The sequence below is a fragment of the Salvelinus alpinus genome, chromosome 11 (assembly GCF_045679555.1).
Source record: "Salvelinus alpinus chromosome 11, SLU_Salpinus.1, whole genome shotgun sequence".
Classification (NCBI taxonomy): domain Eukaryota; kingdom Metazoa; phylum Chordata; class Actinopteri; order Salmoniformes; family Salmonidae; genus Salvelinus; species Salvelinus alpinus.
Window position 1 is genome coordinate 68378098 of NC_092096.1, and position 137500 is coordinate 68515597.

The 137500-nt window shown below is 45.1% G+C and overlaps 5 protein-coding genes across 10 annotated transcripts in view; 2 read left to right on the plus strand and 3 right to left on the minus strand.

Annotated features, from left to right (window-relative positions):
• Positions 1-1407: 1407 nt before the first annotated feature.
• paqr9 (progestin and adipoQ receptor family member 9) lies at positions 1408-5592 on the plus strand. Its single transcript, XM_071334077.1, has one exon. The coding sequence runs from the start codon at positions 2919-2921 to the stop codon at positions 4209-4211; it is 1293 nt and encodes a 430-aa protein (XP_071190178.1). The 5' UTR covers positions 1408-2918; the 3' UTR covers positions 4212-5592.
• A 14330-nt stretch (positions 5593-19922) lies between these two features.
• LOC139534699 (procollagen C-endopeptidase enhancer 2-like) lies at positions 19923-50352 on the minus strand. Its single transcript, XM_071334078.1, has 9 exons — positions 50185-50352; positions 42182-42290; positions 26284-26542; positions 25709-25833; positions 24444-24580; positions 22729-23372; positions 22430-22510; positions 21480-21650; positions 19923-20384 (listed from the first exon to the last, which is right to left on the minus strand). Exons 1-9 carry the CDS (start codon positions 50277-50279, stop codon positions 20254-20256), a joined length of 1752 nt encoding a protein of 583 aa, XP_071190179.1. The 5' UTR covers positions 50280-50352; the 3' UTR covers positions 19923-20253.
• Positions 50353-56258: 5906 nt separating this feature from the next.
• per1b (period circadian clock 1b) lies at positions 56259-83955 on the minus strand. Of its 4 annotated transcripts, none has more exons than XM_071334081.1 (12): positions 83918-83955; positions 64790-66354; positions 64042-64624; positions 63424-63848; positions 62868-63133; positions 62608-62720; positions 60472-60630; positions 59807-60082; positions 58852-59675; positions 58530-58707; positions 57922-58280; positions 56259-57768 (listed from the first exon to the last, which is right to left on the minus strand). In XM_071334081.1, exons 2-12 carry the CDS (start codon positions 65564-65566, stop codon positions 57571-57573), a joined length of 4158 nt encoding a protein of 1385 aa, XP_071190182.1. In that variant the 5' UTR covers positions 65567-66354; positions 83918-83955; the 3' UTR covers positions 56259-57570. The 4 variants fall into 4 exon arrangements, with proteins under 4 accessions (XP_071190182.1, XP_071190180.1, XP_071190181.1 ...); XM_071334079.1 differs by lacking the exon at positions 83918-83955 and adding an exon at positions 73885-74045; XM_071334080.1 differs by lacking the exon at positions 83918-83955 and adding an exon at positions 69038-69321.
• Positions 83956-88990: 5035 nt separating this feature from the next.
• Positions 88991-121095, plus strand: rell1 (RELT like 1). Of its 3 annotated transcripts, XM_071334084.1 has the most exons (9): positions 88991-89093; positions 89180-89307; positions 96745-96966; positions 104732-104806; positions 108008-108062; positions 114845-115081; positions 118124-118265; positions 118679-118722; positions 118834-121095. In XM_071334084.1, exons 2-8 carry the CDS (start codon positions 89274-89276, stop codon positions 118709-118711), a joined length of 798 nt encoding a protein of 265 aa, XP_071190185.1. In that variant the 5' UTR covers positions 88991-89093; positions 89180-89273; the 3' UTR covers positions 118712-118722; positions 118834-121095. The 3 variants fall into 3 exon arrangements, with proteins under 3 accessions (XP_071190185.1, XP_071190186.1, XP_071190184.1); XM_071334085.1 differs by having other exon boundaries at positions 89013-89307; positions 118685-118722; XM_071334083.1 differs by having other exon boundaries at positions 89019-89307.
• A 6548-nt stretch (positions 121096-127643) lies between these two features.
• The window catches only part of LOC139534703 (uncharacterized protein C4orf19 homolog), a 34568-nt gene continuing 24711 nt past the window's right edge, over positions 127644-137500 (minus strand). Inside the window, exons 2-3 of the mRNA XM_071334086.1 lie at positions 136905-136957; positions 127644-129614 (exon numbers count right to left, since the gene is read on the minus strand). Coding sequence (XP_071190187.1) covers positions 128780-129614; positions 136905-136936 — 867 coding nt within the window. The 5' untranslated portion in view covers positions 136937-136957 and the 3' untranslated portion in view covers positions 127644-128779. The remainder of the gene's footprint in view (positions 129615-136904; positions 136958-137500) is intronic.

Sequence of the window (137500 nt, forward strand, 5' to 3'; positions counted from 1 at the left end):
CCCATATGCCCCCTACCTATCCACCCATATGCCCCCTCCCTATCCACCCATATGCTCCCTCCCTATCCACCCATATGCCCCCTCCCTATCCACCTATATGCTCCCTCCCTATCCACCCATATGCTCCCTCCCTATCCACCCATATGCTCCCTCCCTATCCACCCATATGCTCCCTCCCTATCCACCCATATGCTCCCTCCCTATCCACCCATATGCTCCCTCCCTATCCACCCATATGCTCCCTCCCTATCCACCCATATGTCCCCTCCCTATCCACCCATATGCTCCCTCCCTATCCACCCATATGCCCCCTCCCTATCCACCCATATGCTCCCTCCCTATCCACCCATATGCTCCCTCCCTATCCACCCATATGCTCCCTCCCTATCCACCCATATGTCCCCTCCCTATCCACCCATATGCTCCCTCCCTATCCATAACCGCTTGGCCCATCCCATCAGCCCCCAACAGAACTTTGGGGACAACTGATTCCTGATCAGTTAATTAACTCTAAATCACGTGCTCGTAAATCAATGGCCTCTTGTGTGCCTCCAAATGATTCTAGTTCAGTTTGTTTAGTTCCTCACAGTTCTATCCAAGTTAACCTCAGACAGAGGCTGTTGCGTAGGCTATATGTGATAATGTGAAATGTCACAGCACGTTCTGAACTGCTCTGAAAACAAAGAACTAAATCGTCCACATGGCTGGCTGCCACTTTGAAATGATCAGGAGGATTGACCATTATTATATTTATTTATATGGCACACTGTCCGACATATAGGGGGGATGGGTGGGTAGGGGGCTATGGGGTCCTCAGCTAGTGGAGGTGGGTAGGGGGCTATGGAGTTGCATTATCTCCAAGAGGTCACTCACTTGTCTTGTTCCATTAGAGAATTACTTATAAGTTGAAACCATGTAATGTCTAATTGAATTACTTTGTTAGTGAGAACTTTTCATTTGATTTTTCTCCAATAGTGTTTTCTGGATTATATTGTTGCAATGCATTCTGGTTTTTCGCTGTTTACAGTGTGGGGCTAAAAAAAACACTTCACTTCAACCAGTAAAATTCCTCTTTGGCTACAGCCTATGTCAATGAGCGTTAGCATTCTAGCTAACAACTGCTGCATGCAAAATAGTTATTTTGCAAAGATCACAACCAAATATAATCATAGCGACTGTTCAAGCAAGAATCAAAACATAATTGTAAGGTATGAGAATCCCCAAAATATATTTTGTTTAGAAGTAATAAAAACGTAAATGTAGGCTTTGTTGAATGTGCGCAGATGGTGATGGCTTTCTGACTGCAGCCAAGAGTCGCGCGCGCAACGGTGAGTGACGTCATTGTGTCGTGTACTGGAAAGGAGTCTATTTCATTTGAATGACGTCAGAGCTTTTATTTATAGTTTAAAAAAAACATGCAAACGCTTTTTGTTGTCGGCTGCCTGGCTGATGTAGCCTAGTGCGTGTCACTGAACAACTGTGTAGCGCAGAGAAAGGGAGAGAGAGAGAGAGAGGCTATTCACCTCCAACCGGCACCAGCACAATGCATTATCTAAGCAGGTTGTACGGCGCATTCTAAACAGATAGCGGCACAGACTGTTCTGAGTCTACAACCACGGAGAAACAAACATCACAACAACCGGACCGTCTTGAGTAACGGAAGGGGAAGGTAGCCTTTTTAGCAGCCTACCGCTACGCATGTTGACGCTATACTCTGTAACAACCCCCCTGTTTTCTCTCGCTCTGTCCGTCTTTATCAAGGACTGCGAAGGACGAACGGGAAAGTAAAAAAAAGTATTCGTTGAGATAGTCACATGACCTACAGAATTTACAAGCTGTCAGTACCGGCTCACGGAATGGAAAAGCTTTCCGGCCGGCGTCGCAGCTACTTGAAAATAATTGGGTAATAACGGAAGATCTTCATACTGGAAAACAAAAACAAATGGCAGAATAGATGAACACGAATTTACACGAACACGGCTCCGTTCATGTGTGAACTATTTTCCCATTAGGTAAGAAAAACCTGAATATTTGAACGGACGTGAGTGACCTTGTTTCAAGGGCTAGAGTTACTGCAACATCCTGTTTCTCTCTACATTCTCCGGGGGATTTATTTGGCACCAATCGGCGACTTTGATGAATTAAACCGGGACGAGAATTCTGGACTAAAGACCGTGAATAATAAATAGTGCGCTCAACCGTGCGAAGTTCCTCTGATAGCCCCGCCTACCCCAGCATGACCCACATTACCTAGTTCGGGGGGATGACATTTCGAGTACGGGTACCTGTCTTTTGGCTTTGACAGACAACAATTGACGTTCAACTCCATTGAACCTTGAAGGACGTGAAGTGAGACGTATTTTTTTTTCTTCATTCTGTACCTTTCACTCAGTTTGCCATTGAATAACGGAAACGATGCGTTATTATAAAGGCTGCGTACATGTGTATTAGGCAATGATAGCCTATATCAAGGTCTTGATTGCTGGATGTGTCTAAATCTTTTGGACTTACCTGGGGGTCAAGAAACAACTGAGAGGAGACATAATTATCATGAACGTTTCCCTCTGAAGCACTGGATTAAGGGAATTTCCTGTATAACACCTGTCTTTTTTTTAAATTTACATGCGGGAAGAATAATTCTACTGACTCAGGGAATTTCATGCTCATGAAAACCATTTTCATTAATGGTGCTATAAGGATTACACTTTATGAAACTTGCATTTGGTTTTGATACTGTAATTGAGATCAAAGGTTTGCATGAGAAGGGAATTTTTGACAATGAAAAAGGGAGAAAAAAATTGACAGGAAATCATCGGGGATTATGACATCAGATGCTGTCTGTCAATAATGAAGAGGACCATGCTGTGATTGACAGCTAGATCAATAAAAGCCAGCCAAGAGGATCCGAGGGCATTTTTATGGCAATGACGACAAAAGAACAAGTGCTTTTAAGGACAGAGCAAGTAGAGCGTGTTCAACCCCTCAACAGAGATTTATTGAAGCCAACCAATCATCAAACAGTCCGTCCTTCTCCTCATCCAATCATGTTCTTGAATTGCGGCCAATTGCTGCCACCCCTGCTGCGGCACGCGGATGTCCCAGCCCGCATCACGGAGAGCTTCATCCTGTCCGGTTACCGCTTCCCCAACTACAGCCTCGCCCAATGCCTGCTCTCGGCCTTCCGGCCCACCAATGAGACCGGCAACTTCTGGACCCATTTCCTGCCAGTCTTCATCTTTGCCTTCTACTTCCTGGAGCCGTTCGGTTTGGAGGGCGCTCCGCCCACCGGCGACCCTTTCTTCTACCCGCTGTGGAACTACTTCACGGGGGTGTTGTGCCTGTTGATGGCTAGCAGTATGGCTCACCTCCTCAACTCCATGTCTCTGGTCATAAGGGAGGTGTGCTTTTTCGTGGATTATGGAACCATCAGTGCTTACACCGTCGGGTCTTCTTTGGCCTACTACTACTATATCCACCCCAGGGCGGGGATCCTGGAATTGGGGATTGGGAGACACAACAACACCCACCAGGACACTTCTTCGTCATCGTCATCATCGTTGTCCTCGGCCATGCCAGAGTTCAGCGTGTTTTTCGAGACCTTATACATCCCCAGCTCCTGCCTGGTGGCCATCATCTGTGTCTTGGCCTGCTGCAACACCCGCCAGCGCTGGAGGACCTACCGCTATATCATACGTACCCTGGTATTCCTCCTGCCCTTCCTCGTGGCCTCCACACCCATCTTCTACCGCCTCCTCCACTCCTCCCCCTACCTCCCAACCTCCTCCTCCTTCTCCTCCTCCGCCTCCATGGCTCAGTTCTTCTGTCGACACTGCTTCTGGCTGGTGGTGTCAGCCCTGTTCAACATTAGCAAGATCCCTGAGCGATTGTCACCCGGTAGGTTTGATATCTGGGGTCATAGTCACCAGTGGTTCCACGTCTGCACCTTCCTGTCCATCCTCGATGAACTTCATATGATCAATGGGGAGGTGAGGGCTATACTCCTTCACCCAGTCCTGGTGGTCCCCCCAGCCACCCCTCCACACCTCCCCGGCCCCACCTTAGCCTCCACCTACGGGGTGATGCTGGTCCTCCAGGCCTCCATCGCCTCCATCATCGCCTGGTTCTCCTGGTGCGCCAACAGCATCTACAAACACCAGGGAGACCAGTTGGAGAAAGAGTTCCTCACTAAAAGACATCTGAAGTGTCACTGATATTGGGGTCTGATTTGATGAAGACCTCTGACTTTAATTTCAAGACGAAGGCCAGTCATTTAGTAGATTTATTGACTTCATGTATTTCATCACTTGAACAATGCAGCACATATCGTTTATGGAGGTTCGAGAGGTTACCACTCACGTAATATAAAAAAAAGTAGCATGTTGTTTTCATGTATTGTTTTCATTTGTAGTCACTCTGTAACATTCACTAGTTCTGTAGCCTACTTTGTATTTACCTTCACCCAGTGGTTTCCCCCTTTCCCTTGTCCTTGGACTATGTGGGTAACTTTACCTTTGAAAGGGTAAGTGGCGGTCAGCTAATATTCAAGGGTTTTTGTTTTTAAAGTTCACCATGGGGGTGCAATTTGGTCCACTGGATTAGGAACAGTATTTTGTGGGGTTGGAACACCTTGGCGGTTCAGTTATGTCCCCCGGGGTTCAGTCATGTCCCCCGGGGTTCAGTCATGTCCCCTGGGGTTCAGTCATGTCCCCTGGGGTTCAGTCATGGCCCCTGGGGTTCAGTCATGTCCCCCGAGGTTCAGTCATGTCCCCCGAGGTTCAGTCATGTCCCCCAAGGTTCAGTCATGTCCCCCGAGGTTCAGTCATGTCCCCCGGGGTTCAGTCATGTCCCCCGGGATTCAGTCATGTCCCCTGGGGTTCAGTCATGTCCCCTGGGGTTCAGTCATGTCCTCTGGGGTTCAGTCATGTCCCCCGGGATTCAGTCATGTCCCCCGGGGTTCAGTCATGTCCCCCGGGGTTCAGTCATGTCCCCCGGGGTTCAGTCATGTCCCCCGGGGTTCAGTCATGTCCCCCGGGGTTCAGTTATTTCCCCCTGGGGTTCAGTCATGTCCCCTGGGATTCAGTCATGTCCCCTGGGTTCCAGGACTCACATTCTGTTCTAGAACAAGATGATAATTCTATTCCTTAAGGGGGTTTTAAGGTAGAGGACATTGGAAAGGTGTTGTTACCCTCTGAGGACTAAGATACATAGGATCAACATGTTAGCAATGCCCTTTAAATGTCACAGTGAGAATTAACGAAGCGTTTGCTGCCATGCTGTCTTTTAACGCTTCCTCGATTAGTCTCCTTCAACCTTCCTCCACTTCCCCTACCGTCTCTGACTGATAATACCTCTTCATATCTCTCTCTCTCTCTTTATCTTTCTCTCTTTATCTCTCTCTCTCACTCGATTAGTCTCCTTCAACCTTCCTCCACTTCCCCTACCATCTCTAACTGATAATACCTCTTCATATCTTTCTCTCTCTCTCTCTTTATCTCACTCACTCACTCTCTCTCTCTATTTATCTCACTCTCAAATTCTCTCTCTATATATATATACACTGCTCAAAAAAATAAAGGGAACACTTAAACAACACAATGTAACTCCAAGTCAATCACACTTCGGTGAAATCAAACTGTCCACTTAGGAAGCAACACTGATTGACAATAAATTTCACATGCTGTTGTGCAAATGGAATAGACAAAAGGTGGAAATTATAGGCAATTACCAAGACACCCCCAAAAAAGGAGTGATTCTGCAGGTGGTGACCACAGACCACTTCTCAGTTCCTATGCTTCCTGGCTGATGTTTTGGTCACTTTTGAATGCTGGCGGTGCTCTCACTCTAGTGGTAGCATGAGACGGAGTCTACAACCCACACAAGTGGCTCAGGTAGTGCAGTTCATCCAGGATGGCACATCAATGCGAGCTGTGGCAAAAAGGTTTGCTGTGTCTGTCAGCGTAGTGTCCAGAGCATGGAGGCGCTACCAGGAGACAGGCCAGTACATCAGGAGACGTGGAGGAGGCCGTAGGAGGGACACAACCCAGCAGCAGGACCGCTACCTCCACCTTTGTGCAAGGAGGAGCACTGCCAGCGCCCTGCAAAATGACCTCCAGCAGGCCACAAATGTGCATGTGTCTGCTCAAACGGTCATAAACAGACTCCATGAGGGTGGTATGAGGGCCCGACGTCCACAGGTGGGGGTTGTGCTTACAGCCCAACACCGTGCAGGACGTTTGGCATTTGCCAGAGAACACCAAGATTGGCAAATTCGCCACTGGCGCCCTGTGCTCTTCACAGATGAAAGCAGGTTCACACTGAGCACATGAGCACATGTGACAGACGTGACAGAGTCTGGAGACGCCGTGGAGAACGTTCTGCTGCCTGCAACATCCTCCAGCATGACCGGTTTGGTGATGGGTCAGTCATGGTGTGGGGTGGCATTTCTTTGTGGGGCCGCACAGCCCTCCATGTGCTCGCCAGAGGTAGCCTGACTGCCATTAGGTACCGAGATGAGATCCTCAGACCCCTTGTGAGACCATATGCTGACACATGCACATTTGTGGCCTGCTGGAGGTCATTTTGCAGGGCGCTGGCAGTGCTCCTCCTTGCACAAAGGTGGAGGTAGCGGTCCTGCTGCTGGGTTGTGTCCCTCCTACGGCCTCCTCCACGTCTCCTGATGTACTGGCCTGTCTCCTGGTAGCGCCTCCATGCTCTGGACACTACGCTGACAGACACAGCAAACCTTTTTGCCACAGCTCGCATTGATGTGCCATCCTGGATGAACTGCACTACCTGAGCCACTTGTGTGGGTTGTAGACTCCGTCTCATGCTACCACTAGAGTGAGAGCACCGCCAGCATTCAAAAGTGACCAAAACATCAGCCAGGAAGCATAGGAACTGAGAAGTGGTCTGTGGTCACCACCTGCAGAATCACTCCTTTTTTGGGGGTGTCTTGGTAATTGCCTATAATTTCCACCTTTTGTCTATTCCATTTGCACAACAGCATGTGACATTTATTGTCAATCAGTGTTGCTTCCTAAGTGGACAGTTTGATTTCACAGAAGTGTGATTGACTTGGAGTTACATTGTGTTGTTTAAGTGTTCCCTTTATTTTTTTGAGCAGTGTATATATCTCACACATTCGCAATTTCATTTTCCTTCATGTTATACTAAATCTCTCTCTTCATACTTTCTTGATACCTTCTCAAAACTCGCTGTCATGCCACACACAGTTTAATTTCCGAGCGCTTTCTCACAAGTCGACTTTGCTCCCGAGTGGCGCAGCGGTCTAAGGCACTGCAGCTCAGTGCTAGAGGCGTCACTAGAGACTCTGGTTCGATCCCGGGCTGTATCACAACCGGCCGTGATCGGGATTCCCATAGGGCGGAGCCAAATTGGCCCAGCTTCGTCCGGGTTAGGGGAGGGTTTGACCGGGGTAGGCCGTCATTGTAAAATAAGAATTTGTTCTTAACTGACTTGCCTAGTTTAATAAAGGTTAAATAAAAAAAAACAGGAAGTGGGGTAGCTTTTCCGACAACAGAAATAGACCAAGACCTCACTCAGTCTTGCATTATTGCACTCTGAGGGGTGGAGCCCAACTTCATATGCACTTTCTGAAGCCACATCTTCAAAAGGACTTCTACGTACAGAATATTTCAAAAATGTTTCTGACGACAAATTGTTGATCTAACGTACTAGACCACAGATTTTTTTATTGCTATCAATATCAATGGTCAACTTCATACTATAGCTGCATGTACTGTACACTGATTGCACTGAAAAACTTTCCGTACTTTATTTATGGTAAAGAAACAAGGGCCTGAAACAGCCAGTGATGGAACTTTTACCTGCGGTAATATCTATATGTCTGAAGCCGTAGTGAGGATACATTGTATAAACCACAGGAGGTTGGTGGCACCTTAATTGGGGAGGACAGGCTCGTGGTAATGACTGGAGTGGAATCAGTGGAATGATATCAGCAACATCAAACACATGGTTTCCATGGTTTCCAGGTGTTTGATGCCGTTCCATTTGCTCCGTTCCGGACTTTATTATGAGCCGTCCTCCCCTCACCAGCCTCCTGTGGTATAAACTCTTATCAGCAGATCATTGATGATGTGTTAGCCTGCTCAGACATTGCTGACGCATGCCAGATCTTACAACGCCTTGATAGGTATTTTACCTTATCATGTGTTATAGCAATCTGGGGCCTGACGGCACAATCGATGACGTGGCATACAACCATTGGTTGATGCATGCAATGTCTGAGCAGGGTAACATGACCTGAATGTTGACAATGTGGACGATTGGATGAGACCACCAGGAAGAAACACTCTGGTTAGATTTGCATTCAACCAATCAGGTTACTTTGAGGAAGTTGTTGACCAATGAGACCCCTGAAGGATGATTGTTTATTTGTCTCTCAACCAATCATGCAAATATTTGCATGAAATAGCCTCCTCTTATGTAGATAATTAGCAGTAGCACGTTTAAATACTCCTTCTGAATGTTCATTTCCTGGGAATGTAAAGAGAGACAACAAGACATGCTTCTATTTTAGACATACAGTAGATTAGCTAGCATAAACAATGATGTTATAATTGCTATGCTCCGGACATTCTCATGTCTCCTCCCCCATATCTCTGCTCTCCTCTCTCTTCTTGGTTATGGATTCTACTCCTGTCTGTCTCTTCTTGGTTATGGATTCTACTCCTGTCTGTCTCTTCCTGGTTATGGATTCTACTGCTGTCTGTCTCTTCCTGGTTATGTATTCTACTCCTGTCTGTCTCTTCCTGGTTATGGATTCTACTGCTGTCTGTCTCTTCTTGGTTATGGATTCTACTCCTGTCTGTCTCTTCCTGGTTATGGATTCTACTGCTGTCTGTCTCTTCCTGGTTATGTATTCTACTGCTGTCTGTCTCTTCCTGGTTATAGATTCTACTGCTGTCTGTCTCTTCCTGGTTATGAATTCTAGTGCTGTCTGTCTCTTCCTGGTTATGGATTCTAATGCTGTCTGTCTCTTCCTGGTTATGGATTCTAATGCTGTCTGTCTCTTCTTGGTTATGGATTCTAATGCTGTCTGTCTCTTCCTGGTTATGAATTCTAGTGCTGTCTGTCTCTTCCTGGTTATAGATTCTACTGCTGTCTGTCTCTTCCTGGTTATAGATTCTAATGCTGTCTGTCTCTTCCTGGTTATGAATTCTAGTGCTGTCTGTCTCTTCCTGGTAATGAATTCTAGTGCTGTGTGTCTCTTCTTGGTTATGGATTCTAATGCTGTCTGTCTCTTCCTGGTTATGAATTCTAGTGCTGTCTGTCTCTTCCTGGTTATAGATTCTACTGCTGTCTGTCTCTTCCTGGTTATAGATTCTACTGCTGTCTGTCTCTTCCTGGTTTTGGATTCTACTGCTGTCTGTCTCTTCCTGGTTATGGATTCTACTGCTGTCTGTCTCTTCCTGGTTATAGATTCTACTGCTGTCTGTCTCTTCCTGGTTTTGGATCCTACTGCTGTCTGTCTCTTCCTGGTTATGGATTCTACTGCTGTCTGTCTCTTCCTGGTTATGGATTCTACTGCTGTCTGTCTCTTCCTGGTTATGGATTCTACTGCTGTCTGTCTCTTCCTGGTTATAGATTCTACTGCTGTCTGTCTCTTCCTGGTTATAGATTCTACTGCTGTCTGTCTCTTCCTGGTTATAGATTCTACTGCTGTCTGTCTCTTCCTGGTTATGGATTCTACTGCTGTCTGTCTCTTCCTGGTTATGGATTCTACTGCTGTCTGTCTCTTCCTGGTTTTGGATCCTACTGCTGTCTGTCTCTTCCTGGTTATGGATTCTACTGCTGTCTGTCTCTTCCTGGTTATGGATTCTACTGCTGTCTGTCTCTTCCTGGTTATAGATTCTACTGCTGTCTGTCTCTTCCTGGTTATGGATTCTACTGCTGTCTGTCTCTTCCTGGTTATGGATCCTACTGCTGTCTGTTTTTAGTTCTGTCTTCGTTTGAAGAATTATGCCGTCAGTTATTGAGAAAAGAAAGAGAAAGCATGTCTTGTGTTTAAAATGTAGGAGTCTGATCTGATTCATTTCTATCAGGGCAAGCCGTAGATATACATAAGAGTTTTGCAAACTATCCTCCATTTTAGCTCCAAATTTCCAATCCCAATCTCTATGGATAACTCTATTTATGGGTAAATCTTTGACTCTTTTGGTTCTGCCCTCTCCCACGCCCTGAGTTTACTTGCACAGTGACAGTGGACCAGGCCAGTCCTGTCTTAGAGATGAAGTGCAGTGATGAAGTGCAGCTTTAGCCCACTTTAGTCAACTGCTTTGTTGACTCAAACAGACACCTGTATAGTATCTAGGCTTTAACATATTATATTAGGCCACCAAGTCAGTCAGGATTTGGATTAATATGTGTACGATGCTTGATAGAGAGGTCTACTTTCTGGGGGACCTGAACATTGACTGGTTATCATCTAGCTGTCCTCTCAACTGTGACTAATGCCTGTCATACCAATATTGTTGGATCTGTGACATCCACTTGTATTGATCATGTCGTCACTAACGCTACAGAGCTTTGCACCAAAACAACATCAGTTCCCATTGGCTGTAGTGACCGTGACATTGTGGCAATAACGAGGAAAGTCAAAGTGCCAAAGGTTGGGCCTAAAGTTGTTTATAAGAGATCATACAACATGTTTTCTCAGGACTCTTCTGTTGAAGATGTATTAAATACAGATGTAGCACTAGAAGTATTTGTAGAAATATTCCTTCCAGTTGTTGACCAGCACCTGTTAAGAATCTACCTGTAAGAACTGTTAGGGCCCCTGGATTGATGAGGAATTTAAGAATTCTTTGGTTCAAAGACACGATACAAAAGACGTGAGATACAAGTCAGGTTGCTCAGCTGATTGGTTGACATACAAGTCAGGTTGCTCAGCTGATTGGTTGACATACAAGTCAGGTTGCTCTGCTGATTGGTTGACATACAAGTCAGGTTGCTCTGCTGATTGGTTGACATACAAGTCAGGTTGCTCTGCTGATTGGTTGACATACAAGTCATGTTGCTCTGCTGATTGGTTGACATTCTGTAACTTGAGACATTTTGTGACTAAACTTAACAAAAATATGATTTCTTTTTTTATTACCAAACCAAGATAAATGACTTAAAACACAATGGGAAAGGCTTTGGAGCACCTTAAATGATATCATGGGTAGAAAACCCAAATTCATCTCCATCGATCATTGAAGTTTATGGAAATTTATAACAAAACCTTTCGATAATAGCCAATCATTTCAATTACTATTTCACTAGTAAAGTGGAAAAACTCAGAAGTGAAATTACCACATTGAACAAGTGAACCATCATATTGTTATATAACATATCTAATAATGAAAAATAAGGATTGCTGTTTTGAATTTGGTCAAGTTAGTGCTGGAGAGGTGGAAAAACCATTGTTATCTATCAATAATGATAAGCCTACAGGTAGAGACAACCTAGATGGGAAACTATTGAGAATGGTAGCAGACTGTATTACCACCTCTATTTGCTATATCTTTAACCAAAGCCTAAAGGAGGGTGTGTCCACAGGTGTTGAAGGAAGTTAAACAAATTCCACTGCCTAAAAATAGTAAAGCACCCTTTGCTGGCTCTAACAGCCGCCCAATCAGTTTGTTGCCTGTTCTTAGTAAACTGATGGAGAAATATGTGTTTGACCAAATACAATGCCATTTTTCAGAGAACAAGTTAACTCCTGACATTCAGCATGCATATAGAGAAGGGCACTCAACTTGTACTGCACTGTCTCAGATGACTGATGATTGGCTAAAATACATGGATAGTAAGATAATAGTTGGAGCTGAATTGTTAGATTTCATTGCAGCCTTTGATGTTATTGAAGAAACTCACTTGCTATGGCTTTACATCACCTGCCGTTGGATTGGGTTGGAATGTTATTTATCCAATAGAACCCAGAGAGTGTTCTTCAATGGAAGCTTCTCTAACATCAGATATGTACAGATCGGTGTCCCTCAGGGCAGTTGACTTGGGCCGTTACTCTTCTCTGTTATTACAAATGATTTGCCACTGGTCTTACACAAAGCTAGAATGACTAATGCGGATGATTCCACACTGTACATGTCAGCACCCAAAGCCAGTGAGCTCACTGACATTCTAGTTACAGTTAGAATCAGAATGGGTGATTAATAATGAACAGGTTTTTAATAAATATAAAACTAAAAGCATTGTGTTTGGTTCAAAACATTCTCTAAGACCTAAACCTAAACTGGAGTTGTACATAAAGGGTGTGGAAGACGTGGATGTCGATTAAGGCAGCCCCCCCTCACCTCTCTGATTTAGAGGGGTTGGGTAAAATGCGGAAGACACATTTCATTTTAATACATTCAGTTGGACAACTGACTAGGTATCCCCCCTTTTCCCCATTGAGCCAGTTGAGGAAGCTAAACTCCTAGGTATAATAACATCGGATGGTCAATTATCATGGTCAAGTCATATTGACAGAGTTGTTGTGAAGATGGGGAGGGGGCGTGTCTGTTATAAAAAAACATGTTCTACGTTTTTGACACAAAGATCAACTGTACTAGTTGTTCAGGCTCAGATCTTGTCCCATCTTGATAACCGTCCGCTAATGTGGTCAAGTGTATCAAAGAAAGACCTAGCAAAGCTGCAGCTCAAAACGGAGCACCTTTAAAGGCCCATGTACAACTAACGTCAACAACATCAACTAACGTCAACAGCATCAACTAACGTCAACAGCATCAACTAACATCAACTTTCCTGGTTGAGGATTGACGAGAGATTAGCTACTTTTCTTCCGGTTTTTATGAGAGAAAAAATTACTGTGATGAAAATTGCAGATTGTCTGCATCATCAAATAACATTCAGCTCAGACACCCGTACATACCCCACAAGACATGCCACCGGGGGTCTCTTCAGACACCCGTACATACCCCACAAGACATGCCACCAGGGGTCTCTTCAGACACTCGTACATACCCCACAAGACATGCCACCAGGGGTCTCTTCAGACACCCGTACATACCCCACAAGACATGCCACCAGGGGTCTCTTCAGACACCCGTATATACCCCACAAGACATGCCACCAGGGGTCTCTTCAGACACCCGTACATACCCCACAAGACATGCCACCAGGGGTCTCTTCAGACACCCGTACATACCCCACAAGACATGCCACCAGGGGTCTCTTCAGACACCCGTACATACCCCACAAGACATGCCACCAGGGGTCTCTTCACAGTCCCAAAGTCCAACAGGAATTCACGGCAACTCACAGTATTATTATACAGAGCCATGATCACATAGAAGTCCCTTGCATCTCCTGTTAGTCAGCAAACAGCAGAACGACCTTTAAACACTGATTAAACAACAACTCATAGAACAGACTGTGAGGACACAGACACACACACCCACACTCTAACACACACACACTAACACACACTCTAACACACACACTAACACACACAAACACTCTAACACACACACTCACACACACTCTAACACACACACTAACACACACACTCTCTAACACACACACACACTCTAACACACACACTAACACACACACTCTCTAACACACACACACACACACACACTTACACACACACTCTAACACACACACACACACACACTAACACACACATACACACACACACTCTAACACACACATACACTAACACACACACAGACATACTACATGTATTTACATGTGTCTCGATGCACTGAATTGCACAAGCTTGTGAGAGGTAGCTTTTTGAGAACCAGACTTTTTTTAAAGAAAGCTACATCTCCACGTAACAATGCTGTAATGTAAAGGTTGGCGTAACATTGCTGTAATGTAAAGGTTGGCATAACATTGCTTTAATGTAAAGGTTGACGTAACATTGTAGCACTGTAACATTCTGCAACGTTTAGGCAACACTTGCTTACAGGAAGTCGACCTTCAAAGCCCTACACAGCTCTTTGTAGGTCGGCTATCTGCCAGACTTGAAAGAATTATGCATTATTACAAACGTTGAGGAAATAATCTTTCCATAACTTAAATGTAACATTTCAATAGTTCTGCTGCACTGTGAATGGAAACGCTGACACAACGTTAGGCTCTTTATCCTGTCTGTGTAGGCAGGAGATGCCAGACATAAAGTTATCAGATGTAATCCAAAGCCACTGTGGATGTAAGACTGTACAAACAAGGCTACTTTACCTATACCAGGAGTCGGCAACAGACGGGCCCGCGGGCCAAAACCGGTCGAAAAAGACTGTAAAATCACCAGAAATTCAGACAAAAAATTTGCATAATTTAGTAAATCTGTTCCCAAATATTCCCACAAATAAATAAAGAGACATATGTAATGGTGCCTCGGTATAATCAAGGTTTGAAATGATTGTATTTGAAAATACAATCTCTTTTTGAGCTTGCAGTGTACAAATGATTAGAATTATGTTCTGGCCCCCAGACCACAAAACTTGTCTTGTGGCTGAATCTAGTTGCCAACCCCTGACGTACAGTATGCCTTTCAGGGGTAAATGCTGATTCTGATATATGCATTTTAAATAGTATAAATATATATATTAATGACGATTAGCAGATCACATTGATTTCATCCTAATTATAATCATTTTTAATTTGAAAAGGGTAATTTTTCTGTCTTTTGTGCAATAATATAATTGTGTGTAGAGGGAGCGAGTCCTAATATTGAGATGTACAGTTTGAATTAATTGAATGAACTGAATATAAAACAATAAAATGTAGACACGTTATCTAGGAGTACTCAGCGTTGTTGTGTACATCTATTTCCTGTCTTGTCGTTACAGCACAGGTGTGTTGAGGTAGCATAGCTCTTCTTTGAATAAATTTGAATAATCCAAGATTCAAATGTTTGCAAATGGGTTTGGAGAACACGTACAGCGCATACAGACTTATTCTAAAATGGATTAAATCGTTTTTTCCCCCCTCATCTATCTACACACAATACCCCATAATGACAAATCCAAAATATATTTTTTGAAATTTTTGCAAATGTATTCAAAATAAAAAACTGAAATATAGCTTATTTACATAAGTATTCAGACCCTTTTCTATGAGACTTAACATTGAGTTCAGGTGCATCCTGTTTCCATGGATCATCTGGAGATGTTTCTACAACTTGATTGGAGTCCACCTGTGGTAAATTCAATTGATTGGACATGATTTGGAAAGGCACACACCTGTCTATAGAAGATCTGGGGAAGGGTACCAAAACATTTCTGCAGCATTGAAGGTCCCCAGAACACAATGGCCTCCATCATTCTTAAATGGAAGAAGTTTGGAACCAACAAGACTCTTCCTAGAGCTGGCCACCTGGCCAAACTGAGCAATCAGGGGAGAAGGGCTTTGGTCAGGGAGGTGACCATTAACCCGATGGTGAAAATATATTTCCTCTGTGGAAATACTTCCAGACAGACAACCATCTCTGCAGCACTCCACCAATCAGGCCTTTATGGTAGAGTGGCCAGACGGAAGCCACTCCTCAGTAAAAGACACATGACAGCCCGCTTGGAGTATGCCAAAAGGCACCTAAAGGACTCTCAGACCACGAGAAACAAGATTCTCTGGTCTGATGAAACCAAGATTGAACTCTTTGGCCTGAATGTCAAGCGTCTCATCTGGAGGAAACCTGGCACCATCCCTACGGTGAAGCATGGTGGTGGCAGCATCATGCTGTGGGGATGTTTTTCAGCGGCAGGGACTGGGAGACTAGTCAGGATCGAGGGAAAGATGAACAGAGTAAAGTACAGAGAGATCCTTAATGAAAACCTAAGGCAGAGCAATTAAGGCTTCAGACCAGGGTGAAGGTTCACCTTCCAACAGGACAACGACCCTAAGCACACAGCCAAGATAACGCCGGAGTGGCTTCGGGACAAGTCTCTGAATGTCCTTGAGTGACCCAGCCAGAGCCCGGACATGAACCCGATTGAACATCTCTGGAGAGACCTGAAAATAGCTGTGCAGCAACGCTGCCAATCCAACCTGACAGAGCTTGAGAGGATCTGCAGAGAAGAATGTGAGAAATTCCCCAAATACAGGTGTGCCAAGCTTGTAGCGTCATACTCAAGAAGACTCGAGGCTGTAATTGCTGCAAAAGGCGCTTCAACAAAGTACTGAGTAAAAGGTCTGAATACTTATGGAAATGTGATATTTCAGTTTTTAGGTTTTATAAATTAGCAAAATAAAAAAATAAAAACAGTTTTTCTTTGTCATAATGGGGTATTGTGTGTAGATTGATGAGGGGGGAAAACGATTTAATCAAATTTAGTTTAAGGCTGTAACGTAACAAAAATGTTGGGAAAGTAAAGGGGTCTGAATAGTTTCGAAAGGCTCTGAATGCTGCTGCTATTCTGTAGACAGAGTGTGCCAAGCTGTGCTGTCTTCCGTGTGTGTGTGTGTGTGTGTGTGTGTGTGTGTGTGTGTGTGTGTGTGTGTGTGTGTGTGTGTGTGTGTGTGTGTGTGTGTGTGTGTGTGTGTGTGTGTGTGTGTTTTCTGCTGTGTGGAGGAGCATGAGCAGCTGGCCATTACATGGTTATGACACACACACACACACACACACACACATAGAATTCTCCACCCCCACACCGACTCTTTCCATTCCTCTCTTTCTCTCTCCCCTCCCTCCGTCTCTCTATATGCCCTGTAACTCCCAGTGTTCAACAGATCACTGAAATAGGAGATGGGCAGACGAAGAAGAGCGATGGAGGAGAGAGAGAGAGACAGGTACAACAGAGGAGAGTTGGCAGCAGTTCAAGCTCTCTTTGCGTGCACTCCCTCCCTCCCTTCAGCAGTGTCACCTTCCCTTGCTTAGCCAGTGAGTCACTGTGAGAGAGTGAGAAGGAGGAGAAGGAGAGAGACAGAGGCAGATGGTCTGAACGCAGCAGAGATAGAAATACAGGCGAGAGAAAGCGTAATACTTCAATAGACCACCAGGTGGCGACACAAACCGTCTCTGAGCCATGTGTCCCCATGACTACACATCTTGTCCTGAAGGTGACCACAGGTGACTTGTCAAGGCCATTATGTAACTCTTATGTAACTCTTTATAATATGTGATCATTCTGATGAACAGATTTTAAGATTGATACAGACCATAGGAAGAAATAGACTCATCCCAAAATAGGACACTGCTGTTTCCCTTGTTGATAATATACAGTTGATATTAATTATAAAAGTAAATATAAAATTCGATTTTCTAATATGAATCATAACAAAAATAAAGGCAAGTTCAAATCAGTACCTTTTATTTTGAGTTCATATCTGAACCACATTAGATGTGATTGCTTAACCACAAACTACCACCAGGTGCAGCCATTGATTTGTAATTAGACGAGTATGTCCATATTCATTGAGACCAGATGGGGAAAGGGGAGATACCTAGTCAACTGAATGTATTCAATGGGGAAAGGGGAGATACCTAGTCAACTGAATGTATTCAATGGGGAAAGGGGAGATACCTAGTCAACTGAATGTATTCAATGGGGAAAGGGGAGATACCTAGTCAACTGAATGTATTCAATGGGGAAAGGGGAGATACCTAGTCAACTGAATGTATTCAATGGGGAAAGGGGAGATACCTAGTCAACTGAATGTATTCAATGGGGAAAGGGGAGATACCTAGTCAACTGAATGTATTCAATGGGGAAAGGGGAGATACCTAGTCAACTGAATGTATTCAATGGGGAAAGGGGAGATACCTAGTCAACTGAATGTATTCAATGGGGAAAGGGGAGATACCTAGTCAACTGAATGTATTCAATGGGGAAAGGGGAGATACCTAGTCAACTGAATGTATTCAATGGGGAAAGGGGAGATACCTAGTCAACTGAATGTATTCAATGGGGAAAGGGGAGATACCTAGTCAACTGAATGTATTCAATGGGGAAAGGGGAGATACCTAGTCAACTGAATGTATTCAATGGGGAAAGGGGAGATACCTAGTCAACTGAATGTATTCAATGGGGAAAGGGGAGATACCTAGTCAACTGAATGTATTCAATGGGGAAAGGGGAGATACCTAGTCAACTGAATGTATTCAATGGGGAAAGGGGAGATACCTAGTCAACTGAATGTATTCAATGGGGAAAGGGGAGATACCTAGTCAACTGAATGTATTCAATGGGGAAAGGGGAGATACCTAGTCAACTGAATGTATTCAATGGGGAAAGGGGAGATACCTAGTCAACTGAATGTATTCAATGGGGAAAGGGGAGATACCTAGTCAACTGAATGTATTCAATGGGGAAAGGGGAGATACCTAGTCAACTGAATGTATTCAATGGGGAAAGGGGAGATACCTAGTCAACTGAATGTATTCAATGGGGAAAGGGGAGATACCTAGTCAACTGAATGTATTCAATGGGGAAAGGGGAGATACCTAGTCAACTGAATGTATTCAATGGGGAAAGGGGAGATACCTAGTCAACTGAATGTATTCAATGGGGAAAGGGGAGATACCTAGTCAACTGAATGTATTCAATGGGGAAAGGGGAGATACCTAGTCAACTGAATGTATTCAATGGGGAAAGGGGAGATACCTAGTCAACTGAATGTATTCAATGGGGAAAGGGGAGATACCTAGTCAACTGAATGTATTCAATGGGGAAAGGGGAGATACCTAGTCAACTGAATGTATTCAATGGGGAAAGGGGAGATACCTAGTCAACTGAATGTATTCAATGGGGAAAGGGGAGATACCTAGTCAACTGAATGTATTCAATGGGGAAAGGGGAGATACCTAGTCAACTGAATGTATTCAATGGGGAAAGGGGAGATACCTAGTCAACTGAATGTATTCAATGGGGAAAGGGGAGATACCTAGTCAACTGAATGTATTCAATGGGGAAAGGGGAGATACCTAGTCAACTGAATGTATTCAATGGGGAAAGGGGAGATACCTAGTCAACTGAATGTATTCAATGGGGAAAGGGGAGATACCTAGTCAACTGAATGTATTCAATGGGGAAAGGGGAGATACCTAGTCAACTGAATGTATTCAATGGGGAAAGGGGAGATACCTAGTCAACTGAATGTATTCAATGGGGAAAGGGGAGATACCTAGTCAACTGAATGTATTCAATGGGGAAAGGGGAGATACCTAGTCAACTGAATGTATTCAATGGGGAAAGGGGAGATACCTAGTCAACTGAATGTATTCAATGGGGAAAGGGGAGATACCTAGTCAACTGAATGTATTCAATGGGGAAAGGGGAGATACCTAGTCAACTGAATGTATTCAATGGGGAAAGGGGAGATACCTAGTCAACTGAATGTATTCAATGGGGAAAGGGGAGATACCTAGTCAACTGAATGTATTCAATGGGGAAAGGGGAGATACCTAGTCAACTGAATGTATTCAATGGGGAAAGGGGAGATACCTAGTCAACTGAATGTATTCAATGGGGAAAGGGGAGATACCTAGTCAACTGAATGTATTCAATGGGGAAAGGGGAGATACCTAGTCAACTGAATGTATTCAATGGGGAAAGGGTCAACTGAATGTATTCAATGGGGAAAGGGGAGATACCTAGTCAACTGAATGTATTCAATGGGGAAAGGGGAGATACCTAGTCAACTGAATGTATTCAATGGGGAAAGGGTCAACTGAATGTATTCAATGGGGAAAGGGTCAACTGAATGTATTCAACTGAAATGTGTCTTCCGAAGTGGCAGAATGACAGGTTTTTTACCTTGTCTTTCTCGGGGAGATTCGACCCGGCAACCTTTCAGATACTGACCCAACGCTCTAACCACTAGGCTACCTGATGGGGAAAGTGCTGCAGCTGATGATGAGCCATAGGCGTTTACCGATGTTTTAGTTTAAGAAAATTTAACTTTGACGTAACACACAAAATAATCTAACCTTTGCGATATACATCCTTTATTCACAGAAATATCACAATTTACATACAAATACAAAGAAGTATATCTGAGTGTATAAAAATACGAAATAGCAATACGACAACATAAAAAGATTTTCAACACTGTACGTAATGGTTAGCCCCGTACCCCTAAACTTACGGAAACCATCTTTGGTCGTTGGTCCTCATTTTGAATCATTTTGATTCGCTCGTTTAGAATTAGTTTTTCATATTTTCATATTTGGACAGTTGTTGTGTAGTTGTTGGTTGGTAGTGGTACAGTCGGAGGAATGGCAGGTTTCCCACTCTGTGATTGGTGGACTGGGCTGTAAGATCAGCATGATTGGCGGGCGAGATTGGCCAGTGCTTTGGCGTGGACCGCCTTGTACAGGAGAGCGAAGCTGGAGGGGTTGAGAAGGCCGCGCCCCTGCACATCCACCTTGCCCATCAGCACGTAGTTCGCTCCTGAATGAATGAATGAATAAATTAATGGATAGATTAATGAATGAATCAATTAATTAATAAATAAATTGATCGATAGATAGATAGATTAATCAATTAATAAATTAATGAATTGATTGATAGATTAATGAATTAAGGAATTCATAACTGAATGGATGGATGGGTAGATGAATGAATGAACAAATTAATGAATTAACCAATTTACTAATCAGTCAATTAGTCCATGGTTTCCCAAACTTGGTCCTGGGATCCCCCCTAGAACTACACAGCTTATTCAAATAACCAACTGATCATCAAGCTTTGATTATTTGAATCAGCTAGGACAAAAACCGGAACGTGCACCCAGGTGGGGCCCCGGGACCGAGTTTGAGAAACCCTGAATTAGTCCATCCACCAAATATGCCAGACAGTTACAGGAAGAAGCTAATGTTCTACTCAGTTGTGTGTGTGTGTGTGTGTGTGTGTGTGTGTGTGTGTGTGTGTGTGTGTGTGTGTGTGTGTGTCAGATGTACACTGAGTGTACAAAACATTATGAACACCTGCTCTTTCCATGACATAGACTGACCAGGTTAATTCAGGTGAAAGCTATGATCCCTTATTGATGTCACTTGTTAAATCCACTTCAATCAAGTGTAGATGAAGGGGAGGAGACAGGTTAAAGAAGGATTTTAAAGCCTCAAGACAATTGACACATGGATTGTGTATGTGTGCCATTCAGAGGGTGAATGGGCGAGACAAAATATTTAATAAGTGCCTTTGAACAGGGTGTGGTAGTAGGTGCCAGGCGCACCGGTTTGTGTCAAGAACTGCAACGCTGCTGGGTTTTTCCACAATCAACAGTTTCCTGTGTGTATCAAGAATGGTCCACCACCCAAAGGCCATCCAGCCAATTTGACACAACTGTGGGAAGCATTGGAGTCAACATGAGCCAGCATCCCTGTGGAACGCTTTCAACACCTTGTAGAGTCCATGACCCGATGAACTGAGACTGTTCTGAGGGCTAAAAGGATGGGGGACTGGGGGGGATGGGGTGCAACTCAATATTATGAAGGTGTTCCTAATGTTTGGTATAGTCAGTGTATGTGAGACAGTACATACCTTTGCGTAGGCTGGGGCAATTCCTGCAGTTGGAGGTGAGTTTGACGGACATGGCTGGTCCTGATTTGATGATGGCCATGCGGCCACTCTTATAGGACTTGATGAGAGACACATCCACAGTCACACTGCCTCTAGGGCCTGGGACCAAGGATGTCACCTTCCCTGTGATCACTGGGAGTTGGGAGAGAGGATAGGAGAGGGAGGGGTGGGTGGGTGGGGGGGTGATGGAGTAAGATACCAAGTGGGAGGGGTTGAAACAGGACACCAGGATTCTATTTCGGTGGTTTGTACATTCTGACTCACTCATCCCACTTCCTTCTCTGTGAGGGATTAAGATATTATTGTCATATCAAGGCTTGTGACAAACATTTTCCTATGGCTATTATTTGGTGTTTGTTAAAATCTGAGAATGGCAGAGTGAGAGAGAGACAGGGAGAGAGAGACAGGGAGGGAGAGAGAGAGAGAGGGAGGGAGAGAGAGAGGGAGGGAGAGAGACAGGGAGGGAGGGAGAGAGAGCGAGAGAGAGAGAGGGGAGGGAGGGAGAGACAGGGACAGAGAGGGAGAGAGGGAGAGAGAGCGAGAGAGGGAGGGAGGGAGGGAGAGGGGGGGAGGGAGGGAGGGAGAGAGAGAGAAAGATTTCCCCGCAGGACCTTGTTTTGAGTCATTTAGAATAATTGTTCTAAGTGCTGTGTCTTCTTCCTGTCTACCATTAAACTGTGCCCATGCAGATCACATACCAATCTACTAGCACAAATACTGTAGCTATGACAACCAAGATAGCAACTTCAAACCATGCCAACGAACATGTGAGATAGAGGGAGAGAGAGACACGGAGCGAGAGAGAGAGAAACAGGGAGAGAGAGAGAGAGAGGGAGGAATGAAATCATTAGGGAAGACAGGGAGAACCAAAAAGATAGACCGTAAGAAGAGGGGTAGAGAGTGTGACTCACCGAAATCATTAGGGCAGAAGTTGGATTGGAGTGTTCCTGTCCTCTTACAAGCCACGGTACACAGCTGATTCATCGGTAGGGCTACAAAATACACACACACACACACACACACACACACACACACACACACACACACACACACACACACACACACACACACACACACACACACACACACACACACACACACACACACACACACACACACACTGTTATTTCAAAACAAAATGTCTGAAAAGCAGCAGTAACAATCACAGTGCAGTATCAAACAGTTGTTCCCTCATCAGACTGTAACTCACGTTTCTTGCTCACGACAGGTTTCTTAGTCACAGTCTTAGTCCGGCTCGGTCCACGCTTGGCTGTGGTTTTAGTCCCTGGTTCAGGTGTGGGCTTGGCTCCAGGCTTAGAGAAGGGTTTCTTAATTGGTTTCACTGTTTTGGCCCCTGGTTTTGGTGTGGGCTTGGATTTCACCTTGGTACCAGGTTTAGGGGTTGGTTTAGCCTTGGTACCAGGTTTAGGGGTTGGTTTAACCTTGGTACCAGGTTTAGGGGTTGGTTTAGCCTTGGTACCAGGTTTAGTGGTTGGTTTAGCCTTGGTACCAGGTTTAGGGGTAGGTATGGGTCTGACTCCGGGCTTGGCTGTAGGCTTACGTGGTGGAGGCTTCACTGGTATCCTTACCCCAGGTCTGACGGCTGGTTTTGGGGTGGGCTTGGCCCTGATGGCTGGCTTGGGTTTAGGAGTGTTCCGGGCTGGTTTGGTCAGCTTGGAGGTTGGTTTCTGGGGTGTTGCGGTGACCCGAGACCCATGGACGTTGTCTTCCCCGGAGGAGGGCGTCCGGGAACCCCGCGGCACGCTGGAGTAGTGGGCCATGAAGCCGTTGGAGGTCACACTGAGGTCAGACACAAACTGCACCAGGAGCTCGTTCCCATTGGTCACTAGGGTCCTGTAAGAGGGGTGGAGGGAATGGAGGAGAGGAGAGGAGAAAGAGAGAGAGGAGAGGAAGAGGAGGGGAAAGAGAGAGGAAAGGAAGAGGAGGGGAAAGAGAGAGAGGAGAGGAAGAGGAGGGGAAAGAGAAAGGAGAGGAAGAGGAGGGGAAAGAGAGAGGAGAGGAAGAGGAGGGGAAAGAGAGAGGAGAGGAAGAGGAGGGGAAAGAGAGAGGAGAGGAAAGAGAGAGGAGAGGAAGAGGAGGGGAAAGAGAAAGGAGAGGAAGAGGAGGAGAAAGAGAGAGAGGAGAGGAAGAGGAGGGGAAAGAGAGAGGAGAGGAAGAAGAGGGGAGAGAGAGAGGAGAGGAAGAGGAGGGGAAAGAGAAAGGAGAGGAAGAGGAGGGGAAAGAGAGAGGAGGAGAGGAAGAGGAGGGGAAAGAGAGAGGAGAGGAAGAAGAGGGGAGAGAGAGAGGAGAGGAAGAGGAGGGGAAAGAGAGAGGAGGAGAGGAAGAGGAGGGGAAAGAGAGAGGAGAGGAAGAGGAGGGGAAAGAGAGAGGAGGAGAGGAAAAGGAGGGGAAAGAGAGAGGAGAGGAAGAGGAGGGGAAAGAGAGAGGAGGGGAAGAGGAGGGGAAAGAGAGAGGAGGGGAAGAGGAGGGGAAAGAGAGAGGAGAGGAAGAGGAGGGGAAAGAGAAAGGAGAGGAAGAGGAGGGGAAAGAGAGAGGAGGGGAAAGAGAGAGGAGAGGAAGAGGGGAAAGAGAGAGGAGGAAGAGGAGGGGAAGAGAGTAGGAAGAAGAGGGGAAGAGAGAGGAGTAGAAGAGGAAGGGAAAGAGGAGAGCAAGAGGGGAAAGAGAGCGGAGAGGAAGAGGAGGGGAAAGAGAGAAGAGAGGAAAAGGAAGGGAAAGAGAGAAGAGGGGATGAGAGAGGAGGGGAAGAGGGAAGAGTGAATAGCGAAGGGAATGAGAGTGACGAGAGAGAGCCGTGGTAGATTTTGAAAAATCCTTTTGATATTAGTGAAAAGTTTTACAAATCTAAGTGAAAATGTAACAACATTTGATAAACATTTCAGTAACATCGTAAGAACATTTTCTGACCCTGGTACCCTGTCACCACAGTACTTCCCAATGCGCCGCGAGTCGTCCCTCTCACCCCCATTAAAGAATGCCACGTAGTCATAGCGACAGTACGTGTCAGCCTCTATATCCAACTTCACAAACTTGACCTCGATCACCTAGGAAAACACAACCAGTCACAATGTCACAACGGACTTTCACAAGAAATGAACCATCCTTACATAACCCAAATCATGTTAAGTTACACAAGATGGAAATTGGTCAACCAATGAGTGTTGGAACTTCAAAGCCATTTATCTCAGAATCATCTTTTGACAGATATGAGCTCAGAACTCTAAGGTCATGACAGGTTTTAGTTATGTGTCACTGTAGTTGCTTCTTGTTATTCATAATTCTTGCACTGTAATGTAGAGTGAAGGGAGCTGGTCGGCGCTGACATTTAGAATACAGAGGGGCATTTACTCTCTCTCTCTCTCTCTCTCTCTCTCTCTCTCTCTCTCTCTCTCTCTCTCTCTCTCTCTGCCTCTCTCTCTCTCTGCCTCTCTCTCTCTCTGCCTCTCTCTCTCTCTCTCTCTCTCTCTCTCTCTCTCTCTCTCTCTCTCTCTCTCTCTCTCTCTCTCTCTCTCTCTCTCTCTCTCTGCCTCTCCCTCTCTCTCTCTCTCTCTGCCTCTCTCTCTCTCTCTCTGCCTCTCTCCCTCTCTCTGCCTCTCTCCCTCTCTCTGCCTCTCTCTCTCGGCAAACATGTACACGCCCTACTCCTTCAATGAAGCCTTTCATTTGCACACGTCACAGGACCGCAGTCAGGGGACACGCACGCACACACACTCGCGCACGCACACGCGCACACACACACACACACACACACACACACACACACACACACACACACACACACACACACACACACACACACACACACACACATCTACTCCCGTAACTTAAGCTTCCAGAGCTGTCTCTAACGATGGCCGTTAAGTGTCTTTCAGAACCTCAAATAAGGTGAAATGATATGCTGCTGATGCTGTGTTGTGATTGGTGGAGGTGTGCTGCTGATGCTGTGTTGTGATTGGTGGAGGTGTGCTGCTGATGCTGTGTTGTGATTGGTGGAGGTGTGCTGCTGATGCTGTGTTGTGATTGGTGGAGGTGTGCTGCTGATGCTGTGTTGTGATTGGTGGAGGTGTGCTGCTGATGCTGTGTTGTGATTGGTGGAGGTGTGCTACTGATGCTGTGTTGTGATTGGTGGAGGTGTGCTGCTGATGCTGTGTCGGGATTGGTTGAGCCCTGACATTGCTGGGCTCCACGGAGATGTGCCAGGAGCAGCTGATGCCTGCTGGGTAATCTGAGTTGGGCCAGTTGGGCGTCTTGACTGAACCCTGAGCCTTCGTTAGTCTACCCCCACAGAACTGATTCTCTGAGGAGAGACAGACACAGAGAGAGACAGAGAGAGAGAGAGAGAGAGAGAGAGAGAGAGAGAGAGAGAGAGAGAGAGAGAGAGAGAGAGAGAGAGAGAGAGAGAGAGAGAGAGAGAGAGAGAGAGAGAGAGAGAGAGAGAGAGAGAGAGAGAGAGAGAGAGAGAGACAGAGACAGAGACAGAGACACAGAGACACAGAGAGAGAGACAGAGACAGAGTGACAGAAAGAGAGAGAGAGAGACGGACACTATAAATAGAGACAGACTCACTGTCTATGAGACCATAGTATCAATAATCACATCTCACTGTCTATGAGACCATATTATCAATAATCACATCTCACTGTCTATGAGACCATATTATCAATAATCACATCTCTCTGTCTATGAGACCATATTATCAATAATCACATCTGTCTATGAGACCATATTATCAATAATCACATCTCACCGTCCATGTGTGGTTTCCCTCCTTGGTAGTGGGCGGCAAACCCCCGTCCTCCTGTACTGCTATCAGACACCATCTCCAGCATCATGGTGTTGGAGGTAGAGATGAGAGCCCCGGGTCGGAACGTCCCGCAGAACCTCCCCAGCTTCTGCATCGTGTGCAAGTGGCCGTTGTACACGTCCAGGTAGTCATAGCGACAGGTGGGGTCGGCCTCCAGGTCAAACATGCGGAAGGAGAGCATGACGACGTGGCCCTCGGGGACCTGGGTATTATGGGATGTAGATGTGAGGGGCTAAATGTCAGAGGCTATTTTATACCATTTTATTGGTTTGAGTTTATTTTTATTTTTACAGGGACAGTGAACATTAAATCAACGTTTCAGTAAAAGTGCCGGTTTTAGCCAGCCGGCTAATTTTCAACCTCAGTCCCTGGGCAGGTTATTAAAAACAATTACAATATAGACAATCAATGAGCAGTGAGCACACGCAGAGCAACATAGGACAAGCAAGACACAACATACAGACAGAGCAACATAGGACAAGCAAGACACAACATACAGACAGAGCAACATAGGACAACTAACACGTAGCATGCAGACAGAGCAACATAGGACAAGTAACACGTAGCATGCAGACAGAGCAACATAGGACAAGTAACACGTAGCATACAGACAGAGCAACATAGGACAAGTAACACGTAGCATGCAGACAGAGAAACATAGAACAAGTAACACGTAGCATGCAGACAGAGAAACATGGCACAAAAAAGCAGCAAGACAAAATCCATAAAAGCAACAAAGTGTTTCCACACCTCACAAGCTACAGACAACAGACAACATGGAAAGCGGCAATACACAGCTAGAGATTATGTTCACAAATCTGATTGACCTTTAGCCATGTCTTCATGTTTTTTGTGAAAGTGTGATATGTGGTGCAGTTATGTGTGTCTGATGGCAGTGTATTCCAGACATGGGAAGCTCTCACAGAGAAAGCAGATTTACTAAAGGTGCTTTTCCTTAAAAGGGAACTATACAGTCACCTCTCATGGCAGACCTTGTGGATCTGCTGCCATATGTTTGGGTTTTCTGTTTAACAAAAGTACTGAGTGGAGGGGGAGCCAGGCCATTTAGGATCTTGAATACAAGACATGCGTCAGTGTATTGCACAAGATTTTCCCAACTCAGGAGCTCATGCTTTCTGAGGATGTAACAGTGATGATGGCTATTGGGCTTCCTATCAATCACTTTGAGAGCCTGTTTGTAGACATACTGAATAGGTTTTAATGTGGTACAGCGAGATTGGGCCCAACTAGTCAAGCAGTATGTTAAGTGGGGGAGTATCATAGATTTGAAGTACAGTTTTGCTACCTCTGTAGTCAAACAATTTCGTATAAATCGGAAATTAGCTAGGTTGAATTTGGTTATTTGAGTTACCTTTTTCACCTTCTTTTTAAAAGAGAGGTTGGAATCAAGTATGATTCCAAGGTACTTAAAATCAGATACCACTTGGAGCTTCTGCCCTGACACACAGACATCTGGCTCAGTAGCATCAGATACCACCTGGAGCTTCTCCCCTGACACACAGACATCTGGTTCAGTAGCATCAGATACCACCTGGAGCTTCTCCCCTGACACACAGACATCTGGCTCAGTAGCATCAGATACCACCTGGAGCTTCTGCCCTGACACACAGACATCTGGCTCAGTAGCATCAGATACCACCTGGAGCTTCTGCCCTGACACACAGACATCTGGCTCAGTAGCATCAGATACCAGCTGGAGCTTCTGCCCTGACACACAGACATCTGGCTCAGTAGCATCAGATACCACCTGGAGCTTCTCCCCTGACACACAAACATCTGGCTCAGTAGCATCAGATACCAGCTGGAGCTTCTGCCCTGACACACAAACATCTGGCTCAGTAGCATCAGATACCACCTGGAGCTTCTCCCCTGACACACAAACATCTGGCTCAGTAGCATCAGATACCACCTGGAGCTTCTCCCCTGACACACAAACATCTGGCTCAGTAGCATCAGATACCAGCTGGAGCTTCTGCCCTGACACACAAACATCTGGCTCAGTAGCATCAGATACCACCTGGAGCTTCTCCCCTGACACACAAACATCTGGCTCAGTAGCATCAGATACCAGCTGGAGCTTCTGCCCTGACACACAAACATCTGGCTCAGTAGCATCAGATACCACCTGGAGCTTCTCCCCTGACACACAAACATCTGGCTCAGTAGCATCAGATACCACCTGGAGCTTCTGCCCTGACACACAAACATCTGGCTCAGTAGCATCAGATACCACCTGGAGCTTCTCCCCTGACACACAAACATCTGGCTCAGTAGCATCAGATACCACCTGGAGCTTCTGCCCTGACACACAGACATCTGGCTCAGTAGCATCAGATACCACCTGGAGCTTCTCCCCTGACACACAAACATCTGGCTCAGTAGCATCAGATACCACCTGGAGCTTCTCCCCTGACACACAGACATCTGGCTCAGTAGCATCAGATACGACCTGGAGCTTCTCCCCTGACACACAGACATCTGGCTCAGTAGCATCAGATACCACCTGGAGCTTCTCCCCTGACACACAAACATCTGGCTCAGTAGCATCAGATACCACCTGGAGCTTCTCCCCTGACACACAGACATCTGGCTCAGTAGCATCAGATACCACCTGGAGCTTCTCCCCTGACACACAGACATCTGGCTCAGTAGCATCAGATACCACCTGGAGCTTCTCCCCTGACACACAGACATCTGGCTCAGTAGCATCAGATACCACCTGGAGCTTCTCCCCTGACACACAAACATCTGGCTCAGTAGCATCAGATACCACCTGGAGCTTCTCCCCTGACACACAAACATCTGGCTCAGTAGCATCAGATACCACCTGGAGCTTCTCCCCTGACACACAAACATCTGGCTCAGTAGCATCAGATACCACCTGGAGCTTCTCCCCTGACACACAAACATCTGGCTCAGTAGCATCAGATACCACCTGGAGCTTCTCCCCTGACACACAAACATCTGGCTCAGTAGCATCAGTCCTCTTTGTGAAGAACATAAAGACAGTTTTTTCACATTGAGATGCAAAGATGAGTCACTGAGCCACTTTGTAACCTGGACCATTACAGTAGTGAGTCACTGAGTCACTTTGTAACCTGGACCATTACAGTAGTGAGTCACTGAGTCACGTTGTAACCTGGACCATTACAGTAGTGAGTCACTGAGTCACTTTGTAACCTGGACCATTACAGTAGTGAGTCACTGAGTCACTTTGTAACCTGGACCACTACAGTAGTGAGTCACTGAGTCACTTTGTAACCTGGACCATTACAGTAGTGAGTCACTGAGCCACTTTGTAACCTGGACCATTACAGTAGTGAGTCACTGAGTCACTTTGTAACCTGGACCACTACAGTAGTGAGTCACTGAGTCACTTTGTAACCTGGACCATTACAGTAGTGAGTCACTGAGTCACTTTGTAACCTGGACCATTACAGTAGTGAGTCACTGAGTCACTTTGTAACCTGGACCATTACAGTAGTGAGTCACTGAGCCACTTTGTAACCTGGACCATTACAGTAGTGAGTCACTGAGTCACTTTGTAACCTGGACCATTACAGTAGTGAGTCACTGAGTCACTTTGTAACCTGGACCATTACAGTAGTGAGTCACTGAGTCACTTTGTAACCTGGACCATTACAGTAGTGAGTCACTGAGCCACTTTGTAACCTGGACCACTACAGTAGTGAGTCACTGAGTCACTTTGTAACCTGGACCATTACAGTAGTGAGTCACTGAGTCACTTTGTAACCTGGACCATTACAGTAGTGAGTCACTGAGTCACTTTGTAACCTGGACCATTACAGTAGTGAGTCACTGAGCCACTTTGTAACCTGGACCACTACAGTAGTGAGTCACTGAGTCACTTTGTAACCTGGACCATTACAGTAGTGAGTCACTGAGCCACTTTGTAACCTGGACCATTACAGTAGTGAGTCACTGAGCCACTTTGTAACCTGGACCATTACAGTAGTGAGTCACTGAGTCACTTTGTAACCTGGACCATTACAGTAGTGAGTCACTGAGCCACTTTGTAACCTGGACCATTACAGTAGTGAGTCACTGAGTCACTTTGTAACCTGGACCATTACAGTAGTGAGTCACTGAGTCACTTTGTAACCTGGACCATTACAGTAGTGAGTCACTGAGTCACTTTGTAACCTGGACCATTACAGTAGTGAGTCACTGAGTCACTTTGTAACCTGGACCATTACAGTAGTGAGTCACTGAGTCACTTTGTAACCTGGACCATTACAGTAGTGAGTCACTGAGCCACTTTGTAACCTGGACCATTACAGTAGTGAGTCACTGAGTCACTTTGTAACCTGGACCATTACAGTAGTGAGTCACTGAGCCACTTTGTAACCTGGACCATTACAGTAGTGAGTCACTGAGCCACTTTGTAACCTGGACCATTACAGTAGTGAGTCACTGAGCCACTTTGTAACCTGGACCATTACAGTAGTGAGTCACTGAGCCACTTTGTAACCTGGACCATTACAGTAGTGAGTCACTGAGTCACTTTGTAACCTGGACCATTACAGTAGTGAGTCACTGAGTCACTTTGTAACCTGGACCATTACAGTAGTGAGTCACTGAGTCACTTTGTAACCTGGACCATTACAGTAGTGAGTCACTGAGCCACTTTGTAACCTGGACCATTACAGTAGTGAGTCACTGAGTCACTTTGTAACCTGGACCATTACAGTAGTGAGTCACTGAGCCACTTTGTAACCTGGACCATTACAGTAGTGAGTCACTGAGCCACTTTGTAACCTGGACCATTACAGTAGTGAGTCACTGAGCCACTTTGTAACCTGGACCATTACAGTAGTGAGTCACTGAGCCACTTTGTAACCTGGACCATTACAGTAGTGAGTCACTGAGCCACTTTGTAACCTGGACCATTACAGTAGTGAGTCACTGAGTCACTTTGTAACCTGGACCATTACAGTAGTGAGTCACTGAGCCACTTTGTAACCTGGACCATTACAGTAGTGAGTCACTGAGTCACTTTGTAACCTGGACCACTACAGTAGTGAGTCACTGAGCCACTTTGTAACCTGGACCATTACAGTAGTGAGTCACTGAGCCACTTTGTAACCTGGACCATTACAGTAGTGAGTCACTGAGCCACTTTGTAACCTGGACCATTACAGTAGTGAGTCACTGAGCCACTTTGTAACCTGGACCATTACAGTAGTGAGTCACTGAGTCACTTTGTAACCTGGACCACTACAGTAGTGAGTCACTGAGCCACTTTGTAACCTGGACCATTACAGTAGTGAGTCACTGAGCCACTTTGTAACCTGGACCATTACAGTAGTGAGTCACTGAGTCACTTTGTAACCTGGACCATTACAGTAGTGAGTCACTGAGCCACTTTGTAACCTGGACCATTACAGTAGTGAGTCACTGAGCCACTTTGTAACCTGGACCATTACAGTAGTGAGTCACTGAGTCACTTGGTAACCTGGACCATTACAGTAGTGAGTCACTGAGCCACTTTGTAACCTGGACCATTACAGTAGTGAGTCACTGAGCCACTTTGTAACCTGGACCATTACAGTAGTGAGTCACTGAGCCACTTTGTAACCTGGACCATTACAGTAGTGAGTCACTGAGCCACTTTGTAACCTGGACCATTACAGTAGTGAGTCACTGAGTCACTTTGTAACCTGGACCATTACAGTAGTGAGTCACTGAGCCACTTTGTAACCTGGACCATTACAGTAGTGAGTCACTGAGCCACTTTGTAACCTGGACCATTACAGTAGTGAGTCACTGAGTCACTTTGTAACCTGGACCATTACAGTAGTGAGTCACTGAGCCACTTTGTAACCTGGACCATTACAGTAGTGAGTCACTGAGTCACTTTGTAACCTGGACCATTACAGTAGTGAGTCACTGAGCCACTTTGTAACCTGGACCATTACAGTAGTGAGTCACTGAGTCACTTTGTAACCTGGACCATTACAGTAGTGAGTCACTGAGCCACTTTGTAACCTGGACCATTACAGTAGTGAGTCACTGAGCCACTTTGTAACCTGGACCATTACAGTAGTGAGTCACTGAGCCACTTTGTAACCTGGACCATTACAGTAGTGAGTCACTGAGCCACTTTGTAACCTGGACCATTACAGTAGTGAGTCACTGAGCCACTTTGTAACCTGGACCATTACAGTAGTGAGTCACTGAGCCACTTTGTAACCTGGACCATTACAGTAGTGAGTCACTGAGCCACTTTGTAACCTGGACCATTACAGTAGTGAGTCACTGAGCCACTTTGTAACCTGGACCATTACAGTAGTGAGTCACTGAGCCACTTTGTAACCTGGACCATTACAGTAGTGAGTCACTGAGCCACTTTGTAACCTGGACCATTACAGTAGTGAGTCACTGAGCCACTTTGTAACCTGGACCATTACAGTAGTGAGTCACTGAGCCACTTTGTAACCTGGACCATTACAGTAGTGAGTCACTGAGCCACTTTGTAACCTGGACCATTACAGTAGTGAGTCACTGAGCCACTTTGTAACCTGGACCATTACAGTAGTGAGTCACTGAGTCACTTTGTAACCTGGACCATTACAGTAGTGAGTCACTGAGCCACTTTGTAACCTGGACCATTACAGTAGTGAGTCACTGAGCCACTTTGTAACCTGGACCATTACAGTAGTGAGTCACTGAGCCACTTTGTAACCTGGACCATTACAGTAGTGAGTCACTGAGCCACTTTGTAACCTGGACCATTACAGTAGTGAGTCACTGAGCCACTTTGTAACCTGGACCATTACAGTAGTGAGTCACTGAGCCACTTTGTAACCTGGACCATTACAGTAGTGAGTCACTGAGCCACTTTGTAACCTGGACCATTACAGTAGTGAGTCACTGAGCCACTTTGTAACCTGGACCATTACAGTAGTGAGTCACTGAGTCACTTTGTAACCTGGACCATTACAGTAGTGAGTCACTGAGTCACTTTGTAACCTGGACCATTACAGTAGTGAGTCACTGAGCCACTTTGTAACCTGGACCATTACAGTAGTGAGTCACTGAGCCACTTTGTAACCTGGACCATTACAGTAGTGAGTCACTGAGCCACTTTGTAACCTGGACCATTACAGTAGTGAGTCACTGAGCCACTTTGTAACCTGGACCATTACAGTAGTGAGTCACTGAGCCACTTTGTAACCTGGACCATTACAGTAGTGAGTCACTGAGCCACTTTGTAACCTGGACCATTACAGTAGTGAGTCACTGAGCCACTTTGTAACCTGGACCACTACAGTAGTGAGTCACTGAGCCACTTTGTAACCTGGACCATTACAGTAGTGAGTCACTTTGTAACCTGGACCATTACAGTAGTGAGTCACTGAGCCACTTTGTAACCTGGACCATTACAGTAGTGAGTCACTTTGTAACCTGGACCATTACAGTAGTGAGTCACTGAGCCACTTGGTAACCTGGACCATTACAGTAGTGAGTCACTGAGCCACTTTGTAACCTGGACCATTACAGTAGTGAGTCACTGAGCCACTTTGTAACCTGGACCATTACAGTAGTGAGTCACTGAGCCACTTTGTAACCTGGACCACTACAGTAGTGAGTCACTGAGCCACTTTGTAACCTGGACCATTACAGTAGTGAGTCACTGAGCCACTTTGTAACCTGGACCATTACAGTAGTGAGTCACTTTGTAACCTGGACCATTACAGTAGTGAGTCACTGAGCCACTTTGTAACCTGGACCATTACAGTAGTGAGTCACTGAGTCACTTTGTAACCTGGACCATTACAGTAGTGAGTCACTGAGTTACTTTGTAACCTGGACCATTACAGTAGTTGAGTCACTGAGCCACTTTGTAACCTGGACCATTACAGTAGTGAGTCACTGAGCCACTTTGTAACCTGGACCATTACAGTAGTTGAGTCACTGAGCCACTTTGTAACCTGGACCATTACAGTAGTGAGTCACTGAGCCACTTTGTAACCTGGACCATTACAGTAGTGAGTCACTGAGTCACTTTGTAACCTGGACCATTACAGTAGTGAGTCACTGAGCCACTTTGTAACCTGGACCATTACAGTAGTGAGTCACTGAGCCACTTTGTAACCTGGACCATTACAGTAGTGAGTCACTGAGTCACTTTGTAACCTGGACCATTACAGTAGTGAGTCACTGAGCCACTTTGTAACCTGGACCATTACAGTAGTGAGTCACTTTGTAACCTGGACCATTACAGTAGTTGAGTCACTGAGCCACTTTGTAACCTGGACCATTACAGTAGTGAGTCACTGAGCCACTTTGTAACCTGGACCATTACAGTAGTTGAGTCACTGAGCCACTTTGTAACCTGGACCATTACAGTAGTGAGTCACTGAGTCACTTTGTAACCTGGACCATTACAGTAGTGAGTCACTGAGTCACTTTGTAACCTGGACCATTACAGTAGTGAGTCACTGAGCCACTTTGTAACCTGGACCATTACAGTAGTGAGTCACTGAGCCAGTTTGTAACCTGGACCACTACAGTAGTGAGTCACTGAGCCACTTTGTAACCTGGACCATTACAGTAGTGAGTCACTGAGCCAGTTTGTAACCTGGACCACTACAGTAGTTGAGTCACTGAGCCGCTTTGTAACCTGGACCATTACAGTAGTGAGTCACTGAGTCACTTTGTAACCTGGACCATTACAGTAGTGAATCACTGAGCCACTTTGTAACCTGGACCATTACAGTAGTGAGTCACTGAGCCACTTTGTAACCTGGACCATTACAGTAGTGAGTCACTGAGCCACTTTGTAACCTGGACCATTACAGTAGTGAGTCACTGAGCCACTTTGTAACCTGGACCATTACAGTAGTGAGCCACTTTGTAACCTGGACCATTACAGTAGTGAGTCACTGAGCTACTTTGTAACCTGGACCATTACAGTAGTGAGTTCTTGTGCAGCTTGTTGTTTGCTCTTTGCACATATATCACTGTATCATCTGCATACATTTGAACTTCAGACTCAGTACAGACAGAAGGCAGATCATTAATGTGCAGGCTGAACAGGAGGGGCCCCAGTATTGACCCTTGGGGCACGCCCACATCACAGCTGAGAGTGGGCGACAGCTCATTGCTCACTCTGACACACTGAGTTCTGCCTTCAAGGTAAGATTTCATCCATCTCAAGGCATCGGGGGAAAAGTTGAACTTGGACAATTTTGTGATGAGAATCTCATGGTTAACAGTATCAAAAGCCTTCCTTAGGTCCAGAAACACAGCCCCAACAACGCCCCCTTTGTCCATCTTGGACTTCACATTTTCCAGAAGAAAGCAGTTGGCCGTTTCTGTGGAGTGTTTAGCTCTGAAGCCAAACTGCATGGAGTGTAATGTGAAGGGGCTGTTGTTGCGGTGGGCAATCAGTTGCTCTGCTACACACTTTTCAACAACCTTCGACACCCCAGGTAGTATACTAATGGGCCTGTAGTTACTCACGTCAGCAGGATCACCCGATTTAAAGATGGCCGTTATTATGGCCGACTTCCAGACCCTTGGAGACCACCTGACCAATAGATGTGTTGGTGACCTTAGTAATGGGGCCAATGAGTGACTCTTTGTAGTTTTTAAGAAAGGTAGAGTCCAGCCCAAACACATCTTTGGCTTTATATCTATTTAGTGAGCTAATCACCTTGTTCACTTCTAACTCAGAAACCTCCCTTATGATGAAGACAGGTTGAGCATCATTTACTAGCACTGAGCCCAAGAAACCAGTGGAGGGGTTCTGTGTCAGTACCCTGACAGAGTCAATAAAGTAGGAATTGAAGGCTATTGCTATTTCGACTGCATCCTGTGTTAGATTGTTATTCGCCAGGATTTCTAGTATTTTTGCAGTGTTACCATGGTCTTTCCCTGTTAACGTTTTTAGATTCTCCCAGATCAAGTTAGAATTTCCCTTTGCTTCACCAGTTATGTTAATAAAAAAGTTTGCCTTGGCCTGTCTGATTTCTTTCATCTCCTTATTTCTCAACATGGTAAACATACATCTGTCATGCTCTAATTTAGATTTTAGGGCTGTTTTTAGAGCATAATCTCATTCTTACATACATTTCCAGATTTCTCCATTTAGCCAAGGAAGAGTGCTCTTTAGGCCAGGTTTGGATTTGATTTTCTTTAGGAAACCATTTATTGTAGTCTGGATTGTGATAGAAAATAGGACAAGAGATCATTCCAGTTAATTCCCTTAATTGCGTTTTCAAAATATATTTTTTTCACTCTTGGGTATTCTGAGTTGATCCGGCTTTCTAACAGTAGAGAGGTGAAGCCTGTTCAGTAGAGAGGTTAAACCTGTTCAGGAGAGAGGTGAAACCTGTTCAGTAGAGAGGTGAAACCTGTTCAGTAGAGAGGTGAAACCTGTTCAGTAGAGAGGTTAAACCTGTTCAGTAGAGAGGTGAAACCTGTTCAGTAGAGAGGTGAAACCTGTTCAGTAGAGAGGTGAAACCTGTTCAGTAGAGAGGTGAAACCTGTTCAGTAGAGAGGTGAAACCTGTTCAGTAGAGAGGTGAAACCTGTTCAGTAGAGAGGTGAAACCTGTTCAGTAGAGAGGTGAAACCTGTTCAGTAGAGAGGTTAAACCTGTTCAGTAGAGTTGAAACCTGTTCAGTAGAGAGGTTAAACCTGTTCAGTAGAGAGGTGAAACCTGTTCAGTAGAGAGGTTAAACCTGTTCAGTAGAGAGGTTAAACCTGTTCAGTAGAGAGGTGAAACCTGTTCAGTAGAGAGGTTAAACCTGTTCAGTAGAGAGGTGAAACCTGTTCAGTAGAGAGTTTAAACCTGTTCAGTAGAGAGGTGAAACCTGTTCAGTAGAGAGATGAAACCTGTTCAGTAGAGAGGTGAAACCTGTTCAGTAGAGAGGTGAAACCTGTTCAGTAGAGAGGTGAAACCTGTTCAGTAGAGAGGTTAAACCTGTTCAGTAGAGAGGTTAAACCTGTTCAGTAGAGAGGTTAAACCTGTTCAGTAGAGAGGTTAAACCTGCTCTTAGACAGCTTTCTGGCTATAAGTGTCAGATTATGATCAGATAGCCCAGTAACCATATTGAATGATTTAGTCACTCTCTCTGGTTTATTACTGAACACCAAATCAATCTGTGTTTTAGAGCAACAAGTCACCCTGGTTGGCCCTTTAACTAGCTGTGTAAGGTCAAAGGTATTAGTGACCCGTTTTGAGGGTTTTCCTACAAGACTTGTCTTCATAATTAATGTTAAAACCTCCCATTAAGATGACCTCTTTCCCAAATCACATTCCCTAAGCATGTTATTAAACTGATCAAAACACACACTTTTGGTGGAAGGTGGCCTATTCATTCCAATAAGGGTAAAAGACATTTGGGGTTGACAGTGTAACGTTCAGGTCAATACATTCTAGTTCATTATCACATGACCACTCAATTTGTTTACATCGGATATGTTCTTTAATGTAAATTATCAGATCCCCTCTTCCTTCAATCCTGTCTCTCCTGAAAACATTGTAGCCAGGCACAATCAAAGCAGCAGATGGAGAGTTTGTATGGAGCCATGTCTCTGAGAGGCAGAGGACATGTCTCTGAGAGGCAGAGGACATGTCTCTGAGAGGCAGAGGAAGTCAAGGTTGGAGTCTGTGAGAAGATGTTGGAATTTGATCACTTTTTGGAATGACACTACGACGAATGTTCAAGTGCCCCCCTAGTAGTCCCTTGGGCTTGGTCACATACAGATGGTTAACAGATGTTATTGGTCACATACAGATGGTTAACAGATGTTATTGGTCACATACAGATGGTTAACAGATGTTATTGGTCACATACAGATGGTTAGCAGATGTTATTGGTCACATACAGATGGTTAACAGATGTTATTGGTCACATACAGATGGTTAGCAGATGTTATTGGTCACATACAGATGGTTAACAGATGTTATTGGTCACATACAGATGGTTAGCAGATGTTATTGGTCACATACAGATGGTTAGCAGATGTTATTGGTCACATACAGATGGTTAACAGATGTTATTGGTCACATACAGATGGTTAGCAGATGTTATTGGTCACATACAGATGGTTAGCAGATGTTATTGGTCACATACAGATGGTTAGCAGATGTTATTGGTCACATACAGATGGTTAGCAGATGTTATTGGTCACATACAGATGGTTAGCAGATGTTATTGGTCACATACAGATGGTTAGCAGATGTTATTGGTCACATACAGATGGTTAGCAGATGTTATTGGTCACATACAGATGGTTAGCAGATGTTATTGGTCACATACAGATGGTTAGCAGATGTTATTGGTCACATACAGATGGTTAGCAGATGTTATTGGTCACATACAGATGGTTAACAGATGTTATTGGTCACATACAGATGGTTAACAGATGTTATTGGTCACATACAGATGGTTAGCAGATGTTATTGGTCACATACAGATGGTTAGCAGATGTTATTGGTCACATACAGATGGCTAGCAGATGTTATTGGTCACATACAGATGGTTAGCAGATGTTATTGGTCACATACAGATGGTTAGCAGATGTTATTGGTCACATACAGATGGTTAGCAGATGTTATTGGTCACATACAGATGGTTAGCAGATGTTATTGGTCACATACAGATGGTTAGCAGATGTTATTGGTCACATACAGATGGTTAGCAGATGTTATTGGTCACATACAGATGGTTAGCAGATGTTATTGGTCACATACAGATGGTCTAGCAGATGTTATTGGTCACATACAGATGGTTAGCAGATGTTATTGGTCACATACAGATGGTTAGACAGATGTTATTGGTCACATACAGATGGCTAGCAGATGTTATTGGTCACATACAGATGGTTAGCAGATGTTATTGGTCACATACAGATGGTTAGCAGATGTTATTAGTCACATACAGATGGTTAGCAGATGTTATTAGTCACATACAGATGGTTAGCAGATGTTATTGGTCACATACAGATGGTTAACAGATGTTATTGGTCACATACAGATGGTTAGCAGATGTTATTGGTCACATACAGATGGTTAACAGATGTTATTGGTCACATACAGATGGTTAACAGATGTTATTGGTCACATACAGATGGTTAGCAGATGTTATTGGTCACATACAGATGGTTAGCAGATGTTATTGGTCACATACAGATGGTTAGCAGATGTTATTGGTCACATACAGATGGTTAGCAGATGTTATTGGTCACATACAGATGGTTAACAGATGTTATTGGTCACATACAGATGGTTAGCAGATGTTATTGGTCACATACAGATGGTTAGCAGATGTTATTGGTCACATACAGATGGTTAATAGATGTTATTGGTCACATACAGATGGTTAACAGATGTTATTGGTTACATACAGATGGTTAGCAGATGTTATTGGTCACATACAGATGGTTAACAGATGTTATTGGTCACATACAGATGGTTAACAGATGTTATTGGTCACATACAGATGGTTAACAGATGTTATTGGTCACATACAGATGGTTAGCAGATGTTATTGGTCACATACAGATGGTTAACAGATGTTATTGGTCACATACAGATGGTTAGCAGATGTTATTGGTCACATACAGATGGTTAACAGATGTTATTGGTCACATACAGATGGTTAACAGATGTTATTGGTCACATACAGATGGTTAGCAGATGTTATTGGTCACATACAGATGTTAATGCGAGTGTAGCGAAATGCTTGTGCTTCTAGTTCCAACAGTGCAGTGCTATCTAACACATAATCTAACAGTTCCCCAACAACTACCTAATTCACACAAATCTAAAGGGGGTGAATGAGAATATGTACATATAAATACACGGATGAGCGATGGACGAGCGGCATAGGCAAGATGCAGTAGATGGTATAAAATACAGCATATACAGTGGGGAGAACAAGTATTTGATACACTGCCGATTTTGCAGGTTTTCCTACTTACAAAGCATGTAGAGGTCTGTAATTTTTATCATAGGTACACTTCAACTGTGAGAGACGGAATCTAAAACAAAAATCCAGAAAATCACATTGTATGATTTTTAAATAATTAATTTGCATTTTATTGCATGACATAAGTATTTGATCACCTACCAACCAGTAAGAATTCCGGCTCTCACAGACCTGTTAGTTTTTCTTTAAGAAGCCCTCCTGTTCTCCACTCATTACCTGTATTAACTGCACCTGTTTGAACTCGTTACCTGTATAAAAGACACCTGTCCACACACAATCAAACAGATTCCAACCTCTCCACAATGGCCAAGACCAGAGAGCTGTGTAAGGACATCAGGGATAAAATTGTAGACCTGCACAAGGCTGGGATGGGCTACAGGACAATAGGCAAGCAGCTTGGTGAGAAGGAAACAACTGTTGGCGCAATTATTAGAAAATGGAAGAAGTTCAGGATGACGGTCACATCACCCTCGGTCTGGGGCTCCATGCAAGATTTCACCTCGTGGGGCATCAATGATCATGAGGAAGGTGAGGGATCAGCCCAGAACTACACGGCAGGACCTGGTCAATGACCTGAAGAGAGCTGGGACCACAGTCTCAAAGAAAACCATTAGTAACACACTACGCCGTCATGGATTAAAATCCTGCAGCGCACGCAAGGTCCCCCTGCTTAAGCCAGTGCATGTCCAGGCCTGTCTGAAGTTTGCCAATGACCATCTGGATGATCCAGAGGAGGAATGGGAGAAGGTCATGTGGTCTGATGAGACAAAAATAGAGCTTTTTGGTCTAACTCCACTCGCCGTGTTTGGAGGAAGAAGAAGTATGAGTACAACCCCAAGAACACCATCCCAACCGTGAAGCATGGAGGTGGAAACATCATTCTTTGGGGATGCTTTTCTGCAAAGGGGACAGGACGACTGCACCGTATTGAGGGGAGGATGGATGGGGCCATGTATCGCGAGATCTTGGCCAACAACCTCCTTCCCTCAGTAAGAGCATTGAAGATGGGTCGTGGCTGGGTCTTCCAGCATGACAACGACACGAAGCACACAGCCATGGCAACTAAGGAGTGGCTCCGTAAGAAGCATCTCAAGGTCCTGGAGTGGCCTAGCCAGTCTCCAGACCTGAACCCAATAGAAAATCTTTGGAGGGAGCTGAAAGTCCGTATTGCCCAGCGACAGCCCCGAAACCTGAAGGATCTGGAGAAGATCTGTAGGGAGGAGTGGGCCAAAATCCCTGCTGCAGTGTGTGCAAACCTAGTCAAGAACTACAGGAAACGTATGATCTCTGTAATTGCAAACAAAGGTTTCTGTACCAAATATTAAGTTCTGCTTTTCTGATGTATCAAATACTTATGTCATGCAATAAAATGCAAATTAATTACTTAAAAATCATACAATGTGATTTTCTGGATTTTTGTTTTAGATTCCGTCTCTCATAGTTGAAGTGTACCTATGAAAAAAATTACAGACCTCTACATGCTTTGTAAGTAGGAAAACCTGCAAAATCGGCAGTGTATCAAATACTTGTTCTCCCCACTGTACATATGAGATGAGTAATGTAAGATATGTAAACATGATTAAATACAGCATATACATATGAGATGAGTAATGTAAGATATGTAAACATTATTAAATACAGCATATACATATGAGATGAGTAATGTAAGATATGCAAACATTATTAAATACAGCATATACATATGAGATGAGTAATGTAAGATATGTAAACATTATTAAAGTGGCATGTGGTTATGTAGAAGGTACTGTTATTACAGCTAGGGTGCAGCTGGACGGTTTGAGTAGTACTTCTGGTGTTATCTGGTGTCGTGGTATATATTCTGTTGGGTACTCACAGTGATGTACCAGGTGCATTTGCTGTTGGGTTTGTAGTGGCTGGGGAATCCCTCACTGCCCACAAAGCCTGATTCAGTCACCAAGTGACCTCCACAGTGGAAGATAGGCCTGAGAGAGAGAGAGAGAGAGAGAGAGAGAGAGAGAGAGAGAGAGAGAGAGAGAGAGAGAGAGAGAGAGAGAGAGAGAGAGAGAGAGAGAGAGAGAGAGAGAGAGAGAGAGAGAGAGAGAGAGAGAGAGAGAGAGAGAGAGAGAGAGAGAGAGAGAGAGAGAGAGAGAGAGAGAGAGAGGGAGAGAGAGAGAGAGGGAGGAGGAGAGAGAGAGAGAGGGAGGAGAGAGAGAGAGACAGGGAGAGAGAGAGAGAGAGACAGGGAGAGAGAGAGAGAGAGAGCAGGAGGGAGGGAGGGAGAGAGAGAGAGCAGGAGGGAGAGAGGGAGCAGGAGGGAGAGAGAGAGGGAGCAGGAGGGAGAGAGAGAGAGAGAGGGAGTGAGAGAAACAGAGAGAGAGAGAGAGAAACAGAGAGAGAGAGAGAGATAGAGACAGAGAGAGAGACAGAGAGACAGAGAGAGAGAGAGTGAGAGAGAGAGTGAGAGAGAGAAAGAATGTGTGGGAGGAGACAGAGCGAGAGAGAGAGACATTAAATTCTACAACCACCTAAAAGGAAGTGATTCCCAAACCTTACATAACAAAGTCATCACCTACAGAGAGATTAATCTGGAGAAGAGTCCCTTAAGCAATCTGGTCCTGGGGCTCTGTTCACAAACACAAACAGACTCCACAGAGCCCAGGACAGCAATACAATTAGACCCAACCAAATTATGAGAAAACAAAAAGATAATTACTTGACACATTGGAAAGACTGAACAAAAAAACTGAGATAAACTAGAATGCTATTTGGCCCTAAACAGAGAGTACACAGTGGTAGAATACCTGACCACTTTGACTGACCCAAACTTAAGGAAAGCTTTGACTATGTACAGACTCAGTGAGAATAGCCTTGCTATTGAGAAAGGTCGCCGTAGGCAGATTTGTGACCTGTTATCACAAGAAAAGGGCAACCAGTGAAGAACAAACACCATTGTAAATTCAACCCATATTAATGTTTATTTTCCCTTTTGTACTTCAACCATTTGTCATCATTACAGCACTGTATATATGCATAATATGACATTTGTAATGTCTTTATTATTTTGGAACTTCTATGAGTGTAATGTTTACTGTTCATTTTAATTGTTTATTTCACTTTTGTATATTATCTACTTCACTTGCTTTTGGCAATGTTAACATATGTTTGCAATGCGAATGAAGCCCATTGAATTGAGAGAGAGGGAGAGAGAGAGAGAGAGAGAGAGAGAGAGAGAGAGAGAGAGAGAGAGAGAGAGAGAGAGAGAGAGAGAGAGAGAGAGAGAGAGAGAGAGAGAGAGAGAGAGAGCAGGAGGGAGGGAGGGAGAGAGAGAGAGCAGGAGGGAGAGAGGGAGCCACCACCACCACCAACAACAACTTTTGTGAGTGTTAATGTTTAGAGTAAAAAATAAATTGATTATTTCACTTTTGTTTATCTATTTCACTTGAATTGAATTTGAGAGAGAGATCCATTATATTATTTCTCTTTTCTGTGAGTAAAAATGAACCGATCCATGGCATGTTTTATAAGTCTATAGAAAACGGTTTCAGACGTCACAGGAACCTTGCTACTAAGGTAACTCCTTTAAGCATCAACATTCTGGGGGCAGAACCCCTCTCTAAACACACTGAACCCACCGGCAACACAGACCCACTCTGTTCTCTGACGCTGGGAAGGGCCTGAGAACTCACATAGGGGTTTTTATAAAGGTAGGCCCAATCCTGGGCAGTAAACACGGATAATATGTATGTTGGAGCACAGTCAAGCATAGACACACACGTATACGCACGTTTAGAGTTTTGTTATTTGTATGTATGGTATACATCATCCAACAAAATGATAGCTTGCAGGTTCCTTCTCGACAATACAACAACAACAAGAAATAATACAAGATAAGAATACCAACATAAAGTAAATGGCTCAGTAGAATAGAATAAACATTTTAGCATCAGTATAATACAGGAAGGTACTATTTATCGTGTAATATTTAAACGTGTATAGAGGAAGGAGGATGGAGACAGTGTATAAACTGAGCAGTATAATAAGAATCTGGTAGTAGCAGTGTGTGTGTGTGTGTGTGTGTGTGTGTGTGTGTGTGTGTGTGTGTGTGTGTGTGTGTGTGTGTGTGTGTGTGTGTGTGTGTGTGTGTGTGTGTGTGTGTGTGTGTGTGTGTGTGTGTGTGTGTGTTGGTGCATGTGTGCTAAGGTGCAGAGAGTCAGAGCAGGTGGTCAGTCCAGTTCAAGTGTTCAGCAGTCTGATGGCTTTGTAGATAGAAACTGTCTCTGAGCCTGTTGGTATCAGACCTCTTGCTCCGATACCATCGACCCGACGGTAAGGAAGAGAACAGCTCGTGGCAGGAAGTGCTGTTGCGCCCTCTTGACAACAGTGGGTGGTGTTGTCGGTCCATGTCAAGTCATAGGTGATGTGGACTCAGAGGCACTTAAAATCCCCCCCCTATATGCTGACTTGTCGTTGTCTGTTATCAGGCCTAACAACCGTGGTGTCATCAGCAAACTAGATGATAGGGTTGGTGTCGTGCAAAGCCACACAGTCGTGGGTAAACAGGGAGTACAGCAGACGGCTGAGGAAACATCCCTGGGGGGGGCTCCTGTGTTTGTGTTGAGAGTCAGTGTGGAGGAGGTGTTGTTGCCGATCCTCACAGACTGTGGTCTGCCCGTCAGGAAGTCCAGTTGCAGAGGGTGGTGTCCAGACCCAGGACTCTGAGCTTGGTGTTCAGACGCAGGACTCTGAGCTTGGTGTCCAGACGCAGGACTCTGAGCTTGGTGTCCAGACGCAGGACTCTGAGCTTGGTGTCCAGACCCAGGACTCTGAGCTTGGTGTTCAGACGCAGGACTCTGAGCTTGGTGTCCAGACGCAGGACTCTGAGCTTGGTGTCCAGACCCAGGACTCTGAGCTTGGTGTCCAGACGCAGGGCTCTGAGCTTGGTGTCCAGACCCAGGACTCTGAGCTTGGTGTCCAGACGCAGGACTCTGAGCTTGGTGTCCAGACGCAGGGCTCTGAGCTTGGTGTTCAGACGCAGGGCTCTGAGCTTGGTGTCCAGACCCAGGGCTCTGAGCTTGGTGTCCAGACCCAGGACTCTGAGCTTGGTGTCCAGACCCAGGGTTCTGAGCTTGGTGTCCAGACCCAGGACTCTGAGCTTGGTGTCCAGACCCAGGACTCTGAGCTTGGTCTCCAGACCCAGGACTCTGAGCTTGGTCTCCAGACCCAGGACTCTGAGCTTGGTGTCCAGACCCAGGACTCTGAGCTTGGTCTCCAGACCCAGGACTCTGAGCTTGGTCTCCAGACCCAGGACTCTGAGCTTGGTCTCCAGACCCAGGACTCTGAGCTTGGTGTCCAGACCCAGGACTCTGAGCTTGGTCTCCAGACCCAGGACTCTGAGCTTGGTCTCAAGACCCAGGACTCTGAGCTTGGTCTCCAGACCCAGGACTCTGAGCTTGGTGTCCAGACCCGGGACTCTGAGCTTGGTGTCCAGACCCAGGACTCTGAGCTTGGTGTCCAGACCCAGGACTCTGAGCTTGGTGTCCAGACCCAGGACTCTGAGCTTGGTGTCCAGACCCAGGACTCTGAGCTTGGTGTCCAGACCCAGGACTCTGAGCTTGGTGTCCAGACGCAGGACTCTGAGCTTGGTGTCCAGACCCAGGACTCTGAGCTTGGTGTCCAGACCCAGGACTCTGAGCTTGGTGTCCAGACCCAGGACTCTGAGCTTGGTGTCCAGACGCCGGACTCTGAGCTTGGTGTCCAGACGCAGGACTCTGAGCTTGGTGTCCAGACGCAGGACTCTGAGCTTGGTGTCCAGACCCAGGACTCTGAGCTTGGTGTCCAGACCCAGGACTCTGAGCTTGGTCTCCAAACCCAGGACTCTGAGCTTGGTGTCCAGACCCAGGACTCTGAGCTTGGTCTCCAAACCCAGGACTCTGAGCTTGGTGTCCAGACCCAGGACTCTGAGCTTGGTGTCCAGACGCAGGACTCTGAGCTTGGTGTCCAGACGCAGGACTCTGAGCTTGGTGTCCAGACGCAGGACTCTGAGCTTGGTGTCCAGACCCAGGACTCTGAGCTTGGTGTCCAGACCCAGGACTCTGAGCTTGGTCTCCAGACCCAGGACTCTGAGCTTGGTGTCCAGACCCAGGACTCTGAGCTTGGTGTCCAGACCCAGGACTCTGAGCTTGGTGTCCAGACCCAGGACTCTGAGCTTGGTCTCCAGACCCAGGGCTCTGAGCTTGGTGTCCAGACCCAGGACTCTGAGCTTGGTGTCCAGACCCAGGACTCTGAGCTTGGTGTCCAGACGCAGGACTCTGAGCTTGGTGTCCAGACCCAGGACTCTGAGCTTGGTGTCCAGACGCAGGACTCTGAGCTTGGTGTCCAGACCCAGGACTCTGAGCTTGGTGTTCAGACCCAGGGCTCTGAGCTTGGTGTCCAGACCCAGGGCTCTGAGCTTGGTGTCCAGACCCAGGACTCTGAGCTTGGTGTTCAGACCCAGGACTCTGAGCTTGGTGTTCAGACCCAGGACTCTGAGCTTGGTGTTCAGACCCAGGGCTCTGAGCTTGGTGTCCAGACCCAGGACTCTGAGCTTGGTGTCCAGACCCAGGACTCTGAGCTTGGTGTCCAGACCCAGGACTCTGAGCTTGGTCTCCAGACCCAGGGTTCTGAGCTTGGTGTCCAGACCCAGGACTCTGAGCTTGGTGTCCAGACCCAGGGCTCTGAGCTTGGTGTCCAGACCCAGGACTCTGAGCTTGGTGTCCAGACCCAGGACTCTGAGCTTGGTCTCCAGACCCAGGACTCTGAGCTTGGTGTCCAGACCCAGGACTCTGAGCTTGGTCTCCAGACCCAGGGTTCTGAGCTTGGTGTCCAGACCCAGGACTCTGAGCTTGGTGTTCAGACCCAGGGCTCTGAGCTTGGTGTCCAGACCCAGGACTCTGAGCTTGGTGTCCAGACGCAGGACTCTGAGCTTGGTGTTCAGACCCAGGACTCTGAGCTTGGTGTCCAGACGCAGGACTCTGAGCTTGGTGTTCAGACCCAGGACTCTGAGCTTGGTGTCCAGACCCAGGACTCTGAGCTTGGTGTCCAGACGCAGGACTCTGAGCTTGGTGTTCAGACCCAGGGCTCTGAGCTTGGTGTCCAGACCCAGGACTCTGAGCTTGGTGTCCAGACCCAGGACTCTGAGCTTGGTGTTCAGACCCAGGACTCTGAGCTTGGTGTCCAGACCCAGGACTCTGAGCTTGGTGTCCAGACCCAGGACTCTGAGCTTGGTGTTCAGACCCAGGGCTCTGAGCTTGGTGTCCAGACCCAGGACTCTGAGCTTGGTGTTCAGAACCAGGACTCTGAGCTTGGTGTCCAGACCCAGGGCTCTGAGCTTGGTGTCCAGACCCAGGACTCTGAGCTTGGTGTCCAGACCCAGGACTCTGAGCTTGGTGTCCAGACCCAGGACTCTGAGCTTGGTGTCCAGACCCAGGACTCTGAGCTTGGTCTCCAGACCCAGGGTTCTGAGCTTGGTGTCGAGCTTGGAGGGGAACAATAGTGTTTAATGCTGAACTGTAATCAATGAACAGCATTCTGACATAGGTGTTCCTCTTGTCCAGATGTGTAGCGGCCGTGTGAATAGCGGGGGAAATGGACTCAGTGGATCTGTTGGAGCGGTAGACTAATTGGAGTGGGTCCAGTGTGTCTGGCACACTGGCCTTGATGTGGATCTTGTCCAGCCTCTCGAAGCGCTTCATGATGACCGGGGTGAGCACGACAGGGTCACCTTGTGTTTCTTGGGCACTGGGATGATGGTGGTCTCCTTAAAGCAGGTGGGGACTACAACCTGGGACAGGGACCGGTTGAAGATGTCCGAGAAGATGCCCGCCAGCTGGTCAACACACACGCTCGTGTTAAAGCGGTGCCACATCAGAAAAGTGTCACCACACACGATGCACACTTTACTTTGGCATGGGGCCACAGGGGCCACAGGCAAACAGTGGCACTTTTGAAAAACTGAAACCAATCGGCACTACAAATAGCCTGTTATATGCACACACACACACACACACACACACACACACACACACACACACACACACACACACACACACACACACACACACACACACACACACACACACACACACACACACACACACACACACACACACACACACACACACACACACACACACACACACACACAGAGGTATATTTTACAGCAAGCCCTCAGGCTTATTCGACATTAATATTTAATATTTAATTCAAACAACTGTAATGGTTCTGATCTGTTGTAAAAGGCATCACTGTGTTCCAACATACTGTGCTGTATACACAAAATCATATCCACAGTCAACACTTTTTTATCACAACCCCCATGGCTCAGTTTATAGTTCAGAGATGTCGTGTTGTAGAAAGTTTGCCTCCCTGACCCGCTCCCTTCTCCAACCATGTTCCACTTCCAGGTCCTGACAGGGTTGCTTTGTGTTTAAAGTAGTGCCGGAAAAGCCACACTGCGTGGTCCAACGTCCTAAATATCTCAAGTGGTCTGGTCCCTCCCTTCTAACGTGCCAAGCTAAATAAAACAGCACACAAATATCTGCTTGTCAAACCTGCGCTAACTTTCCACTGCTCTGTATCTCGTGTGGTGGTTTAGTGAAGTGGGTAGCGAGATGCGGCCGTCACAAATTCTGAGGAGAGTCAAAAGTTCTGATGATAAAGATCCAAACTCCCATAGTTCCCATCTGGACCGTTGAGGCTGAAAGGGATCTGATTAAAAATGGTGCACTAGGAAACAGGGTGCCACAGACAGAGCAGGGCTAGCTAGTCTCCATACTAACCACATCATGTCCTCCTGTGGGTCCTGCCTAACCGCCTACATGCTATTTCTAACTACACTAGGGGAAAGAATTGAGTTTTAGGGGAAAACAATAGTGCAGAGAGACAGGAACAGATTAAAACAGTGCAGAAAGACAGGAACAGATTAAAACAGTGCAGGAAGACAGGAACAGATTAAAACAGTGCAGAGAGACAGGAACAGATTAAAACAGTGCAGAAAGACAGGAACAGACTAAAACAGTGCAGAGAGACAGGAACAGATGAAAACAGTGCAGAAAGACAGGAACAGATTAAAACAGTGCAGAAAGACAGGAACAGACTAAAACAGTGCAGAGAGACAGGAACAGATTAAAACAGTGCAGAAAGACAGGAACAGACTAAAACAGTGCAGAGAGACAGGAACAGATGAAAACAGTGCAGAAAGACAGGAACAGATTAAAACAGTGCAGAGAGACAGGAACAGATTAAAACAGTGCAGAAAGACAGGAACAGACTAAAACAGTGCAGAGAGACAGAAACAGATGAAAACAGTGCAGAGAGACAGGAACAGATTAAAACAGTGCAGAGAGACAGGAACATATTAAAACAGTGCAGATAGACAGGAACAGATGAAAACAGTGCAGTAAGACAGGAACAGATTAAAACAGTGCAGAGAGACAGGAACAGATGAAAACAGTGCAGTAAGACAGGAACAGATTAAAACAGTGCAGATAGACAGGAACAGATGAAAACAGTGCAGAGAGACAGGAACAGATTAAAACAGTGCAGATAGACAGGAACAGATTACAACAGTGCAGAAAGACAGGAACAGATTTAAACAGTGCAGAGAGACAGGAACAGATGAAAAATGCAAATGCTTTCAGACAAACAGGCAAGCCAACTGGCTTACTGTGTTCAAATCTACACATGTGTTAATATGCACACACATGAAACGTTGACACAAACACACACATGCACACTGGGTACACACTGACCAAAGACACGTTGACACTAACACACACACATTCTTTAAACACACAAATGCACCCTCAAGTGAACGCACACACCTTTTTTCTGACTCACCTGGTAAAATTAGTGGTCTGGCTTTGAGCCTGGGTCCATCCCAGTGTCATCGACAGGAGGACAGACACAGTCCACATACACACCCTGCCCTGCATCCTGCTCTGATGCCCACACAGACCAAGAGAGGGAACAGACCAGAGAGAGAGGGCGAGTAGAGGAAGACAGAAAGGAGGGAGAGAGGGAGGGAGAGGCAGAGTAGAGGATGTAGAAAGGAGAGGGAGAGAGAGGGCTACAGGAGGCATGGGTACGAGGAGGGGAGGAACGAGAGGGGCGAGAGAAGGAGAGTTTAATATGTCCCAGATGGGGATGCCATGTTTTATTTGGTCGTGTGGCTGGGGTGTCATGTGACAAGTGAACAAATAACCTACATGTAAACATATGAGTATTGTATTGTTGGAAAACAGGTGAAATATAACAAATTAAATATATTGGAATATAAGGTGTGTGTGTGTCACAGGCAGAATTCCAGTGTTACTGTGGATGTATATAACGAAGGACTGCTTCACTACTCCTACAGCCACAGCAACTAACTCTAACTCTAGCTCTAACTCTAGCTCTAACATTAAGTCTAACTAGCTCTAAGTCTAGCTCTAGCTCTAACTCTAACTCTAATTCTAGCTCTAACTCTAACTCTAACTCTAACTCTAATTCTAGCTCTAGCTCTAGCTCTAATTCTAGCTCTAGCTCTAAGTCTAGCTCTAACTCTAATTCTAGCTCTAATTCTAGCTCTAACTCTAATTCTAGCTCTAATTCTAGCTCTAACTCTAACTCTAATTCTAGCTCTAGCTCTAATTCTAGCTCTAACTCTAGCTCTAATTCTAGCTCTAGCTCTAATTCTAGCTCTAACTCTAGCTCTAACATTAAGTCTAACTAGCTCTAAGTCTAGCTCTAGCTCTAACTCTAACTCTAGCTCTAATTCTAGCTCTACTCTAACTCTAGCTCTAGCTATAACTCTAACTCTAACTCTAACTCTAATTCTAGCTCTAACTCTAATTCTAGCTCTAACTCTAGCTCTAATTCTAGCTCTAACTCTAATTCTAGCTCTAATTCTAGCTCTAACTCTAACTCTAATTCTAGCTCTAGCTCTAATTCTAGCTCTAACTCTAGCTCTAATTCTAGCTCTAGCTCTAATTCTAGCTCTAACTCTAGCTCTAACATTAAGTCTAACTAGCTCTAAGTCTAGCTCTAACTCTAGCTCTAAGTCTAGCTCTAATTCTAGCTCTAACTCTAACTCTAGCTCTAGCTCTAGCTATAACTCTAACTCTAACTCTAGCTCTAACATTAAGTCTAACTAGCTCTAAGTCTAGCTCTAATTCTAGCTCTAACTCTAGCTCTAATTCTAGCTCTAACTCTAACTCTAGCTCTAATTCTAGCTCTAACTCTAGCTCTAACATTAAGTCTAACTAGCTCTAAGTCTAGCTCTAGCTCTAACTCTAACTCTAGCTCTAATTCTAGCTCTACTCTAACTCTAGCTCTAGCTATAACTCTAACTCTAACTCTAATTCTAGCTCTAACTCTAATTCTAGCTCTAACTCTAGCTCTAACTCTAGCTCTAACTCTAACTCTAGCTCTAGCTCTAACTCTAACTCTAATTCTAGCTCTAACTCTAACTCTAATCTAATTCTAGCTCTAACTCTAACTCTAATTCTAGCTCTAACTCTAGCTCTAACTCTAGCTCTAGCTATAACTCTAACTCTAATTCTAGCTCTAACTCTAACTCTAGCTCTAACTCTAACTCTAACTCTAATTCTAGCTCTAACTCTAATTCTAATTCTAACTCTAACTCTAACTCTAACTCTAATTCTAGCTCTAACTCTAATTCTAGCTCTAACTCTAACTCTAACTCTAGCTCTAACTTTAGCTCTAGCTCTAATTCTAACTCTAACTCTAGCTCTAACTCTAGCTCTAACTCTAACTCTAATTCTAGCTCTAACTCTAGCTCTAACTCTAGTTCTAGCTGTAACTGTAACTGTAACCTGCTTGAACCACACACACCATTTCTTTCTACAGAGCGAGAGCCAATGTCATTGAGGATTATTTGGGGATATGATGGTAGGAGACCTGTTTTTATTGGCAACCCGAGGGCACTCTGGTCAAAAAGATAGGGCAGAGAATCCTTCCATTTCATGAAGCTGGTAGTTAAAACTGCATTTCGTCTAAAAGTATTTGATGTGTGGATATGAAAATAGATAGGCTTGAAATAGATTTGAAGGAAAGGAAATGACTCCCATATGATCTGCCTAAACGTATAGTATCAACATGTTCCCCCTTTGTGTAGGTATTTAAAACTCTGACCAGGCTTTGGAATGGAAATCCCTGTCATTGCGACCCACTGTGTGATCATCATCATCACCATTGTGTTTGGAGTGTGTTAGAGTTCTGTTTTTAAAAGGGGCTAGATCCAGTTTTTATATTGCAGATAGATTGTGGGTTCCATCAATGTAATTGTCTGCATCATTTCCAATCCCCTATATGTACTTTTCTTCCTACTTCAGTATTGTCTCCTAACCCTACCACCCCTCCCCTAATTGGAGTAAACTAATGAACAACAATACATGGACTTCTTCTTCCAGTTTATTCATACTATACACATTTTAAAGACAGCATATTTTACATTAGTTATCTTTTTGTGTGTGTCTGTGTGTGGGCACCTTAAACGGGGAGTACCGCCTCGTGGTAACGGCTGGAGTGGTATGGTATTAAATACATGAAACACGGTTTCCAGGCCATTTGATGCCATTTAATTTCCTCCTTTCCAGACATTATTATGAGCCGTCCTCCCTTCACCATCCTTGTCTGGTGTGTGTGTGTGTTTGTGCGTGTGAGTGTTTGTGTGTTAGCGTCAATAAGAGCAGAACCACAACGCAGGCATTCCTTGGTCTTTTTTAAGCTGTGGTGGCCACTGGGCAGAAACCACATTGAATGTAGAATGTGAAGAGACTGGTTAGTATACAAACTGCAGCCTCCACAAACTCATCTTACTCAGACTCTGGACAGACTCTTCAGCGAGCTCATTAGGAGAGGAAATTGTTATGGATTTATCCAAATAAATGTCACTCGAAAACAGCTTAAACGTTGCTGTTATTCTGGCTGCACTTTTTGACGCGACTGTAAGTTATCCCTAGTTGGCTAGCTAGCAAGCAAGGGATAAGAACATTGCCTGCCAGTTTGGCAATAGAACATTTAGAATGAACGACTGGGTCGCGTCCATAGATACAGAACATTTAGAATGAACGACTGGGTCTCGTCCATAGATACAGAACAGTAAGAATGAATTACTGGGTCACGTCCATAGATAAAGAACATTTAGAATGAACGACTGGGTCGCGTCCATAGATAAAGAACATTTAGAATGAACGACTGGGTCGCGTTCATAGATACAGAACATTTAGAATGAACGACTGGGTCGCGTCCATAGATACAGAACATTTAGACTGAACAACTGGGTCACGTCTCTGGCGAACGAAAAACCAGCCCTTCTTGGGTTGGAACCCTAGATTTGTGTCAGGACTACAGTACATTCGGAAAGTATTCAGACCCCTTCCCCCTTTTGTTACATTACAGACTTATTCTAAAAAGGATGAAATATGTTTTCCCCCCCCTCAATCTACAAACAATACCCCATAATGACACAGCGAAAACAGGTTTTTAGTATTTGTTGTTAATTTATAAAAATAAAAACAGAAATACCTTATTTACAGAAGTATTCAGACCCTTTGCTATGAGACTCGAAATTGAGCTCAGGTGCATCCTGTTTCCATTGATCATCCTGGAGATGTTTGTACAACTTGATTGAAGTCCACTTGTGGTAAATCCAACTGATTGGACATGATTTGGAAAGGCACACACCTGTCTATGTAAGGTCCCACAGTTGAAAGTGCATGTCAGAGCAAAAACCAAGCCATGAGGTTGAAGGAATTGTCCGTAAAGCTCCGAGACAGGATTGTGTCGAGGCACAGATCTGGGGAAGGGTACCAAAAAATGTTTTTAGCATTGAAGGTCCCCAAGAAAACTGAGCAATCGGGGGAGAAGGGCCTTGGTCAGGGAGGTGACCAAGAACCCGATGGTCACTCCGACAGAGCTCTAGAGTTCCTCTGTGGGGATGGGAGAAATTTCCAGAAGGAAAACCATCCCTGCACTCCACCAATCAGGCCTTTATGGTAGAGTGGTCAGACGGAAGCCACTCCTCAGTAAAAGACACATGACAGCCCGCTTGGAGTTTGCCAAAGGAACCTAAAGACTCTCAGACCATGAGGAACAAGATTCTCTGGTCTGATGAAACCAAGATTGAACTCTTTGGCCTGAATGCAAAGCGTCACGTCTGGAGGACACCTGGCACCATCCCTACAGTGAAGCATGGTGGTGGCAGCATCATGCTGTGGGGATGTTTTTAAGCGGCAGGGACTGGGAGACTAGTCAGGATCAAGGGAAAGATGAACAGAGCAAAGTACAATCCTTGATGAGAACCTGCTCCAGAGCACTCCGGACCTCAGACTGGGGCGAAGGTTCACCTTCCAACTGGATAACAACCATAAGCACACAGCCAAGACAATGCAGGAGTGGCTTTGGGACAAGTCTTTGAATTTCCTTGAGTGGGCCAGCCAGAGCCCGGACTTGAACCCGATCTATCATCTCTGGAGAGACATGAAAAAGCTGTGCAGCAACACTCCCCATCCAACCTGACAGAGCTTGAGAGGATCTGCAGAGAAGAATGGGAGAAACTCCCCAAATACAGGTGTGCCAAGCTTGTAGCGTCATACCCAAGAAGACTCGAGGATGTAATCGCTGCCAAAGTTGCTTCAACAAAGTACAGAGTAAAGGGTTTAAATACTGATGTAAACATGATATTTCAGTTTTTCATTTTTTAAAATTTGCAAGAATGTCTATAAACATGTTTTTGGTTTGTCATTATGGGGTATTGTATATAGATTTATGAAGGGGGAAAAACAATTTTATACATTTTAGAATAAGGCTGTAACGTAACAAAATATGGAAAAAGTCAAGGGGTCTGAATACTTTCCGAATGCTCTGTATATCTTGTGGAAGGATGAAATAGTATGAATAAATTCATCAAAATGTTTTAAATTAAAATATGTAAATCATTATTTGAATATGTCGGTAACCCGTTGTATAAAAGTGATAATGCCCTTGAAGCCGGTGTTTGGAGGATATATTGGCAGTTTGCCGACCCTCAACGCCATGCCAATATATCCTCCAAACACCAGCTTCGGGGGCATCATCACTTAAATATCACACAGCTGTTTTTGAATAGGAATGTCTCAAGTGTTCCATGTGGATGCTATGTCTTACGTTAGTTATCTCTAAATTAATCTGCAGCGAGGTTGAGGGACAAGCGTTGGATAGGAGTGGCGTCACCTGACGTAAAACAACACAGGTAGCTAATCCATGGGAGAGTTATCAAACCCCAGAAAAAAGGCTCAGTGAATATGTATGAATGAATCAGTTTGAGACACTATAGTAGGACAGCAGGCCAGTCCAGATAAACCTCTACTCTAGGGGGCATGGGAACCCTTACTAAATTCCACCTACTAAAGTCCCCCTACTAAACCACCTACTAAAGTCCCCCTACTAAACTCCACCTACTAAAGTCCCCCTACTAAACTCCACCTACTAAAGTCCCCCTACTAAACTCCACCTACTAAAGTCCCCCTACCAGTAGCAGCGCGCACACCACAGGAGGCTGGTGGCACCTTAATTGGGGAGAACGGGCTCGTGTTAATGACAGGAGCTGAATAGGTGGAACGGTATCATTCCATTTGGGCCGTTCCTGGCCATCATTATGAATCTGTCTCCCCTCAGCAGCCTCCTGTGGCCCTCTCAGGATATGGCTGTCCCTGAGCACGTAGTCCTCAGACAACCTCCATAACGATGAGCAAAAACAAACTGTAACAAAAAAAATGATACAAATACATTTATATAGTACTAGCTTGTTGCTGTCAGATGTTGAAACTGGGTTTTAAATACCTTATCTAAAGAAACTGTACATTCAGTATGGGTTAACAGGCTACATTCCCTGAGTCAGGTGCACTACAGAAGAAGACAAAGTCATGAAACATTGGATATCATTTCTTTTATTTACTTATTTTTAATACAAAATATTAGGTGCAACAGAGGCGAGACAGTCAAACAACGACAGTCTCTAAAAACTCTTAAGAGCTGAACAATGTTCTGCTGTGTTGTTTAAACTCCTTTCAAACCCATCAGAACATTGCCAAGCTGGTTTTCAGTATTCCCGAATCCTTGTGATGGATGCCTCCAATCAAAAGTCTGTTCTCTTTGTTGCTATGGAAGCTGGAATTTTTTTTTTTTTTTTTTTACCTTGTTCAGTATCCTGGACTGTTTTCATAGGAAAATATGTTTGCAGCAACGTTTCATGGACCGGTTTCACTGCAGGGTGACCATAATGCCCAGCAAATCAGGAATGGGGACAGCGGTCCCACCATGTTCAACCGGCACCCCGTTGTCCAGAGTGACACCACATTCGATTGTGTTACCACAGAAACAGCCACATCTACTCCCCTGAGATCAGAGGGTACTTTGATTTTCATAAAATGTTTTGTTTTTGACCAAACACAAGACAATTTCAATTTCTTCTCAGAACAGAATTTACAGTGATATAAAATATACATACTGCTTACAAAATAAAGTAAACCTGCCCGTGTAAATGTGGTCTTAAAACTGACTCGTATAACAAGCATTTGTTTTAAGTGGAAAAAAATATGCAGAAAACAAAACAATTTACAACAATCCCAGGTTATCAGAAAAAAGCTCCCAACAGAGAAAAATAACCAAGGGTTCCCCCTCTCTCCCTGTGAAATGAATCCTCCCAACAGGAACTAGAACTGTACAGGAGAAACCATTCTATCCCAAAACGGGAGTAGACGTGCTGTGAAATAAAGTGGCCATTTTGTAACACATTCACACCTTTAACTTTAGCGTTTCTTATTAAATTAACATGTTCAATAAATACACAAGGAAAAATATATATTGGTGTGTACAATCCAATGGTACACTGATTTTAACAGTGTGCCGTGTCCCCCGTGCTTTCAAGGCTTTCTGTCATGTCGACAGTCTCTCTCACAACCACTGTCATACTGGTGATGGAACACACAAAGCGGACTGACCGATTGGACCCAGAGTCCCAATTGATTTGACCGCCAGCCAATAGGGACACTGACATGGCAGCAGTCCCAGCTAATATAAAAAGAATGCACTTCGATTACCCGCAACCGCCTGCGAACAAAGTCTTGAGTCTCTCGGATTAGCGTTGGGACATTTGGGCCTGGAATTTGCATCTCTTAGCGTGGCGTCTGTCAGCTGGAAGAAAAACTCACAATCAAGTGTTCTTGATCCCTTCTCAACCTTTCAGTGGGTCATTTCGGATTCGGCAGCCCTTGCTTTCTCCTCCTCCGTTGGCCAGGTCACTTCCTGCTCTTCTGTTGTCATTTCCTGGTCGTTGCCTTGTGTTTCAGAGTGCGTCGCATGCCCCTCTTCTCTGTGAGCCTCTCCTCCCTGGTCCATGGTGCTCCCTGGTAAGGGGGAAGACTTGCACCCCATACATGCCTGAGAGGGAGGTGTAGAGGAGGGTTAGCTGACAGCCAAAACGCTTCCTGTATGATCACTTGTGGATGAAACAGGTCATATGGCTGTAGGTCTATGTTCACATAAAACAAAACAAATAAAGTTACGTTTGTACGAGAGGGGAGGGGTGCTTACCGAGACGTTGATGGCGCGGGGCAGGCGCCCGGTACGTATCCAGGGGTGGACCTGGCTCAGTTCTCTCTTCTGGTCCTCAGTGAAACGGGGCTGGCGTTTGTGCATGGCCCGCAGGGCCTCGCGGTCCTGCCGCAGCACCGTCTCCCTGTCCTTGGTCGGCAGCTGGTAGGTCATCATAACCCTGTGGTCGGTGTTGGCCATGAGGAGCCAGATGGGATCCTGCAGGACACACTTAATCAACTGCTCCTCCCCGTCTCCTCCTGCTCTGCTGCCACCTGCTGGCTGCTTGCGGGAGTGGTCGTTCTCTGACGAGTCGATGCTGCCAAAGTACTTGCTGGTGTGGCTACTCCGACTGCGACCTGGGAGAAGACGACAGAAGAAGTTGTTATAGGTCAGACCTGAACCGGCTGGAGTGTTCAGTGTGAACAGTATTTTTCTAGTGATTGGGGTATTCCCACTTTATGTTTGAGTGACAGCTAGAAGATTTGACATTTCAATACATTCTAGGTGACATTTACCTAGCGATGTAGGCAATAATAGAATGACACGTGAATGTCAACATGTTCTGTTCCATTTGCCATGTCAGGCAGTATTGAGGGGTTACTCACTAGTTCCACTGCCTGAGGAGCTGCAGCCGTTGGACACAGTGCCCAAGGAGTCAGAACCCGACCCAGAGGACCCTGACCCAGAGGAGGCGGAGCCGGTGCCTGAGCGGGAGTCCTCTTGCAAGAGCAGGTCCAGTATGTCACTGGGGGTGGATTCACCATCCTGGTTGGAATCATTGGCCTAAAGAGAGAGAGAGAGAGAGAGAGAGAGAGAGAGAGAGAGAGAGGAAGGAGAGAGATATGAGTTATAATACCTTAGCTAGAAGTATTGAGTTCAAACTATAATGAATAATGTACATTTAGAAATGACATCTTTTCAACTCACGTTCTCCTTGGAGTCATCTGCCGGTCTCCCCCGAGTCCCTTGTGCGGGGACCGTGGCCTGTAGCGTGGAAACAGCCAGCGCCGTGGCGACCTCCGGCCGGTTGCTAGGCGACTCCTCCACAAGCTGCAGCAGGTTGAGGGGGGAGGAGCAGCGAGAGTGGAAGAGGGGCGACTCTGCACCCTCCTGGACGACTGGTACTTGACTACATGACTGGGGGGTGCTGGACCCAGAGGCTGGCCGTTGGGTCTGGATAGGCATGGCAGTTTGCATGAGCGAGGGCATCGTAGGCATGGGGCATGGCATGGCGCTGGTACCGGGGAAGGGGAAACCGGCGTTGGGGTTGAAGAATTGCTGTGGGCCGGGGGTAACCATGGCGGCGCCCGGCTGGGGCATGGGGCTTCCCATTGGGTTCATGGCTGTGACCATCTGGGGGAGGTTGGGGTGTAGCTGTGGGAACATGTAGTTTGGCAGCACCAGTGCCATCATAGGAGGCACCATCTGGTTCTGTATGGGCTGGGAGAGGGGAGGGTAGATGGGGTAGAGGGGGAGCGTGCCCGAGGGGTAGGGCACAGAGGGCAGGCTGGCCTGGGATCCTACGGAGGCGGGCCAGGAGGATGTGGTGGGAGGCCCCAGGGGCATCATTGGGAGGGTGTAGGTGGAGCTGGGGGGGGAGTTCATGGGGACGACGTTGGGGCCCCCGACGGGTCCGGTCAGGCCCAAAGCCAGAGGGCCCCTCTGTTCTGAGGACTCCTGCTGCTTCAGCCTCTTGGCTCCACGGCGGCCACTGCTGCCTCCAGCTGCATGGTAGTCAGGGGAACACGCTCCTGAGAGAGCGAGAGAGAGAGATGCATAAGTTGACAGAACAGTGAAGTGTGGATTTCAGTGCAGTTGGATAGGTGGCCCGAGTTAAAAATCTAGTTGATGAAAAGAGTGTTGTTGAGAAATGCATTTGTACCTCTGCGGCGGGGGTTGCTGTTGGGGAGCGGGCAGCGCAGGGCCGAGGCTGGCTCAATCACCCTCAGCTGGCTCAGGTCACTGAAGCGACAGAGGAAGGCTTGTTCCTCCTGCTGCGTGTGAGCAGAGAGCACCTCCTTGGTCAGGCCACCTCCTCTCCGGCTGGGTGGAGAGGTCGTTCTGGGCGGGGGAGGGGCAATGGTGGCGGTCGGTGGAGACTTGGTCGTGGTGGGAGTGGCTGGCATAGGAGTGGGAGGAGCATCTTCCATGACAACGTCTGTGTAGGAGAGAAGAGAGGAGAAAGAGAAGGAGGAAACGTTATAGACAGTTTCAGAAAAACACTGAGAAGAAGAAAGGCTGGACTCGGCGGCTTGAGAGAGAAAGAAAAGGTCATGGAGAGAGAAACAGACAAGCTATCAGAAACTAGATGGGGTGAGAGAGATAGACGGAAAAAAATAACCACAAAAGACAAGACAGAGCAACGACAAGCAACTACGAGTTACTATCAAGTAACTGTGAGAGATTTCACGGACAGACACCGGTGGCAGAGAGAGACTCCCGTGACAGACCACTAGTTTAATAGGAGTGGTATAGTAGACAGACTCCCGTGACAGAACACTGCTACGGGCCAGGAGACAAGCGTGGCGGCCATGTTGTCTTTCCCACCTGACTCGGGGGGCTTCTTGTCTCCCACGTGGACGATGGTACTGCTGAAGCTGCACTGAGAGGTGACTGAGGCTACACTCTTCGCCTTGTGGCTGTGCATGGCCAGGGGGTGTACCCCCGCTGAGTCCCCAACCAGGGTGACTGTAGTAGCTGGACCACCTGTAGCACCCAACACACACACAGACAGACGAACGGACAGGCCTAGGTGAGTCAATCGTACGGATTGCTCTCGTGGTAAAACCCCGCCCCCAGTTCAGCGTGTCACAACAAGCAGGCCTTTATAGAACAGACAAAGTTCTCATTAAGAGTCCCCTCGCTCTCTCGCTCGCTCTTTCACACTCGTGTGTCCCGTTTCTCCTGTGGTGTCTGGACTGCAGTGACCAGTGGTCTAGTACAAGTCTAATATACCTGTAGGGTAACCTGGTGTACAGCGTCTATCTAACAGGGGTTGTAGGGTAACCTGGTGTACAGCGTCTATCTAACAGGATCTGACAGGATGTAGGGTAACCTGGTGTACAGCGTCTATCTAACAGGATGTAGGGTAACCTGGTGTACAGCGTCTATCTAACAGGATGTAGGGTAACCTGGTGTACAGCGTCTATCTAACAGGATGTAGGGTAACCTGGTGTACAGCGTCTATCTAACAGGGGATGTAGGGTAACCTGGTGTACAGCGTCTATCTAACAGGATGTAGGGTAACCTGGTGTACAGCATCTATCTAACAGGATGTAGGGTAACCTGGTGTACAGCATCTATCTAACAGGATGTAGGGTAACCTGGTGTACAGCGTCTATCTAACAGGGGATGTAGGGTAACCTGGTGTACAGCGTCTATCTAACAGGATGTAGGGTAACCTGGTGTACAGCATCTATCTAACAGGATGTAGGGTAACCTGGTGTACAGCATCTATCTAACAGGATGTAGGGTAACCTGGTGTACAGCGTCTATCCAACAGGATGTAGGGTAACCTGGTGTACAGCATCTATCTAACAGGGGATGTAGGGTAACCTGGTGTACAGCGTCTATCTAACAGGATGTAGGGTAACCTGGTGTACAGCATCTATCTAACAGGATGTAGGGTAACCTGGTGTACAGCGTCTATCTAACAGGGGATGTAGGGTAACCTGGTGTACAGCGTCTATCTAACAGGGGTTGTAGGGTAACCTGGTGTACAGCGTCTATCTAACAGGATGTAGGGTAACCTGGTGTACAGCGTCTATCTAACAGGATGTAGGGTAACCTGGTGTACAGCGTCTATCTAACAGGGGATGTAGGGTAACCTGGTGTACAGCGTCTATCTAACAGGATGTAGGGTAACCTGGTGTACAGCATCTATCTAACAGGATGTAGGGTAACCTGGTGTACAGCATCTATCTAACAGGATGTAGGGTAACCTGGTGTACAGCGTCTATCCAACAGGATGTAGGGTAACCTGGTGTACAGCATCTATCTAACAGGGGATGTAGGGTAACCTGGTGTACAGCGTCTATCTAACAGGATGTAGGGTAACCTGGTGTACAGCATCTATCTAACAGGATGTAGGGTAACCTGGTGTACAGTGTCTATCTAACAGGGGATGTAGGGTAACCTGGTGTACAGCGTCTATCTAACAGGGGTTGTAGGGTAACCTGGTGTACAGCGTCTATCTAACAGGATGTAGGGTAACCTGGTGTACAGCGTCTATCTAACAGGATGTAGGGTAACCTGGTGTACAGCGTCTATCTAACAGGGGATGTAGGGTAACCTGGTGTACAGCGTCTATCTAACAGGGGATGTAGGGTAACCTGGTGTACAGCGTCTATCTAACAGGGGATGTAGGGTAACCTGGTGTACAGCGTCTATCTAACAGGGGATGTAGGGTAACCTGGTGTACAGCGTCTATCTAACAGGATGTAGGGTAACCTGGTGTACAGCGTCTATCTAACAGGCTGTAGGGTAACCTGGTGTACAGCGTCTATCTAACAGGATGTAGGTAACCTGGTGTACAGCGTCTATCTAACAGGGGATGTAGGGTAACCTGGTGTACAGCGTCTATCTAACAGGATGTAGGGTAACCTGGTGTACAGCGTCTATCTAACAGGCTGTAGGGTAACCTGGTGTACAGCGTCTATCCAACAGGATGTAGGGTGAATGTACCTTTTGCATTCCCAGCGGTTTCCTGCTGTTTGTCTTCGCCCGATGTGGACGTGCCAGAGGACGAGACAAACTTCCTCTTAACCGTGTTGGGAACGTTACAGCCGTCCAGGAACCTGGGATGGGAACAGGAAGTGACAACGTAAGTCCATTTTGTTCACTTTATGAAGTGCACTTGATTTCAATTTAGGATTCAAACCATAAATTGAATCACTATCAAAACCATCACTATTAAAACCAGCAGTATTCCCACCAGTACATACCTAATGATGCTGTCCAGACAGTTAATCTGTTGGTAGCTGTAGGCACTGGGAGACTCCTCCTTCGTCAGCTGGGTGTTGAACACCGGGGTTTTGGGTGGACACGCCACCTCCGGGATCAGACTCTTGACGGGCTCCACTTCTCCAATGGCTCGGAGCGCCGTGACAGGGTGGCGCCGGGACAGGGCTCGGTTGCGAGAGTCGATAAAGACCTGTTGCCCGCTGGTCTTGACCATGTGCACGTCCTTACAGATCTGCTGGAACGTCATCTGGGTGAACAACAGCACAATGACCATCAAAAGTCAGTGTGTGAATATATAGGGGTGGTAGGTAGCCTATCGGTTAAAAATATTGGGCCAGTAACCAAAAGGTTGCTGGTTTGAATCCCCGAGCCAACTAGGTGAACAATCTTTTGATGTGGCCTTGAGCAAGGCACTTAACTGTAATTAAGTCTGTAAGTCACTCTGAAGAAGAGTCTGCTAAATGACTAACATGTAAAATATGAAGACCTCTGCGTGCGCGTGTGTATAGGCTTTCGGAGTGTCTTCATTCCACTCACCGGTTTGTGCAGAGCGACCACGGCTGCCTCCATGGCCTCCATGGCGTTGGTGGACTTGCTGTCGGAGGCAGAGGAGGCCGTGCGTCGGTACTGCTGCTCGTGGGACCAGGATCCATTTGAGGCCAGGCTGCTGTAGCCCTGCGACCCTGCACTGTGGACCGGCTGCACCAGGAGACGGTGGATCTGCTCGCTCAGCTGCACGATCTCCGGGGCCGCGGGGCGGCCCTCACAGCCCCGCAGAGGGGTGAACACGTCCTCGGTCAAGGGGCTGGTTCGGACTTTGTGGCGGCCCACGATGAAGGCCACCTTCCTGCTCCAGGGGTTGATGAAGGAGGACCAGCTAGTGTCGATGGTCACGTACTCCCCACTGCGGGCACACATCCTCATGGGAGAGCTGTCGAAGGGCTGGCCTGCAGACTGGAGGACTGGAAGACGGAAGGAAAAGAGATTAGAATGGAAGAACAGAGAGAGACAGAGATAGAGAGACAGAGAGAGACACAGAGAGAGAGACAGAAAAAGAGAGAGAGACAGACGACAGGATTCAGACAGAATGAGAATAAAATAGTAAAATAAGATTGAAAGATGTGGAGGAAGACAGACAATAAAAGGTGTACTTACTCTTCCTATGTATGGCCACCATGATGGGTCTGTCCTCTGGGTGGAGGTAGAGGAGTACAGGGCTTCCCACCAGGTCCTGGGGAAGGTAGCCCAACAACGGCACAGCCCTTTCATCTACTTCCTGGAAGAGACAGCTGGGAGTGTGACTGGTGGAAAAGATCCGCTTGTCCGCAGGGATCCTGGGAGCTTCGTATCCAGACTGTACCCGCTCAGCGATGAGCAGGCAGCAGGGCTGGGGGTCTGACGTGTCTAAGTCCCTCAGGGTTAGCTGATAGGGAGTCATGCGGAAGGGGTAGTATTTGATCTCGCCTCCCTGCGCCCGGTCGGCACTGATGCGACAGAACATGGACTTCCCCTGGGTGCAGTCTGTCGGTGGGGACACAGAGCCCATGCAGGTGGCCCAGGCGGGCAGGCGGCAGGGGGCCGTGCTGCTGTAGAAGGTGCTGACGTCTTGGGGAGCCAGCAGCTCGGAGAAGATGGCCCCCTGGAGCCTCTCTGGCTTGCAGCGCAGCAGGGATGAGCCCTCCGGGGAGATGTACACCACTTTGCCTGTCAGGAAGGACACCGCCATGGAGAAGGTGTCCTGGAGGGAGGAGGAGAGAGAAGGGGGAGGAAGAGTGTGAGTCAGGAATGATTGCTTGTGTACCGTGTGAGTCAACTGCATTAAAAAAAAATTACTTTCAAAACAAAGTGAAATTGAAATACGTGTGTGAAATGCTTCGTCATTGTTTGGAGGATGTTGACGTACTGTATTTTTGAGGGTGTACTCTGAGGCGATGTTGTCCAGCTCCTCAATTGTATACGCAGACAGATCCAGGCTGCAGCCGTGACACTCCTCCACACTCCACTGGTGATAGTACTCCTGGTTGGCCCTCACCTGCTTCACACAGTTCAGGGCGTACTGGAGGGCGTCCAGGGTGCTGGAGCGACCTTTGCCCTTGCACTCGGCCGGTAGGCGGACCTTGAGCTCCTTCAGGGCTTTCAGCATCTCCTTCTGGGTCTGGACGCGGGCCGTCTGATGCTGCTCGTTGCTGCTGCAGCCGGAGGTGGAAGGAGGGTCCTGCTCTGAGCTGGCTGACAGCAGGCTGTAGGCCAGGGAACTGCTGGGGGGAGACGGGCTCTGGGACGGAGAGTTAGAGCTCTTGTTGCTCTCTGTGTTCTCCAGCATCATGCCCGAGTCCTTCTGGCTGGAGGAGCAGTGGGAACTCCTGGACTGATGTCCCCTGGACCCGCTGCCTCCCTCACTCGACTCCCTCTCGCCGGAGTCGTTCCCGCTGGATAAAGTGTCCCCGTCATCTGAGATGGGACCCCTCTGGTCCCCCCCAGACGAGCCACCGGAGCCGGATCCACTTGGAGAGGATCCTCGCACCCGATTGGCCAAGTCTGAAGTTCCCGATTGGCTGCCATGGTTGTTGTTGCTGCCGGGGGAGCTCACTCCTGTTCCCGCCTCCTCTTCTTCATTGGCGCTTCCCACTCGTCCCCAAGTGTCATCGCCAGCGGCGGAGTTTGAGTCGGCATAACTCATAATAGGTTAGGATGAGCCTGGTTAGGCTTGGTTGAGATAAAGCTCTCTCACCAAGTGTAATGTAAGATAATTATAGAAAATGTTTATTTTCCAGTTGATTAGGTGGGACTAGCGTGACTGCAGTTGTGTATCGTGGTTGGTTGATTGGTTGATAAAACACTAAGGAGAGAAAACATTGTTTCTCCTGAAAATGTTGAAAAATAATATAATATTAGTTTTTGCTGAAACCCTCCGGTCAAGTGCTAAAGGGCGAGGGATCCACCCGCGGTTTTCCACCCGCAGAAGGGAGAGATAATATTCTGCTAACTAAGTAGACCAACGTGACTCTCACAGATGGACTGATCGAGAGGCTGCTGCTTCCGCTCAAGAAACGACTGGGAAACAGAAAAGAACAGGTCGCTACTTCTCTCTTGGCGTCTCGCCTGCTCTGGGCCGTGCTGCTGGTACTCTCTGGGCCGTGTGGCTGGTACTCTCTGGGCCGTGTGGCTGGTACTCTCTGGGCCGTGTGGCTGGTACTCTCTGGGCCGTGTGGCCGGTACTCTCTGGGCCGTGTGGCTGGTACTCTCTGGGCCGTGTGGCTGGTACTCTCTGGGCCGTGTGGCTGGTACTCTCTGGGCCGTGTGGCTGGTACTCTCTGGGCCGTGTGGCTGGTACTCTCTGGGTTGTGTGGCTGGTACTCTCTGGGTTGTGTGGCTGGTACTCTCTGGGCCGTGCGGCTGGTACTCTCTGGGCCGTGTGGCTGGTACTCTCTGGGCCGTGTTGCTGTTACTCTCTGTGCTACAGGCCACCTGGTGGGGAGAAGGAGAAAAGAAACAGGTTAGACTTCATAGTGTGGACTTCTTTTCTCTCGAGATCAGATTAGTCTGATGTATTGAAGCTGGTCTATGCATTCTGTCAACCTGCTTTGTACCAGTACAATATTATCTTGCCTTTTCCAAACTGCAGTACAGTGGGCTTTGTGGGAGGTTTGGCCTACAGAGAGAGAGATATATATATTATATAAATGGTGAGGGGGTCTCCTAGTCAATACTTACAGTGGCAACTCCTTAAATCTTTGATGGGTATATTGTTTTTTATAGACACTAAGCTCCTTTGGTGTACCAGGGGGCTCTGAAGAGGCTTCAAGACCTCAAATGGAGGCCACCTTTTCAGTTGAAAGCCAAAGGGAATATCAAATAAACCTATGAGAGGACAGCACTGCAGACAGCTGACTTGTACCTCTCTCTGTGTGTGTGTGTGTGTGTGTCCACATCTGTCAATACCTTTCTATTAAATGTTATAATCATCTTGTGCTTCCTTCTGTCCATCTTCCCATTTGTACATCTGTGTGGGTACAACAGTCCCCGACTACCTCGGAGTCTCTGTCAGCTGGTCTGTCTTTTTACTGAGAACAGCATGCAGTTTAAGCTGGTTCCTAGCTGCCCAGCATGGATGAGTCTGGCTGTGTGTGTGAGATTGTGTGCGCACATGTGACCAGCACCCAACTGTTGGTCCATTTCCCAGACAACCGGTGCAAACCAGGCCTCCCTCTAGCTTACAATAGAAAGACTCCCACCTGCACCCCGGTACAGATCTCAATTGCTGCCAGCCAACTTGTCATTTCAGCTATCGTCATTGGTAACCTAATTCTCTTGCAGGACAGGTTAAAGTCTTAGTCTGTTCAACTAAGATCATCACTATCCCAAGGTTGGTGCCATAAAGATCTGCGGTTATTTCTGAATGGTCGTTCACCGGGAGCGTTGGCAGGCCGGTCCCCTACGCAGGGAATGTTCCTCTAGTTACTCCCCAGAAACCTCTCCCTTAAATCTCAGAAATCTTCAGAACTAGAAGCCCAATGCTGATACACATTTGCCATTTCTTCTCTCGCTCACTTTCTCTTTCGGGCCAACATCAGGTGGCCTATAATTGGTGTGACGCAGGCAGTGTCGACAGCAGCCAGGTTTAAACCCAGCAGAGCACGGTCACCGAAGAGCCGTCTTAGGTCGCGGAGTCTGAGTGAAGGGGCTCAGCAAGAAGCTGATGACTCAGGAAGGATAAGCCTGAATGAGTAAATACGTGTGTTGAGTGACAAGGCCGGATGCGATTAAAAACTTGAAAAACAACAAGAACATCACCTTGGATTACCGGTAAAACCGGTAGAACACATGACCTTATAAAGTGAATGGAAGTAGATTGAATGAACCAACTCATACCAATTTGATAGTGTCTACCGATGGTGTCTGCAATAGTCATGTTGGACCAAACCCTGTGTCACCATATGGGGCAGCAGGAAGCCTAGTGGTTAGAGTGATGGGCCAGTAACCGAAAGGTTGCTAGATCAAATCCCCGAGCTGACAAGGTAAAAATCCGTCATTCTGCCCCTGAACAAGGCAGTTAACCCACTGTAGGCTGTAAAATGAGAATTTGTTCTTAACTGACTTGCCTAGGTAGAGGTTAAATTTTAAAAAAATGTAAAAAGCTGTTGTCTGGGTGGCAGACAGACCCTATGGATGACACAGCACAACACATCCTGTGCCTCAACTGGGAGATGGATCGAGCCATGCATACTTCCCAGGCTGGGTAACTGTTCTCAGGTTACAGCCACCCGGATCACCTCCTGACCCAACCGCTCACGTCTGAAGCAGCCACAGCCAGTCATGCAGTCCCAATACCCCACTCACCTACCCTAACCCTGACAGGGTCATAATAACTCAGTATTATTAGGATGATCTTAACTATGGGCACCTACCGGTGCCTGGCATTTCCCGTGGTCTATCCAAACTGGATCCAAGCTATAAAAAAAACTTTTCTCTGAATGAAGAAATATTGGCAGAAAATATATTTACTGTTCAAAGCTGTGTAATAATGACAGGAAATCCGACAAGGAGTGCGTCAGAGTCCGAAAGCCAGTGGGGAACCGGGAAAACGTTGGCATTGTGCCACTCTAATACAACAACATTGCAGTATTGTGTCCACAAACAATTTCTCAAACAAAACAATTTCTCAATATAAGTGGCAAGTTCCTGCTTACAGATGACGGCAACTACACAGGTCAACACACACGCTTTGTTCAAATAACTGTCCCTTCGCTCCAGACCTAGTTTTACAGTTGTAGCCTGACAAAAGCATTTACAACTGTGGTCTATTCCAGTTATGTAATAAACCATTAGGAACTGAAGTTTAAGTGCCCACCAGCCGCCCGGACATGTTTGGTTTTAATTACTCAAATATTCTTCAGATTCTAAATCAATCTTTTTTTGGTTACTTTACCCCTCGTTTATTTTTTTATACATTAACAGCAGTAAAACAGCCTAGATTCTTGTACAGAATCTGAAACCAAGGAAACATGGACCCATATTGAGAAATATGGGTCCATGTATATCACTCTAACTATAATATATCACTCTAACTATAATAAACTATAATATATCACTCTAACTATCACTCTAACTATAATACATCTAGAGATTAAAAAATAAATTAAATTCCTACCACAATGTGCAGATGTGTTACAGACACACGTCGATGAATCAGAAACGTATCTTCTACTAATGTTGCTAAGACGTAGCAGAGAAGATGGCATGGCATATGGCTCAAACGATTAAGTTCGGCACGATCACGCGAGCAGTAAATAAAAACAAATATCCACGGTTGTAGGTTGAGGCGGGCGGGTCCGTTGGTGTCTCTGTGAGCGTCTGTAAATTCTGTTCCTGGCATATAACTCCCAGAGTGTGGAGTGAGATTTTAGTGGCCCGTCATCGCTCCCTTCTGCTCCTCTGTTTAAAACACATGATGCACGTGTACTCGGCTGTGCTTTACCCGAGCCTCACAGGCTGCTCATTGGACAGAGCGCCCAGCCAATGACAGATAACTTAGTACTGTGCATGTTTCTCACAGTGCCCGTACCACTATGATGAAAAACCAAATGTCCTGCTAAGAGTCCATAAAAAAAAAAGACTGATTTAAAAATGTCTTTCCCACAGTAGTGATAAACATATTTATTGAGAAAAAAAACATGATGCCTTAAAAATAAGTGAGTTTGTTTCTTTTCGACAGGGCCTAAAATAAAATAAAAATGGAGCTCCCACATGGGAAAATCCTGATATTACATCAAACTTGTCACAATGTGACAACAGGTTACCTACCCCTCCCTCACAAACGTTAGGAGACTAACCTCGTTCATGGAACAGATGCAGCCTGGAGAAGACGTCACATACAACGCATAGGCTATTAAAATCAGGGCTGAGCCGTATATTTCTTAGCGTAGGCAAAATCCATTTGAAGACGCAGTCTGAGCCATATTTAGTAGGCCAACGTATAAGACTTTGAATGACCCAGTACTAATGAGTACTTTAAATCTATACATTTCAGCAGGGGAGTGTAATTTTGTGTGCCATCACACTGTAATTACAGGAGCCGTAGATATTGTAACCATCGTGGCATTATCGTTAAAGCTATACCCGAGTGTTGCTGCTTTGGTAGACTCTGCATTACAACCACGAGTCATCAAATACTAAAACTAAATAATGGATTTAAAAAACAGCCACCAAAAGAGATGAGCCTGAGACATGACTGTACGTTTCAAATCGTTGAATCAATAGGTTTCAATCAACCGTAGGAGTCGAAGCTGACCGAGACATGGGCTCATCAGCACTGACATTTCATGTAAACAAAATATGTCCAAGCAAACTAAAACCATTAGAGAACAATGCTCAAAAGAAACTGTCAAATGTCCCAAATGTTCAAGCTCATGAGAAAACTGTCAAATCCATTTCCCAATACGTTTTATTCTCAAAACATTTGCATATTAGACTGATTGGCTGACTTTTTCCACTTGAGCCTATATCATGCATCAAATGATTAACTTGAGCCCCGGCGAAGCTGTTAAGTTACTATAGAAACGGTCATAGTTACCGTAGAAACGGTTATAGTTACCGTAGAAACGGTCACTTACAGTGTGACCTGACAGCAAAATCGGTGGACTTACTCGACTATTGTGATAAGACGTGATCCGTAAAAGGATATTAGTGGCGTTACAGTTGTGAAACAGTTGAAGGCGCTGGTTAACACTGGAGAAGCTGAATGTAACAAGTACAAGAAACGTAATTTTACAATCTAGAAAGTTTTCCTCAACCTCTCCACCAGTCAGTCACTTCACTGATACGCAACTTACCTACTAAACTTCCAATGAATCTCCCAGCATGCTTTGTTAGCCAGGTGGCTAACTGTCTACCAGTGACTTGTTGATGCCATGCAAGAAACAACCACAGGGCGTAATGCAGTAATGGATGTGAACCAACTGGTTTGGTGTAGAAAATAAATGTGAGAAAACAGGTACACTGGGAAGGACCGTTGTTGTTTACGCCCAATGAATTACACACCTCTCTGAGGTAAACCAAACTTATTCCTCTAGGATAACATGCCGTTTGTTAGAAGAGGCCACCAATAGTGACCTGTCTAGAAAACACATCCAAAGCTCTAATCAAATCTACAGCCCAGCTCCATCAACACATTCACTCTCCCACCAGGAGAGGTGGATGGCATTTAATGCACGCTGTTGTAGCCGTTTGCAACGAGGACACTGTTTCTAAAGGATTATGTTGTTTTCTCAGACAGATATCAGGTAGCCTAGTGGTTAGAGCGTTGGGCCAGTAACCGAAAGGTTGCTAGATCGAATCCCCGAGCTGACAAGGCAAAGATCTGTCTTTATGTTATGCCCCTGAACAAGTCAGTTGGCCTTGTTCAGGCCGTCATTGTAAATAAGATTTTGTTCTTAACTAATTTGCCTAGTTAAATAAATAAAAATATGCTGACTCCCGAGTCATTGGCTCTCTCCCTGTCCCCCCTCTCGCTCTAGCGATCGTGCTGTGTAGCCTAATCTTTGTTGGGTGTCCTCTTTTGACCAAATCAGGCCAGTAAATTTCGGGTTAGGCTAACGATCGTTTGTTTCAAAGTGCTGAGTGTAATTTTGTGTGCCATCACACTGTAATTACAGGAGCCGTAGATATTGTAACCATCGTGGCATTATCGTTAAAGCTATACCCGAGTGTTGCTGCTTTGGTAGACTCTGCATTACAACCACGAGTCATCAAATACTAAAACTAAATAATGGATTTAAAAAACAGCCACCAAAAGAGATGAGCCTGAGACATGACTGTACGTTTCAAATCGTTGAATCAATAGGTTTCAATCAACCGTAGGAGTCGAAGCTGACCGAGACATGGGCTCATCAGCACTGACATTTCATGTAAACAAAATATGTCCAAGCAAACTAAAACCATTAGAGAACAATGCTCAAAAGAAACTGTCAAATGTCCCAAATGTTCAAGCTCATGAGAAAACTGTCAAATCCATTTCCCAATACGTTTTATTCTCAAAACATTTGCATATTAGACTGATTGGCTGACTTTTTCCACTTGAGCCTATATCATGCATCAAATGATTAACTTGAGCCCCGGCGAAGCTGTTAAGTTACTATAGAAACGGTCATAGTTACCGTAGAAACGGTTATAGTTACCGTAGAAACGGTCACTTACAGTGTGACCTGACAGCAAAATCGGTGGACTTACTCGACTATTGTGATAAGACGTGATCCGTAAAAGGATATTAGTGGCGTTACAGTTGTGAAACAGTTGAAGGCGCTGGTTAACACTGGAGAAGCTGAATGTAACAAGTACAAGAAACGTAATTTTACAATCTAGAAAGTTTTCCTCAACCTCTCCACCAGTCAGTCACTTCACTGATACGCAACTTACCTACTAAACTTCCAATGAATCTCCCAGCATGCTTTGTTAGCCAGGTGGCTAACTGTCTACCAGTGACTTGTTGATGCCATGCAAGAAACAACCACAGGGCGTAATGCAGTAATGGATGTGAACCAACTGGTTTGGTGTAGAAAATAAATGTGAGAAAACAGGTACACTGGGAAGGACCGTTGTTGTTTACGCCCAATGAATTACACACCTCTCTGAGGTAAACCAAACTTATTCCTCTAGGATAACATGCCGTTTGTTAGAAGAGGCCACCAATAGTGACCTGTCTAGAAAACACATCCAAAGCTCTAATCAAATCTACAGCCCAGCTCCATCAACACATTCACTCTCCCACCAGGAGAGGTGGATGGCATTTAATGCACGCTGTTGTAGCCGTTTGCAACGAGGACACTGTTTCTAAAGGATTATGTTGTTTTCTCAGACAGATATCAGGTAGCCTAGTGGTTAGAGCGTTGGGCCAGTAACCGAAAGGTTGCTAGATCGAATCCCCGAGCTGACAAGGCAAAGATCTGTCTTTATGTTATGCCCCTGAACAAGTCAGTTGGCCTTGTTCAGGCCGTCATTGTAAATAAGATTTTGTTCTTAACTAATTTGCCTAGTTAAATAAATAAAAATATGCTGACTCCCGAGTCATTGGCTCTCTCCCTGTCCCCCCTCTCGCTCTAGCGATCGTGCTGTGTAGCCTAATCTTTGTTGGGTGTCCTCTTTTGACCAAATCAGGCCAGTAAATTTCGGGTTAGGCTAACGATCGTTTGTTTCAAAGTGCTGAGTGTTATTTTTAATCTCATCTGTTCTGATGTGTCTTTTTGGCCACAATTACAGTATTTAAAAAAAAAATCACAGGCACCGTCCCCGCAGGAGGCCTTTTGGTAGGCCGTCACTGTAAATAAGAATGTGTTCTTAACTGACTTGCCTAGTTAAATAAAAGGTTAAATAAAAATAAATCAACAAGACACAGCCCCCTCTATTCTGCATCTGAAATTCCACCTCTCCCCTTGTAATCCCTTGTCTCTCTTCCCAAACCTGATTGGCTGGCATGTTCAGGAAAAGCTACAGTAAACTATCTTGCAAGTGAAAATGTAATACAGTAACAAGATAAAGTTAAGGTTACAATAAAGTTATACGTCACATTTTAATAGATCCTATCACCACGCATAACTAGTTAGAATATCCTTATTATTTTGGGCCAGTCAAAGTCACAGTCAACGAGCCAAAAGCAGCAAAGCCTTCATTGCCCGGTGGATGCATTTGAGTCAGCGTGGTCATGTTAGCTGCCGGGTGATCTTTAGATACATTTTTTTTATACGATACAACTAAGTAATCAACATGTCTTTGTCACATGCTTGCTAAACAGCTGGTGTTGACTAACAGTTGAATGCGTTTACGGGCCATAGAATACATACACAATGTGCGACTAACTATATATATATATATATCTACAAAAACTGTAAATAAACCGGAAAAAAATGCGACATAGCTAACGTTAGTTGGCATTGGTTGACGTTCTATTCAGACACCAGTCCCAAAGCGCAAATACTGTTATTGTAAAAAAATATATATTCTTACCTTTAATTTCTCTTGTTTCGATATTGTTCTCGAATAGTCCTCGTCAATAAGTAATGTCTTAATTCAAAAGGTATGGACCATAGAGATAGTGGACTTCTCTCCCCTTCTTCGTTTCTGTTCTGTCGTACCACACACTTTTCGCTTCGCCCATGTCAGTCTACACGCATAGGTACACGTGCCCTGTATCGGTTCCATGGTCATTTCTATTGAACAAACTCATTGGCTCCCAGTTAGCAAATACCCAGCCCAGTTACACCCAGGAATGTTCCCATTGGTCGAGGAGAGCGGCGCTTGACACACGGGACTCTGCTGTGCTTAACTCGCACGTTGCATCGTGCATGCTCTCCGAAACTCAAAACAGACTTGTAGATTTTTTTATTAAAAAAAAAATGTAACCATTATTTAACTAGGCAAGTCGGTTAAGAACAAATTATTATTTACAATGACGGCCCAGTGCCCTCACTGTGCTTCTAGGGACCGAACTGTCTCAAAATCAGTGTACACAACATCATCAACAAAGAAAACACAACTGTTATTAATCCTGTTGAATGCAATCCTGTAATACATCATTTACTGACAAAGCTTCGCATACGAAGTAGTAAACTGGGACGTTAAAAACAGTGGCATTGTAATTTGTTAACCTCTTTCTTTTTTTTGCACGTGCGCCACTATACAATTACTTGCAGCTGCTGGAAAGATGTCCATGCACAAAGCAACGTGCCTCTGCAAGACTAGCACCGTGACGATGAATATTCTCCCAACCCAACTCGAAAATCACGCGGCTGGCTGGGTGGTTGAGACATGGTATTTCTGGTAAACAGTCTTCAAAACTAGGGCAGTGCGAAAAGTGACCGTGAATTAGAATTCTACAGAATAGCCCCAATGTCCTGATCGCGTGGGGGCACTGATATGAGGTCATCAAATACTTTTCAATGATTTTGTAGACTATTATAAACTATTACTAGATCGTTGCACATACATATAGGCTAGTGGTCAATCAATTATTTTTTAAATACCGCTATCCGAGGTAGAACGAAACAGAACCATGTTTTTTCACATCTCTAATGTCTCCCGTCTATGAAATGGATGGTTGTTGTTGATAAAACGTTTACTGGAGACAGGAGACCAAGTGGAGACATAGGACGAGGTGGATAATTTTATTATAAGGCCGTTTTATTAAAGTGTAAAGATATCAGGCAAAAACGTGCACGGCCCCTTTCTGTCAGATTCTTATGAAATCGTCGGAGAAGAGACCCCTCTAAGCAGTACATACAGATTATATAGACAACAAGCAAAGTAGGTTGATCTTGTCGTCTGGCCTTCCGATTGGTCGATCTGGGTCGTAGGTAGTCCTGTTCGGCCTGATGTCGACATTCCATTGGCTTTTCACACAGTTCTTTGTCCTATTCACATCCAAAGGCATCCTGCATGTGCGTTTGTTTTCACAGGCCCTATTCATGGGGGAGGGGATGTGTGTGTGGGTCTGACAAAGTAGAGGGGATGGGTGCATGTTGTGCCAAGAATAGCTTATGTTGAGAAGTGGTTAAAACAAGTTACCAGTATCTTATACAATTTCTTACATTGTGAAAACATAGTTTACTGCAAAAGTGGTTAAATTGATAGATATGATGACACACCCCCTAAACTCAAACAGTGCAGAATGTCTGGCTGAGGGGCGATGAGCCACATGTAACCCATTGCAAGCTCTGATATTGCTAAAATGTGGAATTACAAGTAGTTTTAAATTGTCTACCCAACATACACAAAAACGAACAGCATTAGGATATCTTAATGCATCTCGGAAATATAGACCTGTGAATACTTATGATGAATGTAAGCTTTACTTTTCGTTAGCTGATGATTAATAGAAAACTTGCCAAGTCAAATGTCCTCTCATTCAGTGCTGTATGGTGCTCTGTGAAAACAAAGGGATAGCTACACGTCTCCTGATGTTGTGACTATTTTAAATCGGCTCTAAGGAAAACAAGTTGGGACAGACATCAAAACACTCATTTTTTTGTGGTGTGTGGGGGGGGTCCAATGTTCATTGAAGGATTTTCTATCTTTAGTCCCTACTCTTGCAATTAGTCAGGGGTCCACCACTGATGATCTTTGCGGCCACCCTGGATTTTGCCTGAAATCCAATATGACGTCCAAAATCCAATATGGCGTCCAAAATCCAATATGGCTGCTAAAATACAATTTGATGGAGGTTAAATGACGTGTAAACATCTTTATTTGGAATACATTTCATTCTGAATCCAATAGGACCAACATAATTACACTCAAACACTTTAGCCTGCATATTCATGCATCTCTTGGTATAACCTGCACTATGAGTGGCACTGCAATGCCTCTGTTGTGTTTGAATAGCTGAAGCCAACTAGCTTTTCAATGTGTGTTTAAGTTTTTCACAGCACAAGCACACAGTAGCATAACCCAGTTACAGGAAAGCAACCTGTATCTCAACAGATCAGCCAGTCTAACAGCTCTAATATTTCTCCTCTTCCCCCCCCCCCCCCACTGAAACTAAGTGTACAAGGTTGATTCAAAGTCTCTAAGGTGAGCAGGACATGATTGGTTGGTTGTCTGGTTGTGAAGGAGAGTCTGTGAAAGGGCTGCCACAAACCCACCCGTAGATCTTTGCAACCTGTTCACCCAAGACTGCGTGGCCAAACACGACTCCCAACACCATTAAGTGTGCTGACGACACAACAGTGGTAGTAGGCCTGATCACCGACAATGATGAGACGGCCTATAGGGAGGAGGTCAGAGAACTGGCATTGTGGTGTCAGGACAACAACCTCTCCCTCAATGTGAGCAAGACAAAGGAGCTGATCGTAGACTACAGGAAAAGGAGAGCCGAACAGGCCCCCATTAACATTGACGGGGCTGTAGTGGAGCGGGTTGAAAGTTTCAAGTTCCTTGGTGTCCACATCACCAAAGAAGTATCATGGTCCAAACACACCAAGACAGTCGTGAAGAGGGCATGACAACACCTTTTCCCCCTCAGGAGACTGAAAAGATTTGGCATGGGTCCCCAGATCCTCAAAATGTTCTACAGATGCACCATCGAGAGCATAATGACAGGTTGCATCACCGCCTGGTATGGCAACGGCTCGGAATCTGACTGTAAGGCTCCACAGAGGGTAGTGCGTACGGCCCAGTACATCACTGGGGCCAACCTTCCTGCCATCCAGGACCTAAATACTAGGCGGTGTCAGAGGAAGGCCCCAAAAATTGTCAAAGACTCCAGTCACCCAAGTCATAGGCTGTTCTCTCTGCTACCGCAAGGCAAGCGGTGCCGGAGTACCAAGTCTAGGACCAAAATGCTCCTTAACAGCTTCTACCCCCAAGCCAAAAGACTGCTGAACAATTAATCAAATCGCCACCGGACAATTTACATTGACACGACCTTCCCTCCCTTTGTTTTTACACTGCTGCTACTCACTGTTTATTATCTATGCATAGTCACTTCACCCCTACCTACATGTACAAATAACTTGACTAACCTGTACCCCTGCACATTGACACGGTACCCTGTATATAGCCTCGTTATTGTATTACTTTTTAGTTTTATTTTACTATAGTTTAATTAGTAAATATTTTCTTAACTCTTTCATTAACTGCATTGTTGGTTAAGAGCTTGTAAGTAAGCATTTCACAGTAAGGTTTACACCTGTTGTATTCTGAGCATGTGACAAATACAATTTGATTTGACATCTACTGTAATTGACATGTGTTTGGAGTTTTTTTTAAACGCTGAGTGTGTCAAAAAGTCCTGCAGGTCACCGCCTACTTATTTCTTTATATTCCTTTGGAAGTCGGGTAGGAGGATTATTTGGCCCGATATTTACTCTGTGTATTTGGCTGTGATATTTACTGTGGGTAGTTGGCTGTGATTATGGTCTGGGGCAGGGCCAGGTAGGAGATGAGGAGAGTGACAGAACCTGTGACGGTGACCTCAGGTTACCTAGCGGCGCTAGGCTAGCGGTTATTTAGCACGTGTAGGTCATGTTTGTGAGAAAAACAGCATCAATTCTGCTTTTATCGCTGATCACCGATTTTGCACAGCAACTGATCAGACTGACCTAGAAAACCCCATAATGAGTTGTTGTATTTATAGATCAGTCTGTTTGCTTAGTCGGTGATAAGCAACAGAACTGATGCTCTGAAACAGAGGCTAGCTTCAACTTTTACTGAATGTGATCAAACAGTTCTGACATACCCACGTACGGTAACAGGCAGAGCTTGTGCATTATTAATCAATTCAATATAATTAACTGTAGAGGTTTAGGTGTAAATGGCTCCGCAACACATTATAACAGCATCATACTGCATTATAACGGCATAAGGCATTATAACAGCATCATAATGCATTATAACAGCATCATAATGCATTATAACAGCATCATATTGCATTATAACAGCATAATATTGCATTATAACGGCATAATAATGTATTATAACGGCATCATAATGTATTATAACGGCATCATAATGCATTATAACGGCATCCTAATGCATTATATTTGTGGGTTTTAAGTCAAATGTGTTACTAGAATATTAATTAAAGTGGCAATTGGTACATGTACAGAGGTAGTTTGCCTGTGTGAATACACATGTATAACAGATCCGTAGCCTCGTGTGATGATGAGTGGCCTTTGACCTAGAAAGTCAACTGTGGCCCACTAACCTGAAGCTAGATTTTCTGGTCAAGTGTCGCCTGTTGACTTTGGAACAAGAAGTGCAGGCAACCCAGGTTGACACATACTTGACCAAGTCACACACAGGTAATCAGGGTATACATTCATGCCAGTTGGTGTACTATCATACTGATTGAAAGGAACTGGTAGCAAACAACGTGATGAGGTAACTGTGTGTGTGGGGGGAGTTATCATACCTTTTATCATGAATAGAAAAGTGATGGTAACAGCAACTTGTGTATTCTTCACTTCACTGACTAACATGATCCAAAAAGACCGCAGGACTATGAGGCTATGATCAGTGCTTAAAGTGGATGGAAAATAGGTGGCGGGAAATGCCGTAATTAAGCCATTATTCTATAAGAGGTACATTACCAGTATTCAAGCCGTAAAATGTTTTATTTGAGGTGCTCGTAGTTACTACTCAGTACCAGTGTGTTCTGGCCCAAGCCAAGCACTGGCTATGAGCACAAAGGCCAGATTAACCTACAGTTGAAGTCGGAAGTTTACATACACTTAGGTTAGAGTCATTAAAACTCGTTTTTCAAACACTCCACAAATTTCTTGTTAACAAACTATAGTTTTGGCAAGTCGGTTAGGACATCTACTTTGTGCATGACACAAGTAATTTTTCCAACAATGTCAGGAATTGTGAAAAACTGAGTTTGAATGTATTTGGCTAAGGTGTATGTAAACTTCCAACTTCAACTGTATGTAAATAAGATATTACCTCACCCGGACAGGATGGTAAAAAGTGTTATAAAAATTGTTTAGTAATTGTTCATGACAAAATGTTATTATGTTAATTTCCTCACTATCAAGTCTCCATGACAACAGGTGTGAGACCCCTATGCCAAAGCCCACAGCAGTGTCTCAGGGTGTCTTCCCTACAAGGTCATTTTAAAAGGTAGACTCAGCGATATGACGTAGCTGAAGAAAGTAAACAGCATAGTGGGTAAATTTCCGCAATAACTAAGAGCGTTGAAGTGTGAGGCTCAACTTCTCCGCTTTTTTTGTGTGCCCTGGCTACCAGGCTGTGAACAGCGTGAAGCTAACCCGTGCACATGTACAGATACTGTGTGTGACTGTGTGAAAGCAACGTGTTGCATCTCACTCATTTCAATATCTCCGGTGCTGCTCGTGGCAACGTCATGTCGGGGAGTCTACCTTTTAAATGTATACAACTTGATTAGGTCACTTTTCATTCTGATAATTGAACTCTAAGCAGTGCTTGACTTGGGAAGGAGCTCACCGGAACCGAGTACCTGCATCTGTACCGGTATTCAGTTCCTACCGGTATTCAGTTCCTGTACCTCTTATTGAACATAATGAGAGACAATAAGGTCAGGTTCAGCGCAGGCAAACATTGTGGAACGTTGTAGATAGAACTATTAAGAATAAAACTGACCTCATTCTGCATGTCACAGGTGCATGTTTGTTCTACTAAATATATTTATATCTGAATGTTCCGCAACATTGTGCCCTAATTGAGATGCTGTGTCCCAACACCCCCAGGTGACCCAATTCCGCTTGCCTCAACGGTTGGAAAGCTTGCTGTTGTATATTGCCTAAACCTATCAACCCCTCTCAGATCAGTGGCCATGAAGGAAAGGAAACAAGGAAAGGAGGATAGTAAGGACTTGGCATCTATCTAGCCACTAGAGGGCAGAAACCCATCAGATTTGTCACATACTTAAGCTGAACAAAAATATAAATTCAACATGTAAAGTGTTGGTCTCATGTTTCACTAGCTGAAATAAAAGATCCCAGGAATGTTCCATATGTACAAAACTGTATTTCTCTCAAATGTTGTGCACAGATTTGTTTCCATCCCTGTTAGTGAGCATTTCTCCTCTGCCAAGATAATCCATCCACCTGACAGGTGTGGTATATAAAGAATCTGATTAAACAGCATGATCATTACACAGGTGCACCTTGTGCTGGGGACAATAAAAGGCCACTAAAATGTGCAGTTTTGTCACACAACAAAATGCCACAGATGTGTCAAGTTGAGGGAGTGTTGAATTGCCATGCTGACTAAAGGAAAGTCCACCAGAACTGTTGCCAGAGAATTGAATGTTAATTTCTCTACCATTTGCCACCTCCAACATGGTTTTAGAGAATTTGGCAGTACCTCCAACTGGCCTCACAACCGCAGACCACGTATATGACGTTGTGTGGGTGAGCGGTTTGCTGATGTTAACGTTGTGAACAGAGTAGAGGTCGACCGATTATGATTTTTCAACGCCGATACCGATTATTGGAGGACCAAAAAAAGCAGATACCGATTTTTAAAAATGTATTTGTAATAATGACAATTACAACAATACTGAATGAACACTTACTTTAACTTAATATAATACATCAATAAAATCAATTTAGCCTCAAATAAATAATGAAACATGTTCAATTTGGTTTAAATAATGCAAAAACAAAGTGTTGGAGAAGTAAAAGTGCAATATGTGCCATGTAAGAAAGCTAACGTTTCAGTTCCTTGCTCAGAACATGAGAACATATGAAAGCTGGTGGTTCCTTTTAACATGAGTCTTCAATATTCCCAGGTAAGAAGTTTTAGGTTGTAGTTATTATAGGAATTATAAGACTATTTCTCTCTATACGATTTGTATTTCATTAACCTTTGACTATTGGATGTTCTTATAGGCACTTTAGTATTGCCAGTGTAACAGTGTAGCTTCCGTCCCTCTCCTCGCTCCTACCTGGGATCGAACCAGGAACACATCGACAACAGCCACCCTCGAAGCAGCGTTACCCATGCAGAGCAAGGGGAACAACTACTCCAAGTCTCAGAGCGAGTGACGTTTGAAACGCTATTAGCGCGCACCCCGCTAACCATTTCACATCGGTTACACCAGCCTAATCTCAGGAGTTGATAGGCTTGAAGTCATAAACAGCGCAATGCTTGAAGCATTGCGAAGAGCTGCTGGCAAAACACACAAAAGTACTGTTTGAATGAATGCTTACGAGCCTGCTGGTGCCTACCATCGCTCAATCAGACTGCTCTATCAAATCATAGACTTAATTATAACATAATAACACACAGAAATACGAGCCTTAGGTCATTAATATGGTCGAATCCGGAAACTATCATCTCGAAAACAAAACGTTTATTCTTTCAGTGAAATACGGAACCATTCCGTATTTTATCTAACGGGTGGCATCCATAAGTCAAAATATTCCTGTTACATTGCACAACCTTCAATGTTATGCAAATTAGTTCGCAATGAGCCAGGCGGCCCAAACTGTTGCATATACCCTGACTCTGGCGGTGCAATGAACGCAAGAGAAGTGACACAATTTCACCTGGTTAATATTGCCTGCTAACCTGGATTTCTTTTAGCTAAATATGCAGGTTTAAAAATATATACTTCTGTGTATTGATTTTAATAAAGGAATTGATGTTTATGGTTAGGTACACGTTGGAGCAACGACAGTCCTTTTTCGCGAATGCACACCGCATCGATTATATGCAATCCAGGACACGCTAGATAAACTAGTAATATCATCAACCATGTGTAGTTAACTAGTGATTATGATTGATTGATTGTTTTTTACAAGATAAGTTTAATGCTAGCTAGCAACTTATCTTGGCTTCTTACTGCATTCGCGTAACAGGCAGGCTCCCGTGAGGCAGGTGGTTAGAGCGTTGGACTAGTTAACCGTAAGGTTGCAAGATTGAATCCCTGAGTTGACAAGGTAAAAAACTGTCGTTCTGCCCCTGAACAAGGCAGTTTAACCCACTGTTCCTAGGCCGTCATTGAAAATAATAATGTGTTCTTAACTGACTTGCCTAGTTAAATAAAAGGTGTAAAAGAAATATATATATTTTTAAAAATCGGCAAAATCGGCGTCCAAAAATAACGATTTTCGATTGTTATGAAAACTTGAAATCGGCCCTAATTAATCGTCCGACCTCTAGAACAAAGTGCCCCATAGTGGCGGCGGGGTTATCGTATGGGCAGGCATAAGCTACTCACAACACAATTGCATTTTAATCGATGGCAATTCGAATGCTGAGGTCCATTGTGAGGTCCATTTTTTAAGGTATCTGTGACCAACAGATGCCTATTTGTATTCCCAGTCATGTGAAATCCATAGATTAGGGCCTACATGAACTTATTTCAATTGACTGATTCCCTCATATGAACTGTAACTCAGCAAATTCAATGATATGGTTGCATCTCTATTTCTGTTCAGTATACAGCAACATAACTTACAGCAGAGTCTGTGCATGTGCAGACTGATAGACAACGTCGGTCTGCTTGTTAGAAAAGGATATGGCTCCACCTAGGGGTAGTTTGATGTATTGATCTTTATTTATGTCGTTTTTATAAGGCGCACGCATGAGGATGTCCACTTCACCCAGAGATATGACCATGCTGTAGATACACCTAGCGGAATGAAACGTCACTGCTATCTAGTCTTAAAATGGCAAACAAATCCATTACCAGCAGTTATTTCAAAGTATTTGACCCTGCTGGTCATCTTTGAACATCTTGGCCATGTTCTGTTATAATATCCACCTGGCACAGCCAGAAGAGGACTGGCCACCCCTCATAGCCTGGTTCCTCTCTAGGTTTCTTCCTAAATTCTGGCCTTTCTAGGGAGTTTTTCCTAGCCACCGTGCTTCTACACCTGCCTTGCTTGCTGTTTGGGGTTTTAGGCTGAGTTTCTGTACAACACTTTGATATCAGCTGATGTAAGAAGGGCTTTATAAATACATTTGATTACATTAGTTACCTAAATATGAATTAAACGCAACAGGAGTAATAGAGAATTTTAAATTGAAAACACGCAGGATACCCCTTTTTGTTTTTTTTAATACTGCGTTATGCTCGTTCGAGTAGCACTACTCACAGACCGTTTGGTGTACGTTTTTTTGTTGGTGAGATAAAACTGCCAAAACTCTGAAAGGTATTATTGTAAAACAATATTAGTTGAAGCGTAAAATGTTAAATCTGTAATCGTAACACGGCGTTTGTATGTTCACAGATTAAATGTCACGTTTACGTTCATGTTTCACGCATGGCTTTTCTTACGAGCCTAACAATTTACTTATGGATTTTCTTACGATCCCGACGTTCGACCTTTTGACAGGTATCTGGCTCCATAGCCAAACGCTGAAACTATGGATAAAACTTTCTCTGCGCGCATCTATTATCATAGTTCATATTACGCTCCACAAAAAATCCCTGCATTTGCATGTTTCTGTCAGCGCAATACACCCTGACAAAATACACCATATTACTGGCCTGCTAATGTTCCTGGAACTTGTAGGCTAAACTGCCTAGGTAAAACCCATTACTCACCCAAATGGTTACCCAATCAGGCAGGCTACGAGCAGTTATTTCGAAGTGAACCACGCCTTTGAGTCGTTTTTCAAATGACATAGGCTATTCACTGCAGTTTGACTTGAAAACAAGAACATTCTTCATTACATTGTGTTGTTGTTGCTTACGTACGATACATTTCTTGTCCCTAAAAAAACTTAAACAATATGCTTTTTTCCCCTTCAAGTTAAGGTATTCTAAGGCGAACAGCATGTTTGGAAGTCGAAACAGTTAGGTAAAATATATGCATTTATTTTATGACGAAAGTTTTGGACTTCGGCGAAAGTTTTTATGGAGGCAAGCGGAAGTTCGGAGCTGAAGTCTACGCCCCTTCGTCGGTGATTGGTCAACAGTAAGGATTCTTTCATGAAGTATTTGTTGTCATTCAATGAAAGGCGATTCGTTTTCATGCACATTTTTTTTTCCTTTGAAAAATACAGCACCAAACATTTTAGTTAGTCGCATAATTTTACATCTAAGATCTCTTCGGCACAAACGTAGAAATTAATGACATATTTTTTGAGTTCTCTTAGTCAGAATGAATCTACTTTTTATTTATTTCACCTTTATTTAACCAGGTAGGCAAATTGAGAACACGTTCTCATTTACAATTGCGACCTGGCCAAGATAAAGCAAAGCAGTTCGACACATACAACAACACATAGTTACACATGGAGTAAAACAAACATACAGTCAATAATACAGTGAAAAATAAGTCTATATACAATTTGAGCAATTGAGGTGAGATAAGGGAGGTGAAGGCAAACAAAATATATAAAATATATATATAAATAAATAAAAATATAAAAAAGGCCATGGTGGCGAAGTAAATACAATATAGCAAGTAAAAAATAAAAAATAAAAACACTGGAATGGTTGGTTTGCAGTGGAAGAAAGTGTAAAGTAGAGATAGAAATAATGGGGTGCAAAAGGAGCAAAATAAATAAATAAATACAGTAGGTAAAGAGGTAGTTGTTTGGGCTAAATTATAGATGGGCTATGTACAGGTGCAGTAATCTATGAGCTGCTCTGACAGCTGGTGCTTAAAGCTAGTGAGGGAGATAAGTGTTTCCAGTTTCAGAGATTTTTGTAGTTCGTTCCAGTCATTGGCAGCAGAGAACTGGAAGGAGAGGCGGCCAAAGGAAGAATTGGTTTTGGGGGTGACCAGAGAGATATACCTGCTGGAGCGCGTGCTACAGGTAGGTGCTGCTATGGTGACCAGCGAGCTGAGATAAGGGGGGACTTTACCTAGCAGGGTCTTGTAGATGACCTGGAGCCAGTGGGTTTGGCGACGAGTATGAAGCGAGGGCCAGCCAACGAGAGTGTACAGGTCGCAGTGGTGGGTAGTATATGGGGCTTTGGTGACAAAACGGATGGCACTGTGATAGACTGCATCCAATTTATTGAGTAGGGTTTTGGAGGCTATTTTGTAAATGACATCACCGAAGTCGAGGATTGGTAGGATGGTCAGTTTTACAAGGGTATGTTTGGCAGCATGAGTGAAGGATGCTTTGTTGCGGAATAGGAAGCCAATTCTAGATTTAACTTTGGATTGGAGATGTTTGATGTGAGTCTGGAAGGAGAGTTTACAGTCTAACCAGACACCTAGGTATTTGTAGTTGTCCACATATTCTAAGTCAGAGCCGTCCAGAGTAGTGATGTTGGACAGGCGGGCAGGTGCAGGCAGCGATCGGTTGAAGAGCATGCATTTAGTTTTACTTGTATTTAAGAGCAATTGGAGGCCACGGAAGGAGAGTTGTACGGCATTGAAGCTCGCCTGGAGGGTTGTTAACACAGTGTCAAAAGAAGGGCCAGAAGTATACAGAATAGTGTCGTCTGCGTAGAGGTGGATCAGAGAATCACCAGCAGCAAGAGCGACATCATTGATGTATACAGAGAAGAGAGTCGGTCCAAGAATTGAACCCTGTGGCACCCCCATAGAGACTGCCAGAGGCCCGGACAACAGACCCTCCGATTTGACACACTGAACTCGATCAGAGAAGTAGTTGGTGAACCAGGCGAGGCAATCATTAGAGAAACCAAGGCTGTCGAGTCTGCCGATGAGGATGTGGTGATTGACAGAGTCAAAAGCCTTGGCCAGGTCAATGAATACGGCTGCACAGTACTGTTTCCTATCGATGGCGGTTAAGATATCGTTTATGACCTTGAGCGTGGCTGAGGTGCACCCATGACCAGCTCTGAAACCAGATTGCATAGCGGAGAAGGTATGGTGGGATTCGAAATGGTCGGTAATCTGTTTGTTGACTTGGCTCTTATGGCGTCTCAAATTGGGCAAACAGTATTATTGCCGCCTTTTTCTCGTTTTTCAAGTTTAGGAGTATGGTCCACCACAGTGGACATGTCCTTTTTTAAATAAAAATATATTTAACTAGTGAGTTAAGAACAAATTCTTATTTACAATGATGCCTACACCGGGACAATTGTGCGCCACGGCCAGTTGTGATACAGCCTGGATTTGAACCAGGGTGTCTGTAGTGACGCCTCAAGCACTGAGATGCAGTGCCTTAGACCGCTGTGCCACCCTATAAATTCCCATAAAAACACAGAAATGCTTCCAATGGTTTTTCAGCCATTCATTTTTCCCACATCATTACATTTGCAAACACTTAAAGAAGCTCCTGCACATTAGGCACATGGAATGCCACATATGCATTTTAAATATTTCCCAGAGATTTATGAAGATATCTTTCAGAAATCTGAATTATAAATAAAAGGAGAGGATATTTTCATATTAATAAATAATTGGCATATAAGGGGAGCAGTGGCAATTTTTAGCATGTCAATCTTGGTGGGTCAAAAACATTTCTTTTTAGATGCATGCCAGCAAAGCCACAACACTAAACAATACATCAAATGCACTATAATGGTGACAAATGGTGCCTACAAACTGTTACGGCCTACATAAAGCTGTCCCAACAGCAGAGCTTTCTTTTCGGCGCCATGGAGTGAAACCTTGTCACTGCTACACCTGGCTATCAGGGGAGCCTTGTCTGGCATCGAAACAGCTCATTCAGCCTCATTTACTGCACTTAAAAAAACCATAGCTGATATGGCTGACTTGCTTAAACAAATGTGGTTTCTACTGACAATTGAGATGTATAAACTATGGCATAACGGGACAACGAGCAGAAGAGAGGCAGTCCGTAATTTAGATGAAGACAATGAGCGAGCTAGGACCGACGTAGTCTAACTATTTGTTCAGCACTTTTGAAATGTACAGCGACAGAATTCAGAACATGGGCCGTTCTTACAGTATTCTCCCTGTACACCAAGTCAGAACCACAGGATAAATAAAGGGGGCATATAAGCAGACAATGAAAGCTCTTACAATATTCAATGATGACATTTCTCTAAAACAGGCTATAGGCTACATGTGCACCACCAAGTCAGAACAGTAGGCTACGTTATGAGGGGGAAAGGGATCAAATGATTAGGGTGAGGCACATGAGCTACTAACAGCTTATTACACAACATACACGTATTACTTTCTTAGCTACAGTATACATATCTCTCTGGCATATTACATCATTTATACAGCAGCGTACAATACATTTTTGGACTCCCCTTGTTGTGCTCACTTTTACAGGAAGGTGGCGCGGCGGTCCTTCTTGTGGGTAGATTTTGTCATCGAACTTTGTCATCAAAGTCTGGCATTCTCTTGCTTTATGGTACTTTCAAGACAACTGGGAACTCTGGAAAAAAAAACAAGGTCGAATCATGACGTCAGTGATCTTCAGGTCGTAGCTCTAGAAAGAGGCCCGAATTCCCGACTTGGAAATCCGAGTCGGAGGACCGTTCCAAACACATTTTCCCAGAGTCGGAGCTCTTTTTTTTCAGAGTTCCCAGTTGTCTTGAACTCTCTGAAGTCTGAGATTTCTGAGTTTCCAGTTGTTTTGAATGCGGCAGAAGTCATGCTTTCTTGACAGAAAAGAGACCCTTAAACCCAGACTTGGACCACACACCCACTCCACTGAATAGCGGGCTAGTGATTGCTTTGCAACGGTTCCAGTTAGCCACTGTTTCCTTCCCAACCACTCATTGTTGAATTTGCGATCTCAAACTTGTTGTGTAATAATTTCTCTTCATATGACAAGAAATTTAAAGGATTTGGCAGTAGATTGTCTACTTGATTCATGATGACTGCTTGTCTAGCTTGCTAGCTAAGATTTTGAAAGTATGATGTTGTCATGATCAGTCCAATCAAATCTACAGTATAGATAACGTGATTACATAATTGTATCTGTGGCCAATGACCTGGCACTTCTAATGTAACTCTATGGCAGCATCCAATGGGCTTGAATTTTCGATCTCTCCTTGTAGATTTTGCGGTGAAATAGCGACCCCTGAGTGACAGAAAACTGAGCCAATCACGACGCAACTAGAGAACATTGCCAACCCCTAAACTCCGTTTTTTCCCGCTGGCTTGCCCCACCACCACAGAAAGCACTAAGCTAGGCTGAAACACCTGCATTTTGGAGCTGCTTTTTTGCAAAAAAGCAAAAAAGAGACCATGGATGCAGCTTTATTAACGCAATGATTTTTTTGGGTACATTGTTTGCAAACTGATATGTCACACGTATTAATGCCAAAATAACATGCAAAACAGGCAACAACAAAAACAGGTGGGGCTCTGCACTTGCCCTGAATGATGGGTTGCCACCGAAGGGGAATACATTAAGAGGCATAAAAACAATGCACATGATTAAGATAATATAAAACCTTTTAAAGTTTTCACTGTGGGAAATATATGGTAGCCTAACAAGCTAATGAACCACAGTCTATTAAATTGGTCAATTCTATTTGGATGTAGGCCTACCACTATTATCCAAAATAATGCATATAAACTGTATTTGATTTTATTTTTTTTGCTGGAATTGATACCCATTTTATTTCTGATTCCAGATCAGTTTTTCGCACAGACGTAGCGCTTGTTTAGAAGGTATGGTACAGCTTTAAGAAAAGGGGGTTCCTTCCGAACTCGGATACGAACTCGGAAATACAAACTCGATTCAGAAAAAAAGTCTAAATGAACGCGCCTCCCTCGGTTTCCACTAATTACCACAGCCAAAGTCAAAATTGACAATATAGTAAAAATTAATGAAAACAACAAATAGCTTTTTGATATTAATTTAAGGTTAGGTTTAAAATCACATTGTAAGAGAATTGTAGAAATAGGCGGGGTTTGTGGCTGTCGTGACGACCATATCCCTCCCTCCACAGACCCAGTCCACCTTGGTCGTAGTTGCCAGCGTCCAAACTAGGCTGCCACAAGCCGAAAACATCGCCACACACCCGGGCAGTAGTAGTTTTGAGCATGGCCAATTCAACTGGGAACAGTGTCGTACCACGTAAGTTATCAACTTATTTACCTCCTGTTTTGGACCAACTCTCGCATCCGCCTGCTTAAATTAAATCAATGCAGACTCAGTGAACTTGTGATTTGAAAACTTAATTTCTCTACAAGTTCCACCATAAGATACAGATCAATGTCATGTCTATGTACCGTGGCTACTTATAATTAATTCATAGTCGAGGTTTCTGTAAGGTGCGGCTGGGTGGACACTACACGACTTTCAAAATCCTAACATCGCTGAGCCTTTCAAATTAAACGACCGCCTCTCCGGTAGTATTATTTTATTTTTTTGTAGCGCGCACACTAAACGATGTTACACTACAAGATTCTTCACTGACGATTCTCGATACCATACTGCCTCGGGAAAACAATGATTTGATTAAACGTTAACGTAGTTACGAGCTGTGGCTCAAAGCAGCCTTACAAAGTCAGACATTCACGCATACCATACAGTTAAAATCTAGTAAACATTTTGAATTGAATAACGTTGTTTGTGCATTTAAGAGCTGTAACGGTTTGACACTTTTTTGTTGTTGTGTTGCTTTGGTTAAAAGCAAGTACAAAACTTATACTAGAAGACATCGCTCCAGGCTGGAGAGTCAACACATTCTGGCTGATGCCAAACAACGTCATCTCACTGGCTTCTGTGGCGAGCTCTCCTATTGGCTATTGCAGATCACCGTTCTCAAAACTTTTCGTGGCACATTGTACGCTACAAAGAGCATTGCGGTTATTTTGTGATGATAAAATCAAACATGTTTGAAAATATCGGGACGTCAGGGACTGCTCAAAGACGAAATCGGTAGCTCTCAGATTGCGTCTTTTACCCGCTCACGTTAAACGAGCGTCGGTGACAGCTGCGCGCCCCAAGTAGGGGATTTTTGGCTCTGGTTTCAAACTTGTCAGGGACAGCTAAATCGTTGACAAAATCGTTTAGTGCACATCCGGTTTAGTTGCAACAGAGTAGCTTTACATCAACCTGGTATTGGATAGCCTACAGCAACTTGGACTCAGGTAACATAGTAAAGGAAAACCAGGGACCTACGAGTAAGTATGATACACTACATGATCAAAAGTATGTGGACACCTGCTTTTTGAACATCTCATTCCAAAATCATGGGCATTAATATGGAGTTGGTCCCCCCTTTGCTGCTATTCCACTTTTCTAGGAAGGCTTTCCACTAGGCTTTCCCCACCTCTTTAAGGAATACCTAGGATAGGATAAAGTAATCCTTCTAACCCCCCCCCCCCCTTAAAAGAGTTAGATGCACTATTGTAAAGTGGTTGTTCCACTGGATATCATAAGGTGAATGCACCAATTTGTAAGTCGCTCTGGATAAGAGCGTCTGCTAAATGACTTAAATGTAAATGTAAATGTAGATGTTGGAACATTGCTACGAGGACTTGCTTTCATTCAGCCACAAGGGCATTAGGGAGGTCGAGCACTGATGTTGGGTGATTAGGCATGGCTCGCAGTCGGCTTTCCAATTCATCCCAAAGGTGTTCGATGGGGTTGAGGTCAGGGCTCTGTGCAGACCAGTCAAGTTCTTCCACATCGATCTCAGCAAACCATTTCTGTATGGACCTCGCTTTGTGCAAGGGGGGCATTGTCATGCTGAAACAGGCAAGGGCCTTCTCCAAACTGTTGCCCCAAAGTTGGAAGCACAGAATCTAGAATGTCATTGTATGCTGTAGTGTTAAGATTTCCATTCACTGGAACTAAGGGGCCTAGGCAGAACCATAGAAACAGCCCCAGACTGTTATACCTCCTACACCAAACTTTACAGTTGGCACTATGAATTGGGGCAGATAGCGTTCTCCTGGCATCTGCCAAATCGAGATTTGTCCGTCAAACTGCCAGATGGTGAATTGTGATTCATCACTCCAGACAAAGCGTTTCCACTGTTCCAATGGCAGTGAGCTTTATACCACTCAAGCTGACTCTTTGCATTGCGCATGGTGATCTTAGGCTGGTGTACAGCTGCTCGGCCATAGAAACCCATTTCCTTAAGGTGCTTAACACGACAATTTTTGTGCTTACGTTGCTTCCAGAGGCAGTTTAGAACTCTGTAGTGAGTGTTGCAACTGAGGACAGACAATTTTTATGCGTTTTGGCACTCGTTGGTCCGGTTCTGTGAGCTTGTGTGGCCTACCACTAGACTTTTCCACTTCTCAATAACAGCACTTAGTTGACCGAGGCAGGGAAGAAATATGACAAACTTCCTTGTTGGAAAGGTGGGATCCTATGACGGTGCCACATTGAAAGTCACTGAGCTCTTCAGTAAGGCCAATGTTTGACTATGGAGATTGCATGGCTGTGTGCTTGATTTTTACACACCTGTCAGCAACGGGTGTGGCTGGAATAGCCTAATCTACTTATTTGAAGGGGTGTCCACATACTTTTGTGTGTGTATATAGTTTCATTTTACATTTGTTATGTATTAACGGATGTCCATGTTACAAATTGTAATTCATACAATATGTTAGGCGAAGGGTTAGCTAACATGTTAAGTAGTTTAAAATGTAGTAGGTAGTTAATTACCTAAAATGGTGAAGTTGTCAATGATGAGATTGTGTTTGAATCTTTTGGTTTGTTATATGTCCACCCTGACCAACCAAGTAACCTTTAGTCTTATTGTACGATTGGTATGCTAACATATCATACTCATTTAATCTCCCTGGGTTTTCGTCTACTATGTTACGTCTAGTCTGAGACCAGCCTGCCTACAGTGATGCAAAGTTTCATCACCAAAGTGGATACTTTTGCCAACAGCTATGTTGTTTTTGAATTTCCTGTGAGGCACATTGCATAGGCTGCCTAGCCTAGCCCTGTGTTTCTGTTGTCACCTTGTGCAAAATGTAAAACTGCAGCTACAATAGGCCTTTCCTGACCTATTGAACCCTTTAATCTAAATGTGCATTGTTGTGATTGTAAGGCGGTATGGGCAGTAAAGAGTGTAGGTCTAAACATGTGGCCTACTGTATGAAGATGAGGCATACACAGGCAGAATGACTTCTGCTGTCTGGTTAATTATTTTAAATTTAATGCTCAAACCGGTTTAAACGCTTCCATCATTTACAATGTGAAACGACAAGCATTAATTCCATTTGAGTGGAGGAAGACAGAGTTATTATGCCATTGACGTGCCAAGAAGAAGTCCTCAAAACACATGACTTTAGTTCCTGCTTTGGCTCTAAACTTTAGGCCCTCCTGTACAATAACATAGGATATGACCTTTGAGGATATGAGGCTCTGCTTCATCCTCCTCCGTGACTAACCCAGCTTTGTGACCATGCAGCTGTTGTCTGTCGCTCACAAAGGCCCAAACTTAATCCTCAGCATCGTTTGATTAAACGCAAACATTCAACACATGGGTTTTAAAATAAGCACGGGGAGCATAGACATGCACGTGATTGTAAGATGTGTATCTCCCGTCTGTCCGTTCCTCTGCCTGGGTGCTCTGTGTAGGCTGGAGCTAGAAGGGAATCAAAGACAGCAGCTGAGTCTTGTTCCTAATTGGCAGGACACTCGTAACTCTCTCCGTTCTGTTTAGCAGTGGCTGTTACAGGGAGAGAGTTTTGACATGCATGAAATTCAGGGAACTCTCTGGACAATTAGGCACAAACTTAATCTAAAAACAGATACTTTCCCTAACGTTCTTTTGTGACATCAGACTAGCCTGATTATGCTCCAATGGTATTTATAGGATTCTGGTTCAGTGATATAGCAGTGATAATACATTCTTTGACTAGTTATCTTTGTCTAAGATGTAATACAAGTAGTTGGACAGCCTCATGGAAAAAAAGAAAGACAACCACATCCTCTCATCTGTCCTCAGTGGAACCGTTCCACTTGACGCGTAGCAGGAAGCTCCGTTTGCCTTCCAGATCCCGTTGAACAGTTGACTTACCCAGACACCTGTGTTGACATACAGCTACGATAAAAATAGTTCCATACACCTACAACATGTCTGTCTTAGTGAATGTCACCCGCTGGACAATAATGACTCGCATGCTCCGTGGTCCTTTTGATATAAACCTTCTTTAGGAACTGGATCTCTGTGCCATTTTGAGTTCCCCTTTTCCTCGCTTTTAATTAACCGATCAACTTTTGATATATTCTGGTATTGTTCAAATTGATGAGGATACTATGGGTTTCCTCAATGGCTGAATGCTCCTACAACATAGTTTCAGACGTGGGGGCGGCGTATTCCTTAGCTGTGTCACTATGTAGAGACCAGGGCCTAAGATATTCAACTTTCAGGGACATCCATAGAGGAAATGGCTACTCTTATTTACCAAGACATACTCTCACACTCACAGGGTCCACGTTGAACCATCATAATCTCCTCACCTCCAATGTCGCATCACTACAATTACAGTCGTAAATTTTTGCCGGTGTGTTTTTGTGCTGATTTATTTTACATGGCAAATGACATCGGCGGTGTCCGCCCCTGGATATGGGGATGCACACCACAGCGGCAGGAAATCTGAAGATGGTCCGATGAGACGATGTAGGATTTAATTCCTCTGACAGTAACATTAATCTCTGTAGATGATGTGTACGATCCACACAGCGCTAGAGAAGGGAAGGAGGGGGAAAATGGATGCTCTGGGACCTGCTGTTGTGGAGGTTAGAGAAGGATAACATGTTAGATGGAGGTAAGATGTTATCATAAAATATATTAAAAGTAGACGAGGAGAGGAAGCCTCTTTAGACTATTGAAATGCACCCCTAAACTGTCCATTCATTGTGTGTAGTTTAATCCAATCAGGCATTTTATGTGTAAAGTGAGGGATGGGGCAGAAGAAATGTAACCATTCTCAAATTAATGGACTGACCATCCATGATATAACAAATTATAGTTGTAACTAGGTTGAGGCTATACAGTGTTTGTCAACAAAATATATGTAAACAAACATTGGAGTAAAATAGGCTCATATTTTGGGTTCTGATGTGGTATGACTCACATCCATATCTTGACCCCCCCCCCCCCCCCACAAACACTGGATCTGTTGGCAGGTAACTGGGATTGGATACTCTAAGGGTCTCTTGGGGGTCGTGACCCGGGTTAAGGCATGTGTCACGAACCGGCTCGTAGCCCGTAACAAAGGGGGAGACAGCGCGGAGATGGAGAAATAACTTTATTTAATAAATATATTTGTTAACTATATCCAGGTAACAATGTAGTGTGCCAGAACAAACAAAACACAGACGCCCCCAAAAGGCCACAACCAAAACAACCAACAGTATGCCTGCGTGGAGAGTCTCCTCGACGTATTGGGGGGGGGGGAGAGGTGTATTTGTGTCCCATTTCACGGACGACCCTCGCAGCGCCGCCCACTGACATCCTATGAAGGAGAACAGAGAGAAAGAACTGGTCAGAGTGGTCAGTGGTGGTCAGAGTAGACCACAGTCAGATCCATCATGCTTCAGGGGAGAGGGACAATGGGGGGGGGGAAAGAAACACAAAGACATACACACCCACTGAGAGTGGTATGTTTGTACATCGTACGGTCACATGTAGACACCATCACATAGAACACACAGTCACTAGACACGCTCTCACTCCCTCTCGCACAGACGGGATACACACAGGAGGAAACACAATGACCCGATTGTCTGCTTCATGTGGCACTGGGTGGAATGTCTCACGTGGGAAACGTCAGGAGAAGACGGGGGAAGATACGCACTGTAACCTTTGACCCCCCCCTGAGTCAGTCAGGAATATGTAAGACAGTGGGGTCTGAAATTGACACCCTTGATTTAAGGGTATGATCTTTGACCCACTAGCTTTCTCACTCATTATTTATGATTAATTCAGGATTATCTGTAACCATGGTAACATTCACATGAAGGTAGAAATGTTTAGAAACATATTCTATTCTTATTTACAATAAAAGTGACTCCAAAATGGCACAATACATTATTTAGCATTCATTTCTATTGGGCACAAAATAATCTGAAACAACCATTGCGCACTAGGAATGTGGGACCAAACAATCACCAGTTATTTCAGCTCTGTGAACATGGAAGAAGATCATGGAACCAGGCTAAAGGTTTTTGTGGGGGGGGGCACCTTGTGGTTTTGGCCTCAGTCAGTCACAGAGGAAGTGGAAAGATTTCCCCAAACTAAAGAGACCTTGCTGTGTGTGTGTGTGTGTGTGTGTGTGTCACTCCATTCCTGATGGCACAGGGATGGCAGGCCCCCGTCCAATCAACGGCCCTTAAAGACCTGATAAACAGGCCTACCAACTGTCCTGATAAACAAGCCTACCAACTGGCCTGATAAACAAGCCTACCAACTGGCCTGATAAACACTGCCTTCACCACAGTCCTGCTCTGTGTCTTGCAGATCTCTCCCTCTTTCTGCTTCCCTCTTTCTCTCCAATGAAAACTTTCCCAGAGAGAGTATGTTGAGGGAAAAGAACAATGGAGTGAGAGACGAGGAGGGAGAGCTGGAAAGTTACCGGGATTACAGCCTCCTTGGAGTCAGCAGTCTCCCTGGTGATACTGACATTCTGTCTCTGTCTTTCTCCCTCCTCTCTTGGTCATTAAAGGGCTGTCGGCGGACATGACAGCCCGCCGCGCTGGGGAGAGAAATATGGGACAGCACTTTTTTATCCAGCGAGCGAGGAAACATGAAAGCACTGTCAACTTTCATTATCACCTGAGTGACCGTTGAGTTCAGTTCTGACTAGAGCTTAAATCCTCCCTCTGCTGACTAGTAGGAATATCTGGTGCAACTCAGAGTATGAGTCAAAATGTGACGTGTTATCAGTGGTGACTAGGTAGTAAATTGAATGATGACTAATGGAGTGTCTTGTGGTTACCACACATGCATTATCCATTTTGTTCATCTCTTGTCAATATTTAACTGTCTTATTTTTCCATCTTCCTTTCCTTCTCTTATCCCCCTTTTTTTCTCTCATCTGGTATGGTTTTATATTGTTACTGTCCTTTTGACATAAACCTACTTTAGGAAGGGTACTCTCTGTGCCATTTCCAGTTCCCCCTTCCTCACTTTTCAGTAACTGATCAACTTTGATATCTGGTATTGTTTTATTGTTACTGTTCCTGAATGGAAAAAATGACAAATTGATGAGGATACTATGGGTTTCCTCAATGATTGTTTTCTCCTAGAACATAGTTTGAGGCGTGTGTGTGTGGTGTATTCCTTAGCTGTGTCACTATGTAGAGACCAGGGCTTATGATATTCAACTTTCAGGGACATCCATAGAGTAAATGGCTACTCTTATTTACCAAGACATACTCTCTCACACTCACTGGGCCCACATTGAACCATCCTAATCTCACATTTCTCTCATCCCACCCTTTTTCTCTCTCTCCTTCTCATCCCCTCTATCCATATCCCCTTTTTCAATCTCTCCCTTCCATCTACCACCTGTCCTCCCCCTGTCTGCTTTCTAGCGGGTCAGACAGCGGGGGGAGGCAGCCGTGCAGGAGACGACCATGTGAACCCAGAGTACATAGCCTTCGTCCTGGTGCCGGTCTTCTTCCTCCTGGGTCTCCTGGGGGTCTTGGTGTGTCACGTCCTGAAGAGGAAGGGTTACCGCTGCACCACCGAGGCTGAGGATGAGGAGGCGGCCCGGGTAGCAGAGGCGGAAAAGAAGGAACTGGAGATGTGTACAGGTGAGAGATTTTATATTTTCTCATTTAGGGGTTCATATGCCAACCGGGATTTGAAACATAATGGGTCATGTTCCTCTGTACACAATAACTCTTCACTCAAATTCACTTGTTAACTGACGGGACATTTCGGACAAATTTGGTTCTCTATGCTATTGTTCTGGTTGTTGCTGTAGTCAGTCATGACTTGAGTAGGGAGTTATGCATTGAGACGTGGTGCCATTTCATTTTATTTTTAAAGCCTCTTAGGTCTACTGAAGGCCCAAGGTCTATTGGGAGAAACCTTGGTGAAGAGTATTCGGGTTGGATGTTCCTTGTAAACACTTTCACTACTCCGACATAGAACCTTATTGTTGAGTGTTTTTAGATTTCCTGAGCGACCAAGATATACGGTACAGAGCGTTTCGTTTGTCTCGAAAGATAATCAAGATGTCGCAATAGTTTCTCAACAATTGTGAACCTTGTCATTCTGTTAACTGGCAACGTTTCCTGCCACTGGTTTAATCTTCACTCCTCTGGTCAAAACCATTAGGTGGAGGGGGGATTCTATCATTCATGTCATAGAACTATGAGTCAGAGCATGGTAGTGAGGTCAGGGTCATCAAGCCAAATACCCCCACCTACTCCAATAGTAATGGACCATTCCAGTGTTATTACTGTATGACTGCATATGAGAAGGAATGGTACTTTGTTTAACCAAGTGAATGTGCAACGTTTAAATGTTTTTATTTAACTAGGCAAGTCAGTTAAGAACAAATTATTATTTTACAATGACGGCCCTCCCCTAACCTGGACGATGCTGGGCCAATTGTGTGCCGCCTTACGGGACTCCCGATCACGGCCGGTTGTGATACAGCCCGGGATCGAACCAAGGTCTGTAGTGACGCCTCTAGTACTGAGATGCAGTGCCTTAAACCGCTGCGCCACTCGGGAGCCCGTCAACATGTCCTGGCGTGGACCGAGACGATGAAAGTGAGAAAAAGTATGCACCCTCACCACCATCTCAAGTTTAGACTTTAAGGCTCTGGAATTGTGTGGTTCCTGACAGCACCACCACGTGGAGGGGAAATACACCTGAGCTCCATGGAAGACGATCTAATGTTATTGGTCACATACACGTGTTTAGCAGATGTCATTGCGGGTGTAGAGAAATGCTTGTGTTTCTAGCTTCAACAGTGCAGTAATATCTAACAATACACACAATCTAAAGGAATGGAATATATAAATATTTGGACTAGAAATGTCAGAGCGGCATAAACTAAGATACAGCATATACATGAGATGAGTAATGCAAAATATGTCAACATTAAAAGTGACTAATGTTCCAAATATTAGTGGCCAGTGGTTTCAAGTCTGTGTATATAGGGCAGCAGCCTCTGTGCTAGTGATGGCTATTTAACAGTCTGATGGCCTTCAGATAGAAGCTGTTTTTCAGTCTCTCGGTCCCAGCTTTGTGATGCACTTGTACTGACCTCGCCTTCTGGATGGAAGAGGGGTGAACAGACAGTGGCTCACATGGTGGTTGTCCTCGATTACCTTTTTTAGCCTTCCTGTGACATCGGGTGTCGCAGCCTCTGCTAGTATGAAAGAATGAGTGTTCTCTCTCTCTCTCACCTGTTCTTTCGGTCTCTACCACTTATTAAAGCCATTGACATAGAGCTGCATGCCTGGTCTTTCCTAAAGGAAGGTTGAGACTGCAGTCTTTGTAAAGGGAATTTTCTTTCCACTCTCACCTACAGAATGGGGAGGTTCTGTCTAACAGGACTATGGTATTCCCATTCGAGGTTGGGCCTTTACTGTGCTGTCTGCAGGGCATAACATTAACACCCGCTACTTGCGGGTAGATTTAGGTATTGGCGGGTAAGAATGTCCATTGGCTGGTGGTCAATTTGCAACAGTGCGAGCATTACATTAGCAAATAAAAAAGTCAAGTATGAGAACATGTTTGGGTTAGAATCATGCAGCTGTTATTAAAGTATTTCTGCTGTTTTGTTCCATAGCTGCGAATTGCACAAATAAAGACGAAGTATATAACCCACCCTACGCAGCAACACTACTTGGCAGGGGATCTGTGCGCACTGAGTGACGCGCGATATAGATTCATTTTTGGAGGCGCTGCGCACAGGCATACACGTTGATCAAGTTTCCTCGAACGTCTACAAAGTGAGACTTTCGGTAAAGTGTTTCTTGTCCATTTACACTGCTTTGTTCACAAGCTCGGTTTTTCAACGTTTGAGTCTGCTGCTTCAACTTGATAGTGAAGAGACGCCCTAGTCAGATCCTAAATCTCTCACAGACACACGTGACAGAACTCGAGTGGCCCTGTTACCGCGGTAACCTCCCGCCCTTAAAGGGGCAGCAGAACATTTTGTCTCGTCTCTATTATGGTTAAAATACTCGAGTCACAAAACATTTTATGAAATTGAGCAATATTACTTCCTACTAATACTTCTTGTTTTAGAAACATTACCAAGCATGCTCATATTTTTTGTTGTTGATGCAATTATGGTGAAACAATATTTTGGCTGGTAAAACATCTGAGTGGCTGGTAGATTATATATATATTTTTTATCTACCTGCTACAGTGGCTGGTGGACCAAAATGTACATTTTAGCCACGGACTGTCTGAAACCTCTAGTCTCTCCAGGCCCAACCCCTCTTCTTTCCACATTGTTTAGAGACAAAAGAGTTGGAAAGAACCTTGTTTATTTTACACTCCACTTCCTGGTTCAATTCTGAGTCAACCAGTGTTAGAGAATGAAAAAAAGGGGGGGGGGGGGGGTTTTACTGGAGAGGGGAATGGGGGAGTTACTGTAGATGGGTTAGGGGAGGAAAAGGCCATTTTTAAAAAGAATGTTTCACAACGTGATATATTGATAATATACGTTAATCATTTAATCCAAGGGCCGGGTTTTGTTCAGTTGCGCACACCGTGGCAAAACCTTTTGCAATGGGAAATCAAAATCTGTGTTCTTCCAATTGGGAAATTTTAGCAACTTCCTCCCTGTATCAACAGAACCTGCCACAGCAATGTGTATGTCTACTGTTTAATGATGTAGCAGCTGTCCATATGTAACAGTATAACTTTAGTCCGTCCCCTCGCCCGACTCGGGCGCGAACCAGGGACCTTCTGCACACATCAACAACTGACACCCACGAAGCGTCGTTACCCATCGCTCCACAAAAGCCGCGGCCCTTGCAGAGCAAGGGGAACCACTACTTCAAGGTCTCAAAGCGAGTGACGTAACCGATTGAAACGCTATTAGTGCGCACCACCGCTAACTAGGTAGCCATTTCACATCCGTTACACATATACCATGAGTGTCTTATCTTGAACACAGGAAGTATAGCTCATTCCCCCCCCCAACATCGGACACCCCCTAACGTCAGACACTCTCTTGCGGTTGGAGGATTAAATTACCTCGAGCTCTACATTTTAAATGGCCTGGAAAATAACAGTACGTTTTGAGACTGAAGACACCGTTTTTCATTGTAGTTTATGTAAGTTAGGCTTTGAGAGTAAAAAAAAAGTTGTGTATGTTTGATTATTTTTTTTTTTTGTAGGTTTTGGAAACTTAATTTACATAAACTGCAATGAATGAAATATATACACACACACACACACACACATACACACAAAGTTGGAAGTTTACATACACCTTAGCCAAATACATTTAAACTCAGTTTTTCACAATTCCTGACATTTAATCCTAGTAAAAATTCCTTGTCTTAGGTCAGTTAGGATCACCACTTTATTTTACGAATGTGAAATGTCAGAATAGTAGAGAATTATTTATTTCAGCTTTAATTTCTTTCATCACATTCCCAGTGGGTCAGAAGTTCACATACTCAATTAGTATTTGGTAGCATTGTCTTTAAGTTGTTTAACGTGGGTCAAACGTTTCGAGTAGCCTTCCACAAGCTTCCCACAATAAGTTGGGTGATTTTTGGCCCATTCCTCCTGACAGAGCTGGTGTAACTGAGTCAGGTTTGTAGGCCTCCTTGCTTGCACACGCTTTTTTAGTTCACCCCACAAATTTTCTATGGGATTGAGGTCAGGGCTTTGTGATGACCACTCCAATACCTTGGCTTTGTTGTCCTTAAGCCATTTTGCCACAACTTTGGAAGTATGCTTTTTGCCACGTCCATTTGGAAGACCCATTTGCGACCAAGCTTTAACTTCCTGACTACTGTCTGGAGATGTTGCTTCAATATATCCACATAATGTTCCTTCCTCATGACGCCATCTATTTTGTGAAGTGCACCAGGCCCTCCTGCAGCAAAGGACCCCCACATGATGCTGCCACCCCTGTGCTTCACGTTTGGGATGGTGTTCTTTGGCTTGCAAGCCTCCCCCTTTTTTCCTCCAAACGTAACGATGGTCATTATGGCCAAACAGTTCTATTTTTGTTTCATCAGACCAGAGGACATTTCTCCAAAAAGTACAATCTTTGTCCCCATGTGCAGTTGCAAACCGTACTCTGGCTTTTTTATGGCGGTTTTGAAGCAGTGGCTTCCTCCTTGCTGAGCGGCGTTTCAGGTTATGTCGATATAGAACTTGTTTTACTGTGGATATAGATACTTTTGTACCTGTTTCCTCCAGCATCTTCACAAGGTCCTTTGCTGTTGTTTTGGGATTGATTTGCACTTTTTGCACCAAAGTACGTTCATCTCTAGGAGACAGAACGCGTCTCCTTCCTGAGCGGTATGACGGCTGCGTAGTCCCATGGTGTTTATACTTGCGTGCTATTCTTTGTACAGATAAACGTGGTACCTTCAGGCGTTTGGAAATTGCTCCCAAGGATGAACCAGACTTGTGGAGGCCTACAATTTATTTTTCTGAGGTCTTGACTGATTTTTCCGTGATGTCAAGCAGAGGCACTGAGTTTGAAGGTAGGCCTTGAAATACATCCACAGGTACACCTCCAATTGACTCAAATTATGTCAATTAGCCTATCAGAAGCTTCTATAGCCATGTTGTTAGATGACACTACAGTGGTAGGCTTGATTACCAACAACAACGAGACGGCCTACAGGGAGGAGGTGAGGGCCCTCGGAGTGTGGTGTCAGGAAAATAACCTTTCACTCAACGTCAACAAAACAAAGGAGATGATCGTGAACTTCAGGAAACAGCAGAGGGAGCACCCCCCTATCCACATCGACGGGACAGTAGTGGAGAAGGTGGAAAGTTTTTAAGTTCCTCAGCGTACACATCACGGACAAACTGATATGGTCCACCCCACCCACACAGACAGCGTGGTGAAGAAGGCGCAACAGTGCGTCTTCAACCTCAGGAGGCTGAAGAAGTTTGGTTGTCACCAAAAACACTCACAAACCTTTACAGATGCACAATCGAGAGCATCCTGTCGGGCTGTATCACCGCCTGGTACGGCAACTGCTCCGCCCACAACCGTAAGGCTCTCCAGAGGGTAGTGAGGTCTGCACAACGCATCACCGGGGGTAAACTACCTGCCCTCCAGGACACCTACACCACCCGATGTCACAGGAAGGTCAAAAATATCATCATGGACAACAACCACCCGAGCCACTGCCTGTTCACCCCGCTATCATCCAGAAGGCGAGGTCAGTACAGGTGCATCAAAGTTGGGACCGAGAGACTAAAAAACAGCTTCTATCTCAAGGCCATCAGACTGTTAAACAGCCATCACTAACATTCAGTGGTTTCTGCCAACATACTGACTCAAATCTCTAGCCACTTTAATAATTAAAAATTGGATGTAATAAATGTCACTTTATATGATGTTTACATACGCTACTCATCTCATATGTTTATACTGTACTCTATACCATCTGCTGCATCATGCCTATGCCGTTCGGCCATCGCTCATCCATATATTTATATGTACATATTCTTATTAAATGCTTTACACTTGTGTGTAAAAGGTAGTTGTTGTGAAATTGTTAGATTACTTGTTAGATATTACTACATGGTCGGAACAGGCATTTCGCTACACTCACATTAACATCTGCTAACCATGTGTATGTGACCAGTAACATTTGATTTGATTAAATCCATGACATAATTTTCTGGAATTGTCCAAGCTGTTTAAAGGCAAAGTCAACTTAGTGTATGTAAACTTCTCACCCACTGGAATTGTGATAGTGAAATAAACAATTATTGGAAAATGACTTGTGTCATGCGCAAAGTAGATGCCCTAACTGACTTGCCAAAACTATAGTTTGTTAACAAGACATTTGTGGAGTGGTTGAAAAATGAGTTTTAATGACTCCATCCTAAGTGTATGTAAACTTCTGACTTCAACTGTATACACACACATTTTGTGGGACACGCTGTATATTGTACAATTTGACTGCATGACAGACCACATATAATTTACTATCCATCTTTTAACCTACATTTTTCATACTCAATTAGATTTTAGTATTACACTTCTCACAAGATTTATTAATCATATTTTTACGACAGCAATAATCACAAAACATGGATGGCTTGATCACAAGATAACACTGAAGGTAATATATTACTTAAATGCTGTTGAATATGCCGATAATGGGAGGTGCTACATTACCTTCCTCTGGGTCACCCAGGCAACAGACCTTCCACTGGGTCACCCAGGCAACAGACCTTCCACTGGGTCATCCAGGCAACAGACCTTCCTCTGGGTCACCCAGGCAACAGACCTTCCACGCAAAACAAAGACAGGCTAGTAGCCCATCTACCAGAGTGTCATTTATCCTTTAAGCCCCATTCAATCCTAAGGCTTATCCTCCGGTATCAGATGATATGTATATCTCACGGACTCATGGAACAGTTCGACAGGAAGGTTATGGCTCTTGAGAGGGGTGTGTGTGTGTATGCATAGGTGTACAGTGTGTATCTACTGTGTAGGTGTGTGTGTACACTGTGTGCGTTGTGTAGACAGCCCTCATCTGTTACTTCTGCTCCAGTTTACTACAACAATACCATTACGCCTTGCTATGGTGTTATAAGGAATGTCCTAAATATGAGGAACTTAATATACCATGTATAGGGCTGGTCGGTATACCGCATTTTACCATATACCGGTATTGATGCACGGGCCAGTTTGGGTTTTTACTTTACTTTCTATACCGGTATTTGAATGTTTGGTTTGTTAAAAGTGATACGCAGTGTGTAACGTCTCTCGCGCTCTCTCATATATATATATATATATATATATATGCCACTTTCCACACCGACCTAGCCCCGCCCCCTGTTTCTCAAGGAGCGCATTAGATGGTCCTCAACTGCGAGACACTTGTGTTCCGTCTACATGGTAACATTGTTACATTGTAACATTGCTGACACCAACAATGCCGTTTTTACTTTGCTTCTTAATGTAAATCCACCATCATTCTATAATTACACTAGTTTGGAAATAGCTAGTTTCTTTTCTTAGCAAGTTGGGCCTAAATCTTGTTAGCTGCTAATGCTAATCGCTAGCAAATAAATGTATTGAGTCAGAGCAAATGTAATTCACTATACAGCCTTATAATACCAAGGATGGTATAGACCTAAAATCAGCATGTTTGTTCCACAGATTCTTCTAAATCAAAGAGGAATAAACAAATTGTGACAGACCCACAGTGTATTACATAAATGCCCTATGATGATGAAACATCTGTCTGGTCAGGTACCTTTTCATCTCTGGTAGCATGTTTGCCTTTCTGATGAATGTTAGGGAAAGCCTTTTCATGTCGACGATGACTAATGTGTTCCAGTGTTTTATTGAGCTCTTTTTTTTTGTAAATTTGTGTTTCTCTACAGAGCTGAACGACACCTACAGCGAGGACAATGACGACACCGTGGGACAGATTGTTCATTACATCATGAAGAATGAAGGTAACTAGGCAACAATACAGTAACCACTGAGTGTTTATGGATAGTGGATAACTCTGTCTCCTCCCTCCTGACAACAATACTATAACTAGTGTCTATATACCACTCTACTGTCTCCTCTCTACTGACAACAATACTATAACTAGTGTCTATATACCACTACTGCCTCCTCCTGACAACAATACTATAACTAGTGTCTATATACCACTCTACTGCCTCCTCCTGACAACAATACTATAACTAGTGTCTATATACCACTCTACTGCCTCCTCCTGACAACAATACTATAACTAGTGTCTATATACCACTCTACTGCCTCCTCCTGACAACAATACTATAACTAGTGTCTATATACCACTCTACTGCCTCCTCCTGACAACAATACTATAACTAGTGTCTATATACCACTCTGTCTCCTCCCTCATGACAACAATACTATAACTAGTGTCTGTGGATCACTAAACAGTTCTCATGGTTATATTAGACCACTTGGTGCTGAGCTGTCTCTCTCTCCCGTCACACTGTCTTTCACACTCTGAAGCTACAGGAGGAGGAGGTGTGTGTGTGTGTGTGTCCCTGTTTAACATCCGGTGGGAGGTGAGTAGGTCTGTGGTTCTACATGGTACACTAATTACTGGAGCTGCTGTATGGTTACAATAGATTGTAAACACAGTAGCTTCCTACAATGGTGGAATTACCCATCATCCTATTGTATAACAAGGTTATCACAAGTATATTGACATCAACTGTACCGTGCCATTGACTCACCCTCATTAGGTGACCTACGCACGTGCACACGCCTACATTCTGCGAGTCAGTCTTGATAGGGCCGTATTGCCTGATGTATGAGGAAATAGGAAGTCAAAGCCTTTTCCTGCTCACGTTGGCATGCTGCACAAACCCTGAGGGATGTAATACTGATTTATACTCTCCTTCCTTCCAGGTGGTCACAAAGGTGTGTTGAAATGCCCTCGTCATGATAAGCCATTTTAATATGATGGTAGGCTTCTAGGGTAGTACACAGTCCTAGTTTGTGGGGAAATCGGGCTTATTTTGACCGACTAGAGGAAACAGGACGTACACATGGTCATGTGAAGTCCGGTCGGAGGTGACTCCGATGTTTCCACACGTCTTTCCTCATCTTTATGGGTTTAGTTATTCTCCACTGAAGTGTTGGCCAATACAGTGCCTTCAGACCCCTTGACCTTTTCACATTTTGTTACATTACAGCCTTATTTTAAAAAGGATAACATTGTTTTTTTTTTCGCTCATCAATCTACACACAATACCCCAATATGACAAAGCATGAACAGTTTTCTTTTTTTAATTTTGGGGTAATTTATTTAAAATAAAAAGCTGAAATATTACATTTTCATAAGTATTCAGACCCTTTACTCAGTACTTTGTTGAAGCACCTTTTGGCAGCGATTACAACCTTGAGTTTTCTTGGGTATGACGCCACAAGCTTGGCACACCTGTATTTGGGGAGTTTCTCCAATTCTTCTCTGCAGATCCTCTCAAGCTCTGTCAGGTTAGATTACTATTTTCAGGTCTCTCCAGAGATGTTCGATCAGGTTCAAGTCCGGGCTCTGGCTGCGCCACTCAAGGACATTCAGAGACTTGTCCCGAAGCCACTCCTGCGTTGTCTTGGCTGTGTGCTTAGGGTCGTTGTCCTGTTGGAAGGTGAACCTTCACCCCAGTCTGAGGTCCTGAGCACTCTGAAGCAGCTTTTCATCAAGGATCTCTCTGTACTTTGCTCCATTCATCTTTCCCTCGACCCTAACTAGTCTCCCAGTCCCTGCCGCTGAAAAACATCCCCACAGCTTGATGCTGCCACCACCATGCTTCACTGTAGGGATGGTGCCAGGTTTCCTCCAGATGTGACGCTTGGCATTCAGGCCAAAGAGTTCAATCTTGGTTTCATCAGACCAGAGAATCTTGTTCCTCATGTTCTGAGAGTCTTTAGGAGCCTTTTGGCAAACTCCAAGTGGGTGTCACGTGCCTTTTACTGAGGAGTGGCTTCCGTCTGGCCACTCTACCATAAAGGCCTGATTGGTAGAGTGCTGCAGAGATGGGAGAACCTTCCAGAAGGACAACCATCTCCACAGAGGAACTCGAGAGCTTTGTCAGAGTGACCATCAGGTTCTTGGTCACCTCCCTGACCAAGGCTCTTCTCCCCCAATTGCTCAGGTCTAGAGGGAGACTTGATGATTCCAAACTTCTTCCATTTAAGAATCATTGAGGCCACTGTGTTCTTGGGGACAAGTCCTTTGACTTCATGGCTTGTTTTTTGCTCTGACACACACTGTCAACTGTGGGACCTTATATAGACAGGTGTGTGCCTTTCTAAATCATGTCCAATCAATTGAAATTACCACCGGTGGACTCCAATCAAGTTTTAGAAACATCTCAAGGATGATCAATGGAAACAGGATGCACCTGAGCTCAATTTCGAGTCTCATAGCAAAGGCTCTGAGTACTTAACTAAATAAGGTATTTCTGTTTTTAAATTTGAATAAATTGGCAATTATTTCTGAAACTGTTTTTGCTTTGTCATTATGGGGTATTGTGATGTCATTATGGGGTATTGTGATGTCATTATGGGGTATTGTGATGTCATTATGGGGTATTGTGTGTAGATTACTGAAGGGCGGAAGAAACTAACAATTTTAAGAGTTTTTTTAAAGGCAACAAAATGTGGAAAAAGTCAAGGGGTCTGAATAATTCCCGAAGGCACTATATGTGCCTATACCGCTAATCATGTGTCCTTGAACCACATTGACATTTGCCCTTGTTTCTTCTAGATTATTAATGATGTAATTTACATGTGTAACATTTTTTCTTTGAAAGTCATGTTGATAAGTACAATTAAAATAACCTGTCCACTGTTATGCTCTTGTGCCATACTTTGTCTTCATACTTAGTAATGGCTTATTAATTATAGTCCTAATGTGTCCTACATTTCAGGGCGACGCTGTTGTTTTCATAATGCATTGTTTCCTGTGCTTGGACGCAGCCTACCAGAGGTTATATTCCCAGGACTGAATGTGCTCCCGTTAATTGAATGCAGTGCACCGTTTAATTGTGTCTGGGGCTTATCGGCTGCAACCATATTCCAATAAATGTTTCACCCTTTTGATGTCGCTTGCTCGTTCTCCTCGCTAATTCCCCTACGCCATATTTTTCCTCTCTCTGTCTACACAGCGAACTCCGATGCCCTCCAAGCCATGGTTCCTGAAAACAGCATAGACTCAGAAGGGTAAGTATCCTGTCATGGCTTCTGTAATAAAACTATGCTGCTGCTGACTACCCGAAGTCAAAACTTTATCAGCACTATTTAAATATACATCAAATCTGAAAGGGGACATTTAAGTAACTCACAACCTCTCTTAATGTTGTCTGATGTCATTAACATTGAGGCCTATTGGGGGCGGTAGGTAGCCTAGTGGTTAGAGCGTAGGGGTGGCAGGTAGCCTAGTGGTTAGTGTAGGGGCGGCAGGTAGCCCAGTGGTTAGAGCGTAGGGGCGGCAGGTAGTCTAGTGGTTAGAGTGTAGGGGCGGCAGGTAGCCTAGTGGTTAGAGCGTAGGGGCGGCAGGTAGCCTAGTGGTTAGAGCGTAGGGGCGGCAGGTAGCCCAGTGGTTAGAGCGTAGGGGCGGCAGGTAGCCTAGTGGTTAGAGCGTAGGGGCGGCAGGTAGCCTAGTGGTTAGAGCGTAGGGGGGGCAGGTAGCCTAGTGGTTAGAGTGTAGGGGAGGCAGGTAGCCTGGTGGTTAGAGTGTAGAGGCGGCAGGTAGCCTAGTGGTTAGAGCGTAGGGGCGGCAGGTAGCCTAGTGGTTAGAGCGTAGGGGCGGCAGGTAGCCTAGTGGTTAGAGCGTAGGGGCGGCAGGTAGCCTAGTGGTTAGAGCGTAGGGGCGGCAGGTAGCCTAGTGGTTAGAGCGTAGGGGCGGCAGGTAGCCTAGTGGTTAGAGCGTAGGGGCGGCAGGTAGCCTAGTGGTTAGAGTGTAGGGGGGGCAGGTAGCCCAGTGGTTAGAGCGTAGGGGTGGCAGGTAGTCTAGTGGTTAGAGTGTAGGGGCGGCAGGTAGTCTAGTGGTTAGAGTGTAGGGGCGGCAGGTAGCCCAGTGGTTAGAGCGTAGGGGCGGCAGGTAGCCTAGTGGTTAGAGTGTAGGGGCGGTAGGTAGTCTAGTGGTTAGAGTGTAGGGGCGGTAGGTAGTCTAGTGGTTAGAGTGTAGGGGCGGTAGGTAGTCTAGTGGTTAGAGCGTAGGGGCGGCAGGTAGCCTAGTGGTTAGAGCGTAGGGGCGGTAGGTAGCCTAGTGGTTAGAGCGTAGGGGCGGCAGGTAGCCTAGTGGTTAGAGCGTAGGGGCGGCAGGTAGCCTAGTGGTTAGAGCGTAGGGGCGGCAGGTAGCCTAGTGGTTAGAGCGTAGGGGCGGCAGGTAGTCTAGTGGTTAGAGTGTAGGGGCGGCAGGTAGCCCAGTGGTTAGAGCGTAGGGGCGGCAGGTAGCCTAGTGGTTAGAGTGTAGGGGCGGTAGGTAGTCTAGTGGTTAGAGTGTAGGGGCGGTAGGTAGTCTAGTGGTTAGAGCGTAGGGGCGGCAGGTAGCCTAGTGGTTAGAGCGTAGGGGCGGTAGGTAGCCTAGTGGTTAGAGCGTAGGGGCGGCAGGTAGCCTAGTGGTTAGAGTGTAGGGGCGGCAGGTAGCCTAGTGGTTAGAGCGTAGGGGCCAGTAACCGAAAGGTTGCTGGATCGAATCCCTGAGCTGACGGTCAAAATCTGTCATTCTGCCCCTGAACAAGGCAGTTAAACCACTGTTCCTAGGCCGTCATTGTAAATAAGAATTTGTTCTTAACTGACTTGGCTAGTTACATTTTTAAATGAATATTAACATTTTCAGAAATTCCACCAAAGGGCTGGTTTCCAAGGATACAGTACCACTTGGGTGTGATTACTTTCCAAGCCACTAGATGGCAATGGTGTCCCTTTCTTTAAATGGAGCTGAAGTGGTGTGGTTAGGTGGAAGTCAAGCTGGTCTCTAAGACATCGTTTATGGCTTGGTGAGTTTGGATTAAGGCCAGGACTTTTACGACTCACAATATCAATATGATCCTAACATTTTATATGGTCATTCTGATTGTGCAATTGGGACCAGTCATCTCATAGAGACTGGAAATGAAACTACAGCTCCCTACATTATACTACCGTTCACTTACTAAACAGCTCAGGATAGACGGGACAGAAGCCTGATTCATAATCCTGACCTCTGACAGTTTAATTGAGAACGTCTTTGTTGCTCTGAATGGAAAGTAGGTCTGACTTTACAGTTCATAGTTAGGGCCTTGTCCTTCAAATAATACATACATAAATCAAATCAAATGTATTTATATAGCCCTTCTTACATCAGCTGATATCAAAGTGCTGTACAGAAACCCAGCCTAAAACCCCAAACAGCAAGCAATGCAGCTGTAGAAGCACAGTGGCTAGGAAAAACTCCCTAGAAAAGCCAAAACCTAGGAAGAAACCTAGAGAGGAACCAGGCTATGAGGGGTGGTCAGTCCTCTTCTGGCTGTGCCGGGTGGAGATTATAACAGAACATGGCCAAGATGTTCAAATGATCATAAATTACCAGCACGGTCAAATAATAATAATCACAGTAGTTGTACGTACATACATACATACATGCATGCATGCATACATACATACATACATACATACATACATACATACATACATACATACATACATACATACATACATACATACATCTGAAGAGCCAGGTAGTGCTGGCACTCACAACCATAAATGGTGTACAAGGAGGGATGACTGCAGAGAGAGAGAGAGAAAGGGAGAGGAGGTATTTCTATGTGTGGGGTGACGGTCAGGATTAATAAATCATAGCGAGGCAGGATGAGGTATGGCCACGGCGTTGGGTGTTCCGGCAAAGTCCGCGAGACAGGACACCACTCATTTCCCAATGTGTGGGTCTCTCTGTCTCTCAATGTGCTTTATCGGCATGACGTAACAATGTACATTATTGCCAAAGCTTACTTTGGATATTTACAATATTAAACTAATAATAATCAACATTGTCAACGGGACAACAGTAACAACAATAACAACCAACGGTCAAAATAACCAGACATTGAACAAAAACAATAAGCATAGCGGACATGTGCAGGTTGGTTGGTCTGTCAGACACTGTCCCTCATCTTGTGGCAGGCAGCAATGTAGTGCGCTGCCAACCCACAGCTCTCTGCGTCCTCCCCCAACAGGACGGGTAGCCTACTCTCATCAGAGAGGTCTTTGAAACCTTGAATAAGGGTTTCAATTTTGGGGAAATGACACTCTCTAATTATTTTATATTTTTGACATTTTGTCAGGAAATGCAGCTCCGTCTCAGGTTCTGCTGTTGTGCAGTGGTTGCACAGCCTTTCCTCTACAGGGAGCCAGGTTTTCCTGTGTCTACCCTTCTCAATGGCAAGGCTGTGCTCACTGAGCCTGTACTTTGTCAAGGTTTTTCTAAGGTTTTGATCAGTAACCATGGTCAAATAGTTAGCCACGGTGTACTGTCGATTTAGGGCCAGATAGCACTGCATTTTGCTTTGTGCTTGTGTTTCCCAATAAGCAATGTAGTTTTGTTTTGACTGTGTTGTAATTTGGTTTATTCTGATTGATTGGATGTTCTGGTCCTGAGGCTTCGGTGTGTTAGTAGAACAGGTTTGTGAACTCAGCCCCAGGACCAGCTGGATGAGGGGACTGAGGCTTCAGTGTGTTAGTAGAACAGGTTTGTGAACTCAGCCCCAGGACCAGCTGGATGAGGGGACTGAGGCTTCGGTGTGTTAGTAGAACAGGTTTGTGAACTCAGCCCCAGGACCAGCTGGATGAGGGGACTGAGGCTTCGGTGTGTTAGTAGAACAGGTTTGTGAACTCAGCCCCAGGACCAGCTGGATGAGGGGACTGAGGCTTCAGTGTGTTAGTAGAACAGGTTTGTGAACTCAGCCCCAGGACCAGCTGGATGAGGGGACTGAGGCTTCGGTGTGTTAGTAGAACAGGTTTGTGAACTCAGCCCCAGGACCAGCTGGATGAGGGGACTGAGGCTTCGGTGTGTTAGTAGAACAGGTTTGTGAACTCAGCCCCAGGACCAGCTGGATGAGGGGACTCTTTTCTTTGCTCGGCTCTTGGCATTGCAGGGCTTGGTAATGATATGAGAGGGGGCCACTATTCTAAAATGGAATTGATATTTTTTGAGTTTTTATTATTAGTGGATATTGGCCTAATTCTGCCCTGCATGCATTGTTTGTAGTTTTCCTCTGGACATGTAGGAGAATCTTACAGAACTCTGCATGCAGGGTTTCAATGGGGTGTTTGTCCCATTTTGGTGTAATCTTGTTTTGTCTCGCTGCCATAAAGTGCAATTGGTTCAATTAGTTTTAGCCAAATGTATTTTTAAACCTAAGTAATTGTAGTGTGTGCAGTACTCTACATATTTTGTACCAATTAAGAACTTTGGTCTAATTCCCTGAGATCTGGATCTTCTCTGGAAAATCATTATTTTAGTATTTTTGGGGTTTACTGCCAGGGCCCAGGTCTCTCTCTCTGTCACGCGCTTGCTTTCTCTGTCGCTCATTCTCTCTCACTTTCTCTCTCTCTCTCTCTCTCTCTCTCTCTCTCTCTCTGTTTCTCTCTCTCTGGATGCGGTAGTTAACTTCCTGTCCTCGACTTGCTGCAGTGCTCTCGCTCTCTTCCCCCCCTCTCTCTCGCTCTCTTCCCCCTCTCGCTCTCATCATTAATCCACACTCAGCCCTGTTATTGTGCTAGCTCCATCCCTCTCCTTACCCTCTCCTCCACCATCCCTCTGTCTACATGTTTTCTCTGTGGGTTCTCCTGTTCTCCTCAGTTTTATCTTCCACTCTGAATACCTCCTTTATTACTTTCCCCTCCTTCTCTTCAGCTGACGAAGTGTCTTGCGACAAACTAACCTATTTTTTTCAAGTCGCTCTCTTCCCTCTCTAGCCCTCTATCTATGCATCTCTCTCTCCCTCGTCCTCTCTTCCCTCTCTAGCCCTCTATCTATGCATCTCTCTCTCCCTCGTCCTCTCTTCCCTCTCTAGCCCTCTATCTATGCATCTCTCTCTCCCTCGTCCTCTTCCCTCTCTAGCCCTCTATCTATGCATCTCTCTCTCCCTCGTCCTCTCTTCCCTCTCTAGCCCTCTATCTATGCATCTCTCTCTCCCTCGTCCTCTCTTCCTTCTCTAGCCCTCTATCTATGCATCTCTCTCTCCCTCGTCCTCTCTTCCCTCTCTAGCCCTCTATCTATGCATCTCTCTCTCCCTCGTCCTCTCTTCCCTCTCTAGCCCTCTATCTATGCATCTCTCTCTCTCTCTCCCTCGTCCTCTCTTCCCTCTCTAGCCCTCTATCTATGCATCTCTCTCTCCCTCGTCCTCTCTTCCCTCTCTAGCCCTCTATCTATGCATCTCTCTCTCTCCCTCGTCCTCTCTTCCCTCTCTAGCCCTCTTTATCTATGCATCTCTCTCTCCCTCGTCCTCTCTTCCCTCTTTATCTATGCATCTCTCTCTCCCTCGTCCTCTCTTCCCTCTATCTATGCATCTTCTCTCCCTCGTCCTCTCTTCCCTCTATCTATGCATCTCTCTCTCCCCCGTCCTCTCTTCCCTCTCTAGCCCTCTTTATCTATGCATCTCTCTCTCCCTCGTCCTCTCTTCCCTCTTTATCTATGCATCGCTCTCTCCCTCGTCCTCTCTTCCCTCTATCTATGCATCTTCTCTCCCTCGTCCTCTCGTCCCTCTATCTATGCATCTCTCTCTCCCCCGTCCTCTCTTCCCTCTCTAGCCCTCTTTATCTATGCATCTCTCTCTCCCTCGTCCTCTCTTCCCTCTTTATCTATGCATCTCTCTCTCCCTCGTCCTCTCTTCCCTCTCTAGCCCTCTTTATCTATGCATCTTCTCTCCCTCGTCCTCTCTTCCCTCTAGCCCTCTTTATCTATGCATCTCTCTCTCCCTCGTCCTCTCTTCCCTCTTTATCTATGCATCTCTCTCTCCCTCGTCCTCTCTTCCCTCTATCTATGCATCTCTCTCCCTCGTCCTCCTCTCACTTTCCCCTTCATCAGCCAAAGCTTCCAGGACAATTTCCAAATGCTATGGTAATGGAGACAAATAAAAGTGTGGTGCTCTGATTCCCGCAGGCGCAAACAGCCACGGCATCACTTAAGTCCTTACACCTCTCTACACCAGGAGAACACACATTGGGTTAGTGATGGACAGTCCTCTCTACACCAGGAGAACACACATTGGGTTAGTGATGGACAGTCCTCTCTACACCAGGAGAACACACATTGGGTTAGTGATGGACAGTCCTCTCTACACCAGGAGAACACACATTGGGTTAGTGATGGACAGTTCAGTCCTCTACACCAGGAGAACACACACACTCCTCCACTTTACAAATACACTGAGGTTACAAAACATTATGAACACCTGCTCTTTCCATGACATACTGTAGACTGACCAGGTGAAAGCTATGATCCCTTATTGATGTTAAATCCTAATGGTTGGTATAATTAGTGTGTGTGTATATATAGCGGAGCCGGCCGAAACGGTACAGTACTTTGAGTTTTGGACATTTAGTGTCAAAGGGGAGGTCATCAGGTGATGAAGAGCAGAAGTCTGGACAGGGTTTATGTTTTTTGGTCACTGCTCAACACTGAATCTCATATTTCCCACAAATAAAATGATTTGGACTAGACTTGTATTAGTGGAATCAGATGTGTTTACTACTGGGCTGTAGCTAAAACCTGCAAACCATGTATCTTCCAGGACCAGGGTTCACCATCATGTCTACTAGAGTGTCTTCTACTGTCTGAGGTTAAGAACATTTGCGTATGTCGCAAGCCCAGAGTTACTACTTGGTGGAAGCGGCCATTAGAGTTGGGAATAATAGCCTGCCGACTTTGCACAACTCTCAGCAAAATGTGAAGACTGCTAGGGATGTGAAGACTGTGCTAGTGTCTGTATCACCAGTCTGCTCCTCCTTTTCCTCCACAGCCCACCGCTGACTCCCACCTCCCCCACCCTCCCAGTGACCCCTATCTCACCTCGTGTCCCGGCGGGACTTGCCAAACACACCTGCAACCACCTGCACACCATCGGAGGCATGGGGGGCCTCAGGAGCGTCTGCAACCGCTGCAATCACAAGAAGTGGCCCCTGATGAGGCGTGTCTCCACCAAGAGGATAGCAGACAGGAGGAGCCACGGAGAGGTCACTGTGTTGGCCGTGGGGAGGTGAGAGAGATAATAAGTGGTTTCCATGTAATTTGATACCATTCCGCTCCAACCATTACCATGAGCCCGTCCTCCACAATTAAGGTTCCACCAACCTCCTGTGGTCTATCGATAAGTCTGTCTGTGAGAGAGGTGTGTGTGTGTGCATTTCTTCTCTCTCAGAGAGCAAGACATTTGCCCAGTTGAAGTGAATCAAGCCCTGTCTGCCTCCGGTCCTGCAGAGGAGCTGATCTGAATGCAGAGGAACCTGGCCCTTTTTTCATTAGCTCATCCAGATAAATGGAAGTATATGTCCGGGGCCACGCTGAGCAGGGAGGGAAGAGCCATTAGCTGATATTAATTGAATCTGTGTAGTGCCGTGCCAGAGGGATGTCTTGTGATGGGCTCCTCAGTGAGAATCATAACAGAGGCCCTGGCCCAAGAGGTCCTATAGCTCCGATAACAACACACTATACTGTATTTTTATAATATACCGGTACTGATGCACGGACCGGGTTTGGGCTTTTACTCTTACATGTTGATTCCCATGGTGTTATGATCTATCCCTGCCAGGTTACATGTTGATTCCCATGGTGTTATGATCTATCCCTGCCAGGTTACATGTTGATTCCCATGGTGTTATGATCTATCCCTGCCAGGTTCCAGGTTACATGTTGATTCCCATGGTGTTATGATCTATCCCTGCCAGGTTCCGGGTTACATGTTGATTCCCATGGTGTTATGAACTATCCCTGCCAGGTTCCGGGTTACATGTTGATTCCCATGGTGTTATGATCTATCCCTGCCAGGTTCCAGGTTACATGTTGATTCCCATGGTGTTATGATCTATCCCTGCCAGGTTACATGTTGATTCCCATGGTGTTATGATCTATCCCTGCCAGGTTCCAGGTTACATGTTGATTCCCATGGTGTTATGATCTATCCCTGCCAGGTTGCATGTTGATTCCCATGGTGTTATGATCTATCCCTGCCAGGTTACATGTTGATTCCCATGGTGTTATGATCTATCCCTGCCAGGTTACATGTTGATTCCCATGGTGTTATGATCTATCCCTGCCAGGTTACATGTTGATTCCCATGGTGTTATGATCTATCCCTGCCAGGTTACATGTTGATTCCCATGGTGTTATGATCTATCCCTGCCAGGTTCCAGGTTACATGTTGATTCCCATGGTGTTATGATCTATCCCTGCCAGGTTGCATGTTGATTCCCATGGTGTTATGATCTATCCCTGCCAGGTTCCGGGTTACATGTTGATTCCCATGGTGTTATGATCTATCCCTGCCAGGTTGCATGTTGATTCCCATGGTGTTATGATCTATCCCTGCCAGGTTCCAGGTTACATGTTGATTCCCATGGTGTTATGATCTATCCCTGCCAGGTTACATGTTGATTCCCATGGTGTTATGATCTATCCCTGCCAGGTTCCAGGTTACATGTTGATTCCCATGGTGTTATGATCTATCCCTGCCAGGTTACATGTTGATTCCCATGGTGTTATGATCTATCCCTGCCAGGTTACATGTTGATTCCCATGGTGTTATGATCTATCCCTGCCAGGTTCCGGGTTACATGTTGATTCCCATGGTGTTATGAACTATCCCTGCCAGGTTCCGGGTTACATGTTGATTCCCATGGTGTTATGATCTATCCCTGCCAGGTTCCAGGTTACATGTTGATTCCCATGGTGTTATGATCTATCCCTGCCAGGTTACATGTTGATTCCCATGGTGTTATGATCTATCCCTGCCAGGTTCCAGGTTACATGTTGATTCCCATGGTGTTATGATCTATCCCTGCCAGGTTCCAGGTTACATGTTGATTCCCATGGTGTTATGATCTATCCCTGCCAGGTTACATGTTGATTCCCATGGTGTTATGATCTATTCCTGCCAGGTTGCATGTTGATTCCCATGGTGTTATGATCTATTCCTGCCAGGTTACATGTTGATTCCCATGGTGTTATGATCTATCCCTGCCAGGTTACATGTTGATTCCCATGGTGTTATGATCTATCCCTGCCAGGTTACATGTTGATTCCCATGGTGTTATGATCTATCCCTGCCAGGTTCCGGGTTACATGTTGATTCCCATGGTGTTATGAACTATCCCTGCCAGGTTCCGGGTTACATGTTGATTCCCATGGTGTTATGATCTATCCCTGCCAGGTTCCGGGTTACATGTTGATTCCCATGGTGTTATGATCTATCCCTGCCAGGTTACATGTTGATTCCCATGGTGTTATGATCTATCCCTGCCAGGTTCCAGGTTACATGTTGATTCCCATGGTGTTATGATCTATCCCTGCCAGGTTGCATGTTGATTCCCATGGTGTTATGATCTATCCCTGCCAGGTTACATGTTGATTCCCATGGTGTTATGATCTATCCCTGCCAGGTTCCAGGTTACATGTTGATTCCCATGGTGTTATGATCTATCCCTGCCAGGTTAGATATTGATTCCCATGGTGTTATGATCTATCCCTGCCAGGTTCCAGGTTACATGTTGATTCCCATGGTGTTATGATCTATCCCTGCCAGGTTGCATGTTGATTCCCATGGTGTTATGATCTATCCCTGCCAGGTTACATGTTGATTCCCATGATGTTATGATCTATCCCTGCCAGGTTCCAGGTTACATGTTGATTCCCATGGTGTTATGATCTATTCCTGCCAGGTTGCATGTTGATTCCCATGGTGTTATGATCTATTCCTGCCAGGTTGCATGTTGATTCCCATGGTGTTATGATCTATCCCTGCCAGGTTACATGTTGATTCCCATGGTGTTATGATCTATCCCTGCCAGGTTCCAGGTTACATGTTGATTCCCATGGTGTTATGATCTATCCCTGCCAGGTTGCATGTTGATTCCCATGGTGTTATGATCTATCCCTGCCAGGTTCCAGGTTACATGTTGATTCCCATGGTGTTATGATCTATCCCTGCCAGGTTACATGTTGATTCCCATGGTGTTATGATCTATCCCTGCCAGGTTCCAGGTTACATGTTGATTCCCATGGTGTTATGATCTATCCCTGCCAGGTTCCGGGTTACAAAGTGTGACAAGGAGAGGCCCGTCAGAGAAAGGCGGACCATGCTCAGCACAGACTCCAATGGGAGCGCGCCCACGTCGCCCACGGAGAAGGAAGCCTTTGAGAGCAGGACCATCTCCGAGTCACATCAGGTCTGTCTGAGGGTGACATTCGATCAGATTATATTACACCATGACACAAAGGTTTTCATTCAATAGGGTCTGTCTATAGTGACATGGACCAAACTCCCAGGCATTTGTATGTATTTGAATAGTCTGTATTTGAGGCATTTTTCATTGTAACTTCCCGCACATTGACTAGGTACCGGTATCCCCTGTATATAGCCTCGCTATTGTTACCTTTTAAAAAATATTTTTCACTTTAGTTTATTTGGTAAATATTTTCTTAACTCTTCTTGAACTGCACTGTTGGTTAAGGGGCTTGTAAATAAGCTTTTCACGGTAAGGTGCTACACCTGTTGTATTCGACGCATGTGACAAAGTTTGATTTGAAAATGTAATTTACTCAAGTGTGATTCTTTTTTCCCCCCTCCCCTTTCCGTTAGGAGCAGAACGATGAAGGGGCTGATCCAAAGTGACAGAAACCAAGGTGACATTCTATTGGTCTCCAAAGTTCTATCCAAGCTGTGTATCTTGGCCTCCTTATTAAGTAACATGTTCCAAACTCCTCTTTGATGAAACGTCCTCATTTCCTCTACAGAGCAGCGCATGGCTTCCTGAAGAGAGCCGAGGGGGGAAATATGATCATTTGCAACACTTTTTAAACCCAGAATCAGACCGTAGAGAAGCATCAGTGTGCGAAGAGCAGCAGAGGCATCCAGGGGTAAGTCCCTCCCTATCCGTGCCCCTCCTCCTTTGATGGTCAGACGAGAGAAGACAGCGGTGTTGATGGTGAATTAGAGGATGAAGATAAGACAGGTTACTCTCTCTTATCAAACTGGCCCTCTGTCTCGGGCAAGGTAGCGGAAAAGGGTGTGAAGTATGGCATGTTTGAAAGAGCCATTGTGCAGTTCATCAGACAGTGAGTCACTGGTAGTGCCCCCACACCCTCTCGTCACCAAAGATGTGGAAACCACCACCAACGTTAATGGTCAAAAAAAAAAAAATCTCCCACGATTCCGCTGCCAAGGAGGAAAACCACAAACGCTCACCTGACCAGGAAGTTGAGATTGCATTGGGGGTTGTGTGAGCCAAGAGCCAATAAACGGTGCACTGTGTTGGAGCCAAATACACATCTGCTAAAGGTACAATCTCTACCTAGCCTTCACGTCCACCTCTGACCCACTGGGCAAAGACGGGTTGAATCGAAGTTGTTTCCACGTCATTTAAACCCCCAGAATCTATGATGACGTTGAATCAACGTGGAAAACTAATTGGATTTGCAAAAAGTCATCAACTTAAGGGAATTTATAATTCCAGTGACATAGTGATTTATTTGTATATATATATTTTTTTTAACGTTAGTTGACAACTCAACCAAAAATAAATCAACACTAGACGTTGAACTGACCGCTTCCAATTGGCTCATTCTCCCCTGTAACTATTCCCCAGGTCGTTGCTGTAAATGAGGTGTTCTCAGGACTGTCTAGTCCCCCCCCCCCCCCTTCTAGAACTCCAATGGAGTACATTAACTAGGTTTATACGGCGAGGACAAGTTTCCTCATCACCTTTTTTTTATTATTCATTAATCTTTTGGTTGTCACGGTGACGTATGGAACCGCTTCTGATTCCACCCCAATGAAACTACCTATTTTAATTGGCCATTGACTCATCTCTTTGCCAATGTTACGTATGGTTTCTATTCAAAGGAGCTGAACAAATCCATTTTAAACTTCAGTAGGAGGCCTTTAAAATGCACTTCTTTCTTGATCGATGCACAGACAGTCTTCCTCTGAACAGCTAGTATAGAGCCGCTGCCTTGTGTGTCTCACTGATTTTGAGTGCGGTGGTATGTGGTGGGAATGTAAACTTTGTGTGAGACATGTTGTATTTTTGTTGTATTTTTCAAGGTGAATCTTGAGGTCAAGTGACTTGCAAGTCACCAGATGTTTTGTTTTCTCAGTACTTGGATAAATGAACATTACCTTTAGGGAAAAAAAAACATGTGGCTTTTTATCTAGAACAGGAGCTGAACCAAAATTTACTATACAGTGCAAAAATATATATATTTCTCAGTGAGGAAAAGTAATGTCTTGTGATCAAATGTGTTTAAAATGTAATTTATACTGTAACAATTAATCTATTGACTCCCCATTTGCCATGAATTGTAAACAAATGTCAAAGTATGTTCAAACGGACAGTGTTTCAAATGGTTACCCATACCAAAGCCAAAACTGTTTTCTGGGAGGGATTACTTTTTAAGCTTTACATCCTTCAACGAGTAGGCCTACATTGACCAAACCTGAACAACGTACAACGGTACTCCAATCCAAATCTAGCATCAGACATAAAACAAACAAAAATAAAAGAGTTTCAACAGTCTAAAAGTATTCCCTGTGAACGTCTCCTCTCCTTACAGATGAAGGAAAAGAGAAAAATCCACTTTTAGGCTTTTGAGGAATGTCAGACTTTTTTGGCAAATTTTAAAACTGGAATTACTTTCATCTAAGAGCTTTAATATCAATCTTTTTTGGGGGTGGGATTTTCTCCAAAAAGCATCTGTTTATGTGAAATAGGAGTGTCTGACCTATTCAATATAATTCAATGTGTTTGTTATTTGCTCTCATGTTTGCTTTGGAGACTGTACAGTATCAAAGTCTTATCACAATGGTCTGCCTTTCTAAACTGTCCTATGAAAATGTATTTAGGAAATAAAGCAAACTGACTGAAAAGGTTTTTGCCATTTTATGTTGACAGTTGACACTAATAAAAATAAAATACTATAGAATTTAATGAGAATGTTTTTAAGGAGAGAGAGAGTACTATATGTCGTGTTTTTAACAAATTAAATTGATTAAACCAACAACTTTGTGTTTTGAAGTCTTCAGTAATCTTTTCTACTCTCCCTCACCCCTTCTATCACATTCGGTCTATTTTCAGTATTCAATAACCTGTCATTTCTTTCTCTCTCCATATCCTGCTCTCCACGCTTTTCTCATACAGTAAGTGATTACTTATCGCGTTTGTTTTTAATAGATGTTCTTTCCCTCGTCTTGATGTCATAGTATTGCCAGACGGAGGTGTGAGGAGATGTTTTGTTCGGACAGGTAGTGGCTGATCAGGTGTTTCTGTCAGTCACTATCAAATTCATTACCTACACACACACTGTTTCCATGGGGTTTGTGTGACTGTCGCACCTGTCCTTTTTTGAGTGTGCAACAATATCCGTAGGCGAGTTATTAGTTCTGTAACACTACTCCCCACCACACTACAGGACATGGGATAGCGTCGAGAGGACCTTCAGCAAATATTGACTCTGGTCTTGTTTGTCCTCGCTCTTACCTTGGACAAACTGGTGACACCCATCTTTCTCTCTCGCTCTCTCCCGTTCAATAATCTTTGTTCACATGATGTCATTACCATACATAATAATCTTTGTTCACATGATGTCATTACCGTACATAATGCAATAGAAATATAAAGAGGACACTTAAATCAATAACCCGGAAATCATCCTACTAGGACCGTCTCCTCTCTGCTTTACGGAGCCTGCTGCTCCGTGCTGCAGGGCTGTGTTCATAAGGTCACTACAGTACCAATGTGACTCACGTTGACATGCCATGTTGTATAGTGTATCACTAATAACATTAAACATCGGCTTTATCAGTGGAGGCTCTATGGGAGGATGGGCTCATTGTAATGGCTGGAATGGAGTCAAATGTGGTTTCCATACAACACACAAACGTGTGTTTTGATACCGTTCCATTTAATCCATTCCAGCCAATACAATAAGCCTGTCCTCCTATAGCACCTCCCACCAGCCTCCACTGGTATTTATCTAGGACCCAAAGTCAGATCTCAGCCTCCGTTCCTGGGTGTTAGCCAAGAGGAAGAAGCTGTCAGCGCCCAGGGGAAAACTTTAAACCTTCGTGAAACATTAAGTGAGCGTGGGTAGTAGGTCTGTCTATTTAATGATTAACACCTTGCTAAAGCTATGTGACAACAGCAATGACCTTATAGTGGTTCACACTCACTGAGTAACCTCACCTAGATCTGAATGCACCGAGTAACCTCACCTAGATCTGAAGGAACCGAGTAACCTCACCTAGATCTGAAGGAACCGAGTAACCTCACCTAGATCTGAATGCACCGAGTAACCTCACCTAGATCTGAAGGAACCAAGTAATCTCACCTAGATCTGAAGGAACCAAGTAATCTCACCTAGATCTGAATGCACCGAGTAACCTCACCTAGATCTGAAGGAACCGAGTAATCTCACCTAGATCTGAAGGAACCGAGTAACCTCACCTAGATCTGAAGGAACCGAGTAATCTCACCTAGATCTGAAGGAACCAAGTAATCTCACCTAGATCTGAAGGAACCAAGTAATCTCACCTAGATCTGAAGGAACCGAGTAACCTCACCTAGATCTGAAGGAACCGAGTAACCTCACCTAGATCTGAAGGAACCGAGTAACCTCACCTAGATCTGAAGGAACCGAGTAACCTCACCTAGATCTGAAGGAACCAAGTAATCTCACCTAGATCTGAATGCACCGAGTAACCTCACCTAGATCTGAAGGAACCGAGTAATCTCACCTAGATCTGAAGGAACCGAGTAACCTCACCTAGATCTGAAGGAACCGAGTAATCTCACCTAGATCTGAAGGAACCAAGTAATCTCACCTAGATCTGAAGGAACCAAGTAATCTCACCTAGATCTGAAGGAACCGAGTAACCTCACCTAGATCTGAAGGAACCGAGTAACCTCACCTAGATCTGAAGGAACCGAGTAACCTCACCTAGATCTGAAGGAACCGAGTAACCTCACCTAGATCTGAAGGAACCGAGTAACCTCACCTAGATCTGAAGGAACCGAGTAACCTCACCTAGATCTGAAGGAACCGAGTAACCTCACCTAGATCTGAAGGAACCGAGTAACCTCACCTAGATCTGAAGGAACCGAGTAACCTCACCTAGATCTGAAGGAACCGAGTAACCTCACCTAGATCTGAAGGAACCGAGTAATCTCACCTAGATCTGAAAAAAGCACCGAGTAACCTCACCTAGATCTGAAAAAAGCACAGAGTAACCTCACCTAAACCTGAAGGCACTGAGTAACCTTACCTGAGACCTGAAGGCTGGTTCCATACTGCTTAGTAACCTCCCCTGAGACCTGAAGGCTTGTTCCATACTGCTTAGTAACCTCACCTGAGACCTGAAGGCTTGTTCCATACTGCTTAGTAACCTCACCTGAGAGCTGAAGGCTTGTTCCATACTGCTTAGTAACCTCACCTGAGAGCTGAAGGCTTGTTCCATACTGCTTAGTAACCTCACCTGAGACCTGAAGGCTTGTTCCATACTGCTTAGTAACCTCACCTGAGACCTGAAGGCTTGTTCCATACTGCTTAGTAACCTCACCTGAGACCTGAAGGCTTGTTCCATACTGCTTAGTAACCTCACCTGAGACCTGAAGGCTTGTTCCATACTGCTTAGTAACCTCCCCTGAGACCTGAAGGCTTGTTCCATACTGCTTAGTAACCTCACCTGAGACCTGAAGGCTTGTTCCATACTGCTTAGTAACCTCACCTGAGACCTGAAGGCTGGTTCCATACTGCTTAGTAACCTCCCCTGAGACCTGAAGGCTTGTTCCATACTGCTTAGTAACCTCACCTGAGAGCTGAAGGCTTGTTCCATACTGCTTAGTAACCTCCCCTGAGACCTGAAGGCTTGTTCCATACTGCTTAGTAACCTCACCTGAGACCTGAAGGCTTGTTCCATACTGCTTAGTAACCTCACCTGAGACCTGAAGGCTTGTTCCATACTGCTTAGTAACCTCACCTGAGACATTTACATTTACATTTACATTTAAGTCATTTAGCAGACGCTCTTATCCAGAGCGACTTACAAATTGGACCTGAAGGCTTGTTCCATACTGCTTAGTAACCTCACCTGAGACCTGAAGGCTGGTTCCATACAGCTTAGTAACCTCCCCTGAGACCTGAAGGCTTGTTCCATACTGCTTAGTAACCTCACCTGAGACCTGAAGGCTTGTTCCATACTGCTTAGTAACCTCACCTGAGAGCTGAAGGCTTGTTCCATACAGCTTAGTAACCTCACCTGAGAGCTGAAGGCTTGTTCCATACAGCTTAGTAACCTCACCTGAGACCTGAAGGCTTGTTCCATACTGCTTAGTAACCTCACCTGAGACCTGAAGGCTTGTTCCATACTCCTTAGTAACCTCACCTGAGACCTGATGGCTTGTTCCATACTGCTTAGTAACCTCACCTGAGACCTGAAGGCTTGTTCCATACTGCTTAGTAACCTCCCCTGAGACATGAAGGCTTGTTCCATACTGCTTAGTAACCTCACCTGAGAGCTGAAGGCTTGTTCCATACAGCTTAGTAACCTCACCTGAGACCTGAAGGCTTGTTCCATACTGCTTAGTAACCTCACCTGAGACCTGAAGGCTTGTTCCATACTGCTTAGTAACCTCCCCTGAGAGCTGAAGGCTGGTTCCACGCTCACTAAGCCTGCAGCACATACAGATCTGGGACCAGGCTAACACCTCTATGCCCTATGATTTTCCTTTTCTAAGAATCCCAAACATAGATTTACACTTTTCATAGAATCATAGTTGACAGGTTATGGGAAGTCATTATACTGGGTTTATTTTAGGCACTGGGCAGTATTAATAGTTCTTCATTAACTGATTATCTCCTCTAAGTGTTTGTATTTAACTGTGGTGTGAAACATTAACAGAATCTCTTACAAAAGAAACACTATTCCTGCTTCCACGTGTGCTGTTCACACTACATCTCCCAGAGGGTAGTTCACTAGGGAAGTCACATGGTTAGAGAAGTGTGACTCATCCTTATGCATAGCTTCAATGTTTACAGTGGTCACTTTCTGGTAAAAACAGATTTCTCTCCCTAAATCAGTTCCCTCCTGGCCAATAGACTACCTTTAGGGTAATTATTTAAATCAGTCCCCTCCTGGCCAATAGACTACCTTTAGGGTAATTATTTAAATCAGTCCCCTCCTGGCCAATAGACTACCTTTAGGGTAATTATTTAAATCAGTTCCCTCCTGGCCAATAGATTACCTTTAGGGTAATTATTTAAATCAGTCCCCTCCTGGCCAATAGACTACATTTAGGGTAATTATTTAAATCAGTCCCCTCCTGGCCAATAGACTACCTTTAGGGTAATTATTTAAATCAGTTCCCTCCTGGCCAATAGACTACCTCTAGGGTAATTATTTAAATCAGTCCCCTCCTGGCCAATAGACTACCTTTAGGGTAATTATTTAAATCAGTTCCCTCCTGGCCAATAGACTACCTTTAGGGTAATTATTTAAGTTATGTGAGCTATCCCTTTACGCAACCTGATCGTAAGTATCGATCACATCACTCCAAACCCAAAAGCCTTGAGAAAAATGTATCTGAAATGTACACCCCATACCTTTCTAACGCAATGTACACTGGGAACTAATTAAAACATCAGAATGTCCGCCTAAGACTGTAATTATACATCACCGGTGACAACAATTTATTTTCATATTTATTTTATTTATGAGAATTTTACAGAGATCATACAATACATTTCTGACCCACTGCAGTCTGTGCTTCTTCACAAGGACACTGTGCTGTTCTGCTTATGGAAAATAGACAATCTACTGTACAGGTTGGACAGACAAAGCGCCATTAACTCTTCAACATATAGATTTCTACCTGACCGTCAACCCCAGGCGTCAGTGTTGAAACTGTAACCCTCTGTGTATTGTTAATACACATTCATACGTACACGCACGCACGCACTCACTCACTCACTCACGCAGGCAGTCACTCAGGCAGGCAGTCACTCAGGCAGGCAGTCACTCAGGCAGTCAGTCACTCAGGCAGGCAGTCACTCAGGCAGGCAGTCACTCAGGCAGGCAGTCACTCAGTCAGTTAGTCAGTCACTCACTCACGCACACAGGCAGTCAGTCAGTCACTCACTCACGCACACAGGCAGTCAGTCAGTCACTCACTCACGCACACAGGCAGTCAGTCAGTCACTCACGCACACAGGCAGTCAGTCAGTCACTCACGCACACAGGCAGTCAGTCAGTCACTCACTCACGCACACAGGCAGTCAGTCAGTCACTCACGCACACAGGCAGTCAGTCAGTCACTCACTCACGCACACAGGCAGTCAGTCACTCACGCACACAGGCAGTCAGTCAGTCAGTCACTCACGCACACAGGCAGTCAGTCAGTCACTCACTCACGCACACAGGCAGTCAGTCACTCACTCACTCACGCACACAGGCAGTCAGTCAGTCACTCACGCACACAGGCAGTCAGTCACTCACTCACTCACGCACACAGGCAGTCAGTCAGTCACTCACTCACGCACACAGGCAGTCAGTCAGTCACTCACTCAGTCACTCAGGCAGTCAGTCCCTCAGTCAGTCAGTCACTCAGTCAGTCAGTAGTAAGGTTAACTGTGGTGCTGCTGAGTGAGCTGTTATTACATCATCTAACCTCTCTGGGAGAGTTTAGTAGCTGAGTCAGACGGGCACATTTAGGTTTTCCTTCTAATAAAACAAGCAAGTTTACACCTCAAACAGCAGATCAGATGATAATCTTTATTTGAGCAGCAGTCACTTTGGGCACCTTGAAAAAGGGCTTGATATTGTGAAGGAGTTGATATGGAGCTATTAAGAGGAAGGCCACTGTTATATGTTAAAGCTGAGGCAACACTGTAACACCACAGAAACAGATGCCCCCCCCCCCAAAACCAAAACAGCGTCTAACGTCGAGAGGGATGGTGTGTGATTAAATGGAGACAAACGGAGACAAACACTCAGTAAAGAAAAGGAGATGGGGGAGATAATGTGGCTAAAAAAGAAACATCACAAGATTGGGATATTTCGGTGTCTCCTCTCCTACTGCGAGGGGAGGTTGGGAGAGACACGCTAATAGCTATCATGTGGTGAGCCAAAGTTAGCACGTTCACCGCCTTAGCCCGCGTGTAATCAGGTGTTTGTGAGTCCCTGGCGTCTCCTTTTGACCTGAGTAACGCTCCAAGGGCCTTCGTTAGGTCTGGTCCCAGGGCTCTGGTGGCAAGGAATATCAGAGGGCTGTCAGAGAAACATTTCAGCTACGATCTCCTAAACACACACACCACACTTAGATCTCAGAGAAACAACGCATGAGCGAACGCACGCACGCACGCACGCACGCACACACACAAACACCAAGGCTACACGGGTGTTAACAGGGTGGGTTTTGTATTTGTTGCACATCCTTGAGAGAGATGGAGCGATTGGATCTGGTAGAAAGAGACCGGAAAAAGGAAAGAGTTTGAGAAAAGGGAGAGGGATGTGTACGAGAGGAATATCGAGATTTGTGAGACGACCAGAGAAACATGGTCAATTCTTTTCTTTATTTTATATTGTGCCCCTGAAAACATCTGTGCTTTGATTTGATTTAAAAATAATTTAAGGCTTCTTGGCAGTACATAGCAAATTAAACTTCTAAATGCATTTTATGTACATATACATTTGAATAGAAATGATTTTGGCAAACAAACAAAGACTTTAAAAGGATAGTCCCGATAAAAAAAAAAATCAATATAATTTTTCTTCATTGAAACAAAGACCCTTCACAAATGTGGAATGTTTACATTCGAGGGAAAACAGGATATACAGAGATGCTACGTATATCTGTGATATATACCTACTTCCTGTCGTAAGGTCTCATGAGGTCAGCCCAGTATGCTCCACAATGGGAGGTTGTAAAGTGAACTAACGTCAACAACAACCCATGTGACTACCTCTCTCTATGGTCTTTATCATGTCTGCTTTCCTCCCCAACGTTTGGGGAATGTCTCTGCCTGGGTACCAGTCTGTTTAGCTACCATTGCACTCCTTGCACCGTGTCATTGCGAAAGGAGTGGAATCTTAGCTAAACAGACCCTGACAAGCTATCTCGGACATGTATTGAACCAGAAAAGTCTGGGCCAACCAGTCATTATATAAATAACATAGTAAAACAGGTAAACAACAACATGGATACGATACACCAATAGGTAGCTGGAGATGACCTGTCAACGTGTTTATATAATGAAGCACAGTAAGCTCCCTGAAGACAAAACAAAGCCATGGCAAGTACTGTATGCCCACTGAATAGAACAGAATATAGAACAGAATACAGCGATACAAGTTCTAGAAGCAGTGCAGAGCTGCATTTTATAGGACAGAATATAGAGATAGAAGTTCTAGAAGCTGTGTTGGTGGAACATAGAAATGTAGATTGTACAGCTGAAGACCAGGAAGTTTAATATGTACCATATGTTGGGGAGCAGGACAGAGGGAATATTCACAGTCGCGCGCCAAGAGTCTTCTCTCCTTCTCCTGAGAGTACAGACAACATTGATATACCCATGGGACATGTTAAAAGATACATCAGAATCTCCTCGTTCGGCCCCATCAGATATTGAAGCTGAATAGTTATCAATGTTAGATTGTGTTTTTTGGACTTTTTAAGAGGGTTTTTAACAGTTAGTCCTCATAGTCCTCCCCGGCCGTCGCTGCCTCTAGAGCTGCCAGAGCTTCCGCCACCATAGAGTCTGTGACGCTCTGCACGTCATCGTCTTCCCCTGCCTTACCCTCATCCTCGCTCTTCTTCACTGAGATCCCGATCCCATTCTCTGTGGTAGTGGCGTCCGGCGCCTCCCTATCGTCGTTTGTGTCTGCCGAGGACAGGCTAGTCGTACTGGTTTGAATGTCCGCAGACAGGACACTCTGCTCATCTCCCGTGTCGCCCAGGTACTCCGCCGTGCCTTCCACCCCCTCGTCCAGCTCATCCACTGATGAGGTGTTGCACCCCACCCCATACCTGTCCCCGATGACGGGGTCCGAGACGTTCCGGACCATCCTATTCTTGTCTGGGTGAGAGTCAGTGTCACCCGAGTGGGTCAGATTGAGAGTAAGATCCAGGGAGGGTGTGTTGGGAGAGACTCGGACTAGATTGAGGCCCTTGGATGGATCTCGTCTTGGCACCTGGCCCTCTGGATGGAGGATATATAGACCCCCACCACCCTCCCCCACACGAGGCTTGGCTGCCTGCCCCGTGCCCAACTCCCTCTCTGGGTTGGTGGGCACGGCGTGGAGCTTGTTGATGTGGTTGTTGTCGATCTCCAGCTTGAGGCTTCCGCCACCTCCTCTTTCGGTGTACTTGTTGCTGAAGCCCAGGTTGTGGAAGCCCTGGTTCTGCTTGATGTTGAACTGGTTCCCGCTGTCTCCTGGTAGGTGGTGGGACTGGTAGAGAGAGCTCTCAGCCGGGTCCCTCTTCCCGCCGTGGACGTCCACCGGAGCGGTCGGATCATAGATGTAACTGAGAGAGAGAGGAAAGAAGAGAACAAGAAGAAGGAAGGAATAAATAAAGATATATATATAGAGAGAGAGAGAGAGAGAGAGAGAGAGAGAGAGAGAGAGAGAGAGAGAGAGAGAGAGAGAGAGAGAGAGAGAGAGAGAGAGAGAGAGAGAGAGAGAGAGAGAGAGAGAGAGAGAGAGAGAGAGAGAGAGAGAGAGAGAGAGAGAGAGAGAGAGAGAGAGAGAGAGAGAGAGAGAGAGAGAGAGAGAGAGAGAGAGAGAGAGAGAGAGAGAGAGAGAGAGAGAGAGAGAGAGAGAGAGAGAGAGAGAGAGAGAGAGAGAGAGAGAGAGAGAGAGAGAGAGAGAGAGAGAGAGAGAGAGAGGAGGTAGTGACTACAATCAGTAGTTCACATTTATTCACAAATGGGAATAAATCAAATAACATTTGTCAGTGGTCTCTGTGTTCTATAAAACAGTCTCTGTGTTCTATAAAACAGTCTCTGTGTTCTATAAAACAGTCTCTGTGTTCTATAAAACAGTCTCTGTGTTCTATAAAACAGTCTCTGTGTTCTATAAAACAGTGGAATCTGTGTTCTATAAAACAGTGGAATCTGTGTTCTATAAAACAGTGGTCTCTGTGTTCTATAAAACAGTGGTCTCTGTGTTCTATAAAACAGTCTATGTGCTCTATAAAACAGTCTCCGTGTTCTATAAAACAGTGGTCTGGCAGACTATTTACATTGATGGACACAGCAGGCTCTGGGTGTCAGCTTTGCCTGATTACACACACACACACACACACACACACACACACACACACACACACACACACACACACACACACACACACACACACACACACACACACATATATATATCTTTGGTCAGATCATATTTGCATGAGCAACGTCAACAACAGGATCTGTGAAGAAGGATACCAGTGGTTTGAGAGAACTCATACAGAGGAAGCTGATACAGAGGAAGCTGATGCAGGGGAAGCTGATGCAGAGGAAGCTGATGCAGAGGAAGCTGATGCAGGGGAAGCTGATGCAGAGGAAGCTGATGCAGAGGAAGCTGATGCAGGGGAAGCTGATGCAGGGGAAGCTGATGCAGGGGAAGCTGATGCAGGGGAAGCTGATGCAGAGGAAGCTGATGCAGGGGAAGCTGATGCAGAGGAAGCTGATGCAGAGGAAGCTGATGCAGGGGAAGCTGATTCAGGGGAAGCTGATGCAGGGGAAGCTGATGCAGGGGAAGCTGATGCAGGGGAAGCTGATGCAGAGGAAGCTGATGCAGGGGAAGCTGATGCAGAGGAAGCTGATACAGAGGAAGCTGATGCAGGGGAAGCTGATGCAGAGGAAGCTGATGCAGGGGAAGCTGATGCAGGGGAAGCTGATTCAGAGGAAGCTGATGCAGGGGAAGCTGATGCAGGGGAAGCTGATGCAGAGGAAGCTGATGCAGGGGAAGCTGATTCAGGGGAAGCTGATGCAGGGGAAGCTGATGCAGGGGAAGCTGATTCAGGGGAAGCTGATGCAGAGGAAGCTGATGCAGGGGAAGCTGATGCAGAGGAAGCTGATACAGAGGAAGCTGATGCAGGGGAAGCTGATGCAGAGGAAGCTGATGCAGGGGAAGCTGATGCAGAGGAAGCTGATTCAGAGGAAGCTGATGCAGGGGAAGCTGATGCAGGGGAAGCTGATGCAGAGGAAGCTGATACAGAGGAAGCTGATGCAGGGGAAGCTGATTCAGAGGAAGCTGATGCAGGGGAAGCTGATGCAGGGGAAGCTGATGCAGAGGAAGCTGATGCAGGGGAAGCTGATGCAGGGGAAGCTGATGCAGGGGAAGCTGATGCAGAGGAAGCTGATGCAGAGGAAGCTGATGCAGGGGAAGCTGATGCAGAGGAAGCTGATGCAGGGGAAGCTGATGCAGGGGAAGCTGATGCGGAGGAAGCTGATGCGGAGGAAGCTGATGCGGAGGAAGCTGATGCAGAGGAAACTGATGCGGAGGTATCCCTGACTGAGTGTCCTTTCCAAAACATCAGCGAAATAGAGAGAGAGAGATGAAAACAGGTCCAACCCCCACTCTTACACGAGCCCAAGCCAATGGCATGTACCAGATGCTCAGCAGGCTCTGCTCACACTTACTGGCCTGAGGCCAAACCACACAACCAACAACATTGGACACTTTATGCAACACAAAGCCTTCACTATCTCATCCTGGAATATCCAAGGTCTGAGGTCATCTGCCTTTGACCTAAAGAGCAGGAACCTGGACTTCATCAAAGAAATCGGAAATACAGACATTGTCATCCTGCAAGAAACCTGGTAAAGAGGAGACGGACCCACTGGTTGCCCTCTAGGTTACAGAGAGCTGGTAGTCCCAACCACCAAACTACCAGATGTGAAACAAGGAAGGGGCTCAGGGGGTATGCTAATTTGGTATAGAGCAGACCTTAACCCACTCTATTAAATTAGTCAAAACAGGAACATTTTACTTCTGGCTAGAAATTAATAAGGAAATGATCTTAACAGAGAAAAATGTCCTCCTGTGTGCTACATATATCCCCCCACTAGAATCCCCATACTTTGATGAAGACAGCTTCTCCATCCTGGAGGGGGAAATCAATCATTTCCAGGCCCAGGGACATGTACTAGTCTGTGGCGACCTAAATAATAGAATTGGACAAGAACCTGACACCCTCAGCACACAGGGGGACAAACACCTACATGGAGGTGACAGCATTCCCTCCCCCATATGCCCCCCTAGACACAACTACGACAACATAACCAACAAAAACAGGTCACAACTCCAGCAGCTCTGTTGCACGCTGGGTATGTACATAGTTAATGGTAGACTTCGAGGAGACTCCTACAGTAGGTACACCTATAGCTCATCTCTTGGCAGTAGTACTGTAGACTACTTTATTACTGACCTCAACCCAGAGTATCTTAGAGCGTTCACGACCACAGCAAAATCACACTCTACTTGAACAGAGCAATACCACTTTGACTGACCCAAACTTAAGGAAAGCTTTGACTATGTACAGACTCAGTGAGCATAGCCTTGCTATTGAGAAAGGTCGCCGTAGGCAGACCTGGCTCTCAAGAGAAGACAGGCTATGTGCACACTGCCCACAAAATGAGGTGGAAACTGAGCTGCACTTCCTAACCTCCTGACAAATGTATGACCATATTAGAGACACATATTTCCCTCAGATTACACAGACCCACAAAGAATTCGAAAACAAACACGATTTTGATAAACTCCCATATCTATTGGCTGAATTACCACAGTGTGCCATCACAGCAGCAAGATTTGTGACCTGTTGCCACAAGAAAAGGGCAACCGGTGAAGAACAAACACCATTGTAAATACAACCCATATTTATGTTTATTTATTTCCCCCTTTGTACTTTAACAAGGATACCATCAACACCACAGGCCTTTTTGGGTTGGAGGGTTTGTATTTTGTCCTGTAGTTCATTCAATATAATAGGAGAATCCAGTGGGTTCTGGTAGTCTTTAAGAGTTGATTCTAAGATTTGTATTTGATCATGTATATGTTTTTGCTGTTTGCTTTTTGCTATAGAGCCAAAAAGATTTTAGAAGTGGTTTATCCGTACATCTCCGTTTTGGACAGATAACTCTTTGTGTTGTTGTTTGTTTAGTGTGTTCCAATTTTCCCAGAAGTGGTTAGATTCTATGAATTCTTCAATTACTCCCTCCCTCCCTCCCTCCCTCCCTCCCTCCCTCCCTCCCTCCCTCTCTCTCTCTCTCTCTCTCTCTCTCTCTCTCTCTCTCTCTCTCTCTCTCTCTCTCTCTCTCTCTCTCTCTCTCTCTCTCCATGTCTCTCTCCATGTCTCTCTCTCTCCCTCCCTCCCTCCCTCCCTCCTTCCCTCCCTCTCTCTCTCTCTCTCTCTCCATTTCTCCTCTCTCCTCCCTCCCTCCATGTCTCTCTCCCTCTCTCCATGTCTCTCTCTCTCTCTCTCTCTCTCTCTCTCTCTCTCCATGTCTCTCTCCCTCCCTCCCTCCCTCCCTCCCTCCCTCCCTCCCTCCCTCCCTCCCTCCATGTCTCTCTCCCTCTCTCCATGTCTCTCTCTCCCTCCCTCCATGTTTCTCCCTCCCTCCCTCCCTCCCTCCCTCCCTCCCTCCCTCCCTCCCTCCCTCCCTCCCTCCCTCCCTCCCTCCCTCCCTCCCTCCCTCCCTCTCTCCATGTCTCTCTCTCTCTCTCCATGTCTCTCTCCCTCCCTCCATGTCCCTCCCTCCCTCCCTCCCTCCCTCCCTCCCTCCCTCCCTCCCTCCCTCCCTCCCTCCCTCCCTCCCTCCCTCCCTCCCTCCCTCCCTCTCTCCATGTCTCTCTCTCTGTCTCTCTCCATGTCTCTCTCTCTCTCTCTCTCCATGTCTCTCTCCCTCCCTCCATGTTTCTCCCTCTCTCTCTCCCTCCCTCCATGACTCTCTCCTCACAGTTGTACACTGAGAAAATGAAGGTTTAGTCTTTCCCCTATGTTTAGTCTACTGCTATCTGTCGAGGTGGAATTTCAGGTTTATTTTAGAAAGCAAGATGGAATCTGTTCACAAAAATGAACACCTATGGTGTTGGAAATACCAGAGCTTACGTAGAAAAAACAGATTGCCAGAAGAAGAAAAAAACAGATATCAAGCCAAATACTATTACTTCACAAAACACTGAGACAAAGTGGCAAAGGCATAAGTCTTTTTCTGTTGTAAACAGAGAAAACAGCAGCCCTTTAATTTCCTATTCTGATAAATGGTGTATTTCCTTTCTAAGAAGGAATTGGGTCTCATTGGAATTGCCTAGGCAGGGGGGGAGAGAGAGGATGAGGATTTTCAGCTTGGGTCACGGATGGATGGCTGTGTTGTAAATTGGCTGATTGGGGGAACATGGCGAAGCTAACTAGAAAAGACGACACTACAGAACAACACTTCAACACAAAGTGCCAGTCTAGTGCTGAACAGGAAATCCAGGTCGTAGAGGCAATACGTTTCTCTAAAAAAAAGGAAGGCAAAAAAATGACAGGATGAACTATACACATTTATTTAATTTTTTTCTTTGTCACACTTTGCAATGCCAGCAAGTTGTTGTTTTGAAAACAAACTTAAAAACTACTACTATTCTAATCCAAGTGTGTCTGGCAAAGTGTTTCAGGAATAAAAGGTAACTTATGTTATCTTCTATAAAAGATCCTGTGTGATTTGTGATCAGGCATGAGACGGTGTGAGAGACTGTGAGATTACAACCCATATTTATGCTTATTTATTTTCCCTTTTGTACTTTAACCATTTGTACATCGTTACAACACTGTATATAGACATAATATGACATTTGTAATGTCTTTATTCTTTTGGAACTTCTGTGAGTGGAATGTTAACTGTTAATTTGTATTGTTTATTTCACTTTTGTTTATCATCTACCTCACTTGCTTTGACAATGTTAACATATGTTTCCCATGTCAATAAAGCCTCTTGAATTGAATTGACTGGAGAGAGAGGGTGCAGGCAGTTATAGTGGGAAGTGACCCAGTAACCTACAGTACAGTCCCACCCAGCCAATCCATTTACTACGCTCAGGAGACAGTTAAGCCAAGAAATGTGACACCTAGAACAATTAAGGGGAGGTGTGTGTGTGTGTGTGTGTGTGTGTGTGTGTGTGTGTGTGTGTGTGTGTGTGTGTGTGTGTGTGTGTGTGTGTGTGTGTGTGTGTGTGTGTGTGTGTGTGTGTGTGTGTGTGTGTGTGTGTGTGTGTGTGTGTGTGCGTGCGTGCGTGCGTGCATGTGTGTGTGTGTGTGTTACAGATATATTTTAAAGTGTGAGAAATGGAGAGGTTGTGTGTGTGGGTGTGTGGGGGGATGTGTATAGGTGTGTGGGGGGATGTGAATAAGTGTCTGGGTGTGGGGGGATGTGAATAGGTGTGTGGGGGATGTGAGTAGGTGTGTGGGGGGATGTGAATAGGTGTGTGGGGGGATGTGAATAGGTGTGTGGGGGATGTGAATAGGTGTGTGGGGGGGATGTGAATAGGTGTGTGGGGGGATGTGAATAGGTGTGTGGGGGGATGTGTATAGGTGTGTGGGGGGGTGTGAATAGGTGTGGGGGGGATGTGAATAGGTGTGGGGGGGATGTGAATAGGTGTGTGGGGGGATGTGAATAGGTGTGTGGGGGGATGTGAACAGGTGTGTGGGGGGATGTGAATAGGTGTGTGGGGGATGTGAATAGGTACTTACAGCAAAGTAAGTTGGGAGAGAGAGAGAGAGAGAAGGAGCGAGAGAGGGCAAGAGAGAGGGAGAGGCAGAGAGAGAGGGAGAGGCAGAGAGAGAGGGAGAGATAGGGAGAGAGATAGAGAGACAGAGAGAGAGAGGGGCAGGGAGAGAGGGAGAGAGTGAGGGAGAGAGATATGGAGAGGCAGAGAGAGAGAGAGAGGGAGAGAGAGGGTGAGAGAGAGGGTGAGAGAGAGGGAGAGAGAGAGAGAGAGAGAGAGAGATAGAGAGAGAGAGAGAACGAGAGAGAGAGGGAGAGAACGAGAGATGAGAGAGAGAGAGAGAGAGAGACAGAGAGAGAGAGAGAGAGAGAGAGAGAGAGAGAGAGAGAGAGAGAGAGAGAGAGAGTGAGAGAGAGAGAGAGAGAGAGAGAGAGAGAGAGAGAGAGAGAGAGAGAGAGAGAGAGAGAGAGAGAGAGAGAGAGAGAGAGAGAATGCAAGTAGGCAGTACTCAAGAGACAAGGCGGGGGAGGGAGGGGGGGTGATGAGTTGAGTATTGGCATATTGACCCGCTGTTTATACAGAAAGCCAATGTTGAGTCACTGTGAGTCAGGCCACTCCGTAATGCAGTACCTCTCTAAGTACATGAAAGAGACAGCAATGAATCAGTAGGATTGGAAGAGAATGTCCAGCGACATCCAGATAGAAGCGCTGTCTGTTTCAATAGGATCCATAGAGATGGCCGTGCAGGGAATACTGGAGCTGTATCTCATGCTAGTAAGAAGGATTGGAATTAGAAACTCCTCTATACGTTATGTTTGTCCACCTTCGCTGAGAGATGGAGAGCTGCTGTTGTCACTAAGTAAAACCTTCACCCTGTCCTCACACACAGAAATACAACGGGCAATACACACACACACACGCACACACACACACACAATACAGACAAACTATAGAAGCACATGCACACACACACACACACACACACACACACACACACACACACACACACACACACACACACACACACACACACACACACACACACACACACACACACACACACACACACACACACACACACACACACACACATACTCCTCCTCACCTTTTCAGCATCCGACAGCATTGGCACCCCATCTGGCCAGCTGGGTAGTGGAGCTGTGAAGTGATAAAAAAGAATTGTGTTCACTTCAAAATCAAACTTCGAAAGCACAAGTCCAGAGTAAAATTAGACACTGTTAATGACATGCCAAGTCCCGTCAAACTCGGGGGACATTTTCAATCAGTGACATTTTCATGAAGCCCCTGACAGAAAGGTTATATCCCAGACTGTCTGGGCAACAAATGTTGTGACACACACTTTTCAAGTCTCAATCTATTGATCGTTTAGTTCAATATAGTTATTTTGTCATCTGTCCTGTGACATATTGGTAACTTTGTTGAAGACTTTTCTTATCGGGAGGATTTCAACCACATTGGCTAGGTTTAGTCTGGCTTGACCTCTGTCCATAGTGACTCCTGTTGTCCTCTCTGTCCATAGTGACTCCTGTTGTCCTCTCTGTCCATAGTGATTCCTGTTGACCTCTCTGTCCATAGTGACTCCTGTTGCCCTCTATGTCCATAGTGACTCCTGTTGTCCTCTCTGTCCATAGTGACTCCTGTTGACCTCTCTGTCCATAGTGACTCATGTTGTCCTCTCTG

Bases quoted from the DNA above. Each gene is read 5' to 3' on its own strand.
- LOC139534699 (XM_071334078.1), bottom strand. From the start codon at position 50,279: ATGCAGGGCAGGGTGTGTATGTGGACTGTGTCTGTCCTCCTGTCGATG. The intron at 26,543-42,181 runs GTGAGTACCCAA...CATAATACCCAG, and splicing joins AATGCACCTGGTACATCACT to GTCCCCGAGGGCCACGTCGT. The intron at 23,373-24,443 runs GTCAGAAAATGT...CCCCTCTTACAG, and splicing joins TGTGGTGACAGGGTACCAGG to GACCCTAGTGACCAATGGGA.
- per1b (XM_071334081.1), bottom strand. From the start codon at position 65,566: ATGAGTTATGCCGACTCAAACTCCGCCGCTGGCGATGACACTTGGGGA. The intron at 63,134-63,423 runs GTGAGTGGAATG...TTGTTCACCCAG, and splicing joins TGGTCGCTCTGCACAAACCG to ATGACGTTCCAGCAGATCTG. The intron at 58,281-58,529 runs GTGAGTAACCCC...GTCTTCTCCCAG, and splicing joins CTCCTCAGGCAGTGGAACTA to GTCGCAGTCGGAGTAGCCAC.
- paqr9 (XM_071334077.1), top strand. From the start codon at position 2,919: ATGGCAATGACGACAAAAGAACAAGTGCTTTTAAGGACAGAGCAAGTA.
- rell1 (XM_071334084.1), top strand. From the start codon at position 89,274: ATGGCCAATTCAACTGGGAACAGTGTCGTACCAC. The intron at 96,967-104,731 runs GTGAGAGATTTT...GTTTCTCTACAG, and splicing joins GGAACTGGAGATGTGTACAG to AGCTGAACGACACCTACAGC. The intron at 104,807-108,007 runs GTAACTAGGCAA...CTGTCTACACAG, and splicing joins TTACATCATGAAGAATGAAG to CGAACTCCGATGCCCTCCAA.